The sequence below is a fragment of the Oreochromis niloticus genome, linkage group LG7, assembly GCF_001858045.2.
Source record: "Oreochromis niloticus isolate F11D_XX linkage group LG7, O_niloticus_UMD_NMBU, whole genome shotgun sequence".
Taxonomy (NCBI): domain Eukaryota; kingdom Metazoa; phylum Chordata; class Actinopteri; order Cichliformes; family Cichlidae; genus Oreochromis; species Oreochromis niloticus.
The window spans coordinates 17917590-18039485 of record NC_031972.2 but is presented as its reverse complement, the minus strand read 5'-3'; the positions used below and the strand labels follow the sequence as shown (position 1 = coordinate 18039485).

General features: G+C 39.0%; 8 protein-coding genes and 2 long non-coding RNA genes across 21 annotated transcripts; 3 read left to right on the top strand and 7 right to left on the bottom strand.

Annotated features, from left to right (window-relative positions):
- Positions 1-1029: 1029 nt before the first annotated feature.
- On the bottom strand, positions 1030-6492 carry oacyl (O-acyltransferase like). Of its 3 annotated transcripts, none has more exons than XM_025909431.1 (15): positions 4775-5006; positions 4541-4674; positions 4373-4451; positions 4141-4276; positions 3780-3976; positions 3393-3605; positions 3217-3319; positions 3031-3132; positions 2737-2902; positions 2566-2645; positions 2314-2424; positions 2006-2129; positions 1670-1856; positions 1383-1525; positions 1031-1287 (listed from the first exon to the last, which is right to left on the bottom strand). In XM_025909431.1, coding segments are annotated over exons 1-15 (1869 nt in total). In that variant the 5' UTR covers positions 4776-5006; the 3' UTR covers positions 1031-1194. The 3 variants fall into 3 exon arrangements, with proteins under 3 accessions (XP_025765217.1, XP_025765216.1, XP_005456362.3); XM_005456305.4 differs by lacking the exon at positions 4775-5006 and adding an exon at positions 6297-6492 and having other exon boundaries at positions 1032-1287; XM_025909432.1 differs by lacking the exon at positions 4775-5006 and having other exon boundaries at positions 1030-1287; positions 4141-4271.
- A 1730-nt stretch (positions 6493-8222) lies between these two features.
- On the bottom strand, positions 8223-26608 carry znf532 (zinc finger protein 532). 4 transcript variants are annotated; one of them, XM_019361013.2, is made up of 11 exons: positions 26358-26608; positions 25374-25735; positions 23809-23869; positions 20061-22411; positions 19545-19726; positions 14686-14862; positions 13049-13211; positions 12558-12872; positions 11525-11637; positions 11216-11345; positions 8223-11130 (listed from the first exon to the last, which is right to left on the bottom strand). In XM_019361013.2, the coding sequence occupies exons 4-11, from the start codon at positions 22377-22379 to the stop codon at positions 10627-10629; spliced, it is 3903 nt and encodes a 1300-aa protein (XP_019216558.1). In that variant the 5' UTR covers positions 22380-22411; positions 23809-23869; positions 25374-25735; positions 26358-26608; the 3' UTR covers positions 8223-10626. The 4 variants fall into 4 exon arrangements, with proteins under 4 accessions (XP_019216558.1, XP_019216559.1, XP_025765214.1 ...); XM_019361014.2 differs by lacking the exon at positions 23809-23869; XM_025909429.1 differs by lacking the exon at positions 25374-25735.
- On the top strand, positions 14847-35705 carry grp (gastrin-releasing peptide). Of its 2 annotated transcripts, none has more exons than XM_013275194.2 (3): positions 14847-14896; positions 35319-35530; positions 35621-35705. In XM_013275194.2, the coding sequence occupies exons 1-3, from the start codon at positions 14878-14880 to the stop codon at positions 35672-35674; spliced, it is 285 nt and encodes a 94-aa protein (XP_013130648.1). In that variant the 5' UTR covers positions 14847-14877; the 3' UTR covers positions 35675-35705. The 2 variants fall into 2 exon arrangements, with proteins under 2 accessions (XP_013130648.1, XP_005456329.1); XM_005456272.4 differs by lacking the exon at positions 14847-14896 and adding an exon at positions 34546-34921.
- Positions 35706-36887: 1182 nt separating this feature from the next.
- rx3 (retinal homeobox gene 3) lies at positions 36888-43013 on the bottom strand. The gene is made up of 4 exons (XM_005456270.3): positions 42975-43013; positions 39383-40078; positions 38675-38910; positions 36888-37790 (listed from the first exon to the last, which is right to left on the bottom strand). The coding sequence occupies exons 2-4, from the start codon at positions 39642-39644 to the stop codon at positions 37341-37343; spliced, it is 948 nt and encodes a 315-aa protein (XP_005456327.1). The 5' UTR covers positions 39645-40078; positions 42975-43013; the 3' UTR covers positions 36888-37340.
- LOC102079156 (uncharacterized) lies at positions 42840-47329 on the top strand. The gene is made up of 3 exons (XR_266708.3): positions 42840-42899; positions 45129-45379; positions 46466-47329. It is a non-coding gene; the product is annotated as an uncharacterized LOC102079156 (long non-coding RNA).
- Positions 44205-52267, bottom strand: cplx4a (complexin 4a). Its single transcript, XM_003451493.5, has 4 exons — positions 52113-52267; positions 49176-50863; positions 47345-47432; positions 44205-45317 (listed from the first exon to the last, which is right to left on the bottom strand). Exons 2-4 carry the CDS (start codon positions 49337-49339, stop codon positions 45090-45092), a joined length of 480 nt encoding a protein of 159 aa, XP_003451541.1. The 5' UTR covers positions 49340-50863; positions 52113-52267; the 3' UTR covers positions 44205-45089.
- Positions 52268-52384: 117 nt separating this feature from the next.
- Positions 52385-64139, bottom strand: lman1 (lectin, mannose-binding, 1). Its single transcript, XM_003451536.5, has 13 exons — positions 63767-64139; positions 62575-62729; positions 60598-60705; positions 60210-60271; positions 59805-59904; positions 59548-59671; positions 57294-57352; positions 56976-57108; positions 56542-56729; positions 56178-56254; positions 53196-53358; positions 52985-53109; positions 52385-52890 (listed from the first exon to the last, which is right to left on the bottom strand). Exons 1-13 carry the CDS (start codon positions 63984-63986, stop codon positions 52854-52856), a joined length of 1551 nt encoding a protein of 516 aa, XP_003451584.1. The 5' UTR covers positions 63987-64139; the 3' UTR covers positions 52385-52853.
- Positions 64140-64336: 197 nt separating this feature from the next.
- On the top strand, positions 64337-67071 carry LOC102079501 (uncharacterized). Its single transcript, XR_003221181.1, has 3 exons — positions 64337-65048; positions 65364-65499; positions 65762-67071. It is a non-coding gene; the product is annotated as an uncharacterized LOC102079501 (long non-coding RNA).
- Positions 65927-69716, bottom strand: LOC109202796 (uncharacterized). The gene is made up of 5 exons (XM_019361012.2): positions 69509-69716; positions 69083-69174; positions 68493-68687; positions 68328-68404; positions 65927-68072 (listed from the first exon to the last, which is right to left on the bottom strand). The coding sequence occupies exons 1-5, from the start codon at positions 69657-69659 to the stop codon at positions 67715-67717; spliced, it is 873 nt and encodes a 290-aa protein (XP_019216557.1). The 5' UTR covers positions 69660-69716; the 3' UTR covers positions 65927-67714.
- Positions 69717-74799: 5083 nt separating this feature from the next.
- ccbe1 (collagen and calcium binding EGF domains 1) lies at positions 74800-112505 on the bottom strand. Of its 6 annotated transcripts, none has more exons than XM_005456263.4 (13): positions 112364-112505; positions 112191-112271; positions 111935-112062; positions 111755-111835; positions 83828-83880; positions 83518-83652; positions 83124-83261; positions 81454-81563; positions 80430-80535; positions 79635-79774; positions 78286-78321; positions 76215-76250; positions 74800-75938 (listed from the first exon to the last, which is right to left on the bottom strand). In XM_005456263.4, the coding sequence occupies exons 3-13, from the start codon at positions 112036-112038 to the stop codon at positions 75678-75680; spliced, it is 1200 nt and encodes a 399-aa protein (XP_005456320.1). In that variant the 5' UTR covers positions 112039-112062; positions 112191-112271; positions 112364-112505; the 3' UTR covers positions 74800-75677. The 6 variants fall into 6 exon arrangements, with proteins under 6 accessions (XP_005456320.1, XP_005456323.1, XP_019216556.1 ...); XM_005456266.4 differs by having other exon boundaries at positions 81454-81560; XM_019361011.2 differs by having other exon boundaries at positions 112374-112504.
- Between the last annotated feature and the right edge of the window lie 9391 nt (positions 112506-121896).

Genomic DNA, 121896 nt, shown 5'->3' with positions numbered 1-121896 from the left:
AAATCAATGGGAACAGGTGTAATAGAGTGATGAATTTGAGTTTCCTATCCCTCTCAAGTTTTGGTTGAAATCATTGTCAATATGTACAGAGAAGACAGGAAGACCAGTGAGTATCTACAGCCATCTGTTAAACACAGTGGAGTCTCAGTCATGGTTTGGGATTTCAGTCAATCAGTGGCATGTAGACATGACTAACATTGTTGAAGCAGTGTGGGATCATGTTGACAGAGCTCAGAATAAAAGGATGCCAACATTTAAAGATGAGCTTTGAATGTACTTCAAGATGTCTGGAGAACTACTCCTGAAGACTAATTCAAGAAAGAGAGTTTGGGCTTAAAGGTGGTCACACTAAATGTAAACTTTTACATCCATACATTCCTAGCAGGTCCCTCAGGGTCATGTGACCAGGGCTTGCTGGTTGTCCAACACACGAGGCTGAAAACAAAAGGTGACAGAGCTTTTGTAACTGTGGCCCCAGACTGTGGAACTCTCTCCTTTTGAGCCTGAGATCTGTGGACTCAGTGGTTGCTTTTAAAAAACGGCTAAAAACTCATCTTTTTAAACTTGCTTTTGGTTGATTTTTGTTTTTATGTTTTAGCTTCTGTGAAGCACTTTGTGATTTTTATCTTGAAAGGTGCAATATAAATAAAATTTTACTTTACTTACTTTACTTTTTGTCAGTTTCTCAGAATTTGAACCCTGTTCTTGCCTTATTTACTGTATTTCCATCTATGTTGGCACGCTTCAGTAAATCACTGCACCTATTTCCCATTTTCCTGAGATAATATAAAGAAATGCGGGGTTGCTCAAAATGTCTGCACCTTACGCTAACACATAGTGACAAGTTATCTTTTTCTTGTGTGGTATCTGCAGAGCATTAAGAATATGGATGTGTGAGGCAATAAAAATGTAGTCAAGAAAATGTCACGTGACCCTGTAGGATGTTTTCTCCATCAACCCATGGCGACTTGTCAGATACGTTAATTGTGTTTACTGTGTCAGATAATAACCTCAGCACACGCACACACACACACACACACACACACTGTAAAAGCACAAGTTTTTAATTAAATTGCGTTGTTAGCTACAAAAGCAGCTATAAATGAAAGCAGTGTTAGAGATCACAATGCATAAACAAAGATAATAAGGGTAGTTATTAAGGATGTCAATAGCTGGGCACGTCCATGCTCTGCTCTATTTTGGGAGCAGGTAGGGCTTCTCAACTAACACAGTGAGCATGCAGCTCACTGCCAATGTCAGCACCAGGTGGCCAAGGAACAGGTACATCTGAGCAGAGGGGAAAAGTCTGACGTTATGAAAAACTGAGCCAAATCATTTGAAATAAGCACACTAAAATAGAACGTGCAACATGAAATGCTTACAAAATTGATGTCTGTGTAATGGATTGGGGTCTCTTGAAAGCCAATGTACAGGATGATGAAGACGGGGTGTATGAGATAGCAGGCGAAGCTGATATTGGAAAGAGGAACCCAGAAAGTCAAGGATAAGAACCTCTTGATAAAGCCTGGAGTGATAAAAAACAAGAAAATACATATAAAAATAAGAACATACATACAAAATGTCCTTAAACGTACTATGTGCTTTCATATATTGGTATTACTGTTAATGTAGAGATATGGGATTTAGTTCATCCCAACACCTGGTTTACCTCCATAGCCTTCCTCACAGGCCAGTATAATCCAGGTCACAGCCAGTGCCCAGAGTGGTCTATGCAGCCCCTGATACAGGGCATGTGGCACAGATGGATTGGCTGGCGTCTCCTTCAGGATGTAGGGCAAGCCAACCAAAAGAGCCAAAAGTGACAGACAACAGAGCCAACCAAGTGCTGCCTGCCACTGAAACAACACACATGATAAGCACATAAGTGTGGTGGCAAATGTTCAAATTCTGGCTCGGCTATAAACCAAAAGGCATATGCTGTTTTTAAATTCTCAGAAAAGACTAAGCCACGGTCTGGGATTGAAGCCTGTCAAAATGCTCTCACCCATTGCTTTAAAAGTGGATTTTTCTTTGTTGTCAGATATATTCCGGTCAAGATCCCTATTAGAAATGGCCCGTATCTCGTGTAGGGTTTCACATAGTAATACAAAACATAATTCTCAGATGTCCTGCAAAATAAACAAGTTCATTTTATGGGAAATCATAAGACGAGATGCATAGTTGGTAGACAGCCTCAGTTATGTTTTTGCATTGTAGAAAAAGGAAACACTGAAACATAAAAAAAACTTGACATTCATTTCACCTAACAGTTTATGCTTTTGGGCTCCTAAGCTGTTTTGCATTGAATCTTACATTGTAGATGGCTGAAAGACTGGTAGCTGCAGGTGTGCAGTTATAACAGCACTGGCCACAATAGTCATCAGGAGGAGGCCACCTGCCACAACCATAAACACACTCCTATTTCTGACAATTAAACATGGAGGGGATAGGATTACAACCACAGAGTTAATAAAAATGTATACTGCTCCTAGTGATGCTATAGTTCAAGAATGGAGAAATCACTTCAACAGTATTTCAGAATCATATTAAAGGATGTGAACATACAGTCTGTATAAATAGACCAAGAGAGGAGTGGTTGCATAACACTGGAAGTCTAGAGACAGGTACCATGTCCAAGGAATACACTGCACAGGGATTTGAAGATAAAAGGTTAAGAACAGGTAAGTAAATCTGTGCTAAAATACCCAATGTAGGACTAAATTAAGTTAAACTTACTATCTCATGGACTGGGAGGAGATTACTGATCAATAGTAAGTTAGCCCACCAGTATGTCTTACAATCCATCACTGTGTCTATAAATGGGAACCAGTAGGGTCCCCACTTGACCAGAGAGATAAGGCCAATGGTTAGACACATAATGAACAGATGCAGTGGCTGAATCCTGCAAAGAGGACAGAGAACATTAATTAAAAAAATTAATAACACATGGACCAGGCCTCATTTACTTGAGTGTAAAAATAGAGTGACGCAGACACAAATTAATTTGTTTAACTGACCAAAATACAACACCTTGTAATCCGCTTTAAGAGATAGTTCCGAACCAGGCTGAGGCTCAGTTTGTCTTCAGCCTTGTTGACAGAGCCCAGCAGGGACCTGGCACTAAGCAGACCCCTAAAACATCAAATTTCTTAAGCTGGCAATAAAATTATGAAAAAATCTACTTATACTGTCAATCTGAAATTGTTCCAGTCTCACCCCAGCAGTAAGAAAGTATCAACAGCCATGAAAACAGGTCCACTTATGGTTAGCACATAGAAAGGGCTGCTTTCAACAGTTTTCCTCCAGTCTTTGTAATTATCTGCAACAGAGGTCTTATGAACATAAGTGAAAGTATATGTGTGTTATATGAGACTGACGGTGTACTGTCATACCCAAGCTGTTGATTACAGGGAACTGTGCAGAGTGGCCACATATGATCCATAGCAGGCTGAGAACACGGATGCCATTCAGTGAGGCGTAGCCTCCGACTGGAATCGATGTGGAGGTGCTAAAAATGCCCTGGGTGGTCTTCTGTATAGAGACTGCTTGAAGGCAGCCATACACACGGCTTTGAAGAGAGCATGTTCGTGTGGGGTGGTTGCTATCTGCCAAAACCAATATTGAACAAAGTCAGTATTGTCTCAATATAAATACCTCTGTAACAACTGATTCTGCAGCTCACATAATGTTATTATTTGGTTGCTGAAGATAGTAACCATAATATGTGTGATATGTAGTACTACTCCTCAGTAAATCTAGATGATGCACTTTGCACTTACTACTTTCTTCTGAACTCCAGCTATTAGTTTCACTGCTAGATGAGCTGCTGGTCTTCAGGGTCCCGTAAAGGTTGAGGGCAGCGTTTAAGCAGGAAGACTCTAATGTAGGTTCGACCTTTCTTTTCCACTGCCACCTTATCATAGCTGTTAACAGGGTGGCTCCGAGAGGAATTGCTACCATTACACAACACACAAACCTGCAGGAGAAAATAAAGTTTGACAAGACAAAAACAAGGTGTCCTGAGCTAAAGGCCTGGACATATCAAGAGATGCTCATCTTTGCTGCACAGGTAACCCTAATGGAAGTGCATATGCAGATAAAACAGTAAAGAAAGTGAGAGCAGTGTAATCGTATACTTACAGGCAGGTGATATCAGATGTATCAGGGCCAATTTTGCTGGACAAACAGTGAGTCATGATCATCTCCTGAGTGGACTGATTGACCAGGATGGAAGGTAAAGGAGGAATGAGGGACATCTGATTAAACTGAAGCTGGTCTGTCGAAAAGTGAAAATTAGTCGCGTTTAAAAAAAGAAGAAGAGATATTGTATTGTGTAGGTGATACTGCATAAATCCATTTTTAAATCACTGACCGTAAAGCACCAATGTTTGCACGTCATCTTTCTCACAGGAGTCAGGTACACAAATACCGACAAAGTACTGGACTTTTCCCTGTTTAAGAAGAAAACTTAGTTTAAAGGATGCTTACTTTCATCTAATATCTATTGGTTATCATGACATTTTATTGTGTTAGTTGTTACCTGCCGAAGGAACACCTGGCAGTACTGTCCAGAAAAGCTGGGGCCGTGAGCGGAGCGGCACTGCTGCAGCAAACCAGGCTGGTTGGTGTTACCTCCTACAACATTGCTACCCACTTTCCCGAAAGCATCATACACTGACAAAACACAGAAGAAAAAAAAGCCATTCATTCACAGCCCCATTGGATGTAAAGATACATGGGATTTACATGGTGTTACTATATATGTAAATCTCACTTCTTGATGAAGTTCTAAGTTTTAAAGACACCCTTTAGATAACAAATAAAGAAGTGTCTTGTGTCTTGCTAATTTTGATCACAAGATGACATACACATACTAGTGCATCCCCCCCATAATTGAATATAGTTAAAAGGGATCTCACAGTTTCGACTTATTACGCGAAACTTCTCAGAAAATAATTTGAAATTTGTAGTTTTAAAGTTGAAATTTTGAGGAAATAAACACAAATTTTGACTTATGGATAACAAAAAAAAAAAAAAGGTTTTTCCCGGTGGCAGGAGCAAGCTTAGATACTTCAGTCTGCCATTTAGCTCTATTAACTGAAGACTAACTCATGAGCGCCCTCTAGGTGGATTGTAGGGCATTTTTTGTATACCAGCATTAACAGTAGGTGTAGTAGGTTGGATTTACGTGTGTCCCAAGACCCCTGCTGAGCTGGCGTACCTACTTTTATTAGTAAGTGTGAAACAAACAGTGATGTCATTAATGTTGCTGTGACACTGGTAAGGGAAAAGGAGCTAAATAAAACAGATAGGGGTGAATTTTGAAGCTAAGAGTGTAGGGTCTATAGTTAATACTTAAATATACTAAATATACTTTTTTAATATACTTAAAAAAAAGTCTTGAAATAGTGAAGTAGTAAGTAAATCACTGATTAGTCAGATTCGCTCTTCATATATGGGCTGCTGGTCATTTTTAAAATGGTACTACAGTTAACAATCTGAAATAGCCTTGATAGCCTATTAGTGAAAGACGTATTTGAGGGTGCATCAAATTTACAGGTATTTCCGGTCTTGCCATGTGATTGACATTTACATTGAACTTGAGTAACATTAGCACATTTTGATTTATTAGGTATTTTGTTCTTCATTTAATGGTTGAGCATAAGTTAGCTGTTAGCTAACAAAAGTATGTGTTAGCTAACAGCTACATTTGTTAGCCTTTTATCACAGCTCCACAAAGATTTGCATTTCAGTGGTTCCATCAGGAGGGTGGTGTTGACCACGCAATGTCCAGTGCTACTCCTTATGCTGGTAGTACAGTTAGTACCCTAGTTATTAGCCTCAAGCCTGGTCTTTTTACTGTCTCGCTGACAATACATAAGCACACAGTGAGTACAAATTAATTACAATGTGGGTATGAAATGAACACTTTCAACATCATCTTAACCATTTAAATATTATTACAGTTAGTTTGAACACTTATGCAGTTTCTTGGTCTGTACACCAGCTGTAAAGTCACAGATTTGATATATGCATTGATAATTTTTGATGTAAGCATGACAGTCATAAAAACCTAGTCTTTGTAATTTTCAGAAGCTTCCAGCAGCAGTATTTTTATACTCTGAGAAGGTGAAAATGAACTTAAGCTTATGGTCTTGCATTGTCCTGGAGTATTTGTAATCTTTTTCTCTATTTTTGACTTTTCTGTCTTAGCCCCTCTGCTAAAGTGGATTAAATGCCACTTGTCCCCTCCACACAAGCATAAGAAATGCCTTACAAAAATCACAATCACTTACTTAGAACTGCATAGCCCTTTGGTTCAGCCTGGTTAATTTCCCGGAGAAAAGTGTTTGTATCCTCCAAGCATCTTTGGGACACTGTCAAAGTCTGTGTGTTTTCCACTGCTCCTCTGCCCCCCACAAAAAGAAGAAACACCACCAAATGGAGGGTCATTTTAGCACTGACTGTTTCTTTTTAGCGAAGAAGGTGTTTAAATAACAGAGAAGGGAACACATCACCATTCAGAGTGTACTGTGAAATTCATCTTCCACGGCTAAATTGAATGACTTTAACTGGTTTTCACTAACAGGTGTAAACAGGATTTGGTTACATGAAGGAGGTTGAGAGGCTAACAAAACAGTCCAGGCTGTGATTTTTCTCACTGCACAAGAACAACATTATTCAAGTGCAGCTTTGAAGGGTGACCAGTCCACATAACCATTTAAACACACATTTTTAAATTATATTTTTATTCCATACCAATTTTATTTTACATATTCACACATTTTAAATAGCATTAAATAGACACAGAGACACAAAGGTAATTACTTGAAAATTCCTCTGCACAGTTATAACTATTACTACAATTTTCTACTTTTCTCTAGTGGAGGAAGAAACACCACAGATCATCCAGCCATCAGAGTACAGCACTCCAAATAACTGGCCACTAGAGGGGGGGATTGTCTATAGAACATTCTTAGGCTGTCTCGTTTTTACCTAGCAACAGCATTGGAAATGACACATATTTAATAGAATGCAACCCTATTTTTGATCTAATAATAGTAGTTTTGTGCTTAAGTGCTTGTATGTCTCTTACAAAGAGGAAAAGACCTTACCATCACCACTTAGTTTAACCACTTACTCCATAGCATGATTAAAACATTTTGTCACTGACAGTGCAGCATTAGAAACTAAAGAGAAAAGGAGAGTTTTTAATAAATACAAGACATTTTTTTCTGTTTTTACATTGCAGCTAACTGGTACCTTTAGAGCTATGCAATACTGGGGATTAGTGGCACTTGTTAGCCATGTGCTGTAAGATACATCGTCATCACTGGGTTATTTGAGTCTAAAAGATAACAGTGCAGTATGGTTATTTATGTTTATTTTATGTTTTTCATGCCGATTTAGAAGATTTTGAATCTTCACAACGGGCTTCAAAAATAACAATTTTGTGTTCTTGTCACAGAAAACACATTTTGTGGCTTTATTAAAGGAGAGCAATCAAAAAAGTCAAATAATAGTTTTGCTTAATTTATGTTGCAGGAAGTAAAACCATAACAATGTGCCACAACATACTAAAAATGAATTAAAAACTGAGGGGAACTGCAGAGTGAAAATTTTCTAAATGTCATTGATTCTTTTGCATTGACAGCTATGGGATTTAGTGTTGAAATAAGTGATAAAATTATTGAAATGTTTATATAAAAAAATAAATGATATAACACGTATAGTCATGCAAAAAAAGAAGGCTCAGTTAGCATGTTAAATGTTAAAGTTCATGACAGTACAATTAGAAAAAGACTACAAAAGTATGGTCTGTTTAGAAGGGCTGTCGGAGAAAGTCTGTCTCTATATAAAAAGAACACTGCTGTATAGCTTACTTTTGCATCTGATGGAACAATGCCCTTTAGGGAGACAGGAACAAAGTGGAGATGTTTGGCCATGATGCAAAAACCAAACTCAGCAAATCAGCACAAACACCCCATATGAACCATCAGGCACGGTGGTGGAGGAGTGATGATTTGGGCTTGTGTTCTAGCCACAGGACATGGACTTCTTACAGTCACTGAGTTGACCATCAGCTCCTCTGTGTACCTAAGTATTCTAGAGGCAAATGTGAGGGCATCTGTCTGAAAGCTAAAGCCTGCCCCAAACTGTGTCACACAATAGGACAATGGTCCCAAACACATCAGCAGATCAACAACAGAATGACTGAAAAGTAAAGAATAAAGTTATTTTAATGGCAAAGTCAAACCTGAGATGTCAAGCAGATTGAAATGCTGTAGCGGGACCTTAAGAGAACTGTGAAAGAAGCGTGGGCCAGAATGTTTCCACAACAAAGTTACAGACTGATAAAGGCATGTAGAAAATGATTGCCTCAACTTATTTCTGCTAAAAGTGGTTCTGCAACCTACTGAATCAAGGGTGTATTTACTTTTTTCTTCTTTTTTACCTGACTCTAAGTATTACTGGGAGAGTGGCTCATCAGAGAACTACTTGTTTTTATCATTGAGTACAATTATATCAATCTGGCTGTTAGACATTAGTCTTAATAGTAATATTAAGCAGAATCAGGTACATCAGGATGATCATGACAGGATTTCTCCCCCAGTGAAGACCTGATGTCTCCTGTGTAATAGACATCATTTATTAACATTTAGAACAATTTTTGTACACAAGCATCAGAAATGTTTAAAAATGGCAGCAGTGGCAGCAAGACACATTCTAATCAACAGACTGGTTCTCGCATGCAGTTTTACAGCGCAAGACATTTCAAGTCTTATTGTCATTATAAAAAAACAACAACAACAACAAAACAAAGTGAGGCTTTCTTTTGGGAAAGGCTGAGACCAAAGAAAACAATGAGCAACAATCTTGTGTTTATTTCACTGAATTGGCTGTCACCTATTTACAGCCAAGCGTACATTCATAGACGTTTTCTTCTACCTCAGAAGTTTGTTTCAGTATAATTCCTGTCAGTGAACATTCATCATGATGAATAACATGAAGAACCATGAAATGAAAAAAACATTCACATCCACAGTAAATGAAATGATACTCTAGTGTCGTTACAATTTTACTGTTATTGTGCTCTTGTTAGAATTACACTAATATACTGTAAAGAGGACTGCTGTTCAAAGGAAGTCAAGTGCTTTGTCTCATATTTACAATATTTAGGTAAATAAACATTTTAAGTGAATTGTAATCTCAAAGAGCTGCCAGTTACAGTATATTAAGATAGTAATGAAACATCAACTTAAAAAATATCACAATCCTTTATAAAATACTTAAAAAAAAATTGGCCCACAAGTTTCTTTAAAGTAAATAGTAAAGTTTGATTTTCTGATCAGTAAAGTTGGGAGCCTTAAACTCCTATGTGACGCGGCACAGGAAAGGGACTTTACGATATCACCATTGTTTATCTTAACTTCACTGTGTATCGTTGTCTGACAAATATAGATTCTTTAAGTGCTTCTGATGAATAAACTGCATATAAACAACGCACAATTTTACCCCAAATCCTAATATCAAAGCTCTCAGCTGCAAAGTTCAAATCAAACTCAGCACAGCCACACATGCCTAACAGGTTATTTATACTTCTGTGTTAAATCTGCATCTGCAGGTGTGTTGTAACCACAAACCCTTCTGAAACATAGGCTCTACATAGTTTCGCCACAGAAGTGTAATTCAGGCGTAAGAGTGCAATTCGGATAGTCAACGAAATTTGCCCCTCAGTGATGCTGAATATTTTTCTGTCTTTAGCCTGTGAATTGTAATCGATTGACGGTTTCTTGTATTCCTTGTGAAGTTTGTAATGAAAGTTTAATCATTTACTAAACTTAAAACCTCATAGAAAATAAACAAAAATCTTTTTTTTTTGGATGTTAATCGAGACATTTTGACATTAAAATGAAAAAAAAACTTCGCCTAGCTTTTGTATGCTGCGTCACATATTTATGTTTCCATATTCCAAACTTTGTTTGTTGATATGTTAGCAGCTTACTTCATGAAAATTCAAATGACACTAAGCTGCTTCTTTAACCGATTGTCCTGAATTGTTTGATATTTACTTTTACTCCAGCTCAAAGTTACTGCACACATGTTCTTCTGGGTGTGTTATAAGAAGTGGGGTCTTGTTGTAGAAGGTAAGTCCTAAAGGGATCTATGAATTTTCAAAAACAATTTAAAATCAAGTTAGCTGCGCTGTGGGGAAGCTGAAGCTTCCCACAGATTGATATATTTTTCTGACAGACATTCATTGGGCATTAAAAGTTTAGAACACTGCTGACTGTATGAGGGTTAATCCCATTAGACTATATTGTCCATACATTATCTGGTCCTAGCAAGAAGACAACTGTGGAAACGATTTCACATAAAAGGCTCTTCTAGAAAAGTTCTATGTAAGGCTTTATAAACATCTTCACCAGAAACTTTGTTCAATTTACTCAGATACGTTAAAGGACTTTGATGTATATCACATACTTTTTAGTGTGTATTGTATACATGATATATACCACTGCATTTACATGATGTACCTACAACATAAACACAGTCAGTGGAGGTACTGTAGGTTTAACAAGCTGTTTGAGTTGAATTGTGGAATGAGTAAAAAGTGTCTTTCTTTCACTTTTCCGCTGCACTTAGTCTCTTTGCCTTTATGAACGCCATCCCGTGTGTCCTCATGTGAGTGTTCAGGTTTCCCTCCGTTTCAAACATCTTCCCACACACCTTACATTTAGTATTTGGTGTCCCATCACTGTTCTCATCAGTAACATCGAACTGGTTCTCTCTTTGACTCTCCTCATCTTCCTTGCTCCGTCCGTTATATCGGCCAAGGCCTTGAGGCTCCTTCAGCCGGTGGACAATAAAGAGGTGTCGGGCCAGTGAGCGGTGGGAGGTGTAGCACAGGCCGCACTCTTGACACTGGTAAGATGAGCCGTCAGACTTGTGCTGAGGAATGTGCTCTTGGAACGCGGCAAAATCTTCAGTGGTGAAGCTGCAGACAGCACACTTGTGAACTTTGAGGATGTTCACCTTAAGCCTCTTCAGTGGCTGCGAGATAGTGCCCCTGGAGTTCAACCCTGGATCTCCTTCATCGTCTTCTGTCTTCCTTTTGGGGCTGAGGCTCTGTAAAGGACATTATGTGAAAGTTAGCTCAGAGATGTCATGAAAAACAAAGAAGCAATTTCCTTCTAAAATTGTAGCACAGTACCTTTTCTTTGTCAGGTAAAGCCTCCATGTTATGAGTCTTTCCTCCTACATCTTTCACTCCATGCATCAGTTGAATGTGCTGATCCAGCAACACTCTTTTAGTAAAGGGCTGACTGAGAGCTGGGCAGTGCCTATAAAATCACAATTTAAAAAAGTAAAGGCACATTAAAAAAAGTATCTCAGACTTCACTAAGGACAAGGCACATTTTCCTACAAGAAAATGTGAGTTCGTCATGGAGACCATGGACACAAATAAGACTTTAGGAAATGTAAGCATTCCTCAAACAGTTGCAGTGAAAGCGATACTCACGGGCAGGTGTAGACCTTCCGTAAACCCTTGTGTTTGAGACGATTGTGTCGGCAAAGGCTGTGGGAGGAGCTGAAAGACTTGTCACACTGTCGACAGGGGTGCTTTTTCAATATCTGCAGGGGGAAGGGAAGAATGTCTGAGGACTAAGCCATATAGACCTAGAGACTGTTTGGCAACTGCCTGGAAGCCACCACTTGCTAGGATAAATGAGTATTCCTTGACCAGCTGCAAGTGGTTGCTAGAGGTTGCTAGCAGTTGCTGTGACATTGATTGGGAAAAAGGTGTAGTCCTGCACCCAGTGGCATGTAGTTGCAGGAAGTTGCCTTTTGTCACTAGCGTCCAGTGGTTACTAGGGGTCACTGACTCGTCAGGGGTCAGGGGCTTAGGCAATCAATGTCACAGCAACTGCTAGGTGAAACTGCTTGCAAAGAGGTATGTGATGCTGCATTGCAAACCTCGTTGGGAGTCATTTGCATGGAAAATGGTAACTGCCAACTACTCACTAACCAACGTTTGATCAAATTGGAAATGAAGACCATTTGCCTTCAATCTGAAAGTTTCCCCTTTTGAAACATGTCGGTTGCAGTGGCAAGGTGCAGCTTTCACTTTGAAGGTGAATGTTCTCCATTTCTGGTTTGGGACACTTTCATAAGTTTCACTACCCCCTGACCACCACAGCAAACTCCTGTCAACCAAAGTAATCACAAGGAGGGTTTTGATGCAGCAGCCTCTTTGTGACTGATTTCATCTAGTGACAGCCAGCAACGGTTTGCCAACCAGTTGAGAATAAATGCTGACTGATCTCTAGGCCTAAGATACTAAAAATATGCTTTAAAAATTTTGACTCAATAAAGCGTACTGCATTTGATCTCCAATGTGGGCCTCTGTGATCTACATTCAACCATTACACCCCTTTTCTGGTTATCCTTGTGTATCTTCAGAGAAGCTCAACTCATTTATCAGCACTAAGCAAATCTTAAAAACAATAATTTGGCAAATCTTAAACTTTCTTATGAGAGTGGCAGATATTTACCTTGCCATGTTCTCGCCTCATGTGCACCACAAAGAGCTCCCTGGAACTGAAGAGGCTATTGCAGTCTTTACATGTGTATCCTGAACTGGGAGAAGTCTTTAAGTCTTCTGAACAGTTACTGTTATTTTTCTTTACTGACAAAGCTGAAGGCTTCTTTTCTCCCTTGTTTTGACCGTTGATATTTCCTCCATCTTTGTTATTATTATGGGGGCTCTTGCTGTTGGTGCTGTTAGAATTAGTGGGCTTCGTGCTCAGTGGAAGGTTGATCCCCAGGTTTGGCGGGCCCTCCGTGGTCTTCAAGGTTCCATGTATGGCCTGAAAATGAGCCATGTGGGCACAAAGTGTAAAAAATCTACAGTCTGACATTTCTAAAGTAAAGCTCATGAGATTAATTGGAAGGTACAGTAAAAGGTTTAATTTCAAGTTTAAAATACTCATAGAAAAATTAATCCTATTGCACAAAAATCAAACTATATATTTTTTATGCCTACCTTAATATGATCCAACATGAGCTGTTTTTGTGCATAGTGCATGGAGCAGTCGGGACATTTAAACACTGAAACTTTATGATTGATTATATGCTGGTCAAAGTGTGTGTAGAGGAGGGACTGAAGAGTAAACACAGTATCGCACATGGAACATTTATAGATCATCCTGAAAGACAGACAGAGAAGTATTTAGGGATGGGAGCTGTTCAAATGCTTTTGGGTTTACATCATGCTTATAATTAATATTGGTGCCAGTCCACTACATATAGTATGAAATATTCAACTTGAGGGACACTCAGGCCAAATGGGTCAAGGACAGCTGCTGCCGAGCGTATATATCATAGGAACTGTTGATGATGAGTGATGTAAGTAAGTAAGTGAAAGGTTACTGTGTGGAAAAAACAAACCAAAGCTAAGCCACCACATCTAAAACACACAAATCCTACTACTGATGAAACAGCAAGGATAATGAAAGGCATTGGACATGGGCATTAGGTTACACTGACGTGTGCCTGTGTCAAAGAAAGCTTACGTACATTTATGTTGATGCGTAGACCATGAAAACAGTTATTATTTATATGGGTATAGAACTGAGATTAATTTGAAAACCCAGCTCTGAAAATGTTAGGAATCTGTCTGGAATGTAAATATAAACAGAATGCAATGATTGGCAAATCTCAGAAACGGATATTTTATTTACAATAGAACACAGAAAACGCATCATGATAAATATTGGCTCATTTTGAATTTGATGGCAGCAACATTGGGGACAAAATACTGGAAAAGTAGGTGGTACTTAAAACAAGAAGCTGGAGAAATATTTTGTAACCAATTAGGTAACTAATTGGTAACATTATTTGTTATAAAGAAGTATCTTATAGAGGCCGAGTTTGTCAGAAGACTGGATGTTTCTCAATGTAAAATTGTAAAGGCTTTTGAATATCTTATTATATACAGTACATAATATGACCAAATATTCAGAGAATCTGGAGAAATATCTGTGCACAAGGTAGAAGGCTGAAAATCAATACTGCATGTCTGTGTTCTTCAGGTTGTCAGACTACACTGCTCATTTACAATGGACTTAAATCTCTTATTGGAAAACATTGATGCTGCAGAGGAGAGGACGCCATCCAGCTTGTTGGTTGGCAGTGCATCTCTGATAGTATACATTATTGCCTATGGAATTAGCACTAATGGACAACAGTGTGGCTTCATTGTAGAAGAGTCTGGATGCAGAACAGACCTGCCTGCAGTCAGGACCTTTAACAAACTAAAAATATTTGCCACATCATGAAGTTAAAAATAAGATAAAGAAGACCCAGAACTGTCTCCTCAGTTCCCAGATATTTAAAGACTGTTGTTAAAAGAAGTGGTAATGCTACAAAGTGGTAAACTTGGCTGTCCCGACTTTTTTGAGATGTGTTGCTGCCATCAAATTCAAAATAAGATAATATTTTTCTTAAAATGGTGCATTTTGTCAGTTAAAACATTTGATACATTTTCTGTGTTTTATTGTGAATAGAATATATGTTTATGGGATTTGCAAATGATTGTATTTTTGAAAAAATATTTTCAGAATTAGGTTCTGTTTTACATATTTTTGTAAAAGATGATAGATACAGCATGTGAAGACCTACTTGGGCTCGCCTGCCTTCAGTCCTGGATGCTGTGTATGTGCATGTGAGTGTGTTCCCGGTGCAGACTTGAAGGCCATGGGGCAGAGAGGACATTTAAAGAAGACCTCACAGTGAGTACTTTGTATGTGGGACTTTAGAGTTGCGACATCAGCAAAGATCACACTGCAGTGGGTACAGCTGGAGGGACAAAGAATGGAGAAAGGAAGAAAAGGTAAGATATTGACTCAATTTACATTTTATAAATCAATTCAGCACATTCTCCTAACAGAAACTTTGTTGATATGAATTGAAAATGGTCATTGACTTTGTGTCATCAAGAGTCTAGCACCTTAGTCTGCAAAAGACTCGTGTCAAACCTGGACCTGATTCTTGAGTTTATAGTAAAATATATGAATAAATATGCATAAATGTGTTTTAGGAGTTAAATATGAAGCCCAATACCAGTTTTATATTGCATATTAAAATATATGATAGTTAACTTAGGCCCCAGTCACAAAGGCCTAAAGGCTAATTGGCAACCATTAATCACGAGGGAAAAAAAGCAATTGCTGGCAGTTGATGTGAAATCAATAGCTGAAGCCCCATTTCTGCAGGACTAGAGACAGGTTGCCAGGACCACCAGGCAGCCATCAGTAAAAGTGTGTATTCTGTGAACAATTGAGATGTGGGACAGTTGTTAGGTGAAATTGGAAGAATATATGCTGAGTTGAAAACCTTGTGATTTCAAACTTTAACCCAGGGTCCAGAGGTCAACATGAGGTTACCAACTGGTCTCTATGCATGTGTGACTGAAACAGGGCTCTAGAGTGCGACCAATTTGGTCGCAAATGCGACCACATTTTCCAGTGGTGCGACTAAAGAAAATCCTACTTTTCGAGTACAAAAAAAAAAAAAATCCGCAACTCTGAAAGTCTCCGTGTGGTCAACAACTGACACACATTATGCCCCTATTGTGGTCTAAACCAATCAGAGATAGTCAGGGGCGGGACCCCTTCATGTGTACGTTTGAAAGTGCAGGTGGATAGAGAGAGGTGAGTAGCTTGAATAAAGCGATATCAATTCATGAAATCCTGAATCGACTTTTAAATATAAATGTATTTTGCCAGAAACGCCAGAATCTCAGGTTAAAGCTCACAAAACTACAGGGAGTGCAGAATTATTAGGCAAGTTGTATTTTTGAGGAATAATTTTATTATTGAACAACAACCATGTCCTCAATGAACCCAAAAAACTCATCAATATCAAAGCTGAATGTTTTTGGAAGTAGTTTTTAGTTTGTTTTTACTTTTAGCTATTTTAGGGGGATATCTGTGTGTGCAGGTGACTATTACTGTGCATAATTATTAGGCAACTTAACAAAAAACAAATATATACCCATTTCAATTATTTATTTTTACCAGTGAAACCAATATAACATCTCCACATTCACAAATATACATTTCTGACATTCAAAAACAAAACAAAAACAAATCAGCGACCAATATAGCCACCTTTCTTTGCAAGGACACTCAAAAGCCTGCCATCCATGGATCCTGTCAGTGTTTTGATCTGTTCACCATCAACATTGCGTGCAGCAGCAACCACAGCCTCCCAGACACTGTTCAGAGAGGTGTACTGTTTTCCCTCCTTGTAAATCTCACATTTGATGATGGACCACAGGTTCTCAATGGGGTTCAGATCAGGTGAACAAGGAGGCCATGTCATTAGTTTTTCTTCTTTTATACCCTTTCTTGCCAGCCACGCTGTGGAGTACTTGGACGCGTGTGATGGAGCATTGTCCTGCATGAAAATCATGTTTTTCTTGAAGGATGCAGACTTCTTCCTGTACCACTGCTTGAAGAAGGTGTCTTCCAGAAACTGGCAGTAGGACTGGGAGTTGAGCTTGACTCCATCCTCAACCCGAAAAGGCCCCACAAGCTCATCTTTGATGATACCAGCCCAAACCAGTACTCCACCTCCACCTTGCTGGCGTCTGAGTCGGACTGGAGCTCTCTGCCCTTTACCAATCCAGCCACGGGCCCATCCATCTGGCCCATCAAGACTCACTCTCATTTCATCAGTCCATAAAACCTTAGAAAAATCAGTCTTGAGATATTTCTTGGCCCAGTCTTGACGTTTCAGCTTGTGTGTCTTGTTCAGTGGTGGTCGTCTTTCAGCCTTTCTTACCTTGGCCATGTCTCTGAGTATTGCACACCTTGTGCTTTTGGGCACTCCAGTGATGTTGCAGCTCTGAAATATGGCCAAACTGGTGGCAAGTGGCATCTTGGCAGCTGCACGCTTGACTTTTCTCAGTTCATGGGCAGTTATTTTGCACCTTGGTTTTTCCACACGCTTCTTGCGACCCTGTTGACTATTTTGAATGAAACGCTTGATTGTTCGATGATCACGCTTCAGAAGCTTTGCAATTTTAAGACTGCTGCATCCCTCTGCAAGATATCTCACTATTTTTGACTTTTCTGAGCCTGTCAAGTCCTTCTTTGACCCATTTTGCCAAAGGAAAGGAAGTTGCCTAATAATTATGCACACCTGATATAGGGTGTTGATGTCATTAGACCACACCCCTTCTCATTACAGAGATGCACATCACCTAATATGCTTAATTGGTAGTAGGCTTTCGAGCCTATACAGCTTGGAGTAAGACACCATGCATGAAGAGGATGATGTGGACAAAATACTCATTTGCCTAATAATTCTGCACTCCCTGTATTTGAACAACCACCAAACAGTAAATGAGAGCAGGTAAACGAATTCCACGTAAACACAGAGCGGACCCGACGCACCAGAATCCGCTTTTTCTTTCTCGGCTTTCTCACCCGACGGCCCGTACATGGACATGCCGTCAGGGCTGAAAGCCGACAGCTCACTGATTCTGATGCGTCGGGTCCGCGCTGTGTTTACGTCTTTTTTTGTGCTAGATTCTGAGCTGCATGTTTTGTCTCTCTCCAACCAAAATTCACTGAACCAACAGCAAAAGAAGATCCAAACTACGCTTCACATTTGATAAACATCGTCAGGAATTCTCTCTGACTTGTGCTGTTTTGCTTCCCCCACGATAAAATCACACTTCATGCACAGCTCTCTCTCTCTCTCTCTCTCTCTGTGTGTGTGTACTTCAAGAACAGTTTCCCATCTCAAATCTCAGTTTTCGGCATTATTCATTCGCTTATTACCCACCAGTCTACTGTTGTACAGCCCTGTTGGCCACTCTTTTTTTTTTTTACTTTAATGACCTCGGAAAAGAGAGCGTAATTTTTGTTGTTCAGTACTGAAGACATTTAAACTTTTTAAAATTATGTAAACTTGCAGAATATGTTTAAGGTTATCTGCTATAAAAAGCATGCAGGCCAGGAAAATCTCCTTTTTCCTGCATCAAAGGCATCTGCTTTGATGCTCACACCTCTGATGAAGTCTCACATGTATCAGTACTGATAAATGATCAGAATTATATTTCTGACTTTCTGAGGCAAAATTGAATCGAATCGAATCAGGACCTTGTGAATCGGAATGAAATGGATTATAGAAATGAGTGATGATACCCAGCCATAGTGAGTAGCCTAGGCCTGACAGAAGTGGATGTAGCTTTGGGTAATAAGAAAAGATGAAAAGAACCATTGATAATTTTTTTGTTAAGTTAAGGCCTGATCCATCTGAAATTCATAGCCAGTGCTCTGACACGGTGCCATCAACCAGCAGCAGCAAACTTGTCGTCAGAGGAGGCCGAGATGATGATTAAGTTTAACATTGTCTACAATATTGCCAAAGAGTGCCAAAGCACTTTAAGCACAATCACTTTTTCATTAACTTATCTTTCTTGTAGAAATGTGCTCCAAATAAAGAACTTTGTGTTGACAAGATTGTTAGTTAATCATTTACAAATTAATAGTGTCTGTATAGACAGCAATTTTCCCCCCAAAAAAGTACACATGTAAAAATGTGGTTTTAAGCGATGCGGTTGAACTGTTGGGTGCGCCTAACTTTTGTGCTGGTGCGCCTAAGAAAAAAAGTTAGGCGCACCAGTGCAACCGTGGCAAAAAGTTAGTCTAGAGCCCTGCCGAAACCATAACTAGTATGTGGAAACAGCGGGAAATGACCAGCCTGACAAATCTCTCTATAATCACCTTTTAAAGTACTAATTGAAGTAGAAATACAGATATCGTCACATAGACATAGAAAATACATTTATATTTTTGGATTGTTAACCTCTGGTCTTGGGGATAAAAGTAAAATGTTTGTATATTGAGCTGATTTATGAATTTAAGTTAAAATTGAAATGTTCTGAAAGTGCATTTGCATATAGTGTCATGTCTACGAAGTTGATAGCACTCTTAATTGATAAGCAATTACGAGCCATATCAACTGTAAAAATATCATCAAGAGGCCAAGAATGTAATAAAATGTATTATATCGTTGCAGATTTGACCTTCATGGCCAACTGTTCTTTTAATAACAATTTGATTGACCAGGGTCATAATTGAACTGTAATTGCTCAAAGACAAACTTTCATTTTTAATGGCATGTAACTTGGGTGACTCCAACTGCGACAGTCCAATTTTTTCTCAGTAATTTTTGTTGTGAATAATATCACTTTTGGGGATATGGGATTGTCAAGCTGAAGATGTTTTAATAACTGTAATTAGAAATGACATTATAAGTGCCAGTTTGAATGGAAAGCAAGAACAAGAGACATTTCATTCTGCGTATGGCCACTTTCAGAAAATCATGGCTCAATGTATTTTTTATATTTTCATCAGATTTCACAGTATGCATATAAACGTGGGTCTCAATAGCACATCTTTTGAAAATAAAACTATTTCGCATAACAGAAGACAAAAATACAAGTTTATAAAGTTCTAACGCACCGGTAGCCGACTCTCCGAGTGTAATGCAGACAGTTTTTGGTCACATGTGACTGGAAGTGGACAGAGCGACAACTGGCACCACACTCAGGACAGATGTAAGGTGATTTGTGCTGGTGGATCCGCTGGTGTGACAAAAAGCTGCACTGATTTGGGAGAAGCATTTGGCAAATGGTGCATGTTTTCTATGGGATAAAGAAAAGACATTAAAAAAATTGACTTTTTTTCCCTAGTATATTTAGAAAACTGCTTCCAGAATACATCATGTCATTTAACTAAAATGATAGTATTATTAATGCAAATTAATATATACTGCAGATTAAACTATTTTTATCTTTCTTCCTGACATGTACCTTAGCATTTACAGTCAACTGTACACTCTACCTTCTATACAGAATGCCTTGCGTTTTCATAGCATGGTATTTTCTGCGGCTTTTGTTGAGATTTTGTAAAATAAACCGGAGTTGGCAAAAATAGCTTCCCTCATATCCTGTGGTGACTTACACATTACATACACACCTGACTTCTGGACTCCGATGCTTGTTGATAGTGCATTGCTAGTGAGTTGTCATCCTGGAACATTTCGTTACACTCCAAGCATTTTAAGCTGTGCCTGCAGAGCTTTGATGCGTCATCCTCCAACGGCATGGCTGCCACAACAGGTGCACTGCTTGGAGCTGAAATCACTGCAGGTTGGGTCCCAGCACCAGATACCTTGTCTTGCATTTGACCCGCAGGTGCCTGTGCTTGAGTGGTAGTGGTGGTGGCATTAACGCTGTGCGGTCCTCCAGCTGATGTACCAATCATCTGATCTGCAGGGATGGGTTTTAGGATTAGGTGTGAGCACTGCATAACCACCCCTTTGTCTTTGTGACCCCTAGCATGAGACAAGAGGCTGCATTTGTTGTAGAACACTATACTTTTGGCACAGTGGTTGCAGGTGACCTCGATCCGCACACTGCGACGCTCGTAGTGCTGTGTCAGGCTCTTCTCAAGAGCAAATGAATCTCCACACTCCAAGCACTTGTAGCCAAGTGAGGGTAGAGAGATACAGGCTGAGGTTGGTGGGGAGAGGTTTGGGACGTACACAGGGACAGGATTCATGCTACTCAGGACTTTATTGAAGGCATCCACCACAGAGCTTTGAGAACTAGTGAACACTTGAACTCTAGAGACTTTCTTTGACTGCTGACTGGCGAGAATTGTCTGCTGTTTTGCTTGCTGTGATTGCTGATGCTGGGGCTGTTTGGTGTGTTGGAAATCACAGGCAGCAGAGGACACTGTATGAGGCAGAAGGCTGAGGTTACTAAGATGGACTGTCTTTGGCACAAGTTTGGCATTTGCCAGACTAGAGGCAGGTACCATGACAGTCTGTTGTTGGATGGCATTAGCAGCTTTCAAGATGGCACTGCTGGCACTTTGTACTGATGCAGCAGGGATGACTGTTGCTTTAACTGTTGTGTTGTTAGCCAGCTTAAGGTTGATAACTTGGGAACCAGCTGTCTTGACTGCTGAGACTGGCAGGAATGCTGTTGCAACAGGTTTAATTGTCATTTGCTTGGTTATTTCAATTGAAGGTCTCCCTGTGGTGGTTACTACTGTGGTTGGAAGACAATGTCTTGTTGGAGATGAAAAAAATGCACTAGGATTAGTGGTTGTCATGACAGATGTGTTCTCTCCTTTATTCAGACCCTCAGGATCAAATTCTGGAAGGACTCGGGTGACTGTACGCTTGATCTGTCCAGTTGAGGTTTTGATTGTTTTGATCCTGACCTTTGGGATAACTGGGGTGGTGTCTGTGTTTGAGGCAGGGGAACCTTTGCTGCTGCTTTCACTAGTCACACTAGAGGGGCTGTCTGGTTGTCTTGTTAGCAGTCTCTTTGCAAACTCCATGGCTGATTCCTGATCCTGTGGCTTCTCTGGGACTTTTGAATTTTCTTTGACCTGTGCTGGTTCTTCTTGTGTTGTAGGAGAATCCAAAGTACCTAAGTCTTCAGCACCCGCTTTTTTGGCACTTAGAGCAGCTATGGCTGCTATACAAGATGAAAGTTTTGTTGAGGATTGGGATTTGACTTTTGAAAGGCTGGATGCATTACCAAGTCCCGATGACTGCCCACCTTCTTGGCACTCTTTGCTATGAGACTTGGGCATTGTTTCCTCAAGTTTCCCTTTAGGTAAAGTTGCCCGACAGAGATTCTTGAACTTACAACTTCTTAAAGTACCACTGTTATTGTTGTTAAGATCAGGCTTTTGGTCTCCATTTGTTTTGGGCTTGGAAAGACTTTCCCGTTTAGGAGATTTGGAGTTTCGCTCCCCTTTCCTAGCTGTGTGAGCTCCCTGCTTGTCTCCTGGGTTTTCTACCTCGATTTTTTCATCATCATCAAACTCTTCTGTGCTGGAAATTGGGCTAAACTGATTGACGGTACATGATTGATTGTTCATTTTCTGGCCTTCCTCTCTTGGAATTTTACATCCATTCTTCGTGTATTGAGCCCCAGTTTGTATTGTGGATGCCAAACCATTATGAAGTCCATTGCGAACAGAAAGGAGTCGGGAATGGGAGCGGAAATACCTACCCTTCTCTGATTCAGTCCCACAATGTTCACTTGTGTCTAGGTTTCGTGTGTTCTTCACAATGACACTAACACCAACATCATGTGCTGCTGAGGGGTGTTGGGCCTCATTCTCATTGTTAGTCACACCAGCACTGGTTTGCTTGAGCTGTCCATCATGGTCATCTTGGTGGCCAGATTCAATAGCGGCTTTAGGATCCACCATGTCAGGGATGTCAAAGGCCGCCAGCAGGTCATCAAAGTCTGGTGTCTTCATATCTCCCATATTCCTGATCCTGTTCCAATGAGGTGATCACCCTAGAAAGATAGAAGTAATCAAAACATTTTATTATGCTGGTCTTGGGAGCTACAACCTTTAACTGTATTGTAATTGTTCTGTTTACAAGAGTATGCAAGTATACAAGAATTCGATCAGGTCAGTCATACAATGATGGTATGAAGCTAGCCTTAAAAAAATGGATACCGAAGAAAATGTGTTCTTTTTATATTTTTGTTTGCTTAATACATTAAATATAAATATGTAGAATTCAGTCCTATTTCTCTCATAACTTAGTTAGTTCACTGACTAGTTTTAGACAGGTACACCAGGTTGTCACACACCATCCACATAGTGTGTAGATGTGATGCTATGATGACATTAAATGTGATTAAATAAATTAATAAATAAAACAACAATAATATTTCTCCTCTTAAATATCTACATGCTCAGTACTTCATTATATCATTACACCATAAAGTGAAATAAACTTAAAGTATACCACAGTACTAATTATGCCAATTTTAGCTCTCGTCAAGAATTTGCCGAATTATGGTACTATGCCTCAACTATATATATATATATCTATATATATATAGATATATATATATGTATATATGTATATATGATTTTCCTTTTTCAGTTGTCACTATTCAGCTGAATTTTGTCTTGAATAATATGAAATAAAATGTTCACAATAAATTGGCTTAGTTAAATAATTTGTTTAAATATAAACAGGAACACTATGTGTCTGTTTATCATAATCAAAAACAATTCAGGAATATATTCTTGACAGTCAGGTGAAATGTTTTGTGTTTTGAACATCTTTTTTTAAGGAATCAGCCTTTATTTTTATTACAAAAACAATTTAAACAAGCTATGATGGGGCCTGTCTGAATGTAGCCTGTTATGAGTGTTGGGGACAAAAGGGACAGCTAAGCTGCTCTGCTTGTACGTGCAGCTGAACCAGTGCTACTGTTTCATCCAAATCTACAGGAGCCAAAGTTCCACAGACAGACCGATATCCTGTAACCTGGACTTGGATTGCAAAATAAAGAATTCCTCATTTAATCCATATTGTTTGCTGGTGATGAAATGACAGAGAAAAGGAGAAATGTTATGGGGGGAGAGGGCAGGAAACATATGCAGTGAGGGGGAAAAATGGCTGCTGAGCTGTGTGAAGCTGCAGCAGAGAGAGAAAGGCCTGGTGGAAAGAACAGCTAGTCACAGCCATGACAGGCAGAACAGCTTGACGTAGAAACCAAGTGAAGGTTAAATGCAAGCAAATATGTCAAATACACAACATAGAACCCATCTTGACAACACCAGTTTAATAGACGTGCATTGTTACCACTTGAAATCGACACAATGTGTAAAAGAGTACTAAAGTCTAAATAAATAATAGAGGAAACATGCGAGTGAATCAGCAACTCCTCACCCTCTTGCCTCCGTCCCTCTCCAGCCACTAGCCAAACCTTCTCTCCTTCCTTCTTTCCATCCTGAAACAAACAAAGTCACAATACTAACCCACAAAAGCCATCCACCACCCCACCCTGCCTGAAAAAAAAGAAAAAAGTCTTGTTTCTTCCCAGCCAGGCAAAGGCCCAGAATACAGGCTCAGGTTACATCCCGCGATCTGGTGAGTGATGGTGGTCTTGGTAAAAATCGTCCTTAGTCATTCTCTACACCACTCGCAGCACACAGACATGTAAACAGAGAACAGATCAATCATGCTCCTATGTGTATGCATGTGTGTATGTGTGAGGTAGGATGTAGGCTGCAGACTCCCAGCCAGCCACGTCCCACTGCCCTCGTCCTTTCCCAAGTCTCACTGCTCCCCTCACACTGAGCTGTGCTTCGGCACGCTAGCGCTCGGACATCCAGCCAGCATTTAGCAGGAGCAGCGGGGTCTGTGCTTGTGCTATGGTTGAGCTGTGAAGGTCTGCCATGAAGCAGCCTAGGCTATCTCTATCCCCATGGAGCACAGAGACAGCATTGTTCCTGTCAGCCCCCTGACTGCCTCAAACCGGTTTCAGCTGGTTCCGGTCACCCAGCATAAAAGCCTTCTGCTGCAGACAGAAGCAGTGTGCTCACCTCCCAGGAAGCACTGCAACAATTCTCACTAAACCAGGTCCATATTGTCAAAGATTTTATAAAAGAACAAGGATTGTGCTATTACCATTTTACAGGTGGACACTAGTCTGGTTGCTTTCACAGCTTTGAAATCAAGCCACAAAATACAAATAATGGAGAAGAATATGATGCTTGGTTTGAACACAGATATGTTGTTGCAAAAAAAAACAAAACAGTAATGGATGCCAACAAGACTTAAATGGTAAAATGACATCTAAATGAGTCTTTGTGATAGCTGCTTACTAATGCACTGAGAAGAATAACAGCTGAATCTTATACTGAGGAACAACCTTGGCCTGTTCCTCAGACCCATCCCTCAGTACTTTACCCCCAATCATGGTAAATGGTAAATGGCCTGTATTTATATAGCACTTTACTAGTCCCTAAGGACCCCAAAGCGCTTTACACATCCAGTCATCCACCCATTCACACACACATTCACACACTGGTGATGGCAAGCTACATTGTAGCCACAGCCACCCTGGGGCGCACTGACAGAGGCGAGGCTGCCGGACACTGGCGCCACCGGGCCCTCTGACCACCACCAGTAGGCAACGGGTGAAGTGTCTTGCCCAAGGACACAACGACCGAGACTGTCCAAGCCTCTGTCCAATCATGATAGAAAACCCTCTGAAAACTGAAGACTTTGATGTGGCCCCTAACAGAATTATTCCTATCATTGTCATATAATAACAGGAAGTGTAAACAAAAGTAAACATGTGCAAACAGGGCGCGCATGCACATGCACCTTCCTCCCAAAATTTAATCACGTGCCATCCCCGCCACCACATACACCCCCACAGAGACGCACAGGGACATAGACATGCACTGTCATGCATATATACATTTTAAAAGGTAAACTTGGCATACCCTTCTCTGATTTTTTTCCCACTCTGAGAGATATTGAGTGGAAAAAAAGTCTTCCTTTGGAGGCCTCAGCACCTGCCTTTACTCAGCCCCAACCACTTCAGCTTCCATCCTCCATCCTCAGCCCTCCCTTCCCCCTCCTCCCACTCTCCTTCCCTGGGTCAGTCCTGGCTTTCAGTCCCAGCCCAGGCCTCGTATTATCCTGAACCCCTCGCCACCACCACTATGGCCGTGCATGAAGGGACGGATGGAGAAAGGGGGCAGTATTCAGCAGGCGAATCAGGCCTTTTGTCTCTGCCTGTGCAGGGGTGGGGTGGGGGGAGGCGGTGAGAGGACTCTCCACTTTGGCTCTGAAACAGCAGCAGCTGGTGCAGAGAAAGAAGAGAGCGAGAGAGGGAGGCAAAAACACAGGGAGGTGGGGGAGGCGGAGAGGAAATGGAGGAAAAGGAAATGAGCGCGAGCGTATAATAAGGGTCTTATTTTGTGCACCGTGTTCATATATTTACGCTACAGAACACAAATATAAGTCAATAAATGATGTTAACACAGGATCACGGCTGATGTCCATGTTTTGATCCTGCACGTTTTTTCCCAGTGATACATAACACACAGAAACAAAAATGCATGAATAGCCCAGGCCTCTGTTTAGGCCCAACTGTCGGTCTGTGTGCCGCCGTCACCGAGACTCTTGCCTGCGTTTTTGTTGTTAAACATTAAAGCATTGGCATTGATGGTCAAACAGCTGCCTGGCTTTTAACGGCACACAAAATATTCATGAGGTGTGACTGCAATGCAAAGGACAATGGCTTCTTTTTCACATCTGCAGACATGAGCTCAATCATCCTGATCTGATGATTCTTCTAGCCCACACAGCAAAGCACCGAAATAACATACCAATGACAAGCTAATCACAAGGTATTACATACAACATCGATGACAACACGCGTGATAAAATTGGTGTGCAAAATCAAATAGCTCATAACCTACCTGGCAGACTGCAGGAAGAGGCTTTCAGCAGAATAAGACTGACTCTCTTTGGCCTGCTACCAGTCCTTGATACATCTGGCAGAGCCACCAAAGGCAGCCTCGAATGCTGCAGCTTAAACTAATTATCCTTCATTATGTAAGCACCATGCCAGATTTATTCGTCAGACAACACAAATGCATTTTTTACACTGAAAGGGGAGCTGGAGCTGAGAATGTATATTATAAAAAGGCCCTCATGGTTCCTCCTGTCTCTCTACACTGTGACAGATTCAGTGCAGGAGAGGAGGCTGAGGTTGCTCCCCACCCCCTAACACAGACAAAGTCACATGACGTCATGTTGTCTCCATTCATGCAGGGCATAAGAGGAGCTGCTAAAAGCAAGCCATCTCCTGCCCCCCCCAGATTTCCTGTTTGAGATATTATCACTTGAATGTGTTTTCCCAATGCTTTAAAGGGAGGCAGAAGAAACGCCAGCCATGTATTCCTGTTTTGTTTGACACTTTTTCTTATTTCTATCATGTAATTATGGAGTTACATGATAGAATATATAGACTATTATAAGCGGCAGCTACAAAAACATCTAACTACAGTATCACTTTACAATAGGTGCAACTGGGTACTAAAAAATGAATAAAGGACAACCTAGTAGATAATGAGTGGTTCAGTACTTCCCTAATAACTGTGCAGTATGCTGTGTTTTTCTTTTCTATTGTTTTTTTTTAACTGGAGAACCAACTGGAAGATATGTTCAGTGAATCATAGATAATATTTGTTCATGCATAGTTCTAGATGAACTCTTTTATCTACTTACGTTTTTCTGGATCATTGAGTGAAACATGGTTGTTACTCAGTAGTGTCTCATTACTTAATGATTATGTCAGCAATACCGACTGTTTATGCGTGCTGAAGAAAACTGAAGCAGTATATCTGTAGATAGTATACTTTATTGCCTATATTTACAGTTAGGTCAATAAGTTCTTGAACACAATTGTTGTGATTTTTAGCTCTGCACACCACCATGTGGACTTTAAATTAAACTATCAAGATGCCATGAAGTGCAGATGTTTAAATTCAAGTTGCATTATACATAAGAAGTACTTGGTCAGGAGAAGACACGCAGTTTGATGTTCAGGAAAAGCCTGTTCCTTGATCATTTCATAACAAATTAACCCTGTAATGTCATGTGAATGCGTGTGTGGCAAACAGAGTGTTGACCCAGATGCAGGACTTAGCAGACTGATGTAACTCAAAGCCGCAGCTTTGTTTTAACACTGGTAAAACTGTGCAGGAAACAAAAACCAAAAACTATATCTGAGCCGAACAGGAACAAAGTGACTTGAGGCTAAGCAGACGGCATAAAACTCATACAGCATGAGGGAGGACACGAGAAAGAATAGAGGGAGACACAGACAATATATACACGTATATTGTTATATACAGATAAACAGTGTAGCCACATTTACCCATAATGAAATTCTTTGGCTCATGCTCCTCGGCTTTACATGAGCATATAGAAAGTGTGCCGTTATATTTAAGAAGAAAATAACAAGAAATGAACAGTAATAATAAACAAACAAAATAATCAAGTGTAAATATTTAGAGAATTTAAGACAATTGTTGGTATTTACAGTTTGTGCAAAAACTTGTGCAATGATCATTTAAGTGACATTTGTTGAAGTGACAGTGTGTAGAGTAGTGAGTGTGTAATGGTGTGTACAGCAGTTCAAAAGCCTGATCGCTTGTGGCTCCTGAACCCCCTGCTGGACGGAAGGAGTGTGAAAAGTCTGTGGCTGCGGTGGCCGGGATCAGAGAGGATCAGCTGCGTCACACCAGACGAGACAAAGGAAGCAAAACTGAACATCACCCACATGAGACAGGAGACTATCAAAATAAAACAGGAAATAACACATACTGAGTCCAGACAAACAGACATGAAGATATGACTGACAAAAGGATAAAACATAGATTATAACAGGAAAATTAAGGGATAAACACAGGGATAAACACAGGGACCAGGACAACAGATTTATTAACATGAAAAGACAGAGAAACCAGGCAACCACGGAGGCAGAACACAGAGAGAGCAGACAGACTTCAGCAGTAGATGATGATGACAAGACAGAGAGATGAGAACAGACTGGACACAAAAGGGAAACTCACATAATCAAACAATAGTCAGAAATACAGAAAAACACAAGATTCTCATAATTTTAACGAACAATCTGTCCATCCCAGAGCCTGGTTTTGCTGGAGGTTTCTTCCTGTTAAAAGGAAGTTTTTCCTTCCCACTGTCACCGAGTGCTTGCTCAAAGTGGGTTGTTTGATTGTTTGGGTTTCGCTCTATTATTGTAGCATCTTAACCTTACGATTTAGTGCTACATAATAACATTTTATTGAACTGAATCAAATTCATGAATGGAAATACAAAGGGCTCAAACCACGGTTACACCCAAAAAACAGGAAGATCGGAGTCTGCAGGGTGGAAAAAAAATTTCTTTTGGACATATGAAATCAAGATTAACTTGTACATTCATTAAACAGTGAATAATGTACAGGGGAAGTGTTATGCCATGGGGATGTATGTATGTATTCAGCCAAATGCCCCCAAACTGAGCAGACAGTGCTTCACAGTGCAACTGGATAATGAGTCAAAGCAAACTGCAACAAAAACCCAAGTTTCTCAAAGCAAAGAAATGTGATTCTTCAGTGGCCAAGTCAGTCACCTGATCTCAGCCCAGTGCAGCAGCTTTTCAGTTACTGAAGACAAAACTGAATGCAGTTGCTGCTTGAAAGTGGCTGCAGTAAAGACCTGGCAAAGCATTTCAAGGGAGGAAGCAGAACATTTGACGATGTCCATTAGTTCTAGACTTCAGGCAGTGACTAGTCGCAAATGATCATCATCCAAGTTTTAAAAACAGTTCCTCAGGGTTACAATTATGTTATTTTGTCCAGTTAATTTTCAGCTTCTAAAAATAGGGGGCTGTCTATTAAAATGGTTTTAATTCCTTTTGTTAAACCCTTTGAATTAAACCTGAAAATCTGCACTTCCATCGTGGTGAAACAATTTTATATCATTGTCCTAAAATGGATCGACCTAAATGTAATCATTACTTGCTGTTTGTTGAACAAATAAATACTACTAGATACTACTTTTTAGTAACACAATACCAGTGTAATTTGTAATAAGGAACCACTAAGTAAATTTGAAATATGATGCATTACTCTTCAAGGGAACACAAAAAGACTAGGTAATGTTGGAGTAATTGTTTATGTATGAGTACTTACTTTTTCAGGCCGCTTACTGTTTGATGCTGAGTAAATCAGAAACTATTTACAAAGAAAGGGAAGACTTATAAGTCATGAAATCTATTCCTGACAGGCATTTCTTTCTCTGATTGTTCTTTGCCTTCATTTAAACCAAAACTTTCCAACATTTTTCATTTGTAATTATTATTATTATTATTATTATTATTATTATAGCTTCTTTGACTCATTTGATTAGTTAGTGCAAGCCATCATGGCATTTGTATCAAAAACAACCCACTGTAGGTTCCTTATGTAATAAAATGAAAGCAATATTGTGTTTTTGGCTTCTGAAAAGATTTCACACTCAAAACTGTGACAAACACAAAGCAAACTGTTCATTTTAATGAACGCTGCCAAAAAGACCACTCTTTAAAAGTCAGTGTTCGTGACACCACTATCACACTGCTTAATGTGTCATATGACATGATATTCACAGCTCAAAACTCACATTAAAATAATTATATACTAAGCTGAAAAAATACTATATAACAGTAATAACAAAAATTAGATTGTAGACTTATCATACAAGTAAAATAAATAGTTTCATGCCTTTTGCCATCACATATTATACTTTTATTGCAACTCTTAGTTCAATCACAAATTTAGAGCGTGAATCTTCTGTAAATTCACCCACACTGCCATCTGCTGTTTAAATCCCAACAAAGGGAGCACAATATAGAGCTTTACAGTTGAACGTGTAATGTTTTTTTTTATGTTAAACATGGTAGGGTATAGCAACCTATGGTGAAGAATTGCCTTTTATGCTTGAAAATTACTAGAAAACTTTCAAAGTTCACTTTATTCAGTCACAACCTGTAATTATTACCTTCCAAATACAAAATGCTGATTGATGTAGACAATTATTCTTTCAGAGAAGTCATTTAAGTTGGTTTAATTATGAGGCTGAAAATAAAAAAAGTGACCTCTAGTATAAGTGATCAAAGCCTGGCAATCAGACATGAGTAGGTGTTACTGAATCGCTGAATGAGTTAATGAAAACCTCCTTCACTTCTCAGTGTGGGGTAATCCAAAGTTCATACTTTCACTCGGTGGTAATGTAATTTCATTATGTTTTTTTCATCTTGCTCCAAGTGAGCAGTCCATTACAGTAAAAAAGGTAAAAGTGATAAATGAAACTATGCCTTTATGAATGATTTTATAGAATAACCTCCAACTGAACCTTGTATTTCTTGCATCTTCCTGGTCTTTTTTTTTTTACATTTTTCTTTTTGTTATGAGCTTGTTGTCTTCCATAAAAATAAACCAATGGCAACGCTGCCCTTTAAACATAGGTGACTCATCCTGCTTTGTTAAGGTCATTCTTGAACGACGATATGATATTATGAGCCATATGCACTCGAATTTTCTGCTGGGTTGTGTGTGGACTTGTGACGTGGTGGGTATCCAGATGGAACCCTTAGTCTTTTCAACACAAAACTGTATTTCCCTGCATGGAGTCCTTATCTGTCCTCATCATTTCTGTACCTCCAGCAATCTGTATGTCAATAAAGTCATGAAAGGGATCAGTCAAGTACGAGAATTTCACACGGGTACGTACGTGGGTGCCTCACTGTGTTTGAGGACTGCCTAATTCACACTGTTGACCTTTCCGTGCTCTGCAATAAAGTGTGCCAATAAATTAGTTGGACTCTTCATTAACAAGATGGCAGACGTAAGTAAGCACACAACAGGTGTCAAAATATTCATCACTCTTATTCATGGCATCTTGTTAGAGCCGTTGGTTTTGTTTAATGTGTGTGTGCATAACCTTCTATGATTTGAAAATAAAGTGATAGTTAGAAATTGTTAACATGCAAAAAACGTGAAAACAATTTGGTGTTGTGTAAAAGGAAGAAGCAAACGTTGAAGGATGTCCTCCTGTGTTTTAGCACACAGTCACTAATCTTGTGTTAGAGTAGTGTGTGTTTTGTGCTGCTGTATTTTGCTCCAGTTGCTTGTAAAAATAATTCCTATATTTGCATTTCAGCACATTCCTTTGCTTTACTTTTGAACTGCATTTACATTTCAAGGAAATTCCATTGAAAATATAATATTTTTTAACAGGTTTTAAATTTACAATTTTTAAAAGTTTAAAAGTGTGTGATGGTGTCAAATAACTGTGATCTGAGTATTGACCAAAATAACCGATTCCTACAACCAAGCAGCCATAAGCTGATAAATACTGTACTGTTTTTTTTTTTGTTTTGTTTTTGCATCAGCATGTTTGTATCTCATGCCACCACAACTTAGAAATTGCTCTATATACTATTTAGACTATTGAAGTAACTTTTTTCATTGGGAGTTTGTGCTGCAGAACTCCCAGAGCAGGAGCCACTGCCATAACCTATTATGGGCCAATACTTACAGGGATTTACAGGAGACAGATTTAAAGAAGTAAACAAGTAAGAGTAATACCTTCATTTCCGATTAGCCAAAAGAAATAAAGACATTGACTGATAAGTATCCATGTAGTGTATTAAAGAAGAAGAAAGGTTTCCTTTTCTGAAAAGAGAAATCGGTGTGCATGTATACCTGCATTCTTTCTAATGGCAGTTTCTCTTACTCTGAAAAACCAAGTCTCATTGTATAGAATGTATATGTATAACAGTTCTGTGATGTACTTTATTACCCTAGATCTCTGAGGTCAGAAATATTATTAACCATAATATCCTGCTTGCTGGGGTTATTGTAATAACTGTATACTCGAGGTCTGAAGAACGCTGCCATATTTGAAAGACAGATTTATGGTGTCTTTTTGTGTAATTCTTATACAGAGAGAAGGATTCTGGGAATTTAAACAGTGCAGAGCTTATGGAAATGTGTTGTTCTCCAACAAAACAATAGCGCATTCCAGCAGACAACTGCAACGTGTAGATGTGCATTTGCAAAGCTATGGGTACCAATAAAGACAGTATGCTGGAGCCTTAACACAATTGTCTAAGTGAGGCTACAGTAACACTAGGGAGAGCACAGCACGACCAAAATTATTGCAACCATGTGCAATGAACTTGCAATGTAATTGTCTCTGGTTGCTATAACAAGGAGCAGGTCTGTAACCACTTGCAGTCACTTGCAAGTTACTTTGGTCACTTTAGAGAAGATGATAAGATGGCAGTAAAATGAAGTCAGCCTGCTATAATTTTCTGACTTGAATAATGCCATGTTGGCAGTTACATGGTGTCTGCGATAATATGGCGAGTAACTGTGATAAACAAGGGAATATTGCAAATCTGTTGTCATCTGTTGGAGAATTGTTGCCCTCCTACACAGAAATTCACATTAATTGCTGACATTCAGAGTCCAGTGAGAAATTTGTAGATTTAAAACAGAGATGTAGAAATTCCTCCACAGATAGCAAAGTATTAACTGCAAGAATTCAACTGCAATTTAACTTCAAAGCAACACAGGCATTGGACAACCTTTGAAGACAGGTTGCTACCCACTGGGCAACATGTTAAGTCACTCTTTGATCAAAAGTTGCCTGCTGCAAGTACCTGCATTTGGCTTGCAAGACCAAATTAATCAATCAATTAATTAATTAATTAATTAATAATGACAAATGCAGTGCAGTGGGCATCTGGGCAACCACTGATTTTTCACAGCCCATGTATTTTGACTGTACTGTGACATGTGACATGTCCACATGCGTATTTGAGGTCATATGCATGTGAACACAGTGAAAGTTACCAATCACAGAAAAGAAAGCACTTTTATGTTATGAGGACTTTGAGGGCGAACGTACCTGCAGAAGTCTCCCAACTCTTGCTAAGTGGAAAATGTCACACTAACGTGGCAGAAACTTCAGAGTGTGTGATTTACCCACGCCTGCTGTCACTAGCATCAAAAACATGTGACTCAAACAGTAATATGGAATACTCTTATTCATATTTGTGCCGCCGCTTCTTTATAACATACAAGGACTTCTTTGTAGCAGAGCGTAACCAAGTGTTAAAACATTGAAAACTGTGCTTTGGAGCCAACTTTTGTGCATTTATTCTCTGATGTTTATGTTTATTTGGACTTCTTCGTCTTCGTGGTACACTCCATTGTTGTTTCATGTCCTCTTAAAGACAACATTTCAGCTAATCAGCTTTTCAGACGTGCACAAAGGACACCAGCAGGGAACCTTGAATTCCCCTTAACAGTTTATAGGCAGACTTTTACATGTGAAATATTGTTTGCTTATGAATGTCTAATTTCACTCGGTTGGATTGAATCTGAGCAAACTATTTCAGCCATGAAGTGTTGTTTTAAGCAGAAAAAGTGAGTTTAAATAGATTTTACACTGATTTCTAAGAACTGTCCATTATTATCATCACATTCATGAAAAGTGTTTTGGGCAAAGGCCTAATAATTTTCATATTCAGGCTTTTTTTCTGCTACTATCTGCTTCTTTGGATCAAGATTTCAGCCTGCATGCAATGCATTTCCAAATCTGCATATGAAGTACAAGTAACTTAACTCCAACAGATCAGTCGTGATGTATCATTAGAATAAAACACATAAAGTGTATGGATTTTCCCTAAAATGAGCCACTCAGTGGAAATGACTCATTTCTTTTACATGAAAACCTCCCTATTTCATTTTATTAGTATTATTTTTTTTATATAGTGTAGTGTACATGTAAATGACCCGAAGAGTTCTTCAGTCACAGCTTTTCCTCACATTCTTATTTAGACAGAGGCAATTACTGAGGTCTCGTCCATCCGCGTGAAATGAAGCTGACATCTTCTGCAATCACCCAGCAATCTCTGGGCAAACAATAGCGATCGATAATTACAGAGTATAAATGATAATTTGTCATCATCACTTTCTCATTTTGGCACCAGCGTCGGGCTACTTAAGACACCCACTGACGTACGGCTGTGTCAGGAGGGGCATTTAACTTTGAACCGTTAGCCATTCCTATCAAAGGCGCTGGGAGTGGAACCTCAGCAGGTTTGCAACTGGACAACTGTTTCCACACTTATCGGCTCACGCGAATAAAAATCGACTATGGTGGAGGTCTTCTAAAGTTAGATCAACTGATTAACTGTAACTTAAGGACTAACATACGTTGGGCGTTTTGTTTTTGTTTATATTTACGTTTATATTTTCCGATAACATGGGCGGAGAGTGCTTATGGTATTCATGGACGTGCAGACCCGTGTGGCCAGTTTTGATTATTCTGGCTACTGTACCGTGTATTTTGAACTGCTCAGAGAGCCCTGCAGCAGTTGTTGGGAAAATGTATCCACGAGGCAATCACTGGGCAGTAGGTAAGGAAACCGTCACACAGTCTGCTAAAAAATATTTATGCAGACAAGTTAATATTACTTTTTGTTCTATGTATTTGGCGATTATATCGCAAGGTTCGCAGGACTGTTCACTCTTTGAAACAAATACTGATAACAGTAATAGTCTATTTATTACGACTGTAATAACTCTGGGTCACTTCAAATCATTCATTTGTTTTCTTCTGTGATAAATAAGTATGTTTTTAGTCATTCTCTGCTGCTAAGTTATATATATTATAAGTTACACCAGGGGGAATGAGCACTTTGCAGTGAGAAAAAAAAATGCTTTGCACACATCTACACTTGATTGCAGTGTAATTTCAGAAGATGCTCTAGAATAGATTCTTCAGAATGCTACCTTTTACGTCCAACTTCCCAGGTCACTTGATGGGAAAGAAGAGCATAGAGGAGGAGCAGGAAGTAAACCCTGACAGTGACTACCTGACAGCCCTAAAAGCAGCCCGGCTCACACAGATTCTAATGCAGGCTCTGATGCAACCACAGAATCCAAATCAGATGATGCCTCAAACTGCAGACAGGCTGCTTCAGCGCCACTGGAGAGAAGAGGACAGAGAAAAATATCTGGCAGAGGTATGTGTGTGGAACAAATCCTCAATTATCAAGTGATCCAGTGTTACGTCTAATCATCTGCACATTTCCAATGTAATTACTGCTTTATAGATGTCAGACCTGCTTCTTCTGGCTTTGAAACTGCAAGACAGTGACTCCACCTGAATGCAAGATGAATTTCTGTTTAAAAAAAAAACAAAAAACAATCATCATTATCAACTTAACGTATTCTATAATCACATATCCACACTGTATATTTTATTCTGCTGTAACAGTTTGTTTCATCACTAATTTTGGTTTCCTGTATGCATATCATGCAGCGTTTTGATTGCTGAACGATCTGACAAGGTTGTGTTACATAAGCTGAGAATCTGAAATAAAATGGGCATTGTGATAACTGCACTGTGGATGTGAAAGCATGCTTTGCATGTCAGAAGTGTCCTTTACCGTTTTTTCTTTTTTTCTGAAATTGTTAGTGCTTCTGAGATTTACTTCACCAGTACAGTAACCAGTTTGTACCACCAGATGTCGCACAGCGTCAATCTGAGAGTGTTTTCATTTCGAGCAAATAATCACGTGGATTGTAAAATGTTGACATAATCACGACTGCAGATGAAAATGGATGATCGCTCTTTCTCATTAGAAGGAAAAAACGCACAAGCACACAAACACAGAGACACCAGCCGTGTGTGTGTGTGTGTGTGTGTTTTGGGTAGTTGGATTAATGATAATTATCATCCCTCAGGAGTTGCAGACAGAAGGATGTGCTAATTGCAACAATTTGGTTTACACACACACACACACACACACACACACACACACACACAAACGCACACACACACGCACAGTTTTCTCTTAAAGCCAGAGGAAAGTTTTCACTCTGCTTCTTTTTCACTCATTTGTTAAGGATGATTGGCAAACAATAGAAGTACAAGCCACTTTCACCCCCATTATGGGTTTAATCCCAGGAGCGAATGGGATAAAGTTTACAGGAGTTAATGAGGAGGAAATAAGTGGGTTGAGGGACTCATTCTCCTAAACGGATAGAGAAAGTGGGTGAGTTTAAGCCTGTTGTGTGTAACAAACCCGCCATATGTTTTTTAATAATTCAGAAGCATGAATCTGTATACTTAGATTCACAGTAGGAATGGTTTTATTTAAATAATGCAGTTCCCCTGGTCTACTGACCTTTCACCGCTGTACAGGACTAATTTTAACATTTTCCATATAACATGTGCAGAATTTTTTTTATCGTTACACAAGTGTGATACTGAAGACACCTCTGCAGGTAATGAATGCATTTCCTGATGGAAACTTAATCTACCATCATTTCATTCTGTCAGACATCTCAAATTACGCATGAAAACGGGAGAAATCATAAATTCGTTAATGTATTTGTACACAAACAATTTATTGCATAAGGAAAGTAATCCCATTTGATACATTTATTTTATGATTCAGACTCGGAAACGAGTAAAGATTTAAAATGCTCCTTTTATCCATTTACAAGAGGAAGCATAAACAGGCATTGGTGAGTTTTCAGTAGGCTCTGTACTTGTTCTATTGGCAGTAACACTGGATGAGATGTGGACTGGGCTGGTTGATACAATAAAACAATTTACAGAGAAGACAAAGGACAAGAGACGGCTTCATATTTACAGGAATTTCACATTTAGTGTCACAAGTTTCCCACAAAGTTGTACGTGTAGATGTCTTGAATTCCAAAGGGCAGCTCGAATTGTCAGTCTTTAAAAAAAATACAATCCCATCATGAAAATGAAGCCAGATTTCTCCGAAAAGATTCATCAGGGGTCTTAAAGTCCACCCGACATCACCATGTCTTCCCAATAGACTGAATGTGCTCCTTAGCCTTCATCCTCAGTGAAGCAATACTGGAGTTCCTCGGATCAGCTGAGCACTGGTATGCCGGGGGCGGGAGGCACATAGAGCTGATGTGAGGCAGGTGAGAGCTGTGTCCCAGGGGTGGGGAGTTGAGGAAGGATGACGGCAAGGAAGAGGGCATGGGAGGAGGAGGAGAAGGCGTGTAAGTGCCTGGGAGGCCCTGCGAGTTGCCGATGAAGCCCGGGAGCGACTGCAGCGAAGTGGAGGTGGTGATCGGGGTGGAGAGCCAGGGCTCCAGCTGCAGCCCGGAGCCCAGAGAGCTGGTGGGAGAACGACTGAAAGAGAGCAGAGACGAGGAAGGGGTGTCCTGAAGCTTGATGGAGCTCACCTCCAGCTTCTCCTGTCGACGCCACTTCGCTCGCCGGTTTTGGAACCAAACCTGAAAATATAAATATTTTTTTTAATCATCTGTCTATCTTGATAAAACTTTTCCCTAAAAGTTTGATTTATACCTGAAAAAGAAATGAGGTCTATGAATTGATCCAGTAGCCAGTAGAAATGCAGAAAAATACAACTTTTAGGCCCAAAATCAGTCATAAATGTAAACTGCAACCTCTATAATTTAGAATGTGAAACATAGTACTGCAGGTTATTTAAACTGAGTTTGTTAAAGTTTCTTTAGATATAATTTCAGTCTTTTTTTTTTTAACATGAATGCAGAAGAAAGGAATTAAATATAGTGTCAGTGGAAACTTTTTGATTCCAGCACTTTGCATGGAGCTGTTTCACTGCACAAACAATAAAGTGAAACTGATTTAGAAATTGATTCAAATTCCATTTTTCAAATTTCTTTCAAATGTTTAAAAAACATAAAGACAAGATCAATATTTATTTATTAATTTATTTTTTTTAATTTTTATAAATTTGATTCCTATTTTGCGTGGTTACAATTCAAATAAATAAATAAGCATTTCCTCTTAGATAAAAAAAAAAATCCACTGTTGTCACTTTTATTAAACATTTATGATCGTTTTAATATTCCAATCATATTTCTGATCTTATAGGCATCCAAAGATAATTTTTTGCAAATCAAACGAACCCGTCGTTTCTCTACATTTCTAAAAGATAATATAAATATTCAGAAATCTACAATAAATATATTAAATTTAATCTAAAAAGATCTAATTATTATTATTTTTTCTTTAGCCTTATAAGCATATGAACCGTCATCATTATGGTTTGACTTACAGGCCTAACGGTCTTCAATATAATAAAAGGTACTTGCAATAAAATAAAACAAGTGGTTTTGCTTCGGGGACATACCTGCACCCGGACCTCGGGCAGGTTCACTTTCAGGGCCAGCTCCTCTCTGCTGTACACGTCCGGGTAGTGGGACTTCTCGAAAGCTCGCTCTAGTTCGTGGAGCTGGAAGGTGGTGAAGGTGGTCCGGTTCCGTCGGTGCTTCTTCTTGTGGCTTTCGTCGTCGGACAGTTTGCCGTCTCTGTCCGGTGAGTCCGGGCACACGGAGGCTTCGCCGGTGCTGCTGCCACAACACACACCTGTGAGGAGAGGAGGCGGTGGAAGAAGTCAAACACCGGGACTGGAAGTTTTAGCCGAGTTAAAATTCGCTTTTCAAAATAAAATGGCAACTCCACTTTTTCCAGTTCAATGTGGCTTTAAAAAAAAATAAATATATATATATATATATATATATATATATATATATACATATTTTATTATTATTATTTTAGATTTGTTTAAAATTTTTAATGTATTTAGTTAAACATTCATTATTTCGTTTGTATTTTTGTATCTATTTTTTAAAGAAAAGAACCTTTGCACCAATATCAAAATCGAGATCAAAATGTATTTTATAAAATACATTTTGATTTCCTTCAGGTGTTACTTTATCTGGACTTTAAACAACTTTCCAAACTAAACCACAGGATGTCTGCATATTTTCAGCATATTGTTTTTGCACTCAGATTGACTGACGCGGGACTAAATGTGAAGAAAACCGAATTTACTTACTGTCACAACTTTCCGAGTAATGGGTTTTCTTCGTTTGGCTCACTATTCCATTCCCGTTGCGCTCAGCGTCTTTGACCTGGACTCTTTCCGTCACGTTACAGGAGGCTGACTTGTGGAATATGGTGTCTTCTTTAAATCCCAGTATAGCCTCTATGCTGTGGACAGTGGACGGGTTGCTTCCCGGGCTCTGGACGCAGCGTGCGGAGGGAGACATGCGCTCATCCATCATCATTACTTGGGTAGTTGATCCAAGAAGCCACATTGGTTGATAAGTCCAGAAAAAATATCCAAAAGTAAAAAAAATAATAACAAAACACTCTGACTTCTTCTCAGATGTATTACCCCTTTTGATAAAGTTGTAGCTTAATGTCGGGCGACGTTGGAAAACTTGCGCACAAGTACCAGGTATCTTGCTCGGTGGTTGTGGAGCATCTTCGGAGCCGGCTTTTAAAGTAGCGCCTGCTCTAAGACCCCCTGCTCATGCGGCACCCCCGCTGCACGTCAGAGAGGGGACGTCCTGTTGGATTTGGCCCTGCTGGATTTAGGGGTGGCAGTGCGACCATTGCGGGCACCAGCCTCCACACCCTGCCTAACTCCTCCCCGTCACAAGTGCATGAGTCGGTGCTGGCTCTAAACCTACTTACATAAATCTTAAAACCATCTTTCTACTCCTCCAGATGTCATGTTCATGTCAGTCTGTGGGGGGAAAAAGAGAGGGCAGATTAGGCCCACAGATTTAGGTACAACAAAATCATAATTACAAGATTTCTGGTGAGGACAGGGATTGCAAGATGGCAGCTTAATATTTAATCAAAGCGTCAAGATATTGTTGCCAAAAATGAAGAGACGTTCCCTTCAGTTCAAAGATTATTTGCTTTATTGACGAAAGAGAAAAGGTCATCCACCTACTGACACACGACTGAAAGCAACTTAAATTATTTAATACACTCATTAAAAATCAATTAAACCGCTTAATGATTTGTCAACAAGGTTCCTTTTAAAAACGGGTTCCTGTAAGTGTCGAGTCAAAGAGGTTAACAAAGCCCAAACAATAACATATTTGTGCTATAGCCACTTAACGGCAAACAAAGATTGACATCAGTGTGGTAATCCTGCTTAAGGGGATTACATTATTTTACTCAAAAGAGTTAAAACCCCTAAAACTATTTAGCTTTTCCTAATTAAAGAAGGTGACCTTATCCTTTGTTTGCCACAGAGACGAGGGGGCACAAAAACAGAGAGAGATGCAAACGGAAAGAAAAAGACAAGTGCCAGCAAAACTTTTACAGAAGATGCTCTCAGTGTTTTGTTGCACACACGATGCAATCATATAAGACAAATTGCAACTTGCAGATGATGATCTTCGATTATGTTTTTGTCCAAAAGACCAAACCTTTAAGCCAAGAGACAGAAGTGCAGGGCTCACAAATTTATTTGTGAGTTAACAGTGATAGCTGCTTGGAAAAGGGGTTGTTGGAGACATGTGCAGCCCACATATCACTAAAAGTCGTCTTCTGTTTATTGAGATGGTTCTGAAAAAACATTTAAGATTTTTTTGTTTCATTTTCAAAATGTCACTTATGTCACAAACACTTAGCTGACTTAAAATTTGCTTCCATACAGGCTAAACTAAGATTTTTGTCAGTGTAATACGCTAAGTATTTTGCAGTTGCAGATTTCTTAGTCTTATTTAAAAGCATCTGTGGTAAAATGTAAAAGCATGAAAAAAAAATCAACCTATAACAGCAGTGATGACAGCCTCAAACATCTGTGTGGTCTGTTGCTCATCAAAGAGGCCTAAATCTACTAAATGTCATCAAAAATCAAACCAAAACAAAACCCTGAGTTTTTCAGATTATTCTAAATTAGAGATTGAAATTTGAACTTGTTGAGGGAGGGGGAGTGAGAGGAAGATTGATACTCCTCTCACATCTGTATTGTAAATATCCAGAAGCCAAATATTTAGCATGAAAACTGTAAACAGGAGAAAACAGCCCAGCTTCTGTACAAAACATTTACTTACATCTAATTAAAGCAAATCCAAAACCTGGTCATTTTGTGGTTTTATATTTGGTTATATAACTGACAAAGGGGTCAGTAAAAACAGAGGTACTTGTAGACTGAGTAACGTTAGCGGCTTTCCTTTCGTCTCATATTGTTGACCCAACTTTGCCGAACTGTTTGTTAGTGATATCAGCCTCCTCGCTCTCATCAGCTCTCAATAAGAAAGCAACATTTTTTTCTTAACTTTGATGCTGCTATAATTCAGCTGGTTAAGGAAACAACTTATATACCAAAGGCTATTATCCTCACTACAGTACCCTGGGTTTGTGTCCCCTGCTTGTTTTCCTCTTCGCTCTCCTCCCCTACCTTCTTGCTTACTTTACTCTCCTATTAAAAATAAAAGCAAAAAGGCCTAAAAAAAGCTAAAAATAAACATAACTGTTACATCATAAGGACAGAACCTTATGAAAAACTTTGCACACATTGTTGATGTGTGTAAATGATGTGATACCCCATGTAGGATTGTACTTTGGCATTTCATTTATTAATCCATTTATGTACTTTGAAGAAATAAAACAACACTGAAAAACTGGATTGTGTATGATTTAGATTTTACTTTGTTGAAAATTAATTCCCAAGTTTAAGCATGGCTTGGGGATACAGTCGAATGGATAGGTACAAAGTACAGTATTTAAATAGTTTAGTTGAAAAGATCATTATTCTAGATAGAAAAATACAACATTGGGATAGGGGAAAACCATTTTAGTTACCGATAAGTTCTACAAGGTAATAATATCCTGAATAATGAATTAATAATAAACATTACCATTATGTTGACTGTGTTTTTGGTGAATTTGAGTTTGAATTTTAGTGATGATTTCCTGATTTTAACTTTACACTAAATGCACTTTATTAAATTAAAACTGTCCCAAGAGCTCCACTGCAGGTCCAGTGTAACAAGTGGTTTAACAATAGATTTACTGTGGTGACTTAGTGGAAACTCCTCCATCTGATGTGTAGAAAAGTAAAGATTGTGATTTACATTATGCTCATCCTGACCAATGCTGTGACCTTCTGGGGAATAATTAAAAGCCTTGACTTATTAATAAAGGTTTTTCTGTCGCCACAGTGCATCAGTGAGCATAACTCAACTGACAGGTAACTCTAATTAAGCTGCGAGTGTACGCCCAGGAGAAAGATACGGTGGCCCTGAGAGGCCAAACGGACTGCAACTGAAGAAAACACCAGCTCTAAGAAAAATGCAGCAAAAGCAAACGAAACACCACGGAAATATGAAAAACGACAACGGAAATAGGAAAAAAGAAAACAGAAATTGGAAAAACGGAAACAGAAATAGGAAAAAACGGATTTCCAAAACCACAAGGGAAGTGTTTCTGGGGAGACAATAACCCAACGGACCAGTTGCAGGAACCAAAATATGCTAAGAATTGGAATTGGACACTTAAAAGAAGTGGAGGATCTATCGGTTTTGTGAGGAAAGAAAAGATGAGAGGTAAGTGTGTTAGCCTAAATATTAGCCTAAAAATCCGTCATCAGTATTATATGAATCATGATAAAACACACCTACCATGTTTTGGGTTCCTGCAACTGGTCCGTTGGGTTATTGTCTCCCCTCCCTTTTGGAAATCCGTTTTTTCCTATTTCTGTTTTGTTTTTTTGCTATTTCCGTTGTTGTTTTTCATATTTCCGTTGTGTTTTGTGGCCTCTCAGGGCCACCGTAGAAAGACTCCTCCAAACAGTTTTAAGCAACAAACAGAACTTCTGCTCCTTAATATTTGCTTAATATTTTGTTAAACCTGCACTGGCTGCACTCATAGGTGAGTCAGTTTCTCTGTGTAGCACCTTAAGGAGCTAACAATTTCAACCGTTAAGCCATTATGCTTAGCTAACTAGTGTTATTGTTTGCATTTATCCATTATTATTTCAGTGCTTTAGCTCTTACTTTTAGCTATGTATATCAATACTCATGGGTAATCATATAATTGTCCGTTATAACTGGTTATTTTTTAGCAACAGTATATTTCTCAATTTAAGAAAAAGTATACTTTAACAGTGCATCGCTTGCTTTAAGCTAAGTATGTTAGCTTAAACTGTTTAGCCATTACTTTTTGCTAACTCTTTAAATAGTTAGAAATGAATATATTTTCATTCTTAAATCCCCATTTGTTTCACACTGCACAAGCATGTCTGCAAGCATTTTTAAACTGCAAAAGTTTTGTTGGGTGAATGGGGGTGTTATGGAAATATTCCAAGCTAGTACTTCCTTGTTCTGTAAAAAGGAGAATTAGATATTTGGTTTTTCAAAACCTGAGTTTGTCCTCTCATCTGGAGAGAAACAGAGGAGGACAGCACAGGCTGACAACCTTGGCTGTGCTGATCCTATTAGATGTAATCTCCAGACTTTACAAATCCACATCTTGGGTTCATGTGAAACTCCTCAGGTTGTGACTCACTGTCCCCCCAGCCCCCATCCTTTTCTGCCTTATAGTTCCAAACTATTTGGATAATGCTCAATTAAATTAAGACCTATTTCTTTACTTACTGCATTAGCCCTGATTCAGTAGATGGGATTATAGTTACTTAATCTTAAATATTTGATGTCTGTACAACAGAATTTCTGCTTGGCTGACCAGTTTAAAAGCCACTAAGTCTGATTATAAAGTCACATTACCATATAGGCCTACAGTACATTCATAACAAGGTGTTTCCTTTTAAATTGCTGGATATAACTGACACACAAAAATGTCAGATATTTAAGAAGATATCTCAAGCTTAACAATGCAAACCGACACGTTACTTGTATTCCACATATGTCTTTATTTAAAGTTTTCTCAGTGTAGCCACCATGTGTGTTTTAAGCGTTTATGAGCATTGATTTTATTGTAATGATTTTGAAATTACAGTTTGTGCAAATCTGCAAATGTCTCAGCAAATGTGTCAGACACAACAGTTTTATTACAACTATAATGTCAAAACTTGTGTAGATCACCTTTTGTAGTAACACCGACAGAAAAAAAGACTAAATTTCATTAGTTCAACACCACATACAAAAGAAAAAACAAATCTAGAATCACCATGAAACCAAAAGGAAAGTGGAAATTAGCAGACAGGATTGGTTTAATAAGTCTTGGTTATTTCATGAACCGCAAAACAATTTTAGAGATTAAACATTTACATTTTTTTGATAAACAGAGAAAAAAGTCAATATTATATGACAAATACAAATTTCAAAATATATCAGGGCCTGTAGCTTTATGGAGGAATTATGAAAAGAAATCATCCGTGGCAGTGGATCAGGAAAATGTACTTTTCTAGATTTCTTGTCTAAACGGTAATGAGGGGGAGGGAGTGGATAGGGCACTCAGCACAGGATTTAAAATAGTATTATTTTGTTTTTATGGAAAGTTGGAAACGATTACCCACCGAGTAATCAGCTGACATGGAAACCTTTAGTGTATATTCTTAAATAGATGCAGACTGGTTGTGGTAAAGATATAACACCCTGGTGAAGATAATGCCTTTTTAGTTCTTAGAAGAAAAATGAATACTTTGCAGGCATTTTTACGTTTTGACTGAATCCCAGACGTGTTTTTTTTCCCAGGAAGTGGTGATATTCATTCCTCTCTTCTCTCTTCTTCTTCTTCTTCCCGACTTTGCGAACCCACATGCCCTCTCTGGCCACTCACATGACGGAACACTTCTCTTCTGCTTTGGTCTTCAGCTCGGTGACCGTCGCCGAGGCCTTCTCCTTCAGCTGGTCCATGTCCATGTTCTGCAAGTTTTGAATTTGACCCAGGAGGGAGTCTTTGCCTTCCTCCTCCGTAGCGTCCTCATCCACCATCTTGAGCAGCTCCTCGGGCACGTCCACGTCATCCCCGGCCATCTCGATCATGTTCTCATCCTGCTCGCTCTGCACGTGACAACATCAGAACAGAGAGCACGGTCAGAATCCAGGAACATCAGTGCGTTAAGGTGATAGTTGATTCATGACACGACAGCAATCACTGGATTTCTATATTTTATGTTGAATTCTTACAAAGGGAATTGAACGGGCTTTTTAAAGATCTACCTTTTACCCCATTTATTTTCAAATTAGGAACATTTTTCTGGGTTTGAAATCAAATTGTAAACAAGCAAAGTTAAAAACAAGGCCAAAGACAAACAGATAGACTCTGATATCTGTCTTAATCCACGTTCAAGTAACTGCACTCGAGGATATTACGGCTGTCTGTGTTTTTATCAAGCAGGCACGAGTCTCATCTGACGTTATTATCCACACTGCCACACTTCATGTGTCACTGCATCAGAAAAGATGCAAAATTTAAAGCCTTTTTTTTTTCCAACAAACAAAATCTAATCACTTAATATCTGGAATAGTCATGCAATAGGCACTGTGCTGTGACTACCGGTACTTTAAAGTTCAATCTGAGGGATTATCGCAGACCTGCTTTATCCTTTCCTATTAGAATCTAAAGATATCCTCTATAGCCTTGCACGAGACCTCATTCCTATTTCTTACCACACCAATGTTTTCATTCATATTGTCTGCTTCACATAATTCAAAGAATGATTTTGCTTTTTTATTGTTGCTGAAAAATCTATTTCAAATGCTAATCTCCAGTAAAAACACTTTGACCTTTGTTCCCGTTAAGAGTGATGAGCGATGTAGCCATCATTCTCCAAGCATAATTACATTTGCATGTACTTCTTTCAGCCATTATCCTTATGATAATTATGTGGTTTTAATTTAAAAGAAAAACAGTGCTAAGAAATCCATTTGCCGTTTGAAACAGAAACACAAACAATGACATGCCTGCTGCAAGAGATCGTTAGAAACACCTCCGGCAGCCAAGGTCATCACTTCATTTAGATAAATAACAATCACGATGTTAGAAAACCTGTAACAGAAACTTATTTTGCCATTTCCACCAAAGAACACATGGTTAATCATGTTTATCAAATTAAAGGTCACTCTGTTGGTCTTTAGCTTTAAATGGTGTTAAAGAAATCTACCATACCTTTTTTTCTCCTTCCATTACAATTTATTTTTCTTTTCAGAGTCCTTGGAAATCCTGGAATAGCTCGCTTTGAACCCTCTAAAGTAGATGCTGCTGTTTCTTAAAGCCAGATCACTCTGAATCACTTTGGTGCTTCCTGATGAGCCTGGGACACCTGTTCAGTGGCAATTGGCTTTGTCCGACTCAAGGTGCAGTGCGCAACACATAGGCTAACGTCTCCAGGACGCTGGCTGAATCTCTTTTTCCACTAATCTACTGGCATGACTTCTACCTCCTGTTGTCCAGGCCGGAGCTGCCAAGCACTACTATTAGACTAAGATAACCTAAACCAACCATGAAGTAGCTATTTCTACCTGCAGACAGGGCACTTAGCTCAGCCATCTTATTTTCTTTCCCAATAAAGCTAATAAAGGGTTGTCAATTATTATTACCTGCCCTAATCCTTAAAAAATCCCTCATAAATACCTGTAATCTAATTAAAAAATTATATTTAAACAATGTAAAACACATTTATTGTGAGCGGATACAGTATAAGCATGTTTTAATGTTTTCTTTTAAACCAAAACCACCAGGGGCTATTAGGTATATTAATATATTTATATTTGCAATTTTAATTGTACTCACCTCTGTTTATAGCTAGCTTCTATGAAAATATATTGAATGTTCATATGTTTCTAAAATGCTTGCAAAAGTGAACTCTTGTATTGAAAGTGCATCTTTGAAGTCTATTAACTCAAGTAAACCAAGAACTGTAATTTACTATATTAGTAGACAATGGTGTACTAGCGAGAATCATCAAAAAGCAATGAAAATTATTCAGATTTCATGGAACCTGACACAGCCTTAATTAATATAATGAATCTGTACCAAACTTGAGTAAATCCCCAAACTAAAAGTAAAAAAATATGGGTACACTTACCTTTGGGAGTCTGTATTTTTCTCTGAGGCACACCCTCAGTGTTGCCCTCTCTGCCTTCTTATGCAAGAAATCTGCATCTCTCTCCATCCTTAGGGGCAAAAAAATGTTATTAGTAAATTATCCTTCAGTGTTGGCCATTAGTCATAATTCAAAGTTTTCCGGAACCACAAATGTGCATCCTCCAGTTAATAATATACTAACATGGCTCATTTCACCTACAGGCTCTCAATATTTAGTTAAATATATAAAAAAGTACAATTTAGTTACTGCTAGTTTGCCTATTAGCTCATGCTGTATCTAATAGCGGTTTTCATAAAGTTAAGTTTAGTAGACATATATGGTATAGCTGTTCTTTTTTAATATTTAACATATAAATTTTTTTCTCATTTTGCAGCTTTTAAAAAACATGTAAAATATGTAAAATTAATATTTCTTATAATAAAAATAATACAATATTTCTCGATGTATGCTGCCCGAGTTTAACACTTATAACTGTAAAAGATGAAGTACATGCTGAGACTACTGCTCAGCAAGAAAATACATGTATTTAATATATAAATTATTACACTGTAACATTATAAACAACATTTAAACTTTTTTCTGAAGATGATATTTTGATCTTTGAATCATGATTTCAGGTTACCAGTGATAACTTAAAAACGTGATGATCGTGATTTTCCAGCAGCCTGCAGTCTGCCAGACTCTGAATATTCCTGCATTTTTGAGACAAAGCTCGTGTACTTTCCCTCAGCCAATTAAAGATGGGATTATTAGGCTAGACTGAGTCAGGCAGATTTGAAATCAAGCCAAGACACCACGATTTAAACTGTAGTGAAAAAAGCAACATGGTGGTTAAGGTTAAGATTTCCAACAAACTCCCATTTATTGAAATTTTATTCACAGCTGTACAGATTACAGATGGCCTATTGGTGCTTTGAAGAGGCACTTATTTATCTTTCATATTCTTTCTTTAACAAATTCTGTTTGTGTGTGAATCATCATTTTGGAGAATTAGATCAATGCTAGGAATCTGCAGTTAATAAAAATGTAGACATTTTCTGATACCTTTCAAAATTAAACAGATTTAAGTACCCAAACATGGGAGTAGAGAGGCAGGATTAAACTTGTTATGTAATACAGGCTGCATGGATCTGCTTCATGCTGCAGAATCTGTGCATTAAAAAAACTAATTGAATTTAATTATTTGCAAACTCACATTATGCCATTATTTCAATATTTAAAAATGTTTAATGTTACTTTATTTTTAAAGACAAGAAAGAAAGAGAAAAGAAAAAAAGTGAGAAAATGCTCTTTACATCGTACTTTAAATTTTGCTTGATTATTTGTTTAGATTCAAAATTAGAATAAGTCACTCAAAATGTCAGCAATAACTGTTCTCGATGCAGAATCAGATGACAGATTATAGAAGATCATTGAGCTGAGTCCATTATGACATATAGCCCTGATGGATTATATTGTAGAACAATATGATTTTTTAAAAAAAGATCAAATGTTACAGAATTTTTACTGTGGTGGTACAGTTTCTGTGACCTTCAGTGACAGATCCACTGCTCAGAAACACACCTTGCTTATTGTAAATTCAAAAGAAATAATATACACATTGGCATTAAGATTTAGCGAGGCTAACGTGTGAAGATTAAAGTCATATATTAAGATTAAAAAGGGAAAATAGTGAAAGAAATGAATGAGATGAAACAGAATACAGCTCGTCAAGGTCAGATTGCACAGTCAGCAGCCATACTGTTTTTGGTGGGCCTGTGGGAGTGATTTAAAAAAAAAAACAGGGGGTACCCTCCATGTTGCTACTTACTTTTCCTCCACCAACTGTTTTTGGTACTCTTCATACTCCTCGCGGGTCATCCCTGCGGCTTTGGCTGGATCTGAGGGGGTGGCCTCCTCTTCTTTGTCACCTCCACCACCAAGACCCATTCCTGACAGGGGGTTCCCAATCATGCTCTTGATCAAGAAAGCCATCTTCAGTTCTGGGACTCTTTACTCTTTACGACGATGAGGAATTTTGAGCTGATGAATATGATCCTGCTCCCCTTCGCTTCAGCTTCCTATAGCTGTTAAATCCAGTGGTAGCTCTCTAGCTAACCTGCTGCTTGTCTATGGAGCCAAGGACACACTGGCAACAAGCAACAGAAACATACACCACACACACACACACTCATGCACGAACTTAAACGCACACACGTTTTGCCTCGTCCATAATCTGGATTTAATCCTTCCTGCTTCACTATACTAAGAGGCAGATGGCCTGTTTTCTCTCTATTTTTAAATCATGCGGGACTTTCTGGACGTTTTTCGAATAACTCTGACACTACAGTAATTCTTTGGCAACAGTTGGAGAAGCGCTTGTGTCAAAAATCATTTTGGAGTGGGGCGTCTTCAGTTTGTCACCACACATATGTGGCTTCCACCCACTGTTGCTTAATCATATTAGTAAAGTACGGGTTGGCCCGTGTGCAGCTTATACTGCCAAGAGCAGAGTAGCAGGGTGGAGAGAGAGGAGCAGGATTAGAGTCTTGTTTATCCCCATGAAGCCATCCCTCAAGCAGTGCTATTGTTCAGTGGGAGGATGATTGACAGGAGGGGTGGGGACCTTTCATTTCATTTCACTATCACTCAATCAAGATTCAAGCTTGGCGAGGAACCTGTACACGAATGATTGCACGCTGAACATTTTAGGAAAGCTGCTCTGCTGATTTAATAACTAGGCGGTGCTCATTCTACCAAAGGGAGTAGAGTATAGATTGTAAGAGTATTTTTTCTTTTTAAATTCATTACTACAATCAAACAACATCATAGAGAACTCCTCCACAACATGTAAACCACCTGCCTGATTGTGTAGGCCTCATTCATGTTGGATTCAAAGCAGCTCTCAGCCATAGGAGGATGGATATGGGACCTGTCATGGTGGCCTGTGATGTCTGACACCAGAGGATCCGTACAGTTCTTTTAGTTGTAGTTTTGAGCCTTGAGTACTCCTCCAGTCAGCGTATCGAGGTATCCTCGGGCAAGATACTGAACCTGGAGATGAACCTGCATTCATCAGAGTCTGAATATGGAAAATAAAACCACTTGTGTGAATGCGTGTATGATTGGGTGAATGAGACTTGTTCTTTGAATGTAATGCTTTTCCACTCAGGTACAGCAGAGAAGTGCTTTATAAGTACCAGTACCAGAGACAGGGTGTACAATCCTGCTGATATATTTTTTGAAAATATATTGAACACCATAAAGGAAAGGAACAGTATGATAAACAAATAAAGAGAAATTATTGCTATTTAAAAAAATAATGGGGTCATAATTACCCCACTTGTAATCACTTTACCTGCTCAGGAAGCCACCACCATCCCATGGCACTTTTATGAAAAAATGCACTGGTAACGAGCTGGATATTTCTCCTCATGGTGTCCATAATTTCTGAAAGTGCTTTTGATTTGTTGGACCAGAGAACAGTTTCCTTCTTCACCTCCCTTCATCCTGCAAGAGCTATAGCCCAGAGATGGTGAGCTTTCTGAAACTATTCACAGTTGTTTTCAGAAGTTGTTTTAAACCACTCATTTACTTTTAATGCAGTGTTGGCTCAGAGTTGATGGCAAATGTGAGTTTTTTTCTTCTCAGCTTTATGTGAATCCTCTAAAAAGTAATTATGAGGTTCTCAGTTTCATTTTTGCAGTTTTTGCAAATTTTTTTGAAAACTTGATTCTCATCCAGTCTGTCACAGAGAGGTAAATCTGCTCTTTTTTGCCTCTGAAAGAATTGAATTTTTCACTTTTTATACCAAAATATACAAATTAATACAAATTTTTTTTGTTTGTTTTTTTACACGGTGTTTTGCTTGTTTTGTAGTTTCGTTCTAGTTAACAAAGTCATCTGGTCAGCTGCCATTCTAGTCTCTGTATTGAGACTAGTCAAATAAACAACCAATTTATGGATTGCCATGAAATTGATCCCAGGCCCACAACAAATACATTTTGTGTCAATACATTTTGTACAACTATATCTAGAGTTTACAATTACAGAAAATATTCAGAAAGCAGTAGTTCTCTGGGAGAAAATGTCTTGTTGATCAGAACAGAAGACTGCCACACTGCTTCGAGCTGATGGGACAGCAAGAACAACTCTTTAAAATTAAGGTATCTCTTAATGCACAACATGTTGAAGCAGATGGGCTACAGCAGCAGAAGACCACATCAGGTGCCACTTCTGTCAGCTAAGGAAAAGAAACTGTGGCTCACCAAAGTCAGATAAGAAAACACAGGAAAAATCTTGCCTGATCTGATGAGTCTCAATTTGTGCTGCAACATTTGGATGGTCGGGTCAGAATTTGGTGTGAACATCATAATGGATTTGTCATGCCTCAGTTTCATTTTCTTAGTTGATAGGGGTTGCACCTGATGTGGTCTTCTGCTGCTGTAGCCCATCTGCTTCAATGTGTTGTGCATTAAGAAATGCTCTTCTGCATACATATGAAGGGTTCCAGCTGCTTGTGTTAGAGTTAAAAATGTTTTCTTTGCACACTTTGGGCCCCTTAGTACCAAGTCAATGTCATTTAAACATCATAATCTGAGTATTGTACTGTGGCAGACCATGTCCATCCTTTTATGATCACAGGGTACCTATCCCCTGATGGATACTTCCATGAGCACAACGTGCCATGTCACAAAGTACAGATCATCTTAAATTTGTTTATTAAACATGAATGTGAGTTCACTCTACTAAAATGGCCTCTAGTTACCTAATCACAGTCCAGTGGAGTCCAGTCGTGGATGTGCAGATGTCTGTTGAATGTTTTTAGCACCTTGTTAAATCTGACATTTAGAATTAAGGAAGTTCTGAAGACAAAGTAGGATTCAACCCAGTATTAGCAAGGTACACCATAAAGTGTCCAGGAAGTGTTTTGGAATAGGTGGAAAAATTGTGATAATGAGAAATAAACAGAAAACAAATTATTGAGCATAGATGAATCATGTTTGAAGTGTGAAACAATAACCAGGCATGGTGCAGTTATTTGTTTAAGGTAGTTTATGTAAATTGTTCAGGTAGAGGATATGTCAGATTCTGACATGTTTGACTCAACTGAAAGAGATAAACAGTCCCAGAAATCCAATGTCTAGGTTTACATTATCAATAGTTCTGCTGTATTTTATACAAAATTGCACATTTCAAAACACAGGTTCTGTTTCAGGGAATGGGACTGTGGCAGATTTCTCTCTTTTTTTAAAAAAAATCTAAGGATCTGACCAACCAGGAATACTGTAAGGAACATGTTACATCATGTTGGAAATCCAGAAGTGTCACACTGATCAAATTACAAATCTGCAATGAATTAAAAAAAACATCTACAACAAAACCAATTTTTCAAGTAAAATAACTTACACTGAAAATAATCAAACCCCATCCAAAAAAAAAAAAAAAAAAAAATTATGAAAATGGACATTCCCTCATGTATACACTTCGGCTTTATGAACGTAGGCCATCAAAAGAACTTCTTAGCTGCTGCTTCTTGTTGACTTCTGCAAGCGAAACGAAGAAAAAGATACAAAAAAATCAGAGCATGTTTAGATTTCCAATCAGATGCAACCCAAATTACAACCTAAAATAACTTACTTGTACATGACGTAGCAGAAGAATAGGACTGACTGGACCACGACAAAGATTGCAAAATGAACAGTGGATAAGCAGGAAGGCATGGGAGGCAACTCGGGACACTTCACGGCCTTGTCAGCTGGATTCTGAACAACACAATGCAGATCAGCTGGTTCAGTCAATACTTTTTTTTTCTAAAACAGATCAGAAGAGTTCAAACTCCGATCCACACCTGAGCATTACGCTGAACCAGGTTCTCCACGTTCCTTTTGACGGTGTGCAGATGTTCCTTGATGTCGTTGAAATGTTGCATGGTCTCGTATGTCCCCATAGGGGCTTGATTACCCTGATTCTGGACAGAGCCAATCTGTCTCAGCGACTCGTGAAAGGAGTTTCTGCAGAGCAAGACAGACATCGTGTTTACAGACTGCACATTAACATTAAAGAACCCCCAAAAGGACTGAAATAAATCACTGCTGATTGAATTCATGTGGGGAAACATGTTGAACAGTAAACATGCTGTGAGGTGCTGCTTATTTACAGTCATATAAATTGTCTAAAAATTAATCTTTTAATCCCTATTCACTGGAGGCTACATATTCTCAAACTTTGACAAACCAGAAAATTGCCATCTGATAAAAGAGGTCATGATTGCTAAATTAATCCCTTATAAAAACATGTTCTTACAACAGATTACAAGTACAGAGGGATAAGAAATGGCTCAGAAACAGGGGGACACCACGTGGATTATGCATCTATGTGTCTATGAGAGGGACACGCTGAAGACAAAATTAAAAAATTGTCTGAAAAATTTAACAAAGCATCTGATAGCTGGTCCCCATTAATGTGGATGTGTGTGAAACTGAGAGCCTTTCTAACTGTAATTGATCACCCGTGGAACCATTTTACCTTCTCAATCTTTAAATTGCTCATTTATATCTGGTAGAAATCCTCTTCTATAACTCTTGCGCACCAGTAACTGAACAGTCAGGGTCAAAAGAACATATGCTGACCAGTTCAGACTGGTTTATCCTGGTCACTTCATCATCTGTCTGGAAGATTTGTGTCAAGCTGCCATTCACCCTTGACTTATTAATGGAAATTAGTACAAATCATTTCTCACATTCACCCCGTCAGATAGCAGAATAAACCACCCTGAGGTGCTGCTGCTGAGGCCCACCAAGGACTGAATGTGAAATCTGCATCTTCACTTTCAGATTAATTACTAAAGGAAGACTACATTGAATGCAAAGCATTCCCAGAAGAGAAGAAAGACTTTAAGCCAGGATCACATTTCTCAACAAAATGTAATTTCTTAAAGTTGATTACTTACAGGGAGGAAGCAACTAGTTTCCCCTCTATCATCTTAAACACGTCTAAGGCGATTATGAAGGGGAAAAAAAGACAAATGAGCAGAATTCCACTAGTGTAAGTAAGACGGCCCTGAGGGAGATTGTGACAAGAAATCAAATGGATGGGACACTGTGTATTTTTTGCTTGTATATGACAGAAGTATTTAAAGACTACTAATCTGATAAGGGCAGAACGGTGCTAAGAAGGGGCCTTTTCTTGCTCGGCCACATGGTCGAGGTCTGAAACAGGGACGACATACAAACAAAATCTAATTTGTTTCATGGACATGGGGGAAAAAAAAATCTCCCTTGAGGAAGTAAGTGAGCATTTATTAAACCCTACGTCTAATCTTCGTCTACTCCAAGTGACCCATTTATGAGCAAAGAGCCCTCTATGTAGGTTTAGAGCGAGACAAAGTCCTATCATAAACTCTGTGTTTAAGACGGGTCAGGATAAACTGAGCACTTAATCTACAAAGTAATACAGATCAGTTGCTCACATTAGCACATTAGCAGAAGCTGCTGAAGCCTTTTGCCAGCAAACTTATTTACTGTGCCAATCAGCTTACTCCTGTGTAGCACCCTTAATATTCAATTATTACATCTTCCCACTCACTACAGGATTAAAAAAAAAGAAGAAGCAAAAAACAAAAACAGAGTGCTTGGGTAGATTTAGCAAACGAGTAACTAAGAGTCGAGTGCCACGGGAATTATGGGTCAACAATATGATAAAGAAAATCATGTATGCAGTCATCTGAGAATGAATGTCCTGTTGGATTTAGGGCATATAAACAGCTTGCTTTTTTGTGATACATGAGAGATTAATGTTATATAAACTAAAATCTTTAATATCTTGTCATTCTGATTAAGTCTTTATGCAGATGGTGTGTTAAAATTAACACAAGACAAATATGCATTAATAAAAATAAATAAATAAATCCAGTTTCTTTGTTCGTGCAGCTCGATTTTAAAAGCACCCAGAATGAATCAAATTTGTCAATCAAGTTTTCCTGAAAGGAAAATAAATATTTGTGCTAAATGGCTGACAAAAGAGTGAGTAAGACTACGTAGCTGTTTCATAAGTCATAATGACTCACTCATCAAGCAGCACACATATTTAAAAATGCTGGCATGCCCACAATGACATAGTCCATAAAGAGCTTATGGTAAACAATACATAAACAAAGATATGTTATTGACATAATATAACATTGAACCTGCACATCAAATCAGGCTCACTTATTTTAAGTAGCAGAATCAATCATTCTCTATTCATTCCATGTCTGCAAAAAAAGAAATGTGAGAGCAGGTGGGGTGACCATTTTTATGGTTTTAAAAGAAGCACATTAGAGCTGGATATCAGTGTGCACTTTGAGCTGTAATTGTGGTATGACAGAATTCTTAATCAGCCACCTTTTGGGTTTCTCTGCCTCCTGATCAGCTGTCAAAAAGTCTACTGCAAAACTATCCTGCTCATACAGCAATTCTCTATCATGTAACTGATTCATTGCAAATGAGTTTTTTTTATTAGGTAATTGGTATTAGGTATTTGGGTAATCTTGTTTCTGTGCCAAAACCCAGTTTACACTGGTGCAATGCATCAGTAAATCTGGGCCTAGAAATCCAGCGTTACCGACTGTGGAGGAAGCTGTTATAGCCGCTGGATTATCAGGACGGCAGACACCTGTGATGTCGCAGCCAGCCTCTCCTGAGATTAAATGTGATGTGATGGATTTAAGCGGCAGGATTTCCCTTGTTTTTCTGGAGTATCACGGATGTGTCTTTATGTTGTTGTTTTTTTTAAAAAGCAGCTATCTTTTAAGAGTAACCGACTGTCAACAACAAACGCTGTTGTTACTTACTTCAACTCGTTCAGGCTTTTGAGAACCTCCTGCTGCGTGGCTACGATGGAGCCCAGCTGCTGACCAGCAGAATCCAGCTAAGAGAGAAATGAAGCACAATGGTCTGAAGGTTCATACTGATACAGCTGTCATATAAAGGGTTTCCCATGTTTTGATAAGCGCCCAGATGAAAAGTTTACTAAGGTAGAAGTTCATAGAAAGACAGTCCAAAGTCCCAACACACATTTTTAAAATGTAAAAAGAAACAAACAAAAAAAAGAAACATGCTTCTTCATCTGTAACAAAATATAAAAATCTATTTTGTAGCTTTACAGCGAACACCTTTAGCATCTTGTGTAAGTTTGCATCTTGATGACATGCCCACCTGTCCTGACTCAGTGTTTGTCCCCTTTTTGGCGACCTCATCCGTGATGACGGAGACGTATCGACGCTGTTCGTCCAGGATCATAGCGAGCTGCCGATTGAGCTGTTTGATTTCCAGATGGATCCGGTTCTGGCCTTCAAACACCTGACGAATCTCCCGGTCATTCACACTCTCATACAAATCATCAACTGAAAGGAGATACTGCAGATTAAAACCCAATTATGGAAAAGAAATCTGTAATCTGTAAGTAATATTTGGACATATTTGTTTCTTCTTGAATGCTTTCTGATTCATATTTTTCAAATAATGTAACTTTCTGTTTTAGGTAATGCCTAACAGATTAATATAGAATATAAATAAAAACAAATGTGTATTTTTCATTCATTGCGTAATTTTACACAACTGTTTGGACCATCATGCTTCAGAAAACTAACTTGGTTCTCCTTGGACGTCTGGGTGCTCCTTCTGAAATTCCTCTTTCTTTTTATCGAGCTCTTGCTGGAAGTTCTGAAATTCCTCCTGGTACTTGTCCTTCTCTTCTTTAGGAATCTCAGATTCAACTGGGGGCTTCAATGGGAAAGACAAAAAACCCCTCTGTGAACTCAATAGAGGCTCTGCTTGGGTGTATAGTGCATATACACGCACACATGCACATGCACACACACAGACAGACACGCACACACACACAAAGGGATTGGAAACGTATTAGGAGTTCTAGACAAAAAAAAAAAAAAAAAAAAAAATGTAGTTACCGGTTGCTGGCCAGGCTCTGTGAGTCTGAATAGCAAGAAGGACAAAACATCGTGGTCATCTGACGAACAAAAGAAAATTTCAATGAGAAAATCACAAACATCAGAAATAAAATCATTGAATTCCTCCACTTTAAGACTATAATGCAGTTGTTTCTGAGATATTACAATGTGTGATAAGGTAATACTATCATACTATATTAGTAATTATCAATTACCAATAAGCAGTAAGTCAAAACAGTGATACTAGGAACAAGGACTAAAGGTAGCAGTAATAGGCAATAATGTTAAGATGGAAACAATTTAACTAGTCAAGACCAGACCAGCAAAACTAGTAAAGTCATCATAAGACTAGGGTTGGGTATCGAAAACCGGTTCTTGTTGAGAACCCACTGTTTCAATTCCTTGGAATCGTTTGCCATTTTTGCAAACGATTCCCTTATTGATTCCAGTCGCCCCGAAAGACGTCACCACGTTGCGGAGCGTCATTTACCTGGCAGGGCGCCTAAGCGGCTCAAATGCTCAAAAGTTTGGTTATACTTTACGAAAACGGATGACAACGGGGCAACTTGAAATACTTGCAAAGTAGATATTTCATTTAAGGGAGGAAACACTACGAATATGCAAAAGCATTTGCTCACAAAACACGCGATAACCTTAAATGAATGTCATGTTTTTAATTCCGCTCCGGACTCGTGAATCTCAACCCAGCAGCAGCGGTAACGTTTGCACGTGCGCTCCCGTTAATGCGGCAGGTAAATGATCAACTAACAGTGCATATTATGTTAGCGCGATCTGCCTACAAAACCTGCCATTACTGTGCGCTGCATTTAGGTGACCATGATGAGACAGACAGAGTCTGGCTGGCAGTTCTCGCTGCAGTCTACCGGTAGCGTCTCCTTTCAGGCCAGGATAGTCGAATGTCACCGAGCAGTGACTAAGTTTGTGGTCAAAGGCTTGCACCCATTTGCCACAGCAGATGCCCCCGATTTTCGGTAAGTGAATGTGTTTAATTGTAGGCAGGGACATTACTGGATATTCTTGTGTAATTGCTACAGAATAATTTATGTTATACTTTGTTATTGCTACAGAAGAATATTTATTTTATTATTTTACATTTACAATTTTTTTTCCTGGGGACCCTGTGACACCCCATTGAAGAGCCGTAGGCTGTGGATCTCTTAAGATCTCACTGTTGGGTTTGTAAGGCCATGTTACTCCTAAATTTCTATCTTGTTCAAAGAGAAGATATAAAACAAAGTTCTAAGCTAATCGACCTTAGTGTTCTCCTTTTTAAAAATAAGAATCGATAAGAGAATCGTTAAACAGAATCGAAAATGGAATCGGAATCGTGAAAATCTTATCAATACCCATCCCTACATAAGACTGAGGTAATGTTTCAATAATGTTTTAACTACAGAAATTACTAGACAGTAAAAATGAAATTAAGTCTTTAATAGAAGGCAGACCTGAAATATTTCTAGTGCTACTACTGCCACTGCTCATTAATACAAACATCTAATTAGCCAGTTAAATCGCAGCAAGAATTTAGGTGCGTAGACATGGTCAAGATGGCCTGTTGAAGTTCAAACAGAGCATCAGAATGAGGAAAAAAATGTAATTTTTGGCATGGTTGTTGGTCTCACACAGTCTAATCTGAGTATTTCAGAATCTGCTGATCTGCTGGGATTTTCCCAAACAAACATTTCTATGTTTTAATGGTCCGAACAAGAGAGAACATAGTGAGTGCCGGTTCCAAAAACTGGTGAAATGCCTTGTTGATGTCAGAGGTGAATAGCCAGAATGCTTCAAGTTGATAGGAAGATGACAGTATACCAGATTTTACAACCGAGAAATGCAGAAGAGCATCTCAGAATACACAACACATCAAACCTTGAAGCAGATGGGCTACAGCAGCAGAAGACCACACTGCTAAGAAAAGGACTATACTCAAATGACCTCCACAGTCATTGTTTGGGAAATGGTGAAACAAAAGATTCAAACCATTTCTGTGCAGCCAACAAATCTGCAGCTGTGGTGTGACGCTGACACGTCATATGGATGGTTTGGAAGGTAAAAGGAGGAGCTAACTCAATAAGAGGAAAAAAATGCACCTGAAAGCGTCCGTGAGTGTAGCTCAGTTCTGAAAGTGACCTAAGAGCGACTGTCAGGTCGAATATAAATTATTACAGAGAAATCCGTTGCTTATGAGGTTTTGATTTTGTAAACAGTTTTTTAACAGCAAATAGAATAATACCTGCTAAACCACCGGTAGCAGCTGAAATGCCAAAGAAACCGTCAGATGGAATGACCATGTTGTCCACCTTTGTGCAGAACTCATAGTCCTCTTTGTCCGGAGTGAAACCGTTGTTGATCAAGACCTGAAGAGGGAAAAAAGCAAAAACAAAAACAGAGCTACATTTTTTACTGTCTCAAAAGTGCCATTGTTTTCATCTTACTTCACATTGTGAATATATACACACTTAATGCTAAAAGGTTCATGTTTTCTCCTACCGTCAGTGTCCTTTTGTAGTATGTTATTTTGGCTCTGACAGGGTAGGGTTTATTGCGGAAGTCTCGTAAACATGTACCAAGGGCCTGCGTGGAGCCATCGCTGCGTGAAAACAAACAAAAAACTATTACTTGCACCTCATAATTACGGTAAACTTTGAGGAAAACACACTCAGGTTTATTAGATAATAACATTCATGCCTGCGTATATACTTTATGGTACAGTAAGCACAGAATTTAAGATTTAAAAAAATGATTTAAAGCTTTCACTCGCCCGAGGGAGATTAGGAAGGAGAGAGGATTATTTACTTTCCAAGCAAATATAATCATATTTTCTAATCTTCTTTAAGTTGGTAAAATTCGAGTTGGTGATGACATCAGAGGAAAGCGCAAGAAATGTTTACTTACTTCTGATGGTCATAAACAAGGTTGCCATTGTTTCCCACAACGAGAATAGCTGGGTTATTTTTCTGGAAGGATTCCCAGAAAACAAAGAAACAGATTAATCCTTTTTGTCATCTAAAGCACAGAAATAGGTTTGATGTTTAGGTAATCTTATTTAACTAAGTAAAATGTAAATTTCACATAAACAAAAAGCTCTGGGTTCTTAATTGCTAACATGATTCCTGACTGAGAAATAAAGCTGTTTGTTATAATATAGGCAGAAAGTCTCTGAACCGACTGCTCCCACCACACAATAACAGAAACAAATGTGAATAAAGCTATAGCGCTTTACAGTTTACGCTAAATAGTCATTTAGGTTTTACCATTATTAAAAACTATAGCTGACACCAACCTTTCCGTCATTGTCAAAAGAATCAAAGAAGACTCCAATTCCGTTCCACTGATCAGCAGCTCCGTACACTGGACCCTCAAGGCCTTGTGTACTGGTGAACCACACGGCCTGTCAGACATAAAAATAAATCAGTAAATAAAAAACAATAAATAGCTAATTTATGTGAAAAAACTTGTTTGGAATCCATGGGATTAGAGCTGAATAAAGAATATCTGATTTAATATTTATCTTGATATATGGGTGATTACATATATACAAACATACACATATATTTGTTTTCTATTGTAAAGCTTTTATTTTAACATAATTTTTATTTTGATGCTTTGGCAATATTATTTTAAGACAGTGTGATCAGATCAGATCAGATCAGAGCCTTTAAACATTTTCTGCGTGCCCAGCTGAGTTGAGTGTCATACCCCAAATCTTTTATCTGTTCTCTTTTTGGTTTCCTCTGTCTTTGTCTATCTCTACACTGTCACTATCTAATAAAGATTAAAATGCCACTTAATGACTGCACAGTGCACAATTTCTCTACTCCAATTTCTTGTTAACAACTGACCTAAACAGATACAGTGCAAGTTCATTTCATAAGATAAAGTGTCCTTGTCAATTATCGCTGCAGCCTCAGAGCATACATGATACGAACGCGTATTTATCTTAATTTAAAATCCTTTGCCTCACATACGGACTGTTTAATAATCAGCCCCCCCCCCCAGATATGTACAATCTGCAATTTTACATATTTGTAGCATGCAATTGTGTATTTGGGTGAAATGCTTCATTTAGGCTCCCCAGAGAAGTTTAACCTCTTACAAGTAAACTCAGTATCTTTACGCTTCACACTACACTTGTTAGCCAATGTTTGTCATACAACCCTATGGGCAGGACACACCTGAAACAGGGCGTGTAGGTGAAACAGGTTTTAGAAGCAAGTTTCTCAATGTCTACTATTAGATTATCCACAAAAGCAATATTGGTCTGTCTGGACAGAAACGGGGAGATTTCTCCCATCAGTCAATACTGGCTGATGGGAGGGAAAAATGATTATTTGTCAACTAGTTATTGGATGTTGATGGTAGTTACTGGGAAAATGATTGCTAAAGTCCCAGTCACACAGCCCTATGGACTGGTCAGTGACCCCCTGGCAACCCCTGTTGCTAAGTGAAAATGTGTATTCCCCAAGCGGTAAGATAAACCCTCATTGTGACTGCTTTGGTTGCTACCATATTGCTACAGTCTTTGTTTGAATGGAAGTTGCGGTCTTGTCTACAAACACTGCCCAGCTGCTCTCTGAGCAGTAGTGAAACTGTGAAAAGTGGAAATGGAGAAGGTTCGCCTTCAAAGTAAAAGATGTGCCTTTTGAAAAATGCTGGCTGCATTTTGAAGGTGAACCTTTTTCATTTCTAATTTGCATTGGGTCTTTTGACGTTTTACTACCACTCAGCTAATAGTTAGCAAGTAGCTGCAGACAAACGTGAAAAACTACTATTTTGGTGCAGAAGATCTGCAACCAGTTTCCCCGAGCAACAACCATCCACCTCAAAGAGTCACCACCATACATGGTTGTTAAATGTCCAATATAGAGGACAGCTTTGAGGGGGTTTAAGCTGAGCTGAGCCAGGAGCAGTGATAATCAGTGTGGGATCACTGAGAATGTTTTTCCTCTGCCAGTTCATGTGACTGGTTAAGGTCAGCTAACTAATAAACAAACACACATTTTCTTATCATCTTTGAAAAAAATTGTTTTCTATTGGCTTTAGAAAGACTTCTCTTTATGTTTATGCTCATCATGAGAAAGACGAAGAGACTGGCATAGGCTAACCACACTGGGCTAACCACAAAGCCAAACATGGCAGACCGCAAAGCACAGTTCAGGTCAGATGACCCATACTTTGAGGCTGGAGTAGACAGTGGAAAATGAAGCTAGACTCTCGCAGCTGCACAATCAGCCCACACTAAGGTTTTTTCCCTCCTTACCAAACCGTCGGCCCCCATTCTTCCTCTTCCAGATACCCTGAATGTCACCTCGGCCTCCCAGTGCTCAAAGTTGACTTTGTTTTTCGTCCAAACAGAACCCCTCTGACTCCTGAGGGATGGCGTAATGCGCACCTGGTCTGCGCTAGGAATGGCATCTAGAACAGAGAGAGGACGCAAAGTGAGTTTACTTACTAATTTATCACAAACTTTGAGGAATCTGTGGAAAAGAACTCAGTGACACAATAAATGTTGTTGTTTTTTTCCCCACTACTGCTGCAGCGGTGTATTATTGTTATTACACGTCAGCATTATCAAGTTGTACCTACTTGATAAGCTCTTTACTGCCTAGCACCTGATTTGTTTGTACGTTGTTTTTTTTCTCTCAAAAGCTACACTACCTCTACTTTGTACCAGGTCAATAAATAAATAAATAAATATTTTTAGCGGTTTTGAATCACAGGAAGTATGGCTTTGGAGCTCTTGTAAGACAAAATGAGCAAAGGAGAGCATCAGCTTGTGCTTTGGAAATGTGTAAAAGGTCATATTTAATATGCATTCAAATGTGACAGTAATCTTTGTGGCTGTTAGGGGACAACAGAAAAAAAGTTTATTCACGATATGTTGGGTGCTATGTTTTCTCTCTCTTTGCTTCCTGTCAACCTCCACTCATACACTTAATGAAGCCACCTTTAGCTCTAAAAAATAAACAGTTCACTGAGGAAATAACCTGCAGAATGCTAATGAAGGTGTTCATTATGTACAGGCGCTGAGCGGTGTTTATTTAGAGAATGCAGTGTAAGCTGGTGCAGCTTTCTTGTATCAGCAGGAATACTCACAGTGTGATGCAAGACTCCAAAGGCCTATTTTTGCAAGAGGAAAGTTCAACAGTGAGGAGGCCGGTGTCTGCACACTCCCCAGCGCCAGTCAGGACTTCTAACTTAACTCTGACTTATTCAGCTCTGCACTGATTTGAATGAGAATGTGACTGGGAGTCGAGTGCTAAAATCAAAGTATTTCCTAGTGCACTTGTGAATGAACAAAACAAGCCGCTGTCGCCTCTGAACACCCAGAGCCGAAACAAACCACAAACAGGACATGACCTCAGCCGTGCTCGTGCCAGCTGGACAAACGGCTGTCGAAGCGATTTGACGAGCAGCGGTTCCGTGATGCTGACAGCTGGACACAAACTTACTTCCAGTGTGGATCCAGAAAGGGATACTGCCGTCACTCTGAGACAGGTGCGGTCCTTTGAAGCTGTATTTGTACTCAAACCGGCGGTGTGGAGCCTCCTCTGACGTCGAAGCTCCCACGGTGATGTCGGCGACACTGCTGTGAAATATTAGCGTCGTGACAAAAGTTATTATCAACAAACGAGCGCCGACAGCCGGGCTCTCCGCTATGGGCACCGCCATGTTTCTGTATCACTGCTGACGTAGCGCTGAGTCCGCGAGCATGACGGGATGCCTGTTGGGCCAACAGGGCGTTTTCTCATTGGACGATTTTTGGGTCCTATTTAATCCCGCCCCTTCCTCTCTACGCTCTCTCTCTCTGTAACATTTGCACCACCACAACCAACAAAAGTAAACGACAACATGAATAAACAACGGCGAATATAATAAAAAAGCCAAATCATCAGACAACAAATAGCTAAATAAATAAACGGAAAAAAGTTACAATAAAACCTTTAGGAACAGAGGCCTGTACTTGAGTATATAGCAGTATACAACAACAGAAATTCAAATTGCTACATCCTTGCTAGTGATAGGCTGGACTACTTGCACTAAGGCATGTGACGTATTTCCGTTTCCAAATACTACCGCTTGGGCGTTTCCGGTATGTTTGTTTATCTATCGGTAGCTACGCTAATGTCACTTCAGAATGAGTATAAAAAGGAAAGTATTTAAAACAGAACATTTTCAAAAACAGGAGAAGAAATACTCCGAGCACTGCTGTGTCCCACTTTGTTCGGCTTCAGCCAAATTTAACGGCACACTAAGTTTTCATGGCTTTCCGACCCATTCCGACTTGAGAAGACAATGGCTGGTAAACATACGCCGGGATCATTTCACGATTACCTCTCACACCAGGGTCTGCAGCAGACACTTTGCCAGTGATCAACTCATAGAGCCAACAACCCTTGATGGTCGAAGGCGGCTTATTAAAGGTGCTGTACCAACACTTTTTGAGTGGAATGGCTATAAAGTTGAACCACCGCGGCGTAGTGTTTGGGAGAGAACGGAGCGACGCCCTGAACTAGTTCCTCCTGACGATCAAGAAGAGCACAGTCTTACAAGAGATCATGACTACTGCTCAGTCCCTGAGCCGTCTGCATTGGACATATCTGCATCAGCTGCAAAAGACCTGTCCAAAGACGTGGAGACTCTGAGGAAGGAAATACAGGAGTTACGTGTCCAGCGAGAATTTGGGTTACAGCGTTTTGCTGGCTCTGACACTGACATCCGATTCTACACCAGGTACACCTAAGCTCTATTCAAGATAACTGTTTAAAATATACCAAGGTCACCATCAGTTAAATTTCGAAAGTGTTTCCAGTCTTAATGAAAACAAAATAGATATTTACTTCTCTGCCGATTGTATGTTTCATGTAGATGCTTTAGTGTTTAAACGATATCCTAATGCTACAGGTAAAATACAACACCAAATAGAGTCTTAATCAGACTATGTTATACAGCATACCATTAGCATATTTGTCACAGTTTACATTATTTTTATGTCAGTGTGTAATGTTAACTAATGATTGACACGATGTATGTCTCTCTCGTGAATAGATTTCCAAGCTATGATCATTTGATGGCATTTTGGTTTTTGATTGAGCCTTGCATCTACAAAATGATCCGGGTTTCAAGAGCCAAGTCAGCTGCCAATAGGAACGAAGAAGTGTTGACACCTGCACGCACATCAATGGTAGGTTATGGGTTTGTTGGTAGTTAGAACTAAAGGTGTAATGTTAATGTATTTATGTACAATAACATTACATTATGTACAATAGCATACTAGACTCAGTATCCTTTACATACATATACCTGTGTACTACAGCACCTCATTGTTTACCCCATGGTACAGTATGGTATGCATAACCATTACAAAACATTTAGCCAAGAAAAGCATAATTTTACTAGTTCATAGCTTAAGGAGTAACATTTTCCCTTTTGTTTTCACCTTCCAGAGGCAGCTGCTACAGCCAATTGACGAGTTCTTTCTTTTCCTGGTTTTCCTGTCAGTTGGTTTGAAGGAGAGGGACCTGGCACACCGATTTAACATACACCAGTCCACAGTGAGCCGCATTATTGCAACATGGACAAATTTTCTTGCCACTGCACTGGGGTCTCAATGCATCTGGCTTACACGTGAAGAAGTGCAAGCTTACCTCCCTGAGGAATTCAAAGATTTCTCAGACACCCAGATGATCCTTGACTGTACAGAGCTGAGGTGTCAGACACCATCCTCACCACTTCTCCAAAGTGAAATGTACTCTTCGTACAAATCCCACTGTACGATGAAAGCCCTGGTTGGCATAGCTCCACATGGTCCAGTGACATTCATTTCTAATCTGTATGCTGGTTCGGTTAGTGACAAGGAACTATTCAAACAATCAGGCATTGCTGAGAAGTTGACTGAAGACATGGCAGTGATGGTAGATAAGGGCTTCCTAATCACCGATTGTTGTAAATGCAAAGTGTACTGCCCACCTTTTCTATCTAAGCAGAAGCAGATGCCAGCATACCAGGTTAAGGAGACGCAGGCCATAGCCAGACTCAGGGTACATGTGGAGCAAGTCATTAGGAGGATAAAACAGAACAAACTTTTTGATAGCATTATTACCATGTCACATGTTTACAATATCAACCAACTGTTTGCAGTAGCATGCATGCTGTCAAATTACCAGAACACAGCATTAGTTAAAAAATGGGTTAAGTGAGACAAGATGGACTTTTCCCAAGACACCAGTGCCAGTACAAGGAACTTATGGAAAATGACCTGCAGCTGAGGCCACTACAGTTGCATTTCTTCCTTGACAAAACTTGATTACAGAACTGGTACTTGAGTGCTGATAGTTGAGTTCCAGTTATTGATAATTCTAATTCATTGCAAATGTTGAATGTTAATAATACTGTTGAATTATACTACTATATTACTATTCATATTCAACAAAATTGTTTATCAAAATTATAAAGTAAATCATTTTAAAATCATAAGTGACATTGTGCTTTTGTAACATCCAAAATACCATTTGTCATTTTCTTCCCTCAGTTGTGTTATTGTCTAAATGTATGTCAGTATGCTAGGCATGGATTTTTAAATACTTACCATGTAAATAAGTTCTGCACAAATTCAATGTTTTAATGTGTGTTTTTAAAAAATGAAATTGATGCCATTGCTTAAATAACAGTTTATTGATTTCACATAAAAGTAACATGTAACAACAAAAAAATTCATGAAATACTTTGCAAATAAAACATCAGTTATTTTGTTCCAGCCAGCCTGAAGGATCTGTTTTCCTTTTTGCTATGTTTTCACTGTTCATTTTTCCAAACACAGGTATCTTGGCATATATATGTAAAAAAAGAAGTAGTCAGCCTTTTCTCTGATTGCAATGTGCACATCTGTATCCATGTATATTCTTTGCACTAGGTAGTCCTCTTGTGCCCACACAACAAAGTCACACCACTGCATCCCACTGATGAGCAGTTGTCCTTGCACTTGCCAGTAATATGCGTGGCTCTTTTTTAGTTCAGGGGTACCACATTCCATCTGCACATATTTGCAGTCAATAAAGTTTTGTACATTGGGACATTTGAATTCAACAAGGCCAAACTGGGGGTATTCATTGGGGTCAAAAACAACACCATCAGGAGATGCAGCAAGCCAGGGGGCAATGGGGTGAATGACCAGACCACAGGGTGAGTAGTTAACATTCATTAGCCTACTATACTCTGCTGCTATTGCAGGCTCCATCTCAGTTCCTCTCCTCATGTCTGCTGTCTGCCTTGTTCCCTTCAATATACGCTCTGCTAGTGACTCTGCCGAGCTCTGGCCTCTGACGTGACACACCTCCCGAAACTTAGAGGCAGTCACTCTGGGCCTGCGGAGCTGATGCCACTCAGATGAAGAGCTTTGCTCACGTGTAGCTTCCTCTATTTTGTGAGCCATTTCCAGAGTTACAGACAAGCTCCTCTTCTGAGCACACAAACACACAATCTGATGGCAAGATGTCATACCCCTCCAGAGGCAAGTGCGGTGTTGGTGCATCACGGTGTAGTGTGATGTACCGGCTTGTCAAAACCGGCTGCTGATATGACAGAACACTGCCCTCCTGCACCAGCCCAAAAGCACTTTCCACAAGGGGCTTGTCAGGTCTCATGTTCATTGTGGTCACAAGTGGTCTGTCCTCAATATTAAATTTTGCATATGCCTCCGTTATTCTGAACAAGCAAGGATCTGGTAATGGACCCACCATGCCTCTGTAGAAGCCACTCCTAAAGAAAACATCAATGACAATAATGTAAGGAAGAAGGTTATTATACTGAACAACAACTAAACTAAAAACTAAAAGGTGTAAAACAGTGGTGCATAAGTTAGAGACTGGGATGTATATGTACATGACTGAGTTAGCCGTCTTCAGAAAGTGTAATGTTGTATGTAAATTAATACCTATTCTGACACATGTATGTATGAACAAATAGCAACATGCATTTGTAACACAGGAAACCAAATTTTACAAATCTAATTACCGTACTCCAGTCTGGGCCATCCTACTTGGTACCGGCTTAGTGAGGATCATGGAGTTGATGGGTCCTGGCTTCACACCCTAACAGAAGACACATTTACTATGGATGGTGTTGCTGTTCATATGTAAACATGGACTAATTCAAAAACTTTAACCTCATTTAAATTACCACTGTCCGTGGCTTGTGCCATTGCTGTTCAGATTCCGTGCAGCTATGCACAGGGGGGACAACCGGCACTCTGAGTTGTGAGTAGTGTGCTGTTTGGAAGAGCAGTGCCACAGTGTGATTGCACATAACAGCGCCTGCCACACAGGAGCACTGGCTATGTGTCAGTACCACCGGCGATGAATCCAGAAGCTTAATCTACGAAGAAAGAACAAAAATTAAAAATGTAACATCATCTTCATGGAAGAGCCGAACAGGAACATAGTTCAGTGTTATGGTTACTGACCCCTACAGGCTTACCCTCCTGAATGCTTAGTGTTTCCTTCTCTCCCTATTAAAACAACTTAACCATCCTTGATAACTGTAATAACTTAGCTTGTGTATATTTGCAGTATTAACTTGGTGTCAAATATTTCTGATCACCCAAACACACGTTGATTAAACTATCTGACTAGTCAAATTAGGAGTGATAAAGCAGGGAGACAAGGAAAACATTCAAGTTGATGGGCCTTTAGGAATGAACTTAACTAATGCTTAAATGAACTGAACCCCACTGAACGGGGATTAACAACTTTACACAGCTTCCTGCCTACACTTAGTCTGTGTGGTGCCTCACTCTTCCTCATTGACCTGTAGCACAGGGCTCTCACACAGACCTCCCCTGACAACCTGTCTTTATTGGACACTGAATAAAGATACAAGTACCATTAGCATTATTTCTGTATTACTCATGTCAGCACGTCTTAAACATATATACTTTACACTTAGCAAGAGTAGCATTAGGTAGTTAACTACCTCCTTAGTTAGCCAACTACCTAACGCTATTATAACAGTGTCTAACAACAAAAGTGACATTAGTTAAGAAAACCTCAACTATAGTTTCGGACGACATAAAACACCGTTTAAGAAAACATGTAATGTAGAGAATTGACATCAAATGAAGGACATAGCGGAGTAACGTAGTGTTTGCATTTGACGTTAGCTAACGTTTCTTTGTCGGTTAATTTACGTTTTCTTACCTTCGTAGTTGTGTATATATGATGCAGCATATAACTTAAATCCTTTATCTAATTTGCTGGCTGGGGTAGTCGTCACTCTGCAAATCCGATGAACATCAGTGATGTTCAATTTTGGGAGCTCTTGTAGGCAGCGAGTGTAGAACGTCGCCATGGTTTAACCATACCGGAAGCACTGGGGCAGGACTACATAGAACGCGGAAGTGATTGTGCAAGTAGTTTTAAAAGCTATTGAATTTGCATTTAGCTGTAATGCAAATTCAATTTAAATTTGACAAAAATAGTGAAATAGCATTTACATGTCATGGAGGATTCAATCCGCCATCATGCTTTTGATTTTTCATTTTGACTTTTGAGAACGCCTTTTCATGTGAGATATTTTGACATTTTTCCTTGCAGTATAGGTGTAATAAATAAATAAATAAACAAATCACCGAGTCAAGTCACAGAGGCCTATAAACCGGCCAGCAACTGTTAGAGAAAAATGTGCATTCCTGTGCTGTTTCGTAAGTGGCTGTTGGCAGCTGCTTTGAAATTCATTGCTACAATGTCATTCTGAAGGTCTAGAGAGTGGTCAGACCTGCTAGCAAGTACCAGTTGCGTCTATGACAGGTATGCACAAGTGTTGTGAAACCAGATCTGTTTTTGCATGTCTTTAAATATCAGAAAACTGTCACGGCATGAGGCTGTGGAAAGAAAAATCTTAATCTATTATCTACTATTAAATCTACTATTAAAATACATCTGTAAAATGCTCTGCCAAACAAAATACACAAGAAGGAGAATATATGAAATTGTGAAAATTTCTGGTGCAGGCTCTTACCACTCCTGACATCTTTCCAGTGGATTTGTCAGGGCAGAGAAAATAGAGACATCTGTCCTTTGTCTGAGGAAGTCCTCATTAGGGAGTTAAACCACACTCTTTGTGGGGAAATGCAGGATTTGAATAACAAAGACGGTGCTAATAGATCCATTTAGAAGTGGACAATGGGAAACCGTGGATTGTTAATGGGTCAGTGAAACTGTGAATAGCCTATTGCATGAGTCAGAACAAATATTTGGCCAGCGAATTATACAATACTGTACTAAATATAATCCTGGAAATGACAGCGAGCCTCTGCCGTTGATCCACATGCGGTTTGAGGTGGCACTTTTTTGAGGGGCATGTTCTATCCTTGTTTTGACTGCTGGATGTCCTCCTTTCATTCTGTGTGTTGTGGAACCAGTGGCCTTAACAGACAAAACAAATACCTGTTGTGTTGTGCATGGGGCCATTTGTTCTTGGGGGATCTGGGCATCTAAAGCATTAAGAGGAAAGGGAGAGTGGCTTGTCACCGCCTGGTGTGAACGATGGCTTAGTTAAATGAAGCCTGTTGCTTCATGGTGTTTATTCATACCGGAAAAGCACAAAGCAATCCATTATCACGTAGACTAAATATCTGCTGAGGTGACAACATGCTAAGGAAACGTCCCACCGGGCTCTTACTTTTACCACCATGATGCAAATCGCTTCTCTCCTTTGAGGACCAGGGCACTCACTGTTCTTATGATTTTAATTACCATCCAGTGAGCGTGATGCTGACCCGATGCACAAGAGACACAGAAGCTTCGCTTATCACGCCTAGCAGATTTGAATGTTTTATGATCATTTAAGCCAATAATGCATAGATTTGATCTGCCGCTGTATTATTCGCAGGCTCGGCTCTGTGCACACAGGCCACACACTCACCCCGGACAATGCAGAAGGGGGCTAAACCTTCATTTCAGATTGCTTTGACACAGTCCAGTGTGGTCTGGGCAGAAGAGAGGGCACTTATTGTCCACTAAGGACTTTGCCACATTCATTTGAGGAGCAGCCCTTTCTCATTATTAACAGACACACTAAACGATGGGGCCCAAACAATACAGAACAGATCCCTTTATGCAGACAAGTGCTCAACGTTTCAGCAGCCACTGTGTGCCCTCCACCACTCCCGCTCCCTTTTTAGATACCTGCACATCAGTGAAAGATGTGGAGGACACAAAAGATATCCTCAACTTTCCTTTTTCTCCCATTCTGTGAAACAGGCCCATTTTAAAGCCTTTATTTGTGCAAAGCCTCTCATTAACTCCGCTCATGCTGCCTCACTCGGTTTGCCATTGCTTAAGTACTGGGTGTTGTAAAAAAGCTACCAATTAGTCACTCATCAGCTCCAATTAGAGGAGACAAAGCCCGAGTAAAGATAACTCAATGAGAGGGAGAGGTGGAAGGGTGAGGGCTCTCAGTATGTGCATGTGTGTTTTTTTGTGTCTACACGCATAAGTGTGTGTGTTTGTGTACATGTGTTGAAGCCCGGACCGGCACAACATCGTTTTTAATCAGTGGAGAACTTGTGGCCATTCAGTCTGACCCACCACGGCACAGGTCCATTCACTCTCCAGGCTCCTCAGCGGGCCCTTTTCTCAGGGCCAAGTGTTGTTGTGCTGGGAAGACAGGCCCCCCAGGAGTCCCAGAAAGAGAGCCATTCAATCCTCTCTACCTGTTTGCAGCACATAAAGCACTTAGACCCTGGCCGATCTCTCATCATTGTCTCCTTCACTCTCAATACTTCCTTAAACTTAGGCCTCAACAAGAGCAAGCCCTTTTAGAGAGGGGGAATAGGGGATGTATGTTAAGGGGGTGCCTTTCGCCTCATTAGAATTGAATTTGCACTGTCTTGTAATTACGCTGAAGGGCAACAATGTATTTTTTTCTTCCATCATAATCTTTGCTGAATGGAAGATTTTTTGGGGCAGTTAATTTGCTGCCCACACTAATGCATTAATTAATGAATTGGGTAGCACTAATTTTCTTTATGCTGCCCCTCTCTGTTTGTTTCCTCCATCTGTTTCCAACAGTCCTGGGCAGCCGCTACTAATAAAATTACCTCATTAGGGCTTTTTAGCAACACAGTAACTCACTCATCCTTTTTGCTACTAAACATTTTCTTTGGGGTCTGTTTGTGTGTGTGTGTGTTTGTGTGTGTGTGTGTGTGCATGTTCCCATTTAGTGTTGCATATTTTTTGTGGACAGTTCTAAATAATGAAGGGGGCAAGCAGGGAGATATAATTGGGAACAAGGGGCCACTTCAGCAAATATTTGAAATCCTTTTAAAGGCCTGTCCTTGTACAGTGGTGATTAATTACTTCCAGAAGGGATATTTGAGAAATTTATTGCCAAGATTTCCCCGTGTTTTTGTCTCTTTCTATACGAGAGGAGTCCAGCTTGTTAAAAAGGATCGCCCAGCACTTCAATATCGGTCCCTCTTTAATCAAATGCAAATCATAACATGCAGCGTTGTGGGAAAATGGGCTCACTGTGAAACAAATACACAGCGTGTTAACAATGATGTAGTGTCTAATGAGGCTGGCATCCAAAATCCCAAACTTCCAACTATTTGAATGGATCTCGGTTTGGATGTTGTCAAAGAATGAACAAATCTGTGTTTGTCTTTTGGGAATGACACAAATGTTTCTAATAGAAAAGATAAAGAATGTGAATATGATCTAAATTAGGGAAAAAAGTTCTTCTAGGAACAAAATGATCACTCTGACGCCTGCAGGTCAATCTTTGAGAGAGAAGAAAAGGTAATGTCACAGAGTCCCAAAATAAGCAAGCATGTACACATTACCCATGCTGAGTGAGCATTCCCACAAAGCTTTATTCATCACGGTGTTTTGATTGTGTCTGTGTGGATCCCTGTGAACTACACGCCAAAGTTTAATGAGTTCAGTCAGCACTCTGTGCTGTGCATCATTTAATGGGCTGAACTCAAACAGTACACGCTGTACAGGACTGAGAAATTACTGCCATCTAGTGGACTCATAAGGGTACTGAATGCTTGATGTAAAACACAACTAAGTCCTTTTTTCTGGTGATTCTTTAGTAAATAAGGAATGGATAATAACGTGTTGATACAGGCAGCTAAACTCTAAAATCAGTCTAATATAATATAAAATGAACTTTTTATGCCAAAGGCTTCTGACACATGTCCCAGTCCATGCTTTCTAGCTAATGGGCACACTGTTTGTTTTTGCCCTACCGACACATCTGAAATTATTCAAATATAAAATCAGGTTAACTCAACCAGAGAGAGAGTGGCACCACATACGACCCGTGGTAATATGTAAGAGAATGCTATCAAAATCGTTCATAGTGTGTGCATGTGGCTGGGATTATTGTGGATAATGGCAAAAAAAAAAAAAAATCAAAACGCCAAATACCATAAAATAAATAATACAAAAAAAAAAAAAAAAAACATGCACAGACGAGTGAAGTCAGACGTTTCTTTTCTCTTTTCTTGTTTCCTAAGGCTTGTATATGCCTGGTCATCAGACAGAATTGATATTCAAATCCACAAAGATCAGGAAATAACATTCTCTTTTTGGTGATTATTAGTCTCATGATGTTCATCAAGGATGAACAGTTTTTTTTAAAAATGTTCTCCAGCCTTGAAAAATTGCTCTGTTTCCTGCCAACAAATCAACAGGTCGGTTAAAAATAAGATTTCTTTTTAAATATCAGACTGCTTTGGATCTTTGGCTTTGAGAAGGACTCCCTCTGGTGGAGTAAAAAATTTAAAACATTTTAGAAATTCAGTCAGCTGACATTCACACTGCCCTCTGAAAGTTGCCTGCTTGTGGAGAAGGCTTTACTTTGGTTGGTTTATTATTAGATCAGATATACAATGTATTTTACAAACACTGCAAAGCACAATCACTCTCCAATCCCATAAAAACTTACTTGACCCAAACAAAGCAAACTATTGATTTCACTAGACATAATTATTTGCATTCTGCTTTCCAGCTGACAGGAACACTGTTTTTACAGCCTTCCACTCCTCAGAAACGCTTGATTGGTAAATTAGTCACCGCATTATGTTTTTGTTCCACTCTGCATACAGTATTTAGAGATATGCAATAATTTCACCTACAGTATATTTTGCAGAGCAAATTTCAAGTCAGTGTTACAGCCCCAAAAATTAAAATGTAAAAAAGTTATATTTTTCTTTTTGGCAGCGCAGTGGTTTTTATTCCAAGTTTTAAACAAGCCACTAATGAGCTGTAGGCACAGAAACTTTAGTCTGGTGTCCATGGCAGGAGATATAATTCAGTTTTAAGAAGTTTACTTTAAAATTATCAAGTTACAGGCTATGGTTAGGCACCAGAAGGCTGCTCTGGTGCCTAACGCAGCCCTCCAACTAACACCACAGCGCACAGCTTCACTGCCTATATTAAAGGAAGCTCTGATAACAAATATGCATCTGTTTTTTGGGTTTTTTTGCAAAAACTATAAATAAATTATGAAAAAACAAAACTGTTCTCACTTTGAAGCTCTTACAGGTAGCAAAACATTGCAAAACAAGAACCACTGTGAGAGCGCAAAATTCCACCAAGACAGCTCACTCTCTGGGCAGTATTCACTTTTAAGGGAATATTTGGTATGTATTCATTTCGTCTTTAACAGAACAAAGTTTTATCAGAATTCATTCAAAAGTACACAGAAAAAATGGCACCTCCTTGACAGAAGTCAAAAACTTCTTAAGATTTAAAAAGGCCAACAAAGACATCACCTCGAGGAACCCTGTATTAGATAAGGTGCAGTGTCATTTCAGTGACATTTGAAACACTTACCGATAATCCACAGTTGCAGCTCTGATCACTGCTGCTAGGCGTGACTACAGCAGTATTTCCAAAATTTCTTTGAATCATTACTTTTGCTAAAACAAATTTTTAAAAATGACAATGGGGCATGCAATAGATGAGACTCAATGCACTAAGGTTAAAAAGTAAAATTCTATATTTTGCTGCTTTAATTCTTCCTGCAAGCACAAAAATGATGCAACACATCCTGATTGTTTACAGTTAAAGAAAAAAAAATCTGTTTTTATGAGAGACTTCTTTAATGTGCTATAAAGGAACAGTAGGTTTCTGAAAATATGCAATAAAAAAGCATGCGTTGGCACAGTCTACTCATTTTTGTTAAAAAATAGATTACATTATCTTGTATATCATACAAAAATAGACAATCTGTAATCAAACAGCATAAAATATGTTCTTTTTTAAAAGAAGTTAAATAAGAAGGCAGATCATTTCAATATTCACACCAAACACAAAGTATTTAAAAACACCTTTTTCATTCATTCCAGTTTGTTCACTCTGTTCTCTCTCGTGTTGGTTTCCTCTTCCTGTTCCTCTTTGGCCCTCCGCCTGTTCGAGGCGGCGCTTCCTTAGAGTCCTCACCCGAGCCCATATCTAAAGGGTCCTGGTTTTGTCTCCAGCTGTCCGGGACTGTGGGAAAGTCCTCCTCTAGAGAGTGCATAGGTCGACCATACACCTTGCTCTGCAGGTCAGCAATGTCATTTCGGATGTCTGCCATCAGCAGAAGCAGGAAGTCAAAGGATCCTGGAGGGCCCTGGGTTTGACCAAAGAGATACAGAAAAACTGATTTAGAAATTTAGATTTTTAGCTTATTTGTGGATATAAATAGAATTATTACACAAGAGTTTATTGCATCAAGGCTCCAGCTGTTTGGTGAACTGGCCACTGGATGCTTGGACATGATGATAATGCTTACTTTCCATGAGATACCATTTAATTTCCCAGCCATGCTGTTGTTTAACTACAATTTTCTATTGGATAGTAACAAGTTACAGTAATGTGGCCTCGGTATAGACAGCCTTAGTCTTACTGGTGGTCCAACAGGCCCAGGAGCTCCTCTGTCCCCCTGAGAAAACAAAACAAATATTTAGTTAAGATGAATTACACTGAAGGAAAATCATGAGAGGAATTCATGATATTCTGCTACGGGAACTTCCACAAACTGGAAAACTGAGTTCAGGATGAAAGTAAACACGATTGCTTCATGGATTAAAAAGGGAATAAATGGGAGCACATTATATCAACGAAGCATGTACTGTGTTGGAATATATTTTTGCTAAAAGAGCAATGCAGCTTTCATCAACTCTGTGTAAAGTTTGAAACATCATCTAAATGTCACCCCTAAAGCTCATGCTCAAAATGTGAGAATACGAAGTGTAGCTCTCCATTGAGTTTAGTGTAAAATCTTCTTTTCTAGCTTTAGATAACAAATACATTTCTAAGCAAAAAAGGAAAATTAGCCCCTTTAGTAAGCTGAATCCTTTACAGCTCGACTGTGAAGTATCATGGTAGCCTGGTGACTTACAGTAGCACATACACATTAAGCTGACTACCCTGTTAGCCATGCTCAGGGTCACAGGGGGGCTGGGAGTGTTTTAGCAGATGGTTTGGATTTGTTACTCTGAGAGACATATTACCATAACCCTCCAATCTATCCGCACAAACATCCCAGCTGCACTGAAAAGAACACCAAGGTACTGTGTCAATAAGGCAGATGCACCTAAGTCTTTCCATGCGTTCAATCTAAAAGCCAAGCAAACAGAGTTACAAGGTCCAATTTAACATGAGAATCTCTGAAGCTTTCATACCTTGCTCTTGAAAGTGATTTATTTTTCTTTTAAACAAACACAACCACCCTGGTGTCCAATCACGGGCACTGTTAAGTCTCATAATGTTTCAAGGTTTCTGCATATTAGCTCCTTAAACTACTTCACCTGGCTGCTCTCAGTCTAAATTCATTCTGACATCCTGAAGGTTCAGGATCAAGTCCCTAGTGAAACTAAAAAAGAAAATCTGACCTCACTCACTGCACCACGACCTGCCGTACTTATCACAGGCGAGGGTCAAATCAAAGATAGAGAGAGAGCTCTGGTCTATTTTTAAAAAGCTTTTTCTTTGAGGCTAATCTTAGTAACAGCTGCCACAGTCACAAGTGATGTTCATACATTATTTTGCCATATAAAAACCATCATCATCTAAATGAGAGTGAACCACTGTCACACTCAAAGTGGCAGAGCAAGAGCTTCTGGTTATAGATATTGTAAAAAAGAGCAAGAGGCATATTGTTTAATGCAAAAATGTGAAAAACGCACAAAACAAATCTCACAGTAACTAGGATGAAATCTGCATTGTGCCCCCTTAATCTCAGACTTAACCATCTGCCAGAGCCTTCTTTTTTTAACCCTTTGCCTCAGGCTTCACAAGAAGGCAAAGCAGAGAAAAACATTCCTGTTAGCCCTTTAAAATAACATCTCCAACTGGCCAATCTGAAGAAATCCAGGTGATTCCAAACAACCAAAACAGCCCAGAGGTATCTATAGTGTTCACATTGGTGGTCAATGATGTTTCTGTGCTGAAGTCACGGGCTCAAGTCTGACTTGAGAAAGTTCTTTCCAAGTGAGCAAAATCCTGACCCTCTCTGTAAGAATATGTAACGCACATTTCAAGCATCGACCAAAGCTTGTGTTCATGTTGTACACAAAACTGTGAAAACTGCCTATAAACTTGTAGCAACTTGCAGTTAAGTAATCCCCTCATGTGCCCACGCAGCACCCAGGTGAGGATTAACAAGTATTCTGGCACCTGCCTTGTGCTTTTTATCCCGAACAAATCTGGAGAGGTGGGGAAACAATTTAGCTATTGGGAAATTTACTTTGATTGACGTGATTTTGGCAAATCTATCCAGCTGCTTTCTGCACTCACTGCACCGACTTCTTTTTAAAAATAGGATGCAATATGTCAATGGTGATGACTCCTCCTGCTCCCTAAGGGATCAATGTGATTCTACTCTTGTCTATAGTAATTGCCTTGTAGAGGAAATTTATACTTTAAAATTCCCCAAAATGAAGATTTTTGGCTGACTAAATAGCATCTGAACTCACCTTTAGACCGTCTTTTCCTGGTGCTCCTGGAGGCCCCTGTTCAATACAAAAAGTAGTTCAGATATATTCGATTTTTAAACATACTTTAGTCACCTTTGTTTCAAACTCCAAAGGTATGAAATTATATTTACTGCTTTAAAGTATTGTTCTGTGGCGGCTTGTTGAATTCAGTATATTCCCAGAAACAGTTTACCCAAACAGTTTGCCCCTCAAAATACAAAACTACTTTATCATGCTCCATCAAGTGAGAGTACCCATGATTAACTCTGTTCCTGCCTCCAGGCCATTTTTGAGTAACTTCAAACTGACAACACAGAGTGCTTTGATCTCTCTCATGGGATAATAATCTTTGTATAGGGAGTAGCACCAATATTCAGATCACTACAAAGCTTCTGAGTCATGCATTCATCACCTCTGAAATCCAGACATGAAGTCAAACACACATGGCCTGGTGACCAAACCTCATAACTGCACCTAGAGTCTAACCAGGTTGTTGTGCGATGAGAGGACAATATCTTTTCAGTAGGAGATCATCAGCATGTATACTGACAAAATGTATAGATAAGATTAAAACGCATCCACACTCAAACACAAAGCAACAGGTCATCTTTTAAAAAAAACCACTCTTCTACAGCTCTTGTTTTGGCTTTAAGCAGCTTGTGATTTGATTGATGGTAGGTGCTGATAGTCTGATTTATCAGTGAGAAGATTGCATAAATACAAGAGCTTTAAAAAAGTAGAAAATATGTCTTGATAGCCACATCCTGCACATTCTTGATTCCAGTCCCACACTTTAACATGTAGGGTTGACACTTGCAGGAAAGACTTGGCACAGCATAAAAACAGCAAGCCAAAGAAAGCAACTGAAGCTGTTGTCCTGCCATTTCCACGTGTTATCCTTATCCACCTCGCAAGAATGAGGGTCTTTAAAAGGGTGCATGATGGGATGTATTTTGTGTCTTTCTCAGGGGGGGTTTCCTGTCAATGCAGTTACACTAAATTATCTGATAATATAATAATTTAGTGAATCATTAAAATGAAAAAAGAGATTTTCAAGATTTTATTGCTTTTCTTATTAAATCAGCCATTTTTCTATGTGTCACAAAGTAAAATTATAAGATAAAAAATAATAATAAATAGAGGTAACTGGTGTAAGAGTGGTGCTATACATCAAATTATTCATAGGTCACAAACTTTCTGATTGTCATATTCTCCTTTTGACATGAAGAATATGACAAATTGGATATAAAATGCTGTGAGGCTGTTTGTTTCATCCAAGATGAACATTAGTTTTTCTTGTTAAATTCTGTGTAAATCTTTGATTGTAAAACAGGGATTTAATAACTGACCACAGGTCCCCGAGGGCCTCGTTTGATATGGTACAGGTCGGGTGTTGGTCCAATGGGTCCCATTAAGCCTCTGGGGCCAGGTGGTCCAGGGGCCCCCGTCTGTCCTGAAATTCCTGGAGGGCCTTCTGGTCCTGGATCTCCTGAAGAATTACACACTGATATGAGTGGGTAGGAAACAACTGAAGAGATTACACACACAGACACACACACACACACTCTGCATAATAGATGCTTCTTAGCTGTACTAGAGAGCTTTCAATGTTAAGATGATCCCAACAATGCCTGCATTATATTTAGCTATGCAGAGGTTTACAATTTGAGGTTACCTATAGTTTACAGTTAAATATGGTACAAATATTCATTCTCTATTAACAGGTCAAAATTAAAAGTTGTCCAATGCTTTGAATTGTGAAAACTAAAACATTTCTATCAGTTCATCTACCCATCACTTTAATTGTTACTAGGGATTGTTAAAGATAAGTGTCAGAAATGTGTCAGAAATACCACCTAAAATACACACAAAAACACACACAGCCGCAAATATATATATATTACTCTTGTATTTTATTGATTATTATTGATTAATGCATTTTTATCAGTTTTAGCATGCTGTAACAAGTGAATTTCCCCAGTGTGGGCTTAAACCTACTAATAGCATAAGTGCTGTCAGTAATTATTTCATGTACGGTGTGCCTAAACGCATCTAGCCTATCAGTGTTTTCAACATTTTGCTTAACGCCATCACGTCTTCATAGAGGCTGGTGTTCTCGCGTAGAGACTGAGGCTGTGTCTTACCTGGAGGTCCAGGGGAACCTGGAGGCCCTGGTAAAGACATAGGTGATAGGAGTTTTTCACTCGTCATCTGCTCAGGGATGCCAGCACTGTTTGACAGCAAAGCCATCTTAGAGGAGTTACGAAAGAAAAAGGAGAAATGGTTGAATAACACTGTAAATGCCATGCAAAGTTAGCTAAAAATTACTGAATTAATTTAGCCTTTTTAAGCTGATTTGGAAGTTATATAAAACATCCAGATATCTGACTCTACAATTAGGCATTTAGTTTTAAAAACAGTTTTACATACAATGACTCATAAAAGCATGCAATGTCAAACAGGAAAGGAAACCTTCACCCTGGAGGGCCAACATAAACTAAAATTAAGCTAAAATTATATTCTCTGCCAAAGATTAAAGTTGATCATCTATCTGCACCACAGTATAAGCAGTAACCCAGCCAGATGGAAGGCCAGGCAACCCCTCTGCATTATTCAGCATGACCAGGAGAGTTCCTGCTCTGTATATTAAGTAGCATCCTTGAGGAAAAAGTTATCTTTGATCTGAGTAGAACATCATGTGGAGCTGGTAACCCCTGGGGGTAATACCTTAAAGACCTCACCATGCTGCCAGGGCTGACAAATCAGAATTCATGCAAGACGCAGAAGCATCTGTCCATGCTGGCACACACACACACACACACACACACACACACACACACACACACACTGAAAGGTTGTGGTTCACCTGCTGATCAGTAAAAATTATACAAGACTTTAGCCTGTGACCTTGGGTACAGGTGTTCAAACCGAGGGTTCCTAACCTTTCCATGATATGAATAAATGAAATTTTTACTTACTTTTTTCTTAAACTTTAAAGATCATCTACATTTTTATGTTTATTTTATTTAAAAAAAAAAAGTTTCTTGTGTTTTACACTGAAAACTAACATACTACTGTCATGCACATGTGTAGCTCAGTTTGCAAGATGTGTGATATTTCTGTGGAGTTTGTGGGTGAAATGGACCAATCCAATGCACACATTTTTACCTTCTGTTTAAGCTGTAGGACAGACATCTTAATTTGGTAGAAATCATCACACGTGGCTGAGCAGGTTCCAGTATTCATGACATTATCAGACTTCTCAAAGAGATGTACTGCTGGGAAATGGAAAATGTTTATGTTAACATAATGCTTTTCTTAGAAAACTGTCAGGAAAACAGACTTTACTGAAGAAGCTACATTTGGCTGCTCGCTTATTCAACAAGGATCACCACAGTGGGAAGCTCCACATTTTTGATTTGACCGAACTATGTATCTTCACTTGCTAGCCATAAAGTGTAAACCAAAAGCTATGCTTTGGGAAAGTTAACCTAAAGCGTATGATTCAGAGCTGTGTTAAACTGACCACATAAAGGGAAACCAAAATTGTTATTGCTGTCAGGTTACATTAAATCTGTCACCAAAACAGTCTAATAATTTAAATAGTGTTGTTATGTTCAGGAATGCTGCTTTCATAAGTGTTCGATGGGTTTCCGATAAGCTGTGTGAGCAGAGTGAGAGATGAGTGGCTTATGTTCTGAAGGCAAAAGCAGCAAAACAGCTATTTAGTATTATAGTTGTGTTTGTGCTTTAGTCTTTTCAGAAACAGGTATTAAAACCTGAAATGAGGAAACTGTCCACCAACCAGTTCTGACTTTATTCTGATCCGATTTGTACAACCGGATAGCGACTGCTTTCTTTGTGCCTCTTGGTTCAGTGTAATGAATGTAAGATTGAGCAGTTTTGTTCTCGCAAATACTCCCTTTTTTAATAACTGGGGAAAAGCAAATCCACTAACCCAAAGGTACATTACTCATTGTGGGTGATTTACTGAACTAAAGTTGGCAGGGGGCTGTAAAAAATGAGTCTCGGGAAAGTGCAGAATTAAAATGAGTTCAGAGTTAACAATGTGATTTAATAACATATTGTTACGACTGAAAATAACTCTACATGTCTTTTTTTCTCACTTTCCTCTCCACTTTTTCAGCTTTTCGCTAGTTCGTCCAGATTAAAACGATAATGTTTAATCAATAAACTTGCACATAACTCACATTCCTATGGAAACAAAGCCCATAAAGAAGCACACTGTAGCTCTTCTAGTTTTGTCTCGAGCCTGTGGTTGAATGGTGAAACTGTCTGGATATTATTTTCCCCCACTATATTACAAAGCAGCGGGACATAAAGTGGCTGCATGATTATGTACCGCAGTTTCTCATTCTCCAGTTTTTTTTTCTGAACTACAGTATGCAATAGAAGATGAACGCATGGGAGGAAGTAACAAATCTGCAGCGCTTTACTGCTTCATTGCAACTGAATCTGAGGCAAAATAAGAAAAAAAAAAGGTTTTTTTTATCGCCTAGAACATTTGCGCTTTCTTCAAATACACCCAGCAAATCAGGAAAATCAGGAGTCAAAGGGACAGAAGCACGTTAAGGAGACAGAACAATTCTGACATGCACAAGGGTCGAAGATGTCTAATGACTCCCAGGTGTCTGTGTTTTGCAGAACCCCTCCTCTTCCTCCGCCTCCCTCTCTCGCTCACATACACCAATAACAAGCTGTCAGCTTCACGTCACAGTCAGAGGTGCCCTTGAATAAAGACAAAAGGTCAGTGTCTTTATTCAAGGGCACTTCTGACTGTGAGCTGACCTTGGCTGAAGAGAAAATGTCAATCTCACCTCTCTCCCCCTTGGTGCATGTTTTCCCATCTTCTTCCAGGAAGTAGCCTTTCTCACACTCACACCTGTAGCTCCCCACAGAGTTAATGCAGATCTGAGAGCATGCCGTCATGTTTTTGTCTGCGCATTCATTGATGTCTGCATCATGCGGTGACAGGAGGGAGATAAAAGAAAGACAAAGTGTCACTTCGGGTCACTTAGGTTTCACTGACAAGCACAACCTCATGATCATTTAAAGAAATATATATAAAAAATATTATTTGTAACGTATTTTGTCTTTGTACAAGTACAATAAAACAAAAGGAGCACAGGTTTCTTTTAAATAATGTTTGATCAAACAATCAAACGTTATTTTAAAAGATGACACTGATTAATATGTATGTGGTGTACCCACCCAGACAATAGGGCTTCTCTCGCCTTCTGTGACGCTCACGGTCATAGCGATAGCCGGGGTAACAGGTACACACCACTCTGCCGAAATGATCGGTACACTGCTGCTCACAGGGGGCGCCGGCGCATACGTCATAGTCTGGACATAAATAAAGCGCTTTGTCAGTGTGAGCAAGAAAACACAAACTGAGCATCTCGGATCCATCTACCATTAAGTTTTTATTATTATATATTATCAGACTAAAGACTGGATGGGTTTGGGAAGAATTCCCAAAATAATCAGAGAAGCACAGGAGAGATATCCAGTTTCATACCTTCAGGAATGCACTGGCCCAGAACAAACTTGAAGCCCTTGCAACACTTCTTTCTGTAAAATATCAAAGAAACATGTGCATAAGAAGACAAATTCACTACGTTAATACACAAAGGTCACTCATTTACATAAAATATACAGTACTGTGAGAATATACAGAAATGAGCTCCTCTTTATCTCTTTGTATTTTGCTTCCAAGGAACCAGACTTACAATTTTTTTAAGTGATCTTGAGCAATACTTCTTCAGGTTGAAAAATACTTTTCGCTCATGTTCAGTCCACTCCTTGTACCCGAACATTTTCAGAGGAATGTTTTTGGTGTGTTAAGCCTAACACTGACCTATGAATAATTAAAGTATTACAAAAGGCCCCTAACATAGAGGGATGAACCAATGTTTTCTCTACAGATAACAAAAATATTAACAAAGAACAACATTTAAATTGTACCTTTGGGCACTTTAACAACCTGTCCCAAAAGATATAATTTGTCCCTTTCCTTAGCTGAATTGACAACAAATGCCAAAGATAGCACACTCTGACGGGTGTAAAATACTGTAGTACTTCAACACCAATAAAACAATTACTTAAATGGAATGCTTATTGAACCTCTTAACACTGACCTATGAATCACTGAAACATAAAAAAGGCTCTTAACTTACAGGATGAACCAGTCTTGTTTTTACACATAACAGAAAACTTAGCAGAGAGCCAGTTTCAAATTGTATCTTTGTTACTAGCAGTCTGTTGTAAGAACACATAATTTGTTTCCATTTCTTTAGCTGATTGAATCTATGAAACTCCCAAAGATAACACAGTCTGACAGACACAATAGTATTTTTTGCACCATCAAGTTGATTCCCAAAGAGTTATTAGCTGAAAAGTTGCCATATCGTAGCATAATGTACAGTGTGGACTTAAAAAAGTGGACAAGTGGAGAACAAAGGAAGATGTGGCAGGCCTTAAAAATGATCTACAGCAGATGAACAGTATCTAAAAGTCATGTCCTTAAGAAATAGGAAAAAATCCAGAAAACACATGACACAGGTCCTGAGAGACACATCAGGTCCTTCAGTTGATCCATCTACTGTTGACTAAAGCCTCATTAGAAATGGTGTCAGTGTAAGTATGTCTGTTGAGAACCCATTCCCCAAGGGAAATGGGGAGAAAAGGCTGAGGTATGGCAAATTACCCAAGAACTAGATTGAAAATCATCGGCAACAGGTCTGATGGAAAGATGAATCCAAGTGTAAGATTTCTGGGTCAAAAATATATGGAAGACATATGGAAAGAGGTAAACAGTCATTTTCTATAGCCATCTGGTTGCCGCTCTGTCATATTTAGGACTGCAACAGCGATCTTGTGAACACTGATGGAATGTGTTGACAATACTATTTAAAAGCATCTGATTGGCAACAGCTTCATTTTTCTGCAAAATTATCCCAAAGACACTGCCAGTGCAGTAAAAGCATACCTGAATAATAAAAAAAAACACACAATGGAGCACTATCAGTCATTGATTGGCCTCCTCAGAGCACAGGCCTCAGACTTATTACAGCAATGTGGGATCATCTTGACAGAGAATGAAACAAAAAGGCAGCCAACATCCAAAGAAGACCTTTGAATGTCCTTTAAGAAGCTGGGAGAACTATTCCTGAAGACTGCTTAAAGAAATTAGAAGAAAGCTGGCTAAGAGACTTCAGGCTGTGTTGAAGAATGAAGGTGGTCATACCAAACACTGACTTTCAAGCTTTTAAGAAAAGTAAAAACTAAACTGCTGTTCCAATATTTCAGGCTGTTTATATGAACGTGTTTGAAGGAAATCTAAAACTAATTTTGTTATGCACGCACACACACACACACACACACACACACAAACAGCTGTCGGCAGATCTCATTGCTGTGTCTGTTTCTGCATGTTTGCTCAGGTCTAATTACACTTCTTTGAATTTCAACATAATTCAGAGGACAATCCTCCTGTAAGTTGACTATGGTATTTGTGTTTTTTTTAATTAAAAAAACATTTTAACCTCCATTTAATTTTTGTCCAAGGATTTAAATTCACTGTTTACTAATTCTCAGTTTTTCTGTTTTATTATTATAAATTCTACAAGACAATTTTGTTGTAGTTTTTTAACAGCATGAGTCACGTCATTACAAGGTATGATTCAGAGCAAAGGAAAAGTACTAACAGGTGTTTCTTTCAAACAGGAGAGTATAAAACAAACCAATTATGCCATGAAGTCATGGAAATATGGTGCATTCGTGCTCTCTTTGATAGACACACTGAATAAGAATCATACTGCTGCGTACCTTTTAATCAGAAAAGGTAATACTAACAAGACCATTCCCCAGTTAGTTCATGCAATGAACACTATGTGATCACCAGGATTCAAGCACAATCAATATGTAATTAACTCCTACAGGCACCCAGGTAAATCATTTAGTCACTACATTAAGAATCTATAGCTCTGCTAATGCTAATTTTTAACACTGAAAATACTCTCCATTGTTTTTAGTTTAGCCCTAGCATGCAAACACTGCCTGCTAAGCACACCTTCAGGCTATAAATAAAATGTCAGTTGACAGAGTAGTGACCTGACGACAGTGCTAGATGAAATTTTATTTTTATTTATTAATTATTAAGGAAATGTTGTTTCTATATCTCAGGAAAATCCCTGACATTACCTTGCGGTGGCTTTAAATTAGGTCATTAAGTGCTACACCGGCATACAAAAAGATGAAAATGAGAACACACATGAGACAATAACTGGGTAATAAGGCAATAATGACTAATTGGACTGAGCGTGCAAATGCAAAACATGTTATCAAAGGATGGTTAAAGTGACAGACAGTTGATTAATTTCTCAGATTTCTCTCTTAAACGGCCCATTAGAAACAGAATGACTTCATACTAGGGCAATTTTTAAACCAGGAATGTCTTAATTACACTTTTTAGTCTCACTGCAACTTCCATTTGCTGCTTCCTGTTTTATTAAGAGTCAAATAGTCAGTTTTTTTGAGTTCATGTGTTCATAAGTGAAGCCCTTATGGCTTCATTTGTAACTCTTCAGGCTTCCACAGAAGGAAATTAACCTGCAAAAACCAGATTTGAACCCTTACCTCAAACTTAACACTTTAACTCATGCACGAGTGATTATCATACAAAAGGAACAATCACCACTCAAGAGATTCTTAATGGGGAAAGAGCAGGCCATGTGTGACGCATCTAAGTACAAATTCAAATATGGTGCACTGATGTATTTTTCACTGAGTGCATATGATTTGTTGGGTTATTGCATTGAGTGCAGTGATTCTGAACATCAGAGAGAGGGATTTAGCACATAAATGAGGTACTGGTCAGTTCCTGAAATCAATCAAGATGACCACCATTGTTGATCCGTATGATCAATCAAACATACTGACAGAGGAACAGATCTATGTGTATACCACACACACCCACACACTCACCCACACACACAAACTGGACACTATCACAGAAGCACTGATTAAGACAACTGACAACTTAAAGAGCTGCTACTCTTACAAACATGATCTTTCCTTGTCATATTTGTACTGTAAATCAGTTTGTAAAGCAGGTATGAAATTATTGTACAGAAAACATATACAGCTAAATATCTGTGCACATCTGTCTTTCAATTTATGTTTCTAATTTATTGCATCCCAGCATACTGAATGTTGGGAGAAGCTTGGACTTGGACACCCTGAGAGAGCAGATCTGAGGATGGCTTCCTGCGTGACCCAATATCGCATGTCGTAATAACATCCCCCTGAGGGCAGAAGGCACTTATAGCAAATAACCAGCTTAGCAAAATAACCAGGGTTAGCTGAACAATCATGAGAAAACAAACAACTATGTCCGTCTCCAAAGGATCACGAAAGAGGCAACAGCATCCCATGGAAACTGGATCCCAAGCTGTGTTCAAGTTCATTTTTACTGAGCTGCATCTTTTGTTTTATTAAATTAGCATCCAGAGAAATGCTCATTATCTCTATAATTTTATACCTCGCCGTACTGTCTCTCATTATATTATTAAATAAACAAGTGTAATCGCACTGGTATTTGGTTTCCTTGCTGATAAAAGAGCACTTTAAACACAACTAAGTATTATCTGACATTTTCCATTTTTACTAATTGGCTAAATGTAAATTACTGATTTCTTATGACGCCACTTGGTTAAACATTTGTATTTTGACATGTGTGGACACAAAAACTAAATAAAGGGAGATGGTAAAGACATGACCTGTCTAAAAGTTAAAACAACATGCTTTGTAAAGACACGGGATGATGGATGCTTGGGTTTAAGGTTGGTGCACTAAGGCAATAAAATACCCTCAAACTATCCACATGATTTATTTCCTGATTTTTTAAAATCAGCCACAGCTCCTTAATGGAAGTCCTCAGAGATAAATGGATAATACACGACAACAACAAATGTACATGCCATATAGTGAAGTACGTGCTCAAAAACGAATGCACTGCGTTGATATTACTGCCCATTTCTATCAAATTCCTACATTGTGTAGTGATTAGGGTTGTAGCTAGTGTTTGTAGTCTACACAAGTGTAACACTGAAGCACTGAAGTGCTGGGATTAAGTGCGATGACGGATACGTTAACTGTTATAAGTGCAACGTGTATCAAGACAACTCCTGATTCACCAAAAACTATTTAGCAATTTACCTCTGCTCCTCTAACACTGTTTAATAGCAGAAAATGCTCATATCCTAATCACGCTCCACACTTGGGGAGAGTCAAGGATCACAACATGAATGCTTCTTTGCTCTCTTACCAACAACAACTATTAAGGAGTTTGTGCACGGCCAATTAACCATGAAGCACTTTATGATTCAGCACACAAAACAAAACCCCGCCGAGTTTTGACGCACAGAGCCTTGGCACTTTTCGCAACAACAGCTCTCTCCCCTGCAAGCCTGCCGTTCGCTCATGTGCTTCATGCAAATCGGCAAACAAATTTGAAACACATGTGGATTTCATTCATATTCATGAGTGAAAGTACAAGGGAGAAAGATTTCCCAGGTGCATTCATGCCACTTTTCTACAAGAATATCAGGGAGTCACACGTCTGTACACGCACAATGCCCGCATGTTGTGACTGACATTTGATTTCAGACACGCTAGACTGTGAAAACTTGCACTTGTTCAGAGTGTTCACCCTGTTTGTTTTGTCACCTGTGCCTTTTTTTCACCTAAAGGTTATTTAAATGTGCTAGTAATGCATATCGTCTTACAGGGGGGCCCTGAAATCTAGACATAAACTAGTCTGACCTCAGTTACCCGAGGTGAACCATAAGCACTCTAATTACCTTATAAACAGAAGCCCTTCCCTGAACCAACATGGTGCACCCAGCTTGGCCTGGCAGTGCCTTGTGACACACTAATTCACCACAGCACACAGAAGCATCAACATCCACATTTGGATACAGCAAGAAGTTCGAAAAATGAATCGATCATCTCTTTTCAAAAAGGAAAAATATCAAACTGAAGGGTAACACACTCACACACAAACACACAGCTGTGAGACACATGCACTCTGCTCCATGGAGGCTTATTTATCTAACATTGCTGCCAGTAATTCTGCATTCCTCACAAGAGAAGATGTTTCTCAAAGTGAAGAGGACGCGGCTTCTGTACTCAGATGAGCCTGATCGTGCTAAAAAGAGTGGGACATAAACGAAACAACCGTTACGACCATATAATGACTACCAGGATTTTCTGTTTTTCTTGGACTTGTCTTAATATTAATTATAGTCTTGGTAACTTGAAGAGACAAAACAAACAAACTGAAGACACTGATGACATTTTCAAGAGTGGAGCTTTTACAAATGACTCATAAATAAATAACAGGATTGCTGCAATCATAAACACAAAAGAACACCCTAGTGAACGTGCTAACAGAAACATCATTAATATACAAATGCATATAACCATCCACAACAAAACTTATTTCATCATCAACCCCATATGATGGACTTCTGATGCAGCTATGGTTTGTACTATGAGGTTCTTCCTAATTAGTTAAGAATTTTAGGCAAAGATTCAGAGTAGAATAAAAATATTATGACTGTGGATGTGGGTTGTGAGTCTGATTGTCAGTAAGGTTATCTTACACCCTGACCTTCCAGAGACTCTCTGTACTTTGAAAACATTTGGTGATAAAACACCGATCTACAGTTTCTACATCAGAAACTAAGATTATCTAAAAAAAGGCAGAATTTCAGGTCTCAACTCAACACAAAACTCAAACAAAACTGACTTTATTGATCGTTTACGTTTCCACTCTTTTCAGATCTTTCACACACTGACCAGTTGAATATGTATATATTATTTACATGTGTAATTTGACATGTGTGAAGGTAATGTACATAGGTATGGTAAACTACATAGGTTAGTGTAATCTGTTCATTGATGATGTGTTTTCGTGTATTTCTATTTGTTATTTGACCTGCCCAGGGACTGAGGATGGAAATTAGCTAGCAGTTAAATCTGGTACAATGCATCGTTTTCCTTAGGAGATTAATGTTTTTCGTATATGGTCCCTGACAACTAAAGAGGAAAATTAAATGGAGTGAAAGTGAGTGGCTGCCAAAGAATTGCTGATATGCTGCTTATTCTGACAATAACTTTCCCCAGACCGCTGAGTCCATATCTGATGATCAGTCTCAAAGGCCTCTGATAATTTGCCATGCTAACTGAACCTTCAGACTATTTATTCTCTCTGGATCGCAAACATTTTTTAATTTTTTCTCCTTTTACCTCACTTTTTGGCACTTTGGCACAGTCCCTTCAATTTCTAGTTTCTTTGAATTCTCTTCACTTATATTTGTTTCATTGCACCACATCACCGCCATCAGCATTGTCTATTCGCCTCACAGTCTGCATGAACGTGCTATGTGTCGTGAGAGGCTAGTGTAAATACAACAGGACCTCCTGTTTACACTGCAATGAATCTGGTGTGAGCTTTAGTCAACTGATTGTTGTGGAAAACCTGCAACACAGGACTTTGCGTGGTTGCACAAAACCATCTGTTAAATCAGACGTTTCCTCATCAACAGTACCTCTGCCCAAATTCTTTTTCAGTCTTTCAGTCTCATATTTGGACCGCAAGAGCTTCCTCTTGCAGTTCTTTCAGAAATATTCTCCTGCAGCTGCCAGTTTCTAATCCAGATCCCAAACACAGACCTCTTAAATGTTCACAAAGCAACTGTTCTGGAGACAGTTAGTATTCCATGCCATTCAATAACAGCTCACTTTCACCTTTACAGCAGGATCCTCTGCTGTTTAGCAGAATTTTTAAGCTCTAACCCATATCATCACTCCCTCACTCACTCAGCTATCAGATGCTTTAAAAATAAGCTATAACAATTTTTACCAGTAAGTGTAGGGGTTGTTGAAGTGTTCTGCAGAGACATCAAACTGATGAACTTGTCCAAGTGATACTCACAGACATTAAAGTGTTTAACCCTTATCTTGAGGAAAACCAGACTTGAGTGAATGATTGTGACATGACAAGAGTAATAATTCTCACAAATTAGCAGTCAGAGGTAGTGACATGAATGTTATGAATGACATCTTTTGTTAATATTAATGTTACTGAGGTAAACTCTAAGAAATGTGTGAGGGTCAGAACTGGAGGAGTAATGAGTCACATTTCTTTGGATCAAGCTAATAGTACTTGAGCTTTGTTATGTGCATTTATGAGCAAACTCTTGGTATAAATATCTGTCCTTTGAGGGAGGAAACAGAGGACAAGGGGATAAAGTCCTCTTTAAGCCAGAAACATTCAATGTGTGTGCTCAGATGTTTGACCTTTACACTCGAACTTCGTTTTTATGGCAAAGGTTTAGCTTAGCAGCTGTTTGGGCCCTTGTGTGCTGCAGATACTTCCTGGATGTTATATCACAATTCAGTGTGTTTTTCATTTAAGTTTCACAGAACAGTTAGAAGAAAGAGAGATGGCATATACGTAGGTCCTGAAAAACTCTTGCGGATGTTTTCCATATTTGTATATTGCTGGGAGGTTTGGAGCATTTTACTATGTCTAGGATTCTCTGGAATCACTGTGTATCTAGCTTTCTCCAAATCTTTTAACTAAAAGATTTGGAGAAAGCTAGATATAGACTTTTAACTCCTTTCAAAATATTCCAAAAAAAATTCATCCTACTAATAAAGAAACAAAGAAAAAAACAACAGTAATACCAGATATTGCCTCAAAATGAAGCGAAACCTCAGGTCAACCGAGGCCTGCTCCCTTCATGTAGTCATCACAGATTAGTGTTACAAATGCAGACAAACTCAGCCACGCAGACACAGGCGCACAGATAAAGACATAAGACTCTCTCTGCAGCTTCAGGGACATCACGGTGCAATATAAACAAATTTTTTAAGGCCTCCTGGTTTGGACGGGTGTTTCTGAGCTTCATTTAGATTATGTCATTTAGAAATAAAACTCTGGCATGTCAAAATGTGTCTTATTTCTGCAAACATGCAATAGTTGTCAAGACAAACAGTGGATAAGGTTCAGCCAACGAGTTACAGCCAGACAAAACTAAAGAACATTAAGAGAGACAGTTCCGTCTGCCAGTGCTGTATCCAAAAAAGCAGGAAAAAAGTTCTCCCTGATGAAAATGATTTCACAGGAACACATAAAAAACAAACTGCGGAGTGCATCTTCCAAATGCCTGGATACCTTTGTGTTTTCCAAACCTCCCACTGAGAAAACAAAAGACTCTTGGAAAGGTCATTCTTTCTGCTAAAAATAATACACTCAGAATGAAATAATCAGATGGTTGCAGACCATAATTTTCTCTGCAGCAGCGAGCAGGGGATCTTAACATTCTTTCTTTGCGTCTGTTGCTATAACTTCAGCTCCGCTATCTCCAATTATTATCACTTATTATAATGTAATTAAAGACAACTGTTTGGAAACACCATAAAAGGTAACTGAGCTTGGAAAATTTGTTTTTCCACTAGCTGATATATGTCTGGTAGAAAGAAGTGATTACCAACAGCAGTTGGAGCATGATAACCTCTAAACCCACTGTGTAGTCTAAGTTGACATTGCATAGACTGTGGCATCCAAGAACAACTCAGCTGTTCAAGGCTACAAGAAAAATAAATTAACCATGTCTGGACTATACTAGGGTGACAGATGTGCAGAAAATTATTGGCCACTGCACCGTTTCCTGCTGACACACCTATGGCCTAACAAAAAAGTTCACTTTAAGATTTCCCTAACAATTTGGGTTTAACGATTCACCTGGAAAAGCAGATATCAGGGCAAAAGAGCATCCGAACATCCAGACACTCAGCCTTGACTTTTCATCAAATTATGCAAATGTTTTGGCTAAAACCTTTTTTACAACAATGTGGCACACAATCAACCCTCTGGAATCCGCAAAACTCTAAATATGAGCTTAAATATCACAAAAGAGCTGTGTTATGTGTTATACAAGCAGCGCTAAGTTTGGATCTTCATTGCAAATTGCATGATGTCATATAAAAACACTGCATTAAGTAAGCTTGAGTGCGATGTCCTGCGCTTACTGGGAACAGCCTAATCCAGAGCTTGAAAGGGAATGGTATTAAAAACTAAAGCATGTCCAAGAATCAGAAATAATAATTTCAGTTGTTTTATGGGAAGCTAAATCCTAACGCATGGGTGGCTACAGAAAAGAAGGGAGCAAGCTGCATACAGAGACTGTGAAGGCTGAAACTTGAAGGATAAGTAAGAGCAGGTCTGAACATCAATTCAACCGGGAAAATAAAAACTGTTTAGATTAGACTCACCAGCCCATTCAACCCAGTACTTGCAAGGTGTAACGAATTAAGTGTCCACTGAGTGTATTCGCACATACTGTATATCTGCTCAAATAAAAATGATGCCTCATTTGATCACTAGCATGGTATGTTAACTGTTTGAACTCGTTGCACACAGCCTGTGACAGTCGCACAGATCTGGTACACAGCTAAGGTCTCTCTGGATTGGATTTGTGCAAATGTATTGCTCAATTTCATGGCACTTATTTCAAACAGCTTCATTTTTGCCCTTTTGTTTTCATATGCTCTCTTGTGACACGCTGGTAACAGAGAGGCTTAGTAAATGAAGGAAAAACGTGAAAATCTGCTTCCAGAGCTCTGTGTAGCAACAGAATATGTTGCTTTTAATTACATGAAAGTGTTTCATTGTGGTTAGAGGAAACTTTCAACATTTTGACAAGTGCACTTATTTATCTATGTGCGAATAAATGAAGAGTGATACGTCTTTGAAGTCTGTACGAACATGAAGCTACAGCCAGCAGCCTCTTAGTTTTCACTGACTGGAAACATGTAAAAAAAACTTGTTTGGCATGTTTAATTAGCACAAAAACAAGAGGAAAAAAGCCCCCAGTCACACACAGCCAGGCTGTTTTCCCCTATTTCCAAACAGATTTTAAACCGAGTAAGCTAACGGCCCCCTGGCTCCAGCTTCATTTAGTGCATCTGTTAGAGTAGGACTGATCTTCTTATCTCACTGTCTGCTATAAAGCAAACACACACGTTTCTTAAAATGTAGAACAACCTTAAAACAATTCAGTGTTCTCCTGTCAGATCAGATGTTTTCTTCTCCTCTGTAAGAGTCTCTTATAGTAACAGCATAACATCCTGAATTAACCAACAATAAACAAGTGCTCTGCCTGTCATGCAGCCATACTAGGAATAAGATACAGCTGTTCATTGACTACTTTTTGTTTGGCTGTAAAGGTTCACTTGAAATAAGAACTTCTCTCTGTAGATCTATCTGCTGTCAACAGTTATAGCGACTACGTACAGTCATCCCGCTGTGCTGGCATCTGCAAAATAATCCGACATCTTTTTTTTGAACAAGACTCACGCAACAAAACACTAAGCTCAGCTCAGCCACCAGCTGGCTGTAACAGAGTCAGCCCAAGCTCTTTACTCTCTCTGTAGCTTTTCCAAAGTGGTGTCTTTCTCTCAGACAAATTAAACTGAACTGCGATCACATCTTAAAAATGTTTAAATAATTCAAAACACAACACGATGAAATCGAGCTGTGTTTTCGCCACATTCTGAGCTGAGAAACATTTCCTTTATATGAACTAGTAAAAGTGACACCTCAGGAAATTATAGCGAGCGTGGCTATCTGCGGCCTGTTACAGTAAACCTGATTACACCTCCATGTGTTTCTAACTCAAACCATTCTAATGGACAGAGGCCAGGTATTACGAATCCCCTTCAAACACAGATATTTCTGTGGAAGCATGCAACTTTCACTTCAGGGAAATGCTAAAAGAATCTTGCGGGGAATGATAGTCATTTAATTCCTATGTTATTATTCACAGATTTAACAGCTCATTACTTTAACTGTGTGGAAAAATCTGCTGAAAAATAAAATCTGCAGTGCAAAAAAGCCATTCTACGTAATGATGCCATAAAAAGGTGAAAAATATATCTAGTCGGTTTACTGAATAAGCAGAAATGCCTTATCAGGATTTACACTAAATGGAGAATAAATAAAAAGGTAGAATGGATCTTCCAGATGATAAGTACCGAATTGCTGTATGAGTTTGGCTAATAAATAAATCCTGAATTCCAGCACATATTTACACATTCACCTATTTACAGTCATGCTTCTGGTGTAGCTCTAATGGCGTCATGGTTTTCCATGTGTCAAACACTTTGGTTTACACTGAAAAACACAATTACTCTGTATAGTTCCATGAAATGTACCACTGCCGGATTACACTTCCAAATGATGCTAATGTGCTGAAGTCGATTCAATTGGACCGCACTCGAAAGATAGTTTGCAGTGAGTAGGACTGAGTGAAAGTAAACAACAGTGTCCGCAAATGATGATAAAAGATGTTTGTGGTGCTAAGAAACTCTAGATGTTTTACTAAAATCGAAACCCAGTAAAAAATTACCAGAAAAAACAGATCAAACGTGAAAACATCAGTTGACTCTGAAGCAACATCGCCTTCACTGTAATGCTAACTCTGCATAGTGTGCTGCAGATAGGGCTGACAAACATGTAAACATAGTGCAGGAGCTGCTCTGATAAACAAACTGTGTGTTGACGCCACCATTAAATTACTCCAGCGTCGGTTTTAGAATGACGTTCTTCAAAAATGAATGCAATACACATCTATATCAATAGATCTGTGACTGATTATATGAAGCCAGAGCAATATATCATATGGTTCTACATAACTACTAAACATCATGACATTAGCAACATTAGCAATTACTTCATAAAACTGTTATACCTAAATTATTTAATTATTACTTATTTAGTTTGTTTTGCTTTTTAACAACTGTAATCCACTTTTTGGTGTCTTGCTTTTTTGCCATGTGCTCATATACAAACACAGGACTACAAGCTTTGCCCTGGAACAACTTGTACTTTTACCCGTTTTCAAAACCCCCCCAAAAATGTAGGGGGAAGTGGGACTATCCAAAGTTGTCTTTTCTCTCAGGGTGATGCCTCGATAGAGCAGCCAGAAAGCAAGAAAATAATTACTACTGTACCTGTGCTAGTCTCATATCACTGGAAAACACATTCAGGCACCACACAAACATTGCTCTAGGGAGCGATCATGTTAAAAATCGTGCCTCAGATGTTTCTCCTCGTGCGCTCCTCAGCTACAGCGCTGCAGTGTGAAAACAGCTACTGACTATTACGTGTAGGTGTTAAGTAGTTACTGTATTTTTTTCTGCTTTCAGCATATGTTCAAGAAATGAGTAATCAAACGGAGATGTGAGGAATGTGAGGTTAGCCTGCTCGAGGCTTTGTGGTGTTTGTGTTATTTTTATGTTGCAGTGAAATTTAATATTCCTTCCAGCGACTGCACATAGAAATTAGCCAACAACAGCTTACTCATGTTCTGATTATTGCTGGGTGCTGCGTCTAAATGTGCAAATAAAATGCACATTTATGCGGAGAAGAAGGTAAGATGAGGACAAAGATAAATGACAGCAAATTTAAGCAGGCTGGTATTATGTAGCTCCAAAACTACAGGGTAATAAAGTCTGCAGAAGGGGACTGAGCCACTGACGGCGGTGGCAGTGATGAGTATCGTTAAAATAAATGACATCTGACTTAAAAATATTGAAATTCAGTAAGAAATGAAATAAAATTCTCAATGGAAGGGGAAACATCTGTCGAAAACCACAAAACTTGAGGTCCCTCTTCCAAAACGTGTTATTAACATCACGCGTTGCAGCTGTTTACAATTTAAAATGACTGGTATGGATGTGTTTTCACTGAGGTGGTGTCGAGCTGCTGTCCTTCAGGACTGACAAATTAGTTGCATGTTATTTCCACTAATAGCACAAGAAATTGCAGCTTCAAGTGGTCTAACGACGAAGAACAAGTGATCAAAAAGCACATCAAGGTGAAACATTCAAACTACTTTAATTATCTGATTAGCTTGTCAAGAAGTTCCTGTTTCACTGTAATAGGTATACAAACATTATTTTAATGTATAGTGTGCTACAGTGTAATTTTTATGAACTACATCAGGGTATTTTAAAATAACATACTGACTAAAACTCGAGCGCGGTCTTGGAAATACAGAGCCAAGAAATGGGGCAGAAAAGCCACAGCATGAGGTGTACTTATCACCACATCCCTTAACCAAAGCAAAACCACAGCATGACCAAAGCGTGACCACACTTCGGTTCTCTGCGGAACGAGCCAGATGCACGAATGAGCATCAGCCAAGAGAAACAAGAGCGGGCTTTAAAGAAACCAAAAAGTCGAGCAAAAAATTGCTGATACGTGTTTTAGAGGAGGAAAAAAATGCCTGTGATTTGCAAAATTAGGCTGAATGTGAAAACAGACCACACACAAAAGTCTTTAAGATCAGCTGACAGGTCATTGCATGCAGAATGGATTATCATTTAGAAAAAACCCTTGCAAAATGCATTCTTTAATACCTGATTTATTCAAGCAAGAAAAAAGGAGATATTCAAAAAGATAATCAGCCAGTACATAAGAAATACTGATAAGAGCAATCAAAAATAAGTGTCCTCCATATGCTTTGACACGCTCTCCAATAACTGCTATAGTGTTTAAGTCTTTAAAATAAGTGAAAATGATCCACACGCTGTTGTCGACCTATTCAACAAAGGAAAAAAAAAGTCTACAGGCTTAAGGACACATTTTAAAGTATTTGAACTTTTGGGTGAGGGATGTTTTGTGTTACAGTTTTCTTCCAAATGGAAACAGATGGTAAAATGCATGTAAGGAACCAAATCAAATTACAATCTGTCCAGCAATGCTGTAAATGTTGAAATAAGTCTGATCAGAATCGGGAAAGCATGTTTCTAATTATTCAAAGAAAGAAAATAAGAGAACAAAGGCAATGAACTAGAAAGGGAGCCTCCTAATTCCAAGTGTATTTAAAGATCATGTGTCATGAATGCTGATTTGAACCTTTAGCACATGACATTTTTTATATCAACAGCAACTGAATCAACACATAATCTATAATACTGATATAACAGTTTGGTGTTATGTGCTGAAGACAAAGGAGAGGAGAGAGGATGTTTGTTATTGCTGGTGCTTTACATCTGTCATGAAAGAATGCTCCTTAACACTAACATGTCCTCCCCTGCAATCACTATGATAACTTACACATGACTGTATCTACCTAAGCGCTAAGGAACGGGACGGGGAGACTTCCTTTACCGTATAAGGCGCATCACTAAGCTGCTTACCCTAGGGTGAGCTATTAAATACAAATACATATCTATAATACTTGCATGGGACAGAGAAGCAAAATAAAGTAGAAGTAATGTTAACATTTGTGGAAAAAATTGATGCACAAAATAAATTTACTGGTTTTGGAAAATAAGCATTCAGACAATTATATTTAAGTAAATATGTATTAAAATTCCTTGAACAATGAGGACAAGCCAACAGAACAGATAGGCCGTGTAGGTCACAAGGGGGCCCTACTAATAGGGAAGTAGGTTCAAAGCAAATGCAGTGATCCAGTGTAATCAGCAACAAGAGGGACAGGGTACAACCTACGAATATCAGGTTATCCACGGCAGATTTATTCAAATGATCCCCAGCAATGATGATACAGCACACTAGCATTATCTACTTTGAAACACCAGATTAAACATGAGTCATCTACAAACAATGAAGTTATGCAGGGTCCAATAATTATGCCTTGACTCGTACATGAGTGAAAAAACTTAACCTGTCCTCTAGCTCCTATGTTAAAAACATATACCAATAATGTTAAAGTGAGGAAACCTCACAAAGCAAGCAGGAAATGCTACAGATTCCTTACTTTTTTTTAAAAAATGAACCAAATTGTGGTTGGGGTAGACACATGCACGTACATGTCTTTCTAAATCAAGTTTCTTCTCTGTAAAATTTTTTTACTAGTGAGGTCCTGGTTAGAGTGGCCCTCCAACTTGCTGAACATACTTTTATACTTTACGTGTCCGCATTTCCGCTAGGGTCCCAGTGACGTAAATTTTGTTATTGGATGGTAAGCGTGAGAATTTAACCAGCTGTGTATGTACCCAGGCAACAGACTTGAAGAAGACTTCAAAGAAGCATAACAGCAATGTCTGTGTCCGCAACAAAATATAATCCATGGCTAAGAAAGTAGTATTGAAGTACAATCTCAGGACAAGATCCTTCCTTGGGAAGCTGCTGAATGATGAAAACGACCGCCACAACAGGAACAAGGCCACCAAGTTAGCCAGCAGCGAAAACACGAGACAGGAAAGACCAGGGCTGGCTCATTAGCAGTGACTGAACTTTCACAATAAGGAGATTTTCCACTAATAAACTGATCGCGGTTGGGACTGGAGGGGTGACACTAATAAAAATGGTAACGTATTTTGGACAGCCATTCATATATGTGAGTGTCCTGCCCAGGTACTGTCTATATGTGAAAAACTCTAATATTCTGCCTTCCACTATAAACCTTCCTCAGCTCAGTCAGGCAATGTGTGAACAGAGTGAATGAGTGTGAACAGGGCACAAGTATAAGTTACTAGGTTGAGCATGCAAACCATGTGCAGTAAGGCTATTGTAGAGGCCCGGGTTTAAATCTGCCTCAAGGCCATTTACTGCATGTTTCATCCTCTCTGCTCTTTCTCTCAGCTTTACTATCTAAATAAAAGCTAAAATGGATTTGAATAAACTCCAAAGCAAGATCATATTGAATTTTAGAGACATAGAACTAATTGCTGTTGATATGTTGCATTTTTTTTTCTTTTTAGAGAAAAGTGTATGATTACCTGAGTGTTGCTGTTAGAAACATTCTCTGTTGGGGTTATTAGTGTAGAGGATTTCTTAGCCTGCACATTTTTTAAATCTCGTTTAAACTATACGGATATAGTTTGTCTGACATCATCCTGTATCCCATGTGAAAGTGTGTCTTAAAATCACTGGTATAGAGTCCCACGCAACACATCTAGCCAGTTTCTCAGACATGGATTGAACATCATTTTTAGTCTCTAACTAGCCTTAATCCATGTCTGGGAAACTGAACAATATTGTTTTTTTAATGTATTTTTTTGGCTTTGATGTTTAATTTCATACCAAGAATTTTAAAGAACTCTTTCTCCAAAAGAGGATTATTTTGATGAAAATTACTCTTAATAGGGAAAAGCCTTTCTTCAAAACAACAAACATCAAGGTAATTTATCTCTGACAAACGACCAATGAGCTTCTTATGACGTCAGTTTGATGATGTCTACACCAAAACCTACATTCATGATTTCCCAAATCACTATGTTTTTTTTACCATTATGTTTCAGGGGTGGAAACTATGATTTATAATTGAAGAGAAGAGAGGCATTCTGGATATTCACTTTGCAGGCGTTGTCATCTAAAGGACTGAATGATGAACTCATGTAACGTTGTAGTTTCTTGATAACCTTATATGGATGTACAAATGTGCATTAACACTGCTTCTCTATACCTGATGCAGGTCGCACAGACTGAAACATTGTAACTGGATAAAAATAATGGTGAGCGGGGCAGTGTGAGGAGGTTATATGATATATTTCTCTACTCAAATCATTATGTTAAAACTGAATAACATTAGCAGCATCTTGGCTCTTCTGGCCCACACAACAGAAACAGAAACAAAGATTTGTTTCAGTTCAAAAGAGAACTAAGTAATGAGCATAGTTGAATAAACAATGATGGATTTACAATTAGGTCTATACGCACAGAAAAGTCCATGCAGGTGCACCTAATCCCTCCTTTTCAAGAGTAATGTATTTACCAAAGTGGGACATGCACACAAGGAGATAATTCATCATAGCTGTAGATGAGCAAACAGGCCAGGCAACAGAGTAATGTACACAATAACCTGCCACTTTTAACTTTGTACAACATCTGGCAAAATTAAAATTACTCATTCTGAAAAGAAGAAGAACTGGCACTATTGTAAACTTTGAAAGCTGTAATGTTATAAAAACCATAAAAGAATGTGTTTATAACAGGGAACATCACGTTTTGACGATTCCTGTTGTTGAGTCTAAATAACAGAAAACCAGCTTATAAGAGTGGCTATGAAGGAATATGTACAGATTGGATATTCTGGATCATTTCTAGGACTTCCATGCAACCTACAAGAAAAGAAATCATGGGCCATGAATGTGCTGACTTGGTGAGGAGGTAATTTGCTGGAAAAGAGAGACTTTTCTTCAAAAAAAAGTCTAAATTAGGACTAATTTTATACATCAACAACACAATTTATTTTGCCAGCCAAGACCTCATTTTCTGTTCCGTATCAGGAATCAAAAGCGCGTTGGGTTTACCACAACTTGTAGTGTTATGACTGTGCTAATTTTTTTGTTATTGTTGGCAAGTTCTAGTCGAAGCATGTTAATCTAATAAAAGTTGCAATTGTGTTTTTAAAGTGCATTAAGTTAAGTAAATCTGGAAATACATCAGTATAATAAAGTTTTTATAATTTTTATAATAAAGTTTTTTTTCCGAAGTGACCATACCTAAAAACCCAAACTATGTTTTACTCTTTTTTTATATCCATGCCCTCTACAACCACCAAGAAACAAATTCAAACCGCAACCACAACACAAGTCCCGACTTAAACCAAGTGGTTATTGTGTAACAATTTCAAATAAAGGTCTTTTGCCTTTGCAGATCTACCCAAACCAAAACAAAGTCTTAACCATCACAAAGTAAATCATGTTTATGCTGGAATTTAAAATTTTCAGTTTCAGTTTTTGAAGTTATCGTATAGCTAGCTAAGGTACCAGTTCAGATGCTTATACTTAATTCTGGAGTGCAGTTTGTTGGTTTTTGAAGCTTTGATTGAAATAAATTAGGAAAAAAATGATAATTTATTTCTACTGCCTCACTGAATCAGACATCAAATTGATGCACTTTACCATTAGGAATAATTATTGGCTCACAAAGATCCAGCATTCAAACAGTCGACCCCAGAAACAAAAAAAAATCAAATAAAAGGTTATAGTTATTAATCATTCACTTGATATCACTTAATACAAAGCAGGGTTTAAATGAGATAGACTAAGAGCTTAACTGGGCAGCTGACTTCCTCCTCCTCTTAACATCTTTTTAATGTTCAACAGCGTGGGAGCTGTCACTGGAGAGCAAAAAAAGCAAACAAGAATTCACAACATAGTGTGCATTAAAGCAGTCTGCTACAGTTAACAGGCTTCATACCCACTTTCTGGCTCCTGATACAAAGCAGATGTTGATATCTTTTCTCTGACAGGACATTATGTATCATTTCAGGCATTTGGTTTATTATTATGGAATATATCTGACCACACTCTCATGACTATGTCAGTCATAGAGATTATATATTCAGTACTTTTTAAAGGCAAGGGTTTATGACATTTTAATACCAGAGCTTGTGGTCAAATACCCATTTTACACTGTAAAATGGGTATTTGAGTTATAGTTGAGGTAATGCAATGTTTTAAGTGATTCTCTTTCAGCTTTCCACTTTATTGATGGTGGTATATTTTTAGAGTTTGAGTCAACTTGAAATTACAACTTGTTCCCTTAACTTGCTGTTATTATTTAAGTGAAAGCATGCAAGTAAATTTTCACTGATTGTGCATTGTGTGAAACTGAAATCTGGTGGGTTGATCTGGCTTGTTAACTTAAATAAATATAAGTTGTTAGTAGAGCTGGGCGATAGAACGATAACGATATGTATTGCGAAATAACTTTTTCTCGATAGAAAAATTTAACTATTGCGATAGGCCTCATCTCTCTTGTCCTCTTAAAAGAAAAAAAAGAACAGCCAATCCAAATTAAGTAGCGCAGAGGCGAACCAATCACAGCCGCAGCGTCACGTCACGTGACTTGTTACGTACAGCACAAGTGCCAAGGCGCACATGTGTATTTGTTTGGGAAGCAGCCAGCCGGGCTGCCCAGGTAATGGAGGAAATGAGTTTGCCGACTAGAGAAAAATCAACCGAGAGCGTGACCGAAGGTTACCGAAGAGAAAACAGATGATGGTTCCAATTCCGGAGAGATTGTCGAACGGAAGGGCCACAGAAGTTCCGTAGTGTAAAGGTATTTCGGCAATTTCAAGTCTGACAAAAAACAGAGTAGCGCGCACTGTAAATTGTGCCGAAAGCAAGTCTGGAAATACAATAAAGCGGTGCATGCTCAATCTCTGACTGAAAGCGCTAATTCGCCATTCGGCTTTTGTCAAACTAAAGTAACTGTTAAAACTGTTTGAAAAGCTAAGCTATACAACAAGGAGAGATTGAGAATTTCCTTTTAGTTCTCAGTTTATTTGATATTGACAAAAGTTAGTCAATTTTGTCTGTTCTTCTGTAAAACGACCTAAGATTTATTTTTAGAATTAAAATTTTGTTTCTAAGTGGAATTGACAATTTAGTCTGTTTGTTTTTTCTGTTTTGAAACTTAAACGCTTTAGCGGCTGCCTTTTGTGTAGTTTGCAATATTTGCCTTTATTTATCTGAAACTGAAGTCTCATGTTCCTTAAGTACATCTGCCCTGTTGAACTTATTATGGGAAATAAATATTTAAATCAAAACAAGCTGCTGATTATTTCACATTTTACTTGTGAGCAACGGCACATTTAAATCTTACAAATATAGTTATTTGGCTTATATCGTGATATATATCGTTATCGCCTGTAATGAAAAAAACATATCGTGATATGAAAAAGTCTGATATCGCCCAGCTCTAGTTGTTAGTTAATATAAGTTGTTCTTCCAACAACTTTATCTTTTCTCTTACCTCAGTATCAAAATATGTCAATATGGAGTGCTTTAAGGTAAATAATTTCAAGCATCTGAAATTACTAAAATCATTTTGAGCCATCTTACCTATAGTTTTGCAACTACTGGGGTTAATTCCGGTTAACTTGGTTTAACTGCCAGGGCTGATGAGAAACAGCTTGGACTTGTGTCGTGCTCTTTCCTCAGACGACTCTCTTACTTTATTGTAATGGATTTTTGTTTTTGTTTTTTGTTCAAAGACAAATAGCTTAATATGTTGTCATACCTAAAAATATTTGGCTTAAATATATAATACTTAAGCCAAACCTAAAACTGTTTTGTGTTTGTGCTTTAATAATTTATAACGTGCCTCTTTTGGAACAAATGGAGAAAAAAAATATAAGAACAACAAAACAAGATGTGGTTGTGTGCTACAGTTCTCTGGTTTCTGGAATTTATCTTCCAAAATCTTTCTACTTGGACTTCTCTTTAGTTTCTGGTATCCATAAATGAGTAGGAAGACTTGACTCATATCTAGTCCCACATAGGTATATGATGGGTGGGTTTGTAAGTAATAGAGACACAGTCCAAGATTAGGTGTAATGATTTTCAGCTATCCTACTTTTTTTCTGTCTTATTCATCAGTTTCCTTTCCTTTCCTCGTTCATTCCTTAGTCTCAGAATAATCACTGTGCAACTAATGCCTCATTATATTGTATCAATGTGTTGTTACAGATAGAAGACCGTTATGCAAAGACATTCAACTGTTGGAAAATTGAAGCAAAGACATATATCCGAAGGGCTCTACCCAATCAAATGGTTTACAATAGTGAATGTTTGCCTGCGGCTTACTTGCCTTTCATTTAGTAATATCCTAACATGGGGGCTTTTCTTACTTTACATTTTTTTCCATCATGGAAATTTCCTGAATGACACTACACATATGCTGTCTATAAATCTAGGTTCATTCTGTTTTCTGTCCAAAACATTTACAACATCATAAGAACCATAGTAGTCCAGAAGAACAAAACATCATTTTACTAGGGTCTGCTAAACTGTGCTGCAATATATTCTTCATGGATCATTGGAGGGACAACAGTATGGCAACAATGCCCTGCAAAATGTATTTCTCGTGTTGAAAGCTATTTGAATTGGGAGATGGAACAGAAGTCCAAGTGAGAGGATTATTCCAAGGTGCAGAATAGATTTAAATATGATGTGAAAAACAGATTTAAAACCAAAGGAAACAAGGGAGACTTAAGGTCTTGTGGCCAAGCTGAATAATCAGGCCGAAGCGATCACTTCACTGGAGCTGAGCAGCACCCCCAGCTGTGCCTGAATATGACTTGGAAGTACACCATAAATCAGTTACTGATTTTACAGTGAGTAGACAATGCTTCTCATTCCTGTTGGCACATTTGTGCATTTCGTGATTCACTAAAATACAAGGAGTAATTGATACATACAGGAAATGCAACCAAAAAAATCCAGAGAAGTTAACTGGAAATAAACGATTGGACATTTATAGGACACAAACAGCGCTGTTTGGATCAGCCAAGTGCATATGTCATGACTATGATGTCCCACTTGAGGGAGGTGATAAAGAGGTTAGACTCAGTTTTATTGCTGTGTAAGCCAGAGTTTCCCCTGACTTCCAAAGTTAACGACTACAAAAAGGAAGAAAAGGTAGAGGGAACACAACAAACTGCTAAGTACCACCAGAATTGTTTGGAAAAATAACAAAGCAACAATTACACATGCCCCACATCAATTATATGTAACTGTTACAGCTGTATAGTGGAAAAAAAAACGCACTGCCTGTGTTCTGCTTCTTCTCCAGAGAAGCATTTCCTTTGCAGGCTAGGCAGGGTTGACATCATATACACAATAAATCAAGCCAGTGTTATAACTGTTTCTTGTACCTTCTTGTCACCCTAAGAAAAGTTATAAACAAAGATTATTAATGTGTCTCAGTCCTATGATGTTTTACATACTGGACCTGGCTCTCTTCTTAGATTGTAAGAGAATTCATACTTCAGTATGGAAAAACATCTACAACCTGAATACACGTATGAATACACGGTACAAAAACAATCCAACAACTTGTCTTTGTGGTTTGTGAATTGGCCTAAAATTGTGCAAGCTCAAAAGTTATACTCACTAAGAGCTTCTGTAAAGTATACACCCACTGGGCACTTTATTAAGTACATGTTGCCGGTACTTGCCTTCAGAACCGCTTTAATTCTTCATCGTCCATATTCAATAAGTTTTTGAAAACATCCCTCAGAAATATTGATCCAGCCTCACAGTTGCTGCACATCCATGATGCGACTCTCCCGTTTTGCAACATTCCAAAGCTGCTCTGTTAAACTAAGATCTGGTGACTGTGTAGGGCATTTGAGTACAGTAAACTCAGTGCCATGTTCAAGAAACCAGTTTGAGATTATCTGCACTTTGTGACATGGTGTGTTATCCTGTTGGCAAGCAGCCATCAGAAGATTGGTACGCTGTGGTCATAAAGCGATGGACATGGTCATCAGGAAATAATCAAGTATGATGTAGTCTTTAAATGATGCTCAAGAAAATATCCCCGGCACTATAACAACACAACTAGGTTCCTGAACAGGTGATACAAGGTAGGATTGATCCATCCTTTCATGTTGTTTATACCAAATTCTGGTCTTACCATCTGAATGTCGCTGCAGAAATTGTTGAATTCTGGTGAGGCTGTGTGAACTGTAACCTCAGTTTTCTGAGAGAAGCTGCTGCTTCAGAGATGCTTTTCTGCATATCTGTGTTGTAACGTGATTATTGGAGGTATTGTTGCCTTCCTGTCAGCTCGAAGCAGTCTGGCCATTCTCCTTTGACCTCTGACATCATTAAGGTATTTTGCACAGAACTGCTGCTCCTTGGATAATTTCAGACCATTTTCTGTAAACTCTAGCGGAAGCAGTACGTTGTCGTAACTATGACTACAGGTCTAAATGCATTGAGTTGCTTCCATGTGATTGGCTGATTAGATATATGCATTAACAAGCAGTTGAGCAGATGCACACAATAAAGTGACCAGCTAGTGTATTTTTCCAATGACTATGTCTCACAAGACATTATTTTCAACTGCTGAGCAAGAACTGGAAGGCCTTAAAATTTATAACACTGATTCAAATAAAACACTTTGCTTGATTATACTCCATGCAGTGTTCCAATAAATCAGAAATCAAGCTCAGCTCAAGCTAAGCCACAAAAAGAAAAATGACCTAATTTAGGAGAATTGATGTTTGAGCGTCAACAACTGTGGTATCATAAAAAATACAGTATAACAGAAAACAGCACTGCTAAAAGAAACAAAAAACTTTGTCAACATAAACCCCGCTACTGGCAACAATTATGACATAAATTCTGGGTGTTACAATGTAACAACACAACAGCCGTGACCACTGAAGATGCTGCCAAACAAACACAAAGTTCAATGTATCATGTTAATCAAACCCTTGTCTGTTATTTTGTAAAGCTTTTATGTTGCAATCCTATGTATTTATTATTCAAATGCAACTCCTGAAACAAAAACCCTACACAGCTTTTCCTGCCTTAGCTCTAGTATGAGCCAAGCATATCAAACACAATGACTGGAAATACAGAATCCTAATACAGTACAACCCATAATATGGAAATCTTAATGTGAAACAACTCAAACAGAAAGTCAAAGAAGATTAGACCAGAAGCGAAATTGAGAGATATATATGTGCAGAGTCAAATGAGCCCTGGTACTAATTCTCGTCTGGTCCTGTTTTCTCAGTATGATCAGTGGTGCATCGGTGTTGTGCATACAGTGCCACTGCATGACTAAAATAGATCTATTTTTCTTTCTGGTAAAAAAATGCACTGTAAAATGTAAATTAAAGTAATACAATAGCTTAAAAAATATATTGTGATGACTGCACTGAAAAAAATCTTCAATAAAAGCATATCATGTTGACTAAAAGTTAGTCATGCACAGTACTTCTTTGTAACTTCTGCAACACCTCTGCTCACACCCTTGTGGACTGTAAATTTCTGTGGTACTGATGCCCATCTAACAACACCTTTTACATAAACAGCTCTTTCGACAGTGTTTAGCAAACCAACAAAATGTTCCGAGATGTGCAGACACACTGATACTCTACAGAGTGCGTAATGAATGCCATAAGCCTTTATTTTCCTTTGGCAGCTGAATCCTGCCAACTTTAATGGTGCTTGGTTCCCTTTGAAGAACGTCTCATTCATGCCAAGGCATAATAGCACTGCGCGACTGTATTTTGAGAAAAATGCAGCATGCAGATTCATGCTATCAAATGCCAATCACTCTATTCTTTTTTAAAATAATAATAACTTTCTAGCATTATATTATAGCATTTCTTTTAAAAAGAGGCAGTTACAAAGTGCTCCACAGTTTGAATAAAACCGCACATTAAGGATAAGCATACATATTTTAGCTACGGTCTCACATTCATTTTAACATAAATACTTCGATCAATTCTGTAGGTGTATACCATGTTTAAAAATAATGAGGGAAAGTGTAAGGACTATAAAAATTAGTTTTCAGCAGTCATTTCACGCAAACGAATCATTTAGCCAACCTGATAGGCTGAGGAAGGCTGTTCCAAAGTTCAGGAGCTACAACCTGAAAAGCATGATCGCCTCGGGTTTTAAAATAAGAGTGTGGAACAGTTAAGAGACTGATCAGGCGATTGGAGAGGCCAATTGCTGGAATAAGGTCTCAGTAGTACTCAGACACAGGGACCAAGCCATGTAGGGCTTTATATGTTATTAATACATTTTTTTTAATTAATTCTGAACCAGTGAAGGGCAGCAAGAAAAGGGGGGATGTGTGAGTGCCAGGTTGTTTTCATAAGCACCCGAGCTTGCTGCAATCTCCTTAGAGAAGCTGTCAGGGCCAAACCTGACAACTTCAGCATACAGTGATTCAACAGCGTCTGTTGAGGCTGTTGGGTTTAACAGAAATGTACAGCTGTGCATCATCAGCATAAAAATGGCAAGATATGTTTCTGAAGCTGTTAAGCTGATGATCTAGGGGTAACATATATAACCCTAATATTATGATGACAACAATTACAGTTACAGTTATTAATATGAACTCTGAAGTGTCTGTATGATGAAAACCGTTTGAGACTAGTGCCAGAGATGCCAACCCAGCTTTGTAATGTTATTCGGAGTGGGATGATCAGTGGTTTCAAAATCTGTGGAATAGTCACCTTTGTCCAAGTGCATCAGAATGTCATTAGTAACTTCCAGTAAAGCTGTTTCAGTGCTGTGGTTTTGTTGGTAACCGGATTGGAATTTGTCAACGATACCATCTCCCTTAACCAGCTGAAGGAGCTGATGAGCGACAGTATTCTCAAGCAGTCTAGAAACGATTAGCAGTTAAAAAATGGGCCTGTAAAATGTTATCTAAAACACTGGGATCTAGGGAGGTTTCTTTAAGCAGAGGGAAGATGCTGGGTGTTTTAAACTAATCTGGTGTGCAGCGAGATGAAAGGGTCTGATTTATAATAAAGAGAAGGCAGTGGTAAATGACAGGCAGAACCATCCATCCATTTCCTTCCGCTTATCGAATTCAAGGTCAAGAAGGGGCTGGAGCCTATCCCAGCTGACAAGAGGCAGGGTACGCTCTGGACAGGTCATCAATCTGTCACAGGGCTAACACACAAAGACACAACCAGTCACGCCTCCAGTCAATTTAGATTGAATAATTAACCTAACCCTATGCATGTCTTTGAGAGGAACCTTGAGTACCCAGAGGAACCCACACAGACACGTGTCGAACATGCAGACTCCACAAAGAAAGACCCAAGGCTAAATTCAGGATCTTCTTGCTTGCTAATGACCACACCACCATGCCACTGCAGATTGGACTTCTTGAATAAATTTATAAGGGATAATGTCAGCTGGGCAGGACAAATTGTACATGTGTGAGAATATATCAGTAAGCTGTCGTGGAAATCAGATTAAACTTGGGCAACGGGACAGGTTGAAAGAATCCAGACTTGAACTAAGACCCGATGTGCCTCATCTTGCCAGCTAAGAAAACTTATAAATTCTTCACAGTCATCAGAAGACATGACAGGGAAAGCAGACTGAGCAGGATTAAGGAGTCTGTCAATGATGTTAAACAAGAACCTTGGATAGTGCAACTCATCTTATTCAGCAAATAAGATGCGAGTGGTTAGTAATTCCTTCGTGTGGAGGGACTGAACATGAGATTGTGTTTATGCATCCCCATTCAGCTATTCTATCCTCTTTCCTATGATGACTACAATGAAATTTGCTATTTGGCTGACAGACAGTTATCAGCTCACACTGTGCATGTGACCTGAAATGCACCCAGGACGCATTATCTTGGTTCTTAGCTAAAACAACTTTTCTTCTTTAAGTAAACATTGTGGGAAACAACTGTGGCTGCAGCCAATAACCATAAACCAACATCATTATGTTAAGAGTGTGTTTGAGATTTGAAGATCAAACAGGATGTTACTGTGTGCTTGAACCGCGGCCAGCAGTTTGTCAAGTGATGCAAAAACGGACCTCTCTACAGTCTTTGAAATGTGGAAGTCTGCCATTTCTTTACTTCACAATGTTCTTTCACAAAAGCACAAACAGCAATAGAGGCTTCTATAAATCAAGCTCACTGGCAAAATGTTTGAAATTACTTCCCTAAATAGGTCGTATGATTTTGCTTCCAAAGCTGCAGCACACCCACATTGTGAGCTCGAATCAAAACATAGAGCATTACATCCAAGCAAAGTGGTGTTTGAGCATTTAGTATCTGTCCAAGCCAAAATTAAATAAATTCTCAAGCATATATCTTAAAGGAACACCCTAAGGAGGTTTGTGTGGGTGGCGGTGCAGTAGCACGTCTGTAGTTGCCGCTAATTAAATGACTCAGCTTTGTGGAAAACTTACTCACACCCATGATGAAGACTAACGGCATTTATTACACTCGGCTGCTTATATGAAATCTGGCCTGTCTCTTACACATTTTTAATATGACCATCTCTTTAAAGTCTGTAGTGACGAGTATTTTTTTTTATTATGCCTGTGAGGCACCCCTCGCAGTGAAGACAGATTAACTTAATCCATAGCCTCTGACAGAAGTTTTGCTGCGGGGCATCGCTGTGTCCACTATGTCTGTGAACTGTCATAATTAGAGGCAGTCTCCAAGCATAGACAAGGCCAGTCTAAAGGCTTGTGTATACCTATGATCCCTTTAATTCACAAAGGATGATAAAGTGGAGAATCCACATCTGTCACTGGAAAACTCCTCAGAACATAAATACATGCCTACAAGCGCAGATATGATAACTTTTATAAACAGTAGATAAAATGAAGAAGAAGTTTAATTATTATTAGCCCCAGGCATGACAGCTTACGCAGTCTTCATTTACACACATCATTCAGTGCTTCATAAAAAGAGAACTGCACTCAGTGTCTACCAAATCAAAACTTTTTTATATTTCACATTAACAAATCCAAATCTGACATCATGCTGAGCTACGTGCATTGGCACAGATTATAATTATAACCCTTTCATTCAAACATTCCCACAATCACAACTGCAAAGAAGTATAAATCACTCCGCTGACAGTCTCTGCTGTACCTGTAACACGTCGTAACCTCTCCCGTTGACTTCACGCAGGGGTACTTTGTGGTAGAAATATTATTTTCCGAGCATTTCTCACTGCGGATGAAACATTTCGAAAGCAAAGTCATAATTTTATTGCACATTCACTGCAAGGACCTTTCTGGGTTTTTTGGGTTCACACACACACAATTTTACCCGTCAGTGGCATCCTCTTCTTGGTAGGACCAAAGCAAACCTCCTGAGAAGCACATGCAGGTGACGGTGAGCAGAAGAAGACTCCCGTTGTGTTTTAGCAGCATCTCCTCGGTCCGGTCACCTGGCTCCTGTTGACAGTCCGCACTTTCAGGGATAATCTCCTCACTGCCGCAACTTCACACACACACACAGACACACACACACACACGCCAACACACAAACACACAGTGGAGCGCAGACAAACCCTCCCACTCACCCAGCGCTTGTCGGTGTGTAACCGCTGCTCATTCTTGATGTGCCACTGCAGGACCTGAACTCACTTTAACTTCCGCTGCTTCTATAATTAAAGAAGTTACGTTTTAAGACTAAATTTAAAGTCTTTTAACTCCCCAAAATGTGTTTTAATTAAAGTAGAAGTAGTTTGCGAACCGAGGTTAACCTCTGGTAAACAGTCTCTCCTCGGTGAAATGTTGAACATTGACTCGCAAACTAAACTCATTCAACACTTTAGAGCGCGCAGGCAAATGCACGTGCGCAAACACGCGCTCCGGAGCCACTGGGCGTTTTGAGCTTTGCTGCCACCACGCGGCTGTAAATAAAATAACACCTAATTAGTGTTCATCTCTTCAGTCACTTTAGGTAGGTGCACCTAATGAAGCATGTCTCTGTTTTAGCACAGTGCTACTCTCACATTCCTAATGTTATAAAGTTTTAACTGTAAACCTTCGTGATATTTTTTTTCTTTTAACTTTTAACTTTTAATGGACCCCATTTTTCCTTCAGACCTGTCTTAATTGCTTGTTGAAATTATAGCATCATACAGTTGCGGCAGATGTTTTAAGTGAATATTCAATTACATTTTATTTATATAGCACCAAATCACAACAACAATCACCTCAAGGTGCTTCATATTGTAAGGTAGAGACCTTACAATAATACAGGGAAAACCTCAACAGTCGAACAACCCTTTTTGAGGGAGGAGTTGGCAACATTGTGAAGGAAAAACTCCCTTTTAGCAGGAAGAAACCCAGGGCAGCCCCATTATGCCTGTCCTGAGCAACCTCCTAGTGTGCCTAAAAGGTGGTCCAACTCTAAATAATGTCCTATCTATCAGAAGATGAGCCTCAATATCTGAAGAAATGTGTGTGTCCGTGATGCAAATTTCCCATTCCACCACATCTCAAAAATAGACGAGTTGGGCCGAGACTATTGGCTGTCATGTTCAATAAACCAGTTTGAGATCATTTGAGCGTTGTGACATGCTGTGTTATCCTGTTGGAAACAGCATTTTGTGAAAAGTCCTGCAAAACAAACAAAGCTACACCAACTTTGTGTTTTTCAAATGTTGCATTAAAATCCTGGGTATTTTTGTCCTGGATAAACAGGTTAGCTTACAGTACTGTGGTGAATTCACACTAAAGTACTGTGTTGGACTGATAACACAGTGGCTGTGGTGCTCATGGTCAGGTTTAGGTTATAGGAAGTGTCGCAGAGATGAATCTCCATTTGAGCTGATGATGATTAGATTAATTAACTGAATTCCAACTTTCTACCAACTGCATACTGTCAGGTATAAGACAGTATAAACAGTATACTGTCAGTGTAGAGGATGGACTTCAGCCAAGATAGCTGTGAAACTGTACACATCTTGCTGAATTCACTTGTGTAAATGCACAAAGAACCGCAGGTCAGCTGATCATAGCCTGTACACTAAGAAAATCTCCTGAAGCTCATGTTAGATTATTGTGAGCTGTGATTCTTTTCCCTACGCTGAGCCGCTACACAGAATCCCACTGTAACCCCTAACTGTACTCATTTTACTGCTTAGGTGTGGAGGTAAAGTCACCATCTACAATGTAGGCAACAGAAAAGAGTATTTTTTTAAAAAATCCCCTTTCACTGCATGTCTCGTGCATGGCAGTTTCAAGATTTGTATTTATTTATTTATTTATTTATTTTGGGGATCATGGTGGGCACCCTGGACCATAAATGCAAGCCCTGATTTTTTGTCCCAGTCAAACGTAAACACTATAAATATGAATTTCAGAAATGTTTTTATGTTGTGTATACCAAATCCTGACCCCACCATCTGAATGTCACAGCAAAAATTAATACTCACCAGGCCACATAACATTTTTCCCATCTTGAACTTCCCATTTTGGTGAGCCTGAGTGAACTGTAGCCTCAGTTTTCCTGTCCTTTAATGACAGAAGTGGGAACCAGTGTGGTCTTCTGCTGCCATAACCCATCTGCTTCAAGTTTCAGTGTGTTGTTTGTGGAGAGATGCTCTTCTGCATCTCTTGAGTTACTGATGCTTTCCTGTCTGTCCATGGTCTGGCCATGTGTATATGTCTAAATCTTTTGAGTTGATGCCATGTGATTGGCTAATTAAATATTTACATTAACAGGCAGTTTAACAGATGTGTAACTAATATAGTGGCCACTGAGCGTATATAGCTATATATTATGCATTAAGTAGTCAAACAAGTCAGTAGCACTTGCCTAGATGTATGCCTACTCGACTCACACCTCAGTCATGTGGCTTCTGTCACTTTGAACGCAACTCATTAAATCCAGAAATCAGACAGCTTTTTCACTGGAGAATGTAGAAGTGTAAAGCAAGTTCCTGTCTTAGATAATGTTTTTGTACAAAAGAGTTTTACCAGCCAGGAACTTTAGTGTTGCAGATCTAGTAGTACAATTTCTACTTTATTAAATCATGTGTTTAAAAAAAGTTGACTTACGATTTAAAACACCGCTCATTAACAGGTGTGTCTTTTTACTGACAGCAGAACAGCCTCTCTCGTCCTGACAGATCATTACACAGAAGAAAAACTATTCCCAGTGCGCCTCCATCCCATCAACTATGTAATGATTCCCTGGAACCAAGTTGTAACGCTCGTGCTCAGCTGAGTGACCTCGCTATCTAGCTCATTCTTTGGGTCAAGTGATCTACGAAGACGGAGGAGAAACCCTACACTAATAATAGGCTGCTGCTGACTTCGCTTCTGATTGACCTCGACCTCGCTGTAACCTCCAACAGCGGGCCTGATATAAGCACAAACGCCGCTCTCCGGCACCTGCAAAGCTCAAGAGTTCTTCAGTTTCTCAGGAACACAGTGTGGCATTACAGGGAGTTGGATAGCAGAGTCACTGAGGCGCCTGTAAAGGATATCCCAGTGAAACAGGAGGACTGTGGTGTCGCTTACAGCAACTGTGGTACCTTTGGGGAGGTCAGTCAGGTATGATTGAGCTTTATTCAGGACATTATTTGAATTTCTATTCAGGGGAAACCTCTTTTTCCCAACTGAAGCCTGTCAGTCACACCTCCTTCAATATCACTTAGCAGAAAATTACACCTTCAGCTTGCCTAAATGGGACTGTTCAAGTGTGACCATTTCAAGTTCAGTGGTAAGCACTGTTTCGCTTGTCTGTCTGCCGGAGTCATTACAGCAGAGCCTCGGTGCTCCAGCACTGAGCTGACGGTGCAATTCAGTTCCCGGCCACTTGATGGCCCTTTCAACCCAGAGATCTCACCCCCACCCACCCCCTTTCGCCACTATCGTCATCATTGCCCACAAAATGGATGACAGCTTTTAGCAATACCAGGGTGCGTCACGACTATGAGGTGCACATGCTGTGCCATTTATGTTCCACCTGTTTTGATGCCTCAGCAGCTCGAGAGCCAGAGAATGATCATGCCTGCAGCAGCACAAGTATCCAATTAATGTTGCAGCCTGATACTGTATCAAAGCTCCAGGGCTGATAACCTCAGCATCTCCTGCCTTAGGGAACATTATCTGTGATTCTTTATGTAATTAATTTGTAGGAGAAAAAGAATGACAACAGAGGAAGAGTTTTACCCTTACCCTGTTCTACTTTATGTATTAGTTGTATGTAGCACTTTATTGCCTCTTTCAAAAAGGTGTTTTGCCTTATGACCTCTATTTATGTGTATTGGGGCTATTTCTGTTTACCCCGATCTTTTTGTATTTTTAATCCCTTTTTTCCTTCTGTGTTATTTTAAACGATAAATTCCCAAATTAAAGACACGTTGGAAGTCACTATGTGGCCTTTAATGGGAACTATTCTCACTGATCAACTACAGTGTTGTTCAGGAAGAACTGGGGTTTCCTGATCTAAAAGGATTGTTTAGACCACCTTTTTTTCTCAGCAGACACTTTTTTGTGATGTTTATTGCCTGGACAGGGGAACAAATAAAAGCATGGGGAAGACAAAAATACTGTATAGACACAAAATAAAATCACATTAAAAAAAGAGATGAAAGGAAGCATTTTCTATTGGAGCAAACAAAGGCCAATAGGAAGAGCTGCCTGTGAGTGAACTTGGTTGTTTCTCTTGATCAAGGAGCTGTCCTTGCCTGGCTAAAACTGTCTGCGTTCATAAAAAGGGTAGAAAATACATCGCTAATCTTGGATGTGCTTCTTTAAACGCATTATGCGGCATCAAATATACTCTATTTGCTGGCAAGAGCAAAATCTGAAAAGGAACATGTTGCACTGCACCGATGAGCTGTGAAATCACAATACGTACCATGAAAAGTTGTTCAGTGCCTTGTAGGTTCCTGACATTGACATTAACCTTTTCTTGCTTAATGGATGCATTATAATGCAGCAGCCGACCATAGCTTTTTATCCTCTAAATGCTCCCTCACACATGGGATAGAAAAAAGAGTATGTTGCAGGGAATGAGCACCCTACTGTCAAAACTCCTCTCCTTCTGTCTTTCTCTCTCTCCAGAGTGCAGCACTGCAGTGCTTTCCTGCACATGCCCAGACAGACTGGGAGAGTGCCACAGCAACTTTGAGCACACTAGAAATACTAACAGCCTGCATCACAGACACATTTGTGTAGTCCTAAGTCTGTAAGATTATATATATGTATATTTTCTTTCCTTTTCTTTCCTTTTTTTCTTTTTTTTGGAAGGTCAAGGTGCTGTTGACATGAGCACATTCACTGAAGCAAACGTTTCCTCTTTATATGGCTGTCTTTAGGTCTCAAGGTCAACTCTACCTCCCGTCATCATTACACCACGTCTTTTTTTATGATTACATATGCTTTAGCTTGAGGATGAATATAACCCTCATTATATGCATTTAATTCTCTGCTGTATGAGCTAATGATCCGATCCCTTTGGATCTCAATGATGCCTCAGATTACATGTGCCATATAATAGCTATTATTCTGACTATATATATTCTGCAAACCTTTCCTTTCTCAAACCATCCGGGAGCTTAGCAACTCTAATGGGCAGACTTTCCTTCTAGGAAAATATTGATGTTAGCACAATATGTTGCTCTTCTAGTCTACCTTTTTTCCTCAGCAAGATGATAGCCTGTATTTTTCTTTTTGTTGTAGTAGTTGGAACAAAAATAGGTGAGCGATACAATCAAAGAGCAAACAGACTGAGTCATAATTCAGTGAAAGAAAAGATCATAAATGAAGAACTGGTAAAAATGAAGAGGATCTATTGTTGTTTCACTAGAAAAATCAAAGAAAAAGCTAGATTCAGTTACACCAAAAATATTTCTTTCTTTCTCACAAATTTCCCATAATTGATCAAACATGATAGAGACCAGGTAATGGATGATGCACTTATTTTCACTGAAAGTCTCTTTATTGTAATAAAATGGCTATTTATACACTCATTTAAAAAAAAAATAACTACAAAGATCTCTTAATCTTGTAATTCCATTGTGGGTGATGGGGATACATATGTCCATGTTGAGTTAAGCCTGTCCTGAAAATTGACTGAACATATGTCAAGTCATATTCATACACAGAGTAAAAGACACAAAAACTTGTATATTTGTTTTTATGCCAAATATAAAATAGCTTTTAAGTCCATTGTTTCCTTTTGGAAGTGTTGTATGAGATGCCATGTAAAGATGTGGCGGGCAAGCCGGTGAAGCTCAACCTTCAACACTGTGCTCTCCACTGTTGTGGCAGCAGGTTAATGCAGAGTTTTCTTACTGCCATCTCAGTGATGGGGACTTGCTTCTGAACATGTCACTGTGGCTCTGCCTCTCCCTCTCTCTTTCTTCACCAGCTGTTCACTGCTGAGTCACATAAGGATAGCAAGAGATGTGCTTTGCTTTACAGTTGCTGTGAAGTTTCCCATCCACACAGAAACAGCCTTGGAAAAAGCAAGCTCTGCATGGAACTGAGGAGGAGAAAGAAAGAGTGTGAAAAGCCCTGTTTTAATGTACTGCTCAAAGAAATTAAAGAAACACTTTGAAAACACATCGGATCTCAGTCATCACAGAGAAGACGACAATCATTCACAGACAATCTGAAATCACAGATTAATCAAACCCTACTAACCACAAGAGATTTTATATCTTGTCTGGACAATTTTGGCTTACACCAATATATGGACGTTCCCACACATTCCAAAGGACACATTTTGGATCTTGTTTGCTGTATCGGTGTCACCCCTGAAAATTGTGCTGTATTGGACATGCCTTTTTCAGACCATAAATTAGTTTTATTCAATGCTAGTCTCCCACTATACAAAAATAAACAAAACCGCTCAATTACTTTTAGAAATATTAGGGGCATTGATCTATCAGCTCTTTCCCATGGCATTAATAACTTACCTACCATTGATGCCTCAGCTTCCATAGACGACCTGGTATCTCACTATAACAATGAACTTATCAACCTCTTAGATACCTTGGCTCCCCAAAAAACTGTTTTTTTCTCTCGCTCTGCGCCATGGTATTCATCTGAACTTCGCCAACTTAAAGCTACTGGATGCCGCCTAGAATGTCTCTCCAGGAAAACAGGACTTACTATTCACAAGGACATGTATCTCAGCCATATACAACACTATAAAGAAGCTATTCATCATGCTTAATCTGCTTACTACACCTCTGTTAATGAATCTGCTGAAGGAAACACTCGCACTTTGTTTTCTACATTGCATAATATTGTTAAACCCCCAGATACCTTTGCCATACATACACACTCTGCCGCAGTTTGCAACAAATTTGTGGACTTTTTTTACACCAAGATTGAGAATCTTCATCAACAATTGCCCTCGTCCTGTGAAATGGTCAATTGTTCTATCTGCATTTTTTGCCCTTCTCAGCTGTCATCCTCTCTATCCAATTTTGAACTTCCCACAATAACTCAGCTATCTTCCATAATTACTAACTTAAAGTCATCATCATGTAAACTTGATCCACTGCCGACAAATCTTGTTAAACTCTCATTCCCGTCTCTTGGCCCACTGATTGCTAATATCATACACTCCTCTCTTATATCTGGTTCTGTTCCTTCTTCTCTTAAAACTGCAATAATAACTCCAATACTGAAAAAGAATGGTTCAGATCCCTCCAATCTAAATAATTTCAGGCCAATTTCAAATCTCCCTTTCCTAGCAAAAATTCTTGAAAAGATAGTGGCTGCACAGGTTCATCATCATCTCATTGGAAATGACTTGTACGAACAGTTTCAGTCCGGCTTCCGTTCATGTCACAGTACAGAAACAGCCCTAGTAAAAATCACCAATGATCTTCTGCTTGCAGCTGATTCTGGACTTATATCCATCCTCATTCTCCTTGACCTTACAGCAGCTTTCGATACTATCTCCCACCGCATCCTCCTTCACAGATTAGCATCTATTGGCATCAGTGGTACAGTACTCGCCTGGTTTACTTCTTATCTCTCTGGCCGCTCACAGTTTGTTCAATTGCTCCCTCACAGATCAGTATCTACTCCAGTTAATTCCGGTGTACCCCAAGGCTCTGTCCTGGGTCCTTTACTTTTTATCATCTATCTCCTACCCCTAGGTAATATTTTTAGGAAGCATAACATCCAGTTTCACTGCTACGCAGATGACACCCAGCTCTACCTATCCTCCAAACCCACAGCTACTCTCCCACCCACATCCATTTCTGGCTGTTTAAGTGAAATCAAGGTCTGGTTTACTCACAACTTTCTTAAACTTAATGGCAATAAAACAGAATTCATTTTAATAGGCACCAGATCAAAACTGACTACAGTTCCAACCAGTCTTTCGTTATCCATTGATAACTCTGTTGTCACACCCTCCCCTCAGGTTAAGAGTCTTGGTGTCATTCTCGATAGCACTCTGTCCTTCACAGCACATATAAATAATATCACTCGGTCTTCCTACTTTCATCTCCATAATATTAACCGTCTTCGTCCCTCACTCACACCACACAGTACCGCCATACTTGTCAATGCTCTTGTCACATCTCGTCTGGATTACTGTAACTCTCTTCTCTATGGTCTACCTCATAAATCCCTCCATAAACTGCAGTTGGTTCAAAATACAGCTGCTCGTATTATTTCCAGAACTAGATCCACTGAACATATAACACCTGTTCTTAAACAGCTCCATTGGCTTCCAATTCACCTCCGTGTCAATTTCAAGATCCTGCTTCTCACTTTCAAAGCGCTTCATAACCTCGCTCCTCCATATCTATCCGATCTTCTCCATACATACTCACCCCTTCGTACACTCCGCTCTTCTTCAGCTTTCCTTCTGTCAGTTCCACCTGCTCGCCTGACTAGGACTCAGAGCCTTTAGTTGTTCTGCCCCGAGACTTTGGAATGCACTTCCACTTGTTCTACGGACCACACACTGTCTCACCTCTTTTAAATCACTACTCAAAACCCACCTGTTTAGAATTGCATACACCTGATCTGTCTTAGGCCATTTTTACCTTGCTCAGTTTTTATATTTGCTTTTATACTTTTATGACTGTTTATGTCTAAATTTTATCTACCATGTTTGCTATATATACATTTTTTTTAAATGTTTTTTATGGTATTGTTTACGTGCTACTGTAAGGTGACCTTGAGGGTCTGAAAGGCGCCTATAAATAAAATGTATTATTATTATTATTATTACATGTCATTGGACTGTGGGAAGAAGCCAGAGTACCCATGTGGACATGGGGAGAACATGCAAACACCACACCGAATGACCCCAGCCAGATGGTAAATTTAAACCCAGGACCTTCTTCCTGTAAGGCAACAGTGCTACCTCACCACCATGCTGCTCACCCAATACCTGCACCCTGCGGGTCAAAGTGAAAAAATGATGCACCAGGCACTGCTTGAACATGAGGCCAGGGACTTTCATGATCCTGGGACCCACTGCACCAAGGTCTGACAATGAGTCCTGGGACAACTGTTTCATCCTGATACCTAACGCCACTCAGGGTCCCGTTGCCTAGCCTGTAGAGGTCAGTGCATCCCTCAGTGAAATACCTCCTAAGACCATGCTGAACAATGTAACAGGCAGCACAATGTTCTTTGTGGTTCCTCTTTCACATCTGTTACATGAGCTCAGGGTGAAGCTGCTCTCATTTCTGAACTTGACAGCAGTAAGAGCACTAAAAATCTCAAGGAAGCTGTGAGAATTTAACCGATGTCAAAACATCACTAGCATTTATAGAGAGATGAAAACATACTTGGAATACTGTACATGCCAGTTCATGTGTCCTCATCACAGAGCTGTAATCAATAAATATAACCTTAGTGCAGTATCCTTGAGATGGCCACATTTCATTGCCTCTCCAAGCCATTAAACTCCCACCCCCCAGTTGTCCTGGCTACATTTTTTTTAGTTCATGACAGACACACATCCACATGTACAATTGCACATGTGCGGTGCACTACAACCGTCCTTGAATTAATTCTCCTTCTCCATCCTTCTATCAGAGCCAGATATTCATTTGATAAAGGAAGAGGTTTACTGACCTCTGTAACAAAGTAATGTCAGGGAAAAGGCAAGAAGGTCAAAACAACTTAGAAAATTAACTTTCTAGAAGTGAAGTCGGCAATGCTAAATTGCCTTCAGTAAAATAACTGACATGACTGTTCCCATATCAGATGGATGGTTGAATGTTTTTAAGATATTAACTGATATTTTTTTATATAGTTGGGTAATGTGATGCCAGTGAG

Coding starts and splice junctions, on each gene's coding strand:
- oacyl (XM_005456305.4), bottom strand. CDS start 6,453: ATGACCCTCCATTTGGTGGTGTTTCTTCTTTTTGTGGGGGGCAGAGGA. Junction 2,646..2,736: donor TCCTCCCAGTCCATGAGATA/GTAAGTTTAACT, acceptor ATCCCTGTGCAG/TGTATTCCTTGGACATGGTA. Junction 2,130..2,313: donor GTCTTTCAGCCATCTACAAT/GTAAGATTCAAT, acceptor TTTATTTTGCAG/GACATCTGAGAATTATGTTT.
- znf532 (XM_019361013.2), bottom strand. CDS start 22,379: ATGGGAGATATGAAGACACCAGACTTTGATGACCTGCTGGCGGCCTTT. Junction 12,873..13,048: donor TCATGTTGGATCATATTAAG/GTAGGCATAAAA, acceptor GCTCATTTTCAG/GCCATACATGGAACCTTGAA. Junction 11,346..11,524: donor CGGAAGGTCTACACCTGCCC/GTGAGTATCGCT, acceptor GTGATTTTATAG/GCACTGCCCAGCTCTCAGTC.
- grp (XM_005456272.4), top strand. CDS start 34,768: ATGGGCGGAGAGTGCTTATGGTATTCATGGACGTGCAGACCCGTGTGG. Junction 34,922..35,318: donor AGGCAATCACTGGGCAGTAG/GTAAGGAAACCG, acceptor CCAACTTCCCAG/GTCACTTGATGGGAAAGAAG. Junction 35,531..35,620: donor GAGAAAAATATCTGGCAGAG/GTATGTGTGTGG, acceptor ACTGCTTTATAG/ATGTCAGACCTGCTTCTTCT.
- rx3 (XM_005456270.3), bottom strand. CDS start 39,644: ATGTGGCTTCTTGGATCAACTACCCAAGTAATGATGATGGATGAGCGC. Junction 38,911..39,382: donor TTACTCGGAAAGTTGTGACA/GTAAGTAAATTC, acceptor CTCTCCTCACAG/GTGTGTGTTGTGGCAGCAGC. Junction 37,791..38,674: donor TGCCCGAGGTCCGGGTGCAG/GTATGTCCCCGA, acceptor TTATATTTTCAG/GTTTGGTTCCAAAACCGGCG.
- cplx4a (XM_003451493.5), bottom strand. CDS start 49,339: ATGGCTTTCTTGATCAAGAGCATGATTGGGAACCCCCTGTCAGGAATG. Junction 47,433..49,175: donor AAACAGTTGGTGGAGGAAAA/GTAAGTAGCAAC, acceptor TTTGCCCCTAAG/GATGGAGAGAGATGCAGATT. Junction 45,318..47,344: donor AAAAATACAGACTCCCAAAG/GTAAGTGTACCC, acceptor TGTCACGTGCAG/AGCGAGCAGGATGAGAACAT.
- lman1 (XM_003451536.5), bottom strand. CDS start 63,986: ATGGCGGTGCCCATAGCGGAGAGCCCGGCTGTCGGCGCTCGTTTGTTG. Junction 59,672..59,804: donor ACTACAAAAGGACACTGACG/GTAGGAGAAAAC, acceptor TTCCCTCTTCAG/GTCTTGATCAACAACGGTTT. Junction 53,110..53,195: donor TGGTTCAGCGTAATGCTCAG/GTGTGGATCGGA, acceptor TGTGTTGTTCAG/AATCCAGCTGACAAGGCCGT.
- LOC109202796 (XM_019361012.2), bottom strand. CDS start 69,659: ATGGCGACGTTCTACACTCGCTGCCTACAAGAGCTCCCAAAATTGAAC. Junction 69,175..69,508: donor ATATATACACAACTACGAAG/GTAAGAAAACGT, acceptor ATCTTTATTCAG/TGTCCAATAAAGACAGGTTG. Junction 68,405..68,492: donor GGCACAAGCCACGGACAGTG/GTAATTTAAATG, acceptor GTCTTCTGTTAG/GGTGTGAAGCCAGGACCCAT.
- ccbe1 (XM_005456263.4), bottom strand. CDS start 112,038: ATGCTGCTAAAACACAACGGGAGTCTTCTTCTGCTCACCGTCACCTGC. Junction 81,564..83,123: donor ATGCACCAAGGGGGAGAGAG/GTGAGATTGACA, acceptor TCCATTTCCCAG/CAGTACATCTCTTTGAGAAG. Junction 76,251..78,285: donor CAGGAAAAGACGGTCTAAAG/GTGAGTTCAGAT, acceptor TTGTTTTCTCAG/GGGGACAGAGGAGCTCCTGG.